The sequence below is a fragment of the Saccopteryx bilineata genome, chromosome 5 (genome assembly GCF_036850765.1).
Source record: "Saccopteryx bilineata isolate mSacBil1 chromosome 5, mSacBil1_pri_phased_curated, whole genome shotgun sequence".
In the NCBI taxonomy this organism is placed as follows: domain Eukaryota; kingdom Metazoa; phylum Chordata; class Mammalia; order Chiroptera; family Emballonuridae; genus Saccopteryx; species Saccopteryx bilineata.
The window spans coordinates 159166684-159288579 of record NC_089494.1 but is presented as its reverse complement, the minus strand read 5'-3'; the positions used below and the strand labels follow the sequence as shown (position 1 = coordinate 159288579).

At 39.2% G+C, this 121896-nt stretch overlaps 3 protein-coding genes and 1 pseudogene across 12 annotated transcripts in view; 2 read left to right on the top strand and 2 right to left on the bottom strand.

Moving 5' to 3' along the window:
- The first annotated feature begins 1224 nt into the window (after positions 1–1224).
- On the top strand, positions 1225–47461 carry SUV39H2 (SUV39H2 histone lysine methyltransferase). Its single transcript, XM_066279138.1, has 6 exons — positions 1225–1308; positions 3730–3875; positions 29947–30615; positions 33009–33155; positions 43909–44038; positions 44814–47461. The coding sequence occupies exons 1-6, from the start codon at positions 1278–1280 to the stop codon at positions 44918–44920; spliced, it is 1230 nt and encodes a 409-aa protein (XP_066135235.1). The 5' UTR covers positions 1225–1277; the 3' UTR covers positions 44921–47461.
- DCLRE1C (DNA cross-link repair 1C) lies at positions 42397–92954 on the bottom strand. Of its 10 annotated transcripts, none has more exons than XM_066279136.1 (15): positions 92784–92954; positions 88843–88894; positions 86743–86827; positions 81899–81958; positions 78998–79053; positions 78374–78475; positions 77913–77985; positions 77591–77731; positions 76127–76228; positions 72501–72637; positions 71671–71725; positions 67321–67409; positions 57986–58080; positions 53202–53866; positions 42397–42442 (listed from the first exon to the last, which is right to left on the bottom strand). In XM_066279136.1, the coding sequence occupies exons 1-15, from the start codon at positions 92890–92892 to the stop codon at positions 42410–42412; spliced, it is 1854 nt and encodes a 617-aa protein (XP_066135233.1). In that variant the 5' UTR covers positions 92893–92954; the 3' UTR covers positions 42397–42409. The 10 variants fall into 10 exon arrangements, with proteins under 10 accessions (XP_066135233.1, XP_066135224.1, XP_066135234.1 ...); XM_066279127.1 differs by lacking the exon at positions 42397–42442 and adding an exon at positions 50082–50707 and having other exon boundaries at positions 53012–53866; XM_066279137.1 differs by lacking the exon at positions 42397–42442 and adding an exon at positions 50082–50707 and having other exon boundaries at positions 53438–53866.
- On the bottom strand, positions 47601–48036 carry LOC136338002 (large ribosomal subunit protein eL28 pseudogene; annotated as a pseudogene).
- Positions 92955–101146: 8192 nt separating the features above from the next.
- The window catches only part of MEIG1 (meiosis/spermiogenesis associated 1), a 23938-nt gene continuing 3188 nt past the window's right edge, over positions 101147–121896 (top strand). Inside the window, exon 1 of the mRNA XM_066233111.1 lies at positions 101147–101225. The gene's annotated coding sequence lies outside the window, so the exon portion shown is untranslated. The remainder of the gene's footprint in view (positions 101226–121896) is intronic.

The following is a 121896-nucleotide window of genomic DNA, read 5'->3' as shown; positions in this document are numbered from 1 at the left end:
TTTCCCATGGCTAGAAAGAAGTCTGAGGACATTTTGCGCTTTCGGCAAAGTGCTCAGAGACTGGTGAAATGTACCTTTATAATTGTTGAAATTGTATGATTTGTCATGTTGTTGTAATTTGTGTAATGTGCCTAATTTTCTTGTGCAGGAATAACTGTGCTTTAGATTATGAAGCGAGCAAAAGGGGTGGAATGTTGGTCAAATAAGTTTGTAAATATGATATATAGGTTGGCTCACTTATAGTTTGCATTGGGTGTGGGGGACAGGCTGTAAGCAAGCAGGGTTGTTATACCCTAAGGCTTAGTTTAAGACTAAGCCTTTCCCACCATAAGTGACTTTGTATCAGAGACTTCCTTGTTTGTATATTGGATTAAAGGTTTTGATTTCTACACTATAAAATGGGGCAGACTGGCAGCTTGCTTTCTCTCCGTTCCTGAGATTAGCATTAGAGGAGAGCAGAGAAAGTCCACGTGGAGGAGAGGAGAAGCAGCCAAGATGGCAGAGTGCTGAAGGAGAAGCCAGTTTGTGCAATTTGTGCAGAGAGGAGATGGGGAACAGAGGTGAATAAGGCTGGTGAGGTAGAAACCTTTGATTCTAGTAATCTCGGATGAGTCAGTGGTTTTGGGAGCCCTGAATGGAAAGGGAATTTTTTTCCCACTGTATGTTATTTCTCACCAGCCAGGTGTAAGCTAGGATTAAAGCTAATGGCCCACCAGTTCTTGGCTCCATTGTTTCATTACTATTTGTCTTTATCAAACACCAACCTGCATGAGCCAGGCGGCTACTGGCTTTACACCCTCCAAAACGGATCCCAACGTTCAGCCAATTTCATAGCCTGTGATCTATGTAGCCTGGGAGGAAACGTAATGTTTAGGAAGGCTCAGGTGGTTGAAGAACAAGCGCAGGAGCAAAATGCACCATATAGTTCTGCTGTTTGCTTTGAATTTTGTACAACGCACACGTAGTGCCTCTGTAAAAAAACTAAAACACGTGGAAAGGCCTGATAGAAGTACCCGTTGATTAGGTGACGAGCCCGCCAGAAAGCCACGGGCCAGCTCTCGGGCTCCCAAGCTACAGCAGGGGACCTAGCACGCACGCGCGCGCGCTGCGGAGGCGGTCGGCTCTGGCTACGTCAGCACGCCTCGCGAATTCCCGCCCCTTAGCCCGGCCCCTCACTCGCGAGGGGGCCGGCGGGGCGGGGAGCCGGCTGGGGGCGGGGTACCGACCGGTTTCGCTCTCTAGTCCGACCGCGCCAGTTTGAATGAAAGCTCCTCAAGATGGCGGCGGCTGGGGCCGAGTCGCGAGGAGGTGAGGGCTAGCGAGCGACGCCCCTCACTATTCTCGGTTCTCCAGGCAAACTCCCCAAGCCCGGGAGCGTGCCGCCACGCGCCGGTTCTGTCGAGCGCGGCGCCGCCTCCCGCCCTGCTGACAGCCGGGCCCCCAGAAGCGCGCCGCGGGCTTCACCCTCCCCAAGCCCCTGACCCTTCCCGCGGCCCGGACAGCTTGCTCCCTGGAGTCAGCCCTGCGCCCCAGCGGCCGAGATACCTTGGTGCCCGCGGCTCCTCCCGCCAGTGGCCGTATGGAGCTATTCCGACGGCCGCTGCCACTCCACTAATCTGGGGGCCCGAGTTCCCGTGGGCGCGCGCGTGGCTTCACTTCTTTGTGGTGGTTGGAGCGGGACGTTTAGTGTCCGGGTGGCTTTTTACCCGGCGGTAACCGGGAGCGCAGTAACTGAGGAAAGGAACAAATTAGGTCTGAAGTTTGACCGCTAAGAAAGGAAATACGTGAGGATACACCCCAGTTCGGCCGCACTAGGAAGTAAATTTCTCGTCGGAGATTCTCCTAGTAAATGGGCATTTGAGGACGTATCTACTCCCCCGGGGTCATTTTTATATTTACCTGGAACTTTGGTGGTATTTGCCTGGACGCCAAAGAATTAGGCACTGAACGTGTATGTATTCTTGTGAGCGCTTTGAAAGACTGGAACTTTCATTGCATTGTAGAATTTAAAGGTGCTTTCCAGGACTTTCCTCTCCACATAGATTATGAACTCTTTATCCCCCAGATTTTTTCCACTAGAGGTTATTGTGAGGTTTTTGTGGTGATAATGAAATGTTCAGTCTTTCAAAGGAATTTTTCTCTACAATATAGATCATCGAAATTATTATGGAGGATATTTTATATTCCTTTTTTAAATTTTTATTCATTCAATCGAGGGTGTGTGTCTTAACTCTTGTTACTTCAACTAGATGAAAATAGCAGAACGATAAATCGTCTGTAGTAGATATCCTGCAGGAACCTCTTTTGCATGTGATCAGCCTAATGAGGTTAATAAAACATCCTGAAGTTTTTGTAATGGAAAGGATTTAAGGGTTCATTTCTGTTCTACCACTCTTCTACACTCAAACCACCACTTCAAAGCAAGCAACCTCTTGCCCCCCAATTTTTTTTTTTTTTTAATATCCTTCACTTTCTTGATGGAGAATTATGAGCCCTTTCTAGTAAGGCCGGGGTGAGGGTTGGAAATCCTGCTTGGGGTTTCAAACAGTGAAATCCCTGTGAAGGATGGCTTAGCAAGAGCAGTTGTGGTCTCTACCTCAAAACACAAAAGTTGTCACCACTACCTTGGAGAGCTACCAAGTAAAGCTTGAGTTTACTGATAGATTTTGTTTGGTAACGCCAGTTTACTCTAACCTTCAGATTTTCTCAGTGAATTTGAAACCCAGAATGGTGAAAAATCTCATTACAGTCATATAGTTAAGTGGCCTGGCAAAGGCTGGGGCAGAGGACCTCTGATGCTCTGTAAGGCTTCCATAACACTAGCCATGAAACCAAGTTTATTACAGATTTCTGAACATCAGTTTGTGTTAACGAATTTTATTAGCAGTATGAGAACAGAAACTGGAGGGTAAAATCTGCTGCAGCACAATTAGGTACTGGCTACTGTAAGATTGATTATGAGTGTGTCTGATTTTTTTCAAGCTTGGTATATGGATCATGTAAATTGAATACTCTGTTTTGTAATTCTTGGCTTTAAAAAACAAGATGGGAAATAAGTATGACAATGATCAATATACTCTCCACTATTTTATTATAACTCTGGGATTTATTCACCATAGTAATAACATTGCAGCATGGGCAAAATAAGTAGAGTTAAAATTTCAAGCAGCATTGCATACTGGGAAAAGTAGGACATCTGATGTATATGCATGTAACTGTAGAACTATATTTCAGTTAGATCTCAGTTATCCAACGAAGAGAAAGGGGGAAGTGACTTTTTAAATTTTTAACAAATTATAAGATTGTTTTAAAATATAAGATATATTTCTAACAGTCTACATTTTATTAAAACAGCAATTATAGTCTATGTAGACTATAATGTAAAAGTCAAAAATATTATCCCATATGTCCTTTGCATCTTTGTGTAATCTTAGGAAAACTTATAGGTATGAAACATTTTGTTCAGGTTGGTTTAGTTGAAATTAACTGACATCAGTTAAACATGATAGGAACCCATGAGAAAGTACAAGAAGACCAATTTACCAAAGTATTTCTTTAATGCTTAATTTTGTCTTGATAACGCTAAAATGTTTTCTTGTCATGCTAATATTTAGTCCTGCAGAATTACTAGTAGAATGGGAATATAAAAGTCTTAAGTTTTTCCTTTTCCTTTTTTGTTTTAATTCAATAGCTATTTCATTAGTAAAGAGTTCTATTTTCTTATTGTAGCTTGGTGTGTGCCTTGCCTAGTTTCACTTGATACTCTTCAGGAATTATGTAGAAAAGAAAAGCTCACATGTAAATCGATTGGAATCACCAAAAGGAAGCTAAACAATTATGAGGTGGAATACTTGTGTGACTACAAGGTAGTAAAGGTAAGGCAAATTAGCCCCTTAAAAGAGACTTAATCAGACTTCAGTGTTTCATATATGTGTAAGATGAAAAGAACCTTAAAAGTAAGCAAAGCTCTTCTTAATGTTTAAAATTCAAAGTCATAAAATTTATATGTCCTGTCATCTATATTGCCAAATAACATTGAGAGCATTTTGAAGCGTAAAGTGTTCTTGCATCAGAATATTTTAAGGTGCTTATATCATTCTACATCCAACTCTTGATTATCTCCATGTGAGTTATCAGAGCAAATGTTTTTATCTGATTGGCTTCTCCTGGAACTCATTTTGTTCCTGAGTCATATTTCCCCACTATCATCTGAAATAAACTTAGAAATTCAAACCAGTTTTAGTGTTATTGAATCCTTCAAGAAGCATCACCATTTTTGTATTTCCTTTGATGATGTCAAGCTCCTGGTATTAGTGAGGTTCTGTGATGTAATAGACGCCTTTGTTAGGCGTCTTAAGACTTCAGCACACTTTTCTAGACTTTTTCTATTCCTGTTTCTTTTAAAAAATGACAGGGTTGTTCTAATAAGCTTTTTCAATCTAAATCTTACAATAAATTTTTGACTAATCACCTCTATAGTCTCCTCTCTCTCCAAGAACTCTGTTTTGGTCTTTAGTCTGTGAGTTCTACCAGATAATCAGGAATCTTGTTTAATTCTTTATTTTCCTTCAGATTCCATATCAATTCAGTCATTAAATCCAGTTATTCCTTTGAAGCATCCAACTTATTTTTGTATCACTGCTTTCCTCATTCTAGAATTTTATGATCAAGTATTTCACTGGCACTTTTCACAACAATCTTCAACCCCAAAATAGCCCAATCATTGGCCTTCACAGTTTATAAACCCTGGCCTGAACAATCTAGCTGAGAGTACCATGTAATCACACATATTGACTCCATTAAAGCGAACCAGTGACAGAATTCCAGGTCAATGCTTTATCCACTACACCACCACAGGCCAGGCTCTACTTGATAAGCTTTTTATTCTTTATTTCTATTTCTCATTCTCATCAGTTTTCCCAACTTTTATTACTTTTCTGGACTTCTTACTCTATCCCTCACCCTCTCATATTCAGCTGCAGACCTCTCCTGTCTCAGTGAAAACTAGGATCCCTCAAATATAAACTCTCAAATTATCTTCACACCAGTTATTTGTATCTTTGCTTATTTGTTGAGAGGTATAACCATTTGTCTTTTTTGTTATTCATCCCTTTAGGACTTAGCTTAATTTGTGATGTCTTTTTGTATTAAGCTCTCTCTTTCCACTGATTTATCTCAACTGATAAACCAATCCCTGTGACTGTTTTTATAACTGGCAGTTTGCACATCTTAATCCCTCCCTTTTTCACCCAACTTCCCAACCACCCCCCTCATATCAAGCAACCATCAGTTTGTTCCTATTAGCTATGAATTTGTTTCTGTTTTGTTTGTTCATTTATCTTATTTTTTGCATTCCACAGATAAATGAATTATATGGCATTTGTGTTTCTCCATCTGACTTAACTTAGCATAATGCCTTTTAGGTCCAACCATGTTGTTGCAAATGGCAAAATTTCATTTTTTTTTATGGCTAAGTAATATTCTATTGTATATATGTACCACATCTTTATCCATCTCCCTATTGATGGACACTTAGGTTGCTTCCTTATTTTGACTGTAGTAAATAATGCTTCAATGAAAATAGAGGTACATGTAGCTTTTTGAATTAGTGTTTTGGATTTTTTTTTCAAATACTCAGTATTTTGGATTTTTTTTTTCAAATACTCAGAAGTGGAACTGTTGTTTTATATGATAGTTCTAGTTTTAATTTTTTAAGGAACCTTCATACTGTTTTCCACAGTGTCTGCACCAATTTACAATCCCACTAACAATGTACAAGGGATCCCTTTTCTCCACATCCTCCTCAACACTTGATGATAGCTAGTCTGACAGGTTTGAGGTAATAATTCATTGTGGTTTTAATTTGCATTTCCCTGATGATTAGTGGTGTTGAGCATCTTTCATATTGTTCTTTTTGGAGAACTGTCTATTCAGGTCCTATGCCCATTTACTAATCAGATTTTTTTGAGGTGGGGGAGGGTTGTTTTATGAGTTCCTTCTATATTTTGGATATTTACCCCTTATTGGATGTTTCATTGGCAAACATCTTCCATTCAGTAGACTGTCTTTTCATTTTGTTGATGGTTTCCTTCACTGCAGAAATTATTTAGGTTGATATAGTCCCATTTGTTTATTTTTTTCTTTTGTTTCCCTTGCCGGAGGAGACACATCCAAAGATGTATTGCTAAGAGCAGTGTCAAAGAGTGTACATCTTATGTTTTCTTCTAGGAGTTTTACAGTCTCGAGTCTTATGTTTCAGTCTTTAACACATCTTGTAAATGGTATATGAAAGTGACCCAATTTCATTCATTTGCATGTATCTATCAAGTTTTCTCAATACAACTTATTGAAGGGACTGTCTTTCTCCTGTTGTGTATTCTTGCCACCTCTGTCATAGGCATGGGTTTATATCTAGGCTCTATTCTGTTTCATTGATTTTTGTGTTTTTCTTAATGCCAGTACTATGCTATTTTGATTACTATGTATAGCCTTGTAGTATAGTTTGGTATCAGAAAGTATGATACTTCTTTGTTCTTTTTCCTTAAAAATGGCTTTGGATATTTGGGGTCTTTTTTTATTCCAAATTAATTTTAGGATTATTTGTTCTAGTTCTGTGAAAATGCCGTTGGTATTTTCATAAGGATTGCATTGAATATGTAAATTGCTTTGAGTAGTATGACATTTTAACAGTGTCAGTCTTCCTATACATGAGCACCATATAGCTTTCCATTTATTTATATTTTCTTCAATTTCTTCTTTTGGTATCTTACAGTTTTCCAAGTACAGATTTTTTTACCCCATAGATTAAATTTATTTCAAGGTACTTTACTGTCTTTCATACAATTGTAAATGAGGTTGTTTTCTTAATTTCTCTTTCAATAGTTTAGTGTACAAAAATACAGCCCATTTCTGAGTTAATTTTGTATCATGCTCCTTTACTGAATTTATTGATTAGTTCATACAGTTTCTTGGTGGATTCTTTATGGTTCTCTGTGTAGTATGTCATCTGCCAATAATGACATACAGGTGAATTTTATCAGACATTCAAAGAATTTTAATACCAATTTTTTAAAAACTATTTCACAAAATTGAAGAGGAGGGAACGTTGCCTACCTCATTTTACAAGGTCAATATTACACTAATACCAAAACCAAACTTAAGACATGACACAAAAGAGAAAATTATAGGCCATTGTCCCTCTTGGACATACATGCAAAATCCTCAAGAAACAAGAAAAATCTCAATCTAATACAATTTTATTTCTTTCCATTTCATATGCATTTTATTACTTGTCTAATTGCTGTGGCTAGGATCTTCAGTAGTATGTTGAATGGACATTCTTGTCCTGTTCCTGATTTTAAAAAGTTTTCACCTTTTTATCATTGAGTATGATGTTAGCTGTGTGTTTGTCACATATGGCCTTTATACTGTTGAGTATGTTCCTTCTATCCCTACTTTGCTGGGATTTTTATCATAAATGGATGTTGAATTTTGTCAAATGTTTTTCCTGCATCTGTTGATGTGATCATATGATTTTTGTACTTTATTTTGGTTATGTGGCATGTACCATGTTGATTTGCAGATTGAACCAGCCTTGCTGGTTTATTATCTTTTTAACGTATTGCTGAATTCAGTTTGCTAATTTATTACTAAGAATTTTTGCATCTATGTTCAACAGGGGTATTGGCATATAATTCTCTTTTTTTTTATAATGTCTTATTAGTCTGGTTTTTTAATCTAATTTTTATTAATTTTAATGTAGTGACACTGATAAATCAGGGTACATATGTTCCGAGAAAACATCTCCAGATTATTTTGACCTTTGATTATGCTGCATACCCCTTACCCAAAGTCAAATTGTCTTCTGTCACCTTTTATCTGGTTTTCTTTGTGCCCCTCCCCTCCCCCTCCCCCCTCCCTCTCCTTCCTCACCCCCTCCCCACCCCTCCACCCCACCCCCTGTTACCGTCACACTCTTGTCCATGTCTCTGAGTCTCATTTTCATGTCCCATCTATGCATGGGTTCATATAGTTCTTAGTTTTTTCTGATTTACTTATTTTATTCCGTATAATGTTATCAAGGTCCATCCATATTATTGTAAATGATCCGATGTCATCATTTCTTATGGCTGAGTAGTATTCCATAGTATATATGTACCAAAGCTTTTTAATCCACTCGTCCTCTAACGGACACTTGGGCTGTTTCCAGATCTTCGCTATTGTGAACAATGCTGCTATAAACATGGATGTGCATTTCTCCTTCTGAAACCATTCTATGGTGTTCTTGGGGTATATTCCTAAAAGTGGTATGGCTGGGTCAAAAGGCAGTTCGATTTTCAATTTTTTGAGGATTCTCCATACTGTTTTCCACAGAGGCTGCACCAGTCTGCATTCCCACCAGCAGTGTAGTAGGGTTCCCCTTTCTCCACATCCTCACCAGCACTTATTCTGTGTTGTTTTGATGATGAGCTCCATTCTGACTGGTGTGAGGTGATATCTCATTGTGGTTTTAATTTGCATTTCTCTAATGATTAGTGATGTTGAGCAATTTTTCATATGCCTATTGGCCATCTGTATGTCCTCTTTGGAGAAGTGTCTATTCATTTCTTTTGCCCATTTTTTGATTGGATTGTTTGTCTTTCTGGTGTTGAGATTTTCAAGTTCTTTATAAATTTTGGTTATTAACCCCTTAGCAGATGTACTGTCAAATATGTTCTCCCATTGTGTAGTTTGTCTTTTAATTCTGTTCTTATTGTCTTCGGCTCTGCAAAAGCTTTTTAGTTTGATATAATCCCATTTGTTTATTTTGTCTTTTATTTCCCATGCCCATGGAGATAAATCAGCAAATGTATCGCTGCGAGAGATGTTGGAGAGCTTACTGCCTATGTTTTCTTCTAAGATGCTTATGGTTTCACGCCTTACACTTAAGTCTTTTATCCATTTTGAGTTTATTTTTGTGAATGGTGTAAGTTGGTGGTCTAGTTTCATTTTTTTGCAGGTTGCTGTCCAATTTTCCCAACACCATTTGTTGAAAAGGCTGTCTTTACTCCATTGTATTTCCTTACCTCCTTTGTCAAATATCAGTTGTTCATAAAAGTGTGGGTTTATTTCCTGGTTCTCAGTTTTGTTCCATTGATCTATGTGCCTGTTCTGATGCCAGTACCAGGCTTTTTTGAGTACAATGGCCTTGTAGTATAGCTTGATATCAGGAAGTGTGATACCTCCCCCTTTATTCTTCTTTTTTAAGATGGCTGAGGCTATTCGTGTTCTCTTTTGGTTCCATATAAATTTTTGGAATATGTGATCTATATCTTTAAAGTATGTCATTGGTATTTTAATTGGTATTGCATTGAATTTATAAATTGCTTTGGGTAATATAGACATTTTAATGATGTTTATTCTTCCTAACCATGAGCATGGTATATGCCTCCACTTGTTTGTATCTTCCTTGATTTCTTTTATCAATGTTTTATAATTTTCCAAGTATAAGTCTTTAGTCTCCTTGGTTAAATGTACTCCTAGGTACTTTGTTTTTTGGGTTGTAATAGTGAAGGGGATTGTTTCCTTAATTTCTCTTTCTGACTGTTCATTGTTGGTGTATAAAAATGCCTCTGATTTCTGGGTATTAATTTTATATCCTGCCACCTTGCTGAATTCATTTATTGGGTCCAGTAGTTTTTTGACTGAGACTTTAGGATTTTCTATATACAATATCATATCATCTGCAAATAATGATAGCTTTACTTCTTCTTTTCCAACTTGAATGACTTTTATTTCTTCTTCTTGTCTGATTGCTGTGGCTAGGACTTCCAGGACTATGTTGAATAAGAGTGGTGAAAGGGGGCACCCCTGCCTTGTTCCTGATCTTAAGGGGATTTCTTTTATTTTTGCCCATTGAGTATGATGTTGGTTGTGGGTTTGTCATAGATGGCTTTTATCATGTTGAGGTATGTTCCCTGTATTCCCACTTTGTTGAGAGTTTTGATTATGAATGGGTGCTGGATTTTATCAAATGCTTTCTCTGTATCTATTGAAATTATCATTTGGTTTTTCTCCTTCCTTTTTTTTTTATGTAATGAATCACATTGATTGATTTGCAAATATTGTACCAGCCTTGCCTCCCCAGAATAAATCCCACTTGATCATGGTGAAGGATTTTTTCCATATATTGTTGGATCCGGTTTGCTAATATTTTGTTGAGGAAATTTTAGCATCTATATTCATCAGGGATATTGGCCTATAATTTTCTTTCTTTGTGTTGTCTTTGCCTGGTTTTGGAATCAGAATTATGCTCGCCTCATTAAAGGAGCTTGGAAGTCTTCCTTCCTCTTGAATTTTTTGAAATAGCTTGAGAAGGATAGGAGTTAGTTCTTTTTTGAATATTTGGTAGAATTCACTTGTGAAGCCATCAGGCCCAGGACTTTTCTTTGTTGGGAGTTTTTTGATTACTGTTTTGATCTCATTTGGCGTAATTGATCTGTTTAGGTTTTCTGATTCTTCCAGATTGATTTTTGTAAGATTGTATGCTTCAAGGAATTTGTCCATTTCATCTAGGTAGTCTAGTTTTTTGGCATACAGTTCTTCATAGTATTTTCTTACAATCCTTTGTATTTCTGTTGTGTCAGTTGTTATTTCTCCTCTCTCATTTCTAATTTTATGTATTAGAGTCTTCTCTCTCTTTTTCTTGGTGAGTTTAATTCAGCGATTCTCAACCTGTGGGTCGCGACCCCAGCGGGGTCGCCTAAAGCCATGGGAAAATACATAATGCATATTAGGTATTTACATTCCGAATCATAACTGTAGCAAAATTACAGTTATGAAGTAGCCACCAAAATTATTTTTGGTTTGGGGTCACCGCAACATGAGGAACTGTATTGCGGGGTCACGGCATTAGAAAGGTTAAGAACCACTGGTCTAGTTAAAGGTTCATCAATCTTGTTTACCTTTTTAAAAAAGCTCCTAGTTTCATTGATCCTCTGAATTGTTTCTTTAGTCTCTATGTCATTTATTTCTGCTCTGATCTTTATTATTTCCTTCCTACTACTACATTTGGGCTTTACTTGCTGTTCTTTTTCTAGTTCTTTTAGATGCAGGGTTAAGTTGTTTATTTGAGCTTTTTCTAGCTTCTTAAAGTGTGCCTGTGGTGCTATGAACTTCCCTCTCAGTACTGCTTTTGCTGTGTCCCATAAATTTTGAGTTGTTATATGCTCATTATCATTCGTTTCTAGGAATTTTTTTATTTCTTCTTTGATCTCATTCTTAATCCATTCATTATTTAACAACCTGCTATTTAGTTTCCATGTGTTTGAGAATTTTTGAACTTTTTTGTAGTGATTGATTTCTAGTTTCATGCCATTGTGATCAGAGAAAGTGCTTGATATGATTTCAATCTTCTTAAATATTTTGAGACCACCTTTGTGCCGTAACATGTGGTCTATCCTAGAGAATATACCACGAGCACTTGAAAAGAATGTGTATTTTGCTGCTTTAGGGTGAAAGGTTCTGAAGATATCTATTAAATCAAGTTGATCTAGTATGTCCTTTAAGTCTACTGTTTCTTTGTAATTTTCTTTCTTGAGGATCTATCTAGTGATGTTAGTGGGGTATAAAATCCCCTATTATTATAGTGTTGCTATTGATCTCACTCTTTATATCCATCAAAGTCTGCTTTATATATTTAGGTGCTCCTATATTAGGTGCGTAGATATTTATAATAGTTATATCTTCCTGTTGGATTGCTCCCTTTATCATTATGTAGTGGCCTTCTTTATCTTTTACTTTTTTTTTTTATTTTTTACTTTATCTTTTTCTTTGTTTTAAAGTCCATTTTGTCTGATGTAAGTATTGTCACCCTTGCTGTTTTTTCATTTCCGTTTTCATGAAATGTTTTTTCCCATCCTTTTACCTTCAACCAATGTGCATCTTTTGTTTTAAGGTGTGTCTCTTGTAGATAGCATATGTACGGATCCTGTTTTCTTATCTATGCAGCTACCCTATGTCTTTTGATTGGATCATTTAATCCATTTATATTTAAGGTTATTATTGATATGTAGTTGTTTATTGCCATTTTATTCTTTAAAGCTGTATTCCTCTTTTGCTATATTCTTTTCCCACTTTGATCTGTTTACACCATGCCCCTTATCATTTCCTGCAGCATTGATTTGGTTGTAATGAATTCCTTGAGTTGTTTTTTTGTCTGGGAAGCTTTTTATTTCTCCTTCAATTTTATTTATTTTTATTTTTTTATTTTATTTTTTGTATTTTTCCAAAGCTGGAAACGGGGAGAGACGGTCAGACAGACTCCCGCATGCGCCCGACCGGAATCCACCTGGCACGCCCACCAGGGGGCGACACTCTGCCCTCCGGGGCATCGCTCTATTGTGACCAGAGCCACTCTAGTGCCTGGGGCAGAGGCCAAGGAGCCATCCCCAGTGCCCAGGCCATCTTTGCTCCAATGGAGCCTCGCTGCGGGAGGGGAAGAGAGAGACAGAGAGGAAGAGAGGGAGGGGTGGAGAAGCAGATGGGCACTTCTCCTGTGTGCCCTGGCCGGGAATCGAACCTGGGACCCCTTGCACGCCAGGCCGACACTCTACCACTGAGCCAACCGGCCAGGGCCTCCTTCAATTTTAAATGATAGCCTTGCTGGATAAAGTAGTCTTGGCTGTAGGTTCTTGTTCTGCATTACTTTGAATATTTCTTGCCATTCCCTTCTGGCCTCAAGTGTTTCTGTTCAGAAGTTTGATGTCTTCCTTATGGGGGCTCCTTTTTTGGTGCTAGCCTTTTTTTTTTCTAGCAGCTTTTAATATTTTCTCTTTATCACTTAGCTTTGGTATTTTAATTATGATGTGTCTTGGTGTAGGTTTATTTGGGTTTCTCTTTAGTGGAGTTTTCTGTGCTTCTTGAACTTGTGAGAGTTTCTCCTCCATTAATTTAGGGAAGATCCAGCTATGATATGCTTGAACAAAGTCTCTATCCCTTGTTCTTTCTCTTCTTCTTCAGGAACCCCTATAACGCGGATGTTATTTCTCTTTATGTTGTCACAGAGCTCTCTAAGAGTTTCCTCAGACTTTTTGAGTCTCTTGTTTTTTCTTCTCTGCTTTCATGCCTTCATTCCAGTTGTCCTCCAACTCGCTGATTTGATCCTCAGCTCTATCCATCCTGTTTTTAATTCCTTCCATTGTGGTCTTCATTTCTGATATTGTATTTGTCATCTCTGACTAATTCTTTTTTAATATTTGAATATCCTTTTTTATACTTGCTATTTCTTTAGGTGTTCGTGATGACCATCCATTGTTGTTCTAAGATCCCTGAGCATCCTTACAATCATTATTTTGAACTCCGCATCCGGAAGTTTGATTATTTCCATATCACTCAGTTCATCTCCTGAAGGTCTCTCTTGTGGTTTCATTTGGATTGCACTTCTCTGTCTTCTCATTATATCTGTGTGTTTGGGTATTTTCTTTGTAGAACTGGTTGAGTCTAGGCTTGGTGTTGTCTGCCTCCAGTTTCCATTTGTGTTGTTTCTAAGTCTTCTTCAGTTGGCATCAGCTATTATTTGTAATCCACTTTAGGATTTGGGCTGCTTTGAAGTCTTGATTGTCTTGTTTGCTGATCTCAGCAGGGGGCTTCCTTGAAACTGTATCCAGGAAATGCGGTGGGTATGACCTGAGGCTCTGAAGTTCTCTTCTGCCAGTTAATCTCTGGGGGCGGGTTGCTTTCTCAGCTTCAGTAGGGGGAGGTGTATCTCAGATCTCCATGGATACCTGAGTTACTGCCCCTCCTCCCCACTTCTTGTTTTCAGCTGTGTCTTGTTGTGCTGATTGGAGCTGGAGAGATGTCTGTACCTCTGTGACCTGGAAGTACTTTTGTATTTTGCTTTGTGGAAGGATCATCCCCTCCCCCAGTTATGGCCACCTCCAGCACTGAATGAGTCAGCTTTTCAGGTCATCACCTATATTCCTCTCCCCCTCACCATCCGTCTCTCTCTCTCTCTCCTTTCTTCTTGGAATAGAAGTGGGCCTCTTCAACACACCTCGTTCCCTGGTCGCCAGGCAAGTGGCTGTGAGCAGTATTTACTGCTCTTTTCCTTGGAGTGAGAGCCTAGCCTCACCGCCCCCCTCTGTTCCAGTAAGCAGGGGAGATTCAGGCACTCTCTACCAGGTTTGTTGTGGCTTCTTCTTTGCTCCTTGGTTTTTGAGAGCTGTTCTTGTAGTCCAGATTTGGTTTTTCACACTGATTGTTCATAAATTAGTTTATAATCCAGTTCGGTGGTGTGAGCTGGGAGTCTGTGCGTTTGCCTACACTGCTGCCATCTTCAGGTCTCTTAGTCTGGTTTTGATATTAGAATAATAATAGGTTCACAAAATGAATTAGGGAGCCTTCGTTCAATTTTTTGTAATACTTTGAGGACAGATTAAATCTTTGAATGTTTGGTAAAATTCACCTATGTAGCCATCTGGTCAAGGACTTTTGTTTGTTGGGAGGTTTTTGATTACTGGTTAGATTTCATTAGTAATTACCAGTCTGTTCAGGATTTTTTTTTCTTCTTGATTCAGCCTTGGAATTTGTATGTTTTAGGAATTTATCCATTTCATTCAGATTGTGCAATTTGTTGGCATATAATTGTTGGTTCTGTTTTCTTAAAATCTTTTGTATTTTTGTGGTGTCAGCACTTCTCTTTTGTTTCTGATTTTATTTATTTGGATCCTGTCTTTTTCTTGATTAGTCTGGTTAAAGGTTTATCAATCTTGTTTATCTTTTTGAAGAACCAGCTCTTGGTTTCATTGTTTGTTTTTTTTTCTCTCTCTCTATTTTCTCTATTTTCACTCTAATCTTTATTATTTTCTTCCTTCTACTTTGGGTTTTGTTCTTTTTTTAGTTTCTATAGGTATAAGGTTAAATTGAGATTTTTCTTGTTTCTAGAGGTAAGCCTATTAATTCTATTAATTGCACTCTCACAACTACTTTGGCTGTGTCTCGTAGATTTTGGGTCATTGTGTATTCATTTCCATTTGTCTCAGGTATCTTTTGATTTCTTCCTTGCTCTCATTATTAACCCATTTATTTGGTAGCATGCTACTTAGCCTCAAAGTGTTTATGTTTTTTCAGTGTTCTTATAATTGATTTCTAGTTTCATACCATTGGATTGGAGAAGATGCTTGATATGAGTATAATCATTTTTCTTCTTTTTTGCGAGAGAGAGAGAGAGGCATGATTTTAACCTTTTTAAATTGTTGAGTCCTTTTTTGTGGCCTAGCATGTGGTCTTACCTGGGTTGTATACCCTGTGTGCTTGAAAAGACTGTGTATTCTGTTACTTTAGAATGAAATGCTCTAAAAATATCATTTAAATCCATTTGGTCTAATATATTATTTAAAGCTACTGATGATATTCTGCCTGGATAATCTATACATTGATGTCAAGGGGTGTTAACTTCTCTACTCTGAGTGTAATACTACTGTCAGTCTCTTTCTATGTCCATCAGCATTTGCTTTATATGTTTAGATGCTTTGTGTTGTGTGCATAGATGTTTGAAAGAGTTATATCCTATTTTGGACTGGCCCTTTTATCATAATGAAATGCCGTTCCTTATCATTTGTTAACATACCGTTTTTTAACATTTATTTTGTCTGATACAAGTATTGCTATCCAAACTTCTTTTTTTTCTATCCAAACTTTTTTTTCTTTTTTCTGTTTACATGACATCTTTTTTCCATCCTTTTACTTTAACTCTATGTGTTTTGACCTGAAGTGGGTCTCTTGTAGGCAGCATATGTATGGGTCTTGTTTTTTATCCAGTCACTCCTTGTCTTTTAATTGAAGAATTTAGTCTATTTACATTTAAGTAATTGTTGATAAGCATGTACTTATTGTCATGTTATTGTTTTCTGTTTGCTTTTGTAGTTGTTCTCTTTTCCTTTATTATTGTCTTGCTCTCTTTTATGTTGATACCTTTTTATATTGCTATGTTTGAGTTCCTTTTTCTTTATTTCTTGTATGTCTCTTGTAGATATTTGGTGTGTGGTTACCACGTGCGTCACATATGCCAAGCTCAGTTTATAGCAGTCTGTTTTAATTTTATTGTCACTTAAGTTCAAACACATTCAGAAATCACTATAATTTTTACTCATATGCTTCACATTTAAGTTTTTGTCATCATGTTTTGCTTCTTTTGTGTGTGTTTGTATGTATCCCTTAATTCCTACTTTAGCTTTTTAAAAAATTTTTTAAATCTCACTGTCATTTAGATTTTATTTATTCATTTTAGAGAGGTGAGAGAGAAAGAGAGAGAGAGAGAGAAAGAGAGAGAAAGAAAGATAAAGGGGAGAGGAGCAGGAAGCATCAACTCTTATATGTGCCTTGACCAGGCAAGCCCAGGGTTTCAAACTGGTAACCTCAGCGTTCCAGGTCGATGCTTGATCGACTGCACAGGTCAGACTAGCTTTTTAACTTTATAGTTTGTTAAGCTACTACTTTTCTAAGTATTTGTCTTTGCCACTGAGAATCTTTTCTATATTTTCTTATTTATATTTTTGACCTTTACTTTTCTACTGCAAGAAGTCCCTCTAATACTGGTTTGGTGGTGATGGACTCCTTTAGCTTTTTCTGTCTGGAAAACCCTAATACTCTTTCAATTCTAAATGATAGCCTTACTGTATGGAGTAAGCTGAGTTGTATATCTTTGCTTTATATTACTTTGAATATTTTCAATATTTCATGTCTCTCTCTTCAGGCCTGCTAAATTTCTGTTGACAGCTGATATTTTGATTGGAGCTGCTTTGTACTTAACTGCTTTTTCTCTAGCTACTTTTAAGATTCAGTCTTTAATCTTGGTATTTTAATTATGATGTATCTTGGCGTGAACCTCTTTGGGTTCATCTTGCTTGGGATTCTTTGCTTGCTGAACTTGTATGTCTATTTCCTTCACACTTTAAGGAAGTTTTCTGTCATTTCTTCAATCCCTTGCTCTCCTCCTTTTGGTAGCACTATGTTACAAATGTTGATATAGTTAATGTCCCAGAGATTCCTTAAATTATCCTCATTTATATTTATTTATTGATTGATTGATGTCCTGACTGGGTGTTTTCTGTTACTTTGTCTTCCAGTTCACTGTTTTGATCCTCCTCTTCATCTAAGCTGTTGATTCCCTCTAATGTATTTTTTATTTCAGTTTTTGTATTCTTCATTTCTGACATTCTTTTTTGTTTCTCTTTGATGTGGTTCTGAGTTCATCTGTTCTTCCCCTATGTTCACTGAACATCTTTATAAACAGTATTTTGAACTCTGTATGTGGTAGATTGTTTGTCTCTGTTTTGGTGAGTTCTTTTTTTGGAGTTTTATTCTGTTCTTTCATTTGGGACATGTTTCTCTTTCTCCTCATTTTGGCTGACTTCCTGTGTTTGTTTTTGTATTAAGTAGATCTGCTATGTCTCCCAGTCTTGGCAAGGTGGCCTTATGTAGTAGGCATCCTGTGAGGCCCAGTGGTGCAGTCTTCTCATTCACTTAAGCTGGGTGCTCCACGAGTGTCCTGTGTGTGTATGTGTGTGTGCCCTCCTGTTGTAGTTGAGCCTTGATGCCTGTTGGTACATTAGTGGGTGAGATTGACCCTAAGCCTGAATGGATGTGAGGGCTGACCATTACTACAGCAGATGAGCTGTTGTGCTGGGGATCACCCCAGGAAGTAGGAGTTGCTTTAGTGGAGCTCTGGTGCCAGCTGAGTCTGCCCTTCAGGTTTTTGATTTTGGCAGCTGGTTGGGTGGTGCTCTGGTATGATCTGAAGCCCACTCCTAAGTGTGTTGGTTTTGGAGGCTCTTCAGAGGAACTCTAGTGCCGGCGGATCTTAGGAAGAGCTCAAGTGCAGACCACTTTCATCCTCATTTGTACCCAGATTGGGGCCACCTAGTGGGAGCTACAAAGTGATACACATTTGGTAGCCATCTATGCTGGTCATGGAGGCTCCTGATGGAGGCTGTGCTGTGAATCGAGGCCAGCTGCCATTAGTGCCAGACTTGGGATTCTTTGGTGGGCACCACAGTGTGAGTTGAGGCCAGCCACCTCTTGTGCTGGGTTTGTGGCTACTTAGTTAATGCTATGTTCCAGGCCAGTGCTGGCTGCAGCTTATGCCAGGCTTTGGGCCACCTGATGGGAGTCACAGTGTAAGTTGAGACTGGTCACTTCTTGTGTCAGGCTGAGGCTGCTTAGCGGGAGGTGTGGGGCACACTAAGACCTGTCCCTGCTTGTTAGGGGTTTTGACCCTTGATTGTAGCAAAGTCCGCAGCATGAACCAAGGCAGGCCACTTGTGTGGAAAAGCCACTGGAAGAGGCTCACCCCAGCACTTAAGTGGGGTGGGATCAGGTAATCACCAGGGCGGGAATAATGGGGTTAGCCATGTTAACGGAGAGCTCAGATTTGGTACCCACCTACACTTGCTGCATGGGTAGGAAGGGAGCTCAACTAAAGAACAGTGGTGCCTACCAGTGCTTCTGTCACCTGAGAGAGCAGCCCTAACCCTTGCCCCTCTAGCCCTCACCTTGAAGCTAGTCAATTCAGTTCCTCCACATATGCCCCTGGTACTCATTGAGCTGCCACTCCTGCACTGGAGCCCAGAGTGAGTAAGTCTATAAGTGAGTGAGGCTGTGTGGCCTCCTCAAGAGGAGCACCTTTGTCTCCCACAGCCCTCTATCTCACTTGGATGCAGTTCCTCTGATTTTCACAGCCAGATGTTATAGGCTTCACTTCCAGGCACTGGTGTCCCATCCTGGAGAGGTCAACATGGGGCTGGTACTCCTTGCTCCTCCCTTGAAGATAGCTCTGTGGCTGAAATATTTCTCTTGATTCTTGCTACACCATGGGTATGGGACCAGCTTCTTCTACATCTCTTCCCCTCTTACCAGTCTTGTCGTGGTTACTTCTTTATATCTTTAGTTACAGGACTTTTGTTCAGCTAGTCTTCAGGTATTTGTTAGTGATTGTTGTTTTATAATTTAGTATAATTTAGATGTGGTTGCAGAAGAATGTGAGCACAGTATTTACCTATTCCACCATCTTGACTGGCAGTTCAAATCATTTAGTCTGTAAATCACCTCTCTCTCTCTCTCTCTCTCATATTCAGGGCAGATGAGAGAGCTTACGACATTCCCCTTTTCTTGTGTTTTACCCTCCACTTAGCTCATTAAGAACACTGTCTTAATTCCATATTCCTCAAACTTATTACAGCTTTGTCTGAAACACAGCTTTGGATTGAGGTTCTTTATCATCTGGCCACCAACAACATTTCAAGCTTTATGTCTTATCACATATTCTACTTTCTATCCACATTGAAATACTTGTAAATTTTTTCATTAAGCTAAGATTTACCGACCGCCTCCTATATAAACTGTGCACTCTTCTAAGCATCGGAACTTAGCTTAAAAACAGGCATAGTTTATGTTCTAATTCCTTGAATATATCATGCACCTTTGTGCAATCCCTTTTGCATTTCTCATTCATTTTCTTCTTTGGAATACTATTGTTTCCCTTCTATCCTTGGCAAGCAAGGTTCAACTGAATGGTTTACTAGCTATTATAGAGCCTCTTTCCTTTATATCTCCAGTAAAAATAAGTGCTTCATTCAGGACTTACAAAGTACTGTTCTTGTCATTTTTCTAGAACTTGTCACATTTTATAACTGTTTCATAACTTCTCTGCTAAATGTTCAGCCAGTTAAGGACTAGAACTGTCTTACTATATAGTCCTTAGTACATATTAGGTATTTAGTTCATGGTTAATTAATTGAATTGGCTTTTGCTTCAGTGGTTTCTCTTGTCCTCACAATCACCATTCGACTAGACCAGTGGTCGGCAAACTCATTAGTCAACAGAGCCAAATATCAACAGTACAACGATTGAAATTTCTTTTGAGAGCCAAAATTTTTAAACTTAACTATATAGGTAGGTACATTGTCATTAACTTAATTAGGGTACTTCTAAGCTAGCTTTTGCACCTGCATGTTGTATTTTGTGGAAGAGCCACACAAGGGGCTGAAGAGCCACTTGTGGCTCACGAGCCATGGTTTGCCAACCACAGGATTAGACCATAGCTTCATGCTTATATTACAGTAGCAATCTATTGACTAATATCTTCTGTTTTTTCTTTCTATAGTTTCACTCAATAAACATTTAATTTTATTTTCTTCTGTATGTCAGATACATTAGGCAATGGGAAAGTAAAGATTAATAAACTGTCCCTCAGCTTTAGGAACTCATAACCTAGTGAGAAAGATGAACAAATAAGTCATCCATTGCAATATAATACAGTAAGTGCTGTGGCAGACATTATTACAAGATCTGTGGGAGGTGCACTTAGGCCAGGTCACAGGAAGCTTCCCAGAATAGGTGATATCCAATAGGGACTGAACAGAAAAGTATTATAATTCGTTATGGCTTTAGTATAGAAAATAGAGTGGGATATGGGAGTGGGGAAGAATGAAAGATGAGTGAAGGAGCTTGTAGCCATTCCACAGCAAAGGGAATCATTTGAAAGGTTCTTTAAAAAGTTATGCAATCAGATACATAATTCAGAGAATTTTCTCTATGCAATAAGGAAAATATCGGCAGGGAGGGGAATGACACATGCACTACTTACATATTCTGAAAGACTTTTATAGTAATCCAGGCAAGAAATGGTGGTGCTTCAGCTAAAGTAATAACAATGGAAATGAAGAGAAGTAGGTTTCTTTTCTTTTTTTTTAATTATCAAGGATGTGAAGTTTATAATTATGGTTTAGTGGTCAGTGGGTTGGATGAGGATGTGGCAGTGAGGGTGCCACATCTAAAAACATAATGGGTTTCTGACCTGCAGTAGTGTAGATAATAATACTGTTCACCAAGACCCAGGAATACAAGTATAGGACAAAAGAACTAGGTTGGGTTTGGAGAAGAAGAAGTTTGAGAAAACTGAAGTGTGAGATGATGACCAATAGGTTGTTGGAAATGTGGTTCTAATCAAGAGTGAGAACTGGAAATAAAGATCTTGAAGTAATTGGCAAAAAGATAGCAATTGAAGCCCTAGGAATAGATATAGTTACCCATTCATTAACTCAACAGATGTTTATTGACCACTACATCATATGCTAGGCACTGGGGATCTCAGCAGTGAATGATACAGAGATACTGTCCTTGATAGCACAGAGTTTCTCTTTTAGTGAAGGTAGTAAATCCTTAAATATCATTGTACAAAGTACTTAATTATAGTTGAGGTAAGTGCTAATGTAACAAGAATCTAACTTGACCTACAGAGACTGGGCCGGTGTCCATGAGGAACTGATGTTTAAACTTAGTGACAAAGGATGAAAAGATGAGTAGAAAAGGGTCTTAAGGCAGAAGAGAACCTGATTTCTTCAAGGAATAGAAAGTGTGAGTGGAATGTAGTCAGCAAGAGGGATTGAAATGAGGTGGGAACAATGGGAAGGACCCAAAAATGCAGCTCCAAAAATCCAAAAGAGAATTTTGGATTTTATCTTAAAAGAAAAAGAGAAACTTTAGTAGTTTTGTTTAGGGGAATAACATGATAAGACAGATGTGTTGAAACTAGTACCCTGGCTGTTATGGATTGATGGTAGTTAAGAGACTATTGCAGTAATCCAAGCAAAGAAAATATGAGAAGAGAATAATCAGGACTGAGAAACAGTAAGGTAGAAGTCACAGGAAGAACTGTCAAAGACTGAGACAGCCTGACCAGGCGGTGGCGCAGTGGATAGAGCATCGGACTGGGAGGCGGAGGACCCAGGTTTGAGACCCCGAGGTCGCCAGCTTGAGCGCAGGCTCATCTGGTTTGAGCAAAAGGTCGCCAGCGTGGACTCAAGGTCACTGGCTTGAGCAAGGGGTTACTCAGTCTGCTGAAGGCTCACGGTCAAGGCACATTAGAGAAATCTCTCTCCATTCCTGTCTGTCTGTTCCTATCCCTCTCTCTGACTCTCTCTGTCTCAATAAAAATTAAATTAAATTAAATTTAAAAAAAAAAAGACTGAGACAAACTAGTAAGAAAGGTAGGAAGAAAATCAGAAGAGTAAATCATGGAAGCCTGAGAAAGAATGTCAGGAAAATAGAGTAAGAATAAAGACTTGACCTGTGGTGAGAACACACAATACAGTGTACAGATGATGTGTTATAGAATTGTGCACCTGAAACCTGTATAATTTTGTTAACCACTTCAACCCAATGAATTCAATAAGAAGGAAAAAATAAAAGGATGAGTTTGCACAAAAAGAAAAGAAAAAGGATAAATTGGAAGTAAGAGTCAAATAATATGGACAACTCTTTCAGTTATTATGGATGTGAAATTTATAAGTCTGTAAATTCCATCTTTGAAGAAAGGAAGGGCAGTATATGGTTTAAAATTTAAATTTTAAAATGTGTTTATAAATTAAAAATTTATTTAAAAAAATCGGAGTAGGTAATGTGATTTTAAAAATTGAAAGTTATAGCCCTGGTCAGGTCGCTCAGTGAATAAAGCATCAACCAAGCACACCTAGGTCTCCAGTTCAGTCCCCATCAAGGGAGAAGCAATCAATGAGTGCACAACTAAATGAAACAACTGAGTGGAACAAGTTGTTCTTCTCTTTCTCTCTCTCTAGCTCATCAATGGAAAAAAGTTTTTTAATTGAAATATATAAAAGGCCATATACTGAAAAGAAATCTTCTACCCCATAACTTTAGTCTCTAGTCTCTCCAACTTTTGATAATTTATCATATCTTTTATAGATCCCTAATATATTTAACCATTTATATCTCAAAGTAGTTTTAGTTTAGTTTTGCTTTTTAAAAATGAGAGAGGTTTCAATGCTAGTGAGAACCATAGATGGGGAGAAACTTAAGAGACAGAAGGGATAATTGATGGAGAAAGTACATCTCTTGCATCTGCATCCACCCCTTCTCTAGATACACGTCTGTGGGAGGGTGGAAATAAAGGGAATTTATGCCTGGTGGTTTCTCTTTTCTCTCTGCCTTAGAAACAGAGTTCATATGCTACTGAATATAACAGGGAAGTAATGGGATGGGACCCTGAGCAAAGTGGAGGAGGTCTGAAATACCCAACTTAGGAAGTGGAAAGAGTGCTGGCTGGGGGAACAACAAGGTGGTTATTATGAGTTCATATCAGGGTCCAGCTGAACTTAAAGGATGTAAGTTGAGGTAGTCTTAGTGCTGTGTGATTTTTTTCGTGTTATTTTCTTGACATGTCACTCCTTCATATAGGAAAATTTCTGATAAAGCTACATACTTAACTCATCAGTGAAGAACCAGACCCCCTATATATTGGTGGGGCATTTCCCTTAATAAGCAAATATTAAGAAAGGAACTGCCTTCTTAAAGTATCTAGGTAATTTTGTGTCTGTAGAATCATCACTATACTACATTGTACATACTAAGAACGGTCCACATCTAACAATAGATTAATATTCCTAAAAGGCTGATTACACTTAGAATGGTTTCTTAAGAGCTGGAATAGCAGAAATTATTAGACTAAAATTCAAATTTTAGAGATCAGGAAAACAGAGCTCCAAGAAAGGACTTTTTCCAAGGTCATGTTGCTCATTTGTGTCATTCTTGGGCCTCTACCCGAGGTCTCACAATTTCTATTACTGGCATGAAAATCCAGTGATTTCTACATTGACCATTATAATTATCACACTGCTCCCATGGAACACAGGTGTTTTCATAATCAGATTCAGGCTAGTCTATCACTAATATTGAATATGGTGACTATTTCAGAACTTGCAGAAAACAATTAGCTAATGGGAAGGTGGATGTTTTTGGTTGTCTCCTGTCCTCCCATGTATATTTTTTAAAGTTTTTGTGCTTATTCCCACTTACTGGCTATAAACAGCAGAACAAATAATGAAAAACCATGAATTACTTGTCTCCAGATTAAGTTGAACAGCGTGTATTTTAGGGATTCATATAATTTTGTAATTTTTATCTTGCATTTATGTTGGTAGTCATTTTTGTTTAGATACTCAGAAATATTTAGTCTAAGCTTAAGATGTAGTAGGCAGTTGTGCTTGGTTCTGGGCTGCAAAGAAAAAGATTCAATTTCTTCCTTACAAGTGGTTTATAGTTTAGCTTAGAGATGAGAAGACTGGGGGTTGGCAGTGATCAGTCCTCCTTGAGCAAGAGAAACAGGAAAGACTTCACCAAAGAGATAACATTTGAGCTCAGTTTTATAAATAATTAGGTTTTTTTACACCTAAAAGATGAGACTGAAATAAGCAAGTGTTCACTAGGCAAATGGAAGAAGCCATTATAATTAGAGAGAACTTTGTGAACAAAGCAACAGAAGAGTATGGAAAGACCTGTTATGTTCAAGTACTTACCAGCAGTTCAGTGTGGCCAGAGGATGTGGTGTGTGAATGGGCCATAGTGGAAGACAGACAGAGAGTCATGGGGGCCTCAGCCAAGAATGGTCTTCTTTGTTTATAATAGGAAGTATGAACTTAATTCCTTTTTTGAAAGATTTTTAAATTAATTTTAGAGAGTTAGAGAGGGAAGGGGGGGGGCTGGAAGCATTAACTCATACCAGTTGATTCTCCTCTCTGAATTGACCCGGCAAGCCCAGTGTTTCGAACTGATGATTTCAGCATTCGAGGTCAACGTTATATCCACTATACCACCACAGGTCAGGCATGAACTTAATTCTCTTAATTCTTTAGGCAGTGGGGAAGCTGTTAAAATGTCTAAGCAAGAAAATAACTGAACGACTAGTACAGTGGACTTTTCTTAGTATTTAAAAAACTCTATACTTTTGTAAAGAAGGATAGATTAGAGTGTTGTCAATCTGTAGTCAAAGAAACCAATTAGGAGATTAATGTAATAATCCAGACAAGAATTGAAGGCCTGAAGTAACTATAGGATATAGAGATGGACAAGAACAAGTATTAAAGACACTTGAAGATGGATTGGATTGAGGAGAAGAATCAAGATTGACCTGGTTTGCAACTTGTGTGACTATGGGCACTCCAGAACAGAAAGAATCTGGGAAGGACAATGATGATTTCCATGTGGATGGACTGATTTAGGAACTTGTTGAACATCCAGTAGGCTATATGATATATTGGATTGCACATAAAGTTTTAGAGTCATCACCATATAATTAAAACCATTGAAGTGATGAGTTTGTCTCGAGCAGTGGTTCTCAACCTGTGGGTCGCAACCCCTGGCTTAGAGAGGCATTTAGAGCAGGAATTTTTAACTTAGAATACAAATATCCTGCAATTACCCAAAATACTATACAGTATATGTGATTTTCAATAAAGAAAGGCTTATAGCTCTCTTCAGATTCTCAAAAGGGGTAAACGCTTAGTGTGAAAAGGTATCAAATATGGAGCCCTTAGTATCTGCATTGTTTTTAAGTGATGGGCAGGGATAGTGGTCTCCACAAAGTGGGTGGAAAAGGAACAAGAGTGTAGAGAGAATTGTGATATCAAAGCCCAGGGAGAATTGTCAAGACAGAAGAGTCTTGGCAATTATAAGATTGGTAAAATTATGCCTGATGAACAATATGGAATTAAATATATTTGTATTTAATGAAGCTCCCCACAGAAACACCATAGTTTCTAAGAATTATAAAAAAACATTGGCCTATAATAGAAGTTCAAATGCTTGATTGTGTCAGGTGTCCAAGGCTGTGTTAAATTTGCTCTTGCCTTGCTATCTCTCACTTTTGTATCTAAACTTTAAAGCTAACCAAATCCATCTCTTCACATTTTCGGGATACTTCGTGCAAATCTTAGCTTCAGGCTTTTGTTCATGTTTTCCAGGCAGTCTGCCCTGTTCCCTACCCAACAAATCCTGTCAGTCTTTCACAGTGAAGTTTGTTTTCTGTGCCCTTTTCTGATTGACCTATATTAATTTCTCTTTTTTTATTCTAGTGGTATTTATTTTTTGCAGTTAAGATTGTACTGTTTTGCCTTGTTACTTATTTTACATATTATACTGCCTTTTTCCAATGAGATTTTATTTCTAATGGCTAGTATTACCTTACATTTCATCATACCTTCTAGTGACTGAATTTTCATGTACTTATTATAGATACTAAAATATTTGAATGAATCTAACCTAAGGCAAACATAGTGGGGGGAAATGTCTTTAAGAAAAAATTTATATGATGCATTCCAAATTACTACTATACAGGAGTAATTTTATATTATTATGACTGTATTCCATTTCTAGGGTAATCAAGAGTTGATTGCATATCAGAATGAATAAGATACTGATATATGAGTCTTAGAAACTTTTTGGCTTTTGTTGGAATTTTAGGGTGTTGAGTAAACTGAATTTGTTAAGTCAACTGTTTTTTCTGTTTAGGGTTATTTTTAAAAATGGAAATCTCTTCTTTGGATGTTAAAAGTAAAATACGCATATAAAATAAAAGACAAGTCTATAAAGTACAAATTACATTACTAATATTTCTATACTATTTTTCCAAAGACACTCATGTTTTATAAGCATCTGTAAATTAAGTAGGTACCATTATGATTCAATACAAAGCTTAATCACTAAAAATGCAAGTGATTCATTATTATTGGAAGCAAACTTTAGTGGTATGGTGATTTTAGTTTTGCTGAATGATAAATTTACTTCAATCATCTAACTTAATGCCAGTGTTTCTGTTTCTTTCATTGTTTACTGGCAACTTTTGGCATAACCCAGGGCTACAGTAGGAGAAACAGTAGGAGGAAAAAAAGATAAGCAAGATTGCATAGCCTGACCGGGCGGTGGCGCAGTGGATAGAACATTGGACTGGGATGCAGAGGACCCAGGTTCGAGACCCCGAGGTTGCCAGCTTGAGCGCGGGCTCATCTGGTTTAAGCAAAAGCCCTCCAGCTTGAACCCAAGGTCACTGGCTCCAGCAAGAGGTTACTCGGTCTGCTGAAGGCCCGCGGTCAAGGCACATATGAGAAAGCAATCAATGAACAACTAAGGTGTCGCAACGAAAACCTGATGATTGATGCTTCTCATCTCTCCATTCCTGTCTGTCTGTCCCTGTCTATCCCTCTATCTGACTCACTGTCTCTGTAAAAATATAAATAAATAACTAAATAACTAACTAAATAAATAAATATTGCATTACTTTATTCTGGAATCAGAAAAACTAAAAACTTTTATAATTAAGAGGAATAGATGTCAGATGCTGCCAGAGGGTCCCATTATTATTGAGTAGGTATCTACTAATAACAATCCCAGATTTTAGTTCTTACCTGACAGGCGAAAGAAATTCATCTTACATCTTATCTTAGCCAAATTAACTAACAAATATATGTCTAGACTTTTTTTAGGGGGGGGGGAGATACAGATCTCTATAAAGAAACAGTTTTTGTGCATATCCCTGAGGACACCATAATTTAACCACTTTTTAAAAACAAAACATTTTTTTAAATTTTTATTTATTTATTCATTTTAGAGAGGAGATAGAGAGAGAGAGAGAGAGAGAGAGGAGAGACAGAGAGAGAGAGAAGGGGGGAGGAGCTGGAAGCATCAACTCCCATATGTGCCTTGACCAGGCAAGCCCAGGATTTCAAACCGGCGACCTCAGTAAAACAAAACATTTTGATCACTTTTATAAAGAAGCAAAGTTCTTTTAATTTCTAAACACTACTTCATTGAATAGAAATACAGTGTGTCCATAAAGTCATGGTGCGCTTTTGACCAGTCACAGGAAAGCAACCAAAGACGATAGAAATGTGAAATCTGCACCAAATAAAAGGAAAACTCTCCCAGTTTCATACCTATTCAGTGCAGTTCCATGTGGGATCACGCACAGATTTTTTTAGGGCTCCTTAGGTAGCTGTCCCTAAGGAGCCTCTACAGACTCGTCATTGACTGATGGCCTACCAAAACGGGGTTTCTCCACCAAACTGCCAGTTTCCTTCAATTGCTTATCCCATCGAGTAATGTTATTCCTATGTGGTGGTGCTTCGTTATAAACGCGCCAATATTCACATTGCACTTTGGTAATGGATTCGAATTTAGCGAGCCACAGAACACACTGAATTTTCCTCTGTACCGTCCACATCTCGACTGGCATGGCTGTGGGCTGCTCCGCTGTATACACGGTGTTACGTCATCATCTGCGCATGCGCACGTGCTGCCACATCATCCTACAGAAACTGGGAGGGTTTTCCTTTTATTTGGTGCAGATTTCACATTTCTATTGTCTTTTATTGCTTTCCTGTGACCGGTCAAAAGTGCACCATGATTTACGGACACTCTGTATAATAAAACATTGAGATGAAGACGGGAGAAAATAAGCTCACTCACTAGCTATGTGACTTACTCCTTCAAAGCTGCCTCAGTGCTCCTCAGCCCAATTCGTGATTCCTTAATATGCCTAATACCACATTTCCTAGACCTTCTAGGTACAGTGGCTTTTTTTTTTTTTTTTTGGTACAGAGAGAGAGGGACAGACATACAGGAAGGGAGAGAGATAAGAAGCATCAATTCGTTGTGGCACCTTAGTTGTTCATGGATTGCTTTCTCCTATGTGCCTTGACTGGGGGGCTACAGCAGAGCAAGTGACCCCTTGCTCAAGCCAGCGACTTTGGGCTCAAGCCAGCGACCAGGGGGTCATGTCTATGATCCCACACTCAAGCCGGGACCCCAGCTCAAGCTGGTGAGCTTGTGCTCAAGTCAGATGAGCCCCCGCTCAAGCCAGTGACCTTGGGGTTTTGAACCTGGGTCCTCTGTGTCCCAGTCTGACGTTCTATACACTGCGCCACTGCCTGGTCAGGCAGTGCATTGGCATTATTAAACTATGAATCATAAAATAGTTGTCATAGGCATTCTTACTTTATAATAAAAACCTTATTAATAATTTCAGGGTAAAGTAAATGTATCTATCTCAATTAACTTTTTATCTATTTCTGTGAATTAAAATACCTAAAACATATAAAATGCAGTTTAATCACTTTCATATTTTAAAGGGCACATGGATATATGTTAGTATTCCAGAGGACAAAGAAGGAATTGAGAGACTTCAGAATTTTTTATTATACATACTTGATTACCTTTTTTAAGAGAAGCTTAACATAGCATTGCCTGACTTCAGGGAGGAAAACATAGGTTACTGGGGTAGGAAGGCAAGATTCCAGGTAACATCAAGGTCAACAGTAGTCTGAGGATAAATCAAAATATTTGATTATTGGTGGCTTGAATGCCTGTTACCTAAACCCTGACTGAGTCTAAATAAAATAAGAATTATCTGGAATGAGGCTGCCCAATACAAATATAATACGACCTACATAGGTATAATTTAAAATTTTCCAGTAATCACATAAACAAAGTATTTTGATGTGTAATCAATATTTATAAAAAGTTAAAAAATGGTTTACATTTTTTTGTGCTAAGTCTAAAATTCATTGTGTATTACATTTAAAGCACATGTACATTTGGACTAGTCACCTTTCAGGTATTTGATAGCTACATGTGGCTGATGACTGTTTTGGACAGTGTATCTCTGAACATCTAGACTTTGTGTGCCTATGACATTGAGAAACAGAACTTCCCTCATATCTTGTGTAAAATACTAAGTTAGAGACCTTAGAGTGTACCTACATTTTTCTGGCCAAGTGAGTCTCTAATCTGGGTTAGTTTTAGAACTAGCATTTGCATGATCAAGATAAATACTTTTTTGTTTAACTTCATCGCTGTTTGGTCATGACTTTCAGTACCTTTTCTGTAGGTGCAGTTCTTTTGCTTATGGTTAGGCATATTCTGCCACATCTAAATTCTCTATTTTATGTAATATAAAGAAAAGTTTTATTTTTATGGTCTCTACTTCAGTTGCTTCTGTGACTATATATTCTGAACTTTATTAAGAAAATTATAATAGATACCTTATTCTTTACAATATTAAATTATTTCAAATAATTGGAACTGTCATAATCTGATTTGCATTCTCTTTTGTATTTTAAGGATACGGAATATTATCTTGTAAAATGGAAAGGATGGCCAGATTCTAGAAATACTTGGGAACCTTTGCAAAATCTCAAGTGCCCATTACTACTTCAGCAATTCTCTAATGACAAGCATACTTATTTATCTCGGGTAAAGAAAGGCAGAGCAATAACTCTAAACAACAACAAAGCTTTGAAACCTGCCATTGCTGGATACATTGTAAAGAAGGCTAAACAAAGGATAGCTCTGCAGAGATGGCAAGAGGAACTCAACAGGAGAAAAAATCATAAAGGAATGATTTTTGTTGAAAATACTGTTGACTTAGAGGGCCCACCTTCAGACTTCTGCTACATTAATGAATACAAAGCCACTCCTGGAATCAGCTTAGTAAATGAAGCTACTTTTGGTTGTTCATGCACAGATTGCTTCTCTGAGAAATGTTGTCCTGCTGAAGCTGGAATTCTTTTTGCTTATAATAAAAACCAACAAATTAAAATCCTACCTGGTACCCCCATTTATGAATGCAACTCAAGATGTCAGTGTGGACCCAACTGTCCCAATAGGATTGTACAAAAAGGCACACCATATTCACTTTGCATCTTTCGAACTAGCAATGGCTGTGGCTGGGGCGTAAAAACCCTTGTGAAGATTAAAAGAATGAGTTTTGTCATGGAGTATGTTGGAGAGGTATGTTCAACTTATCACATAGCAAATAATGTGCATGGAAAGTTTACGCTTTTGAAAAGTTACTTTTTTACCTCAGGAACAAATATTTGGTAAATTTTGATATTATCATTTGCAAATATGTAGAAATTTCAAGTTTAAGAGAAGGGTCCACTAACATAAATAGAAATATAAACTTGAATGTTGACAAATAGAATAAATACTGTCATCTTTCAATGAACACCCATTTATAGTCAGTGGAACTGGCATCTGTAAATTTTTTATTTTTAATTTTTATTTTTTTGTATTTTTCCAAAGTTAGAAGCGGGGAGGCAGTCAGACAGACTCCTGCATGCTCCGGACCGGGATCCATCCGGCATGTCCACCAGGGGGCGATGCTTTGCCCATCTGGGGCATTGCTCCCTTAGGGAGAGAGCCATTCTAGTGCCAGAGGCAGAGGTTATGGAGCTGTCCTCAGCGTCTGCTTCAATGGAGCCTTGGCTGCAGGAGGGGAGGAGAGACAGAGAGAAAGGAGAGGGGAAGGGTGGAGAAGCAGATGGGCACTTCTCTTGTGTGTCCTGACCAGGAATCAAACCTAGGACTTCACATGCCTGGCCGACGCTCTACTGCTGAGCCAACCAGCCAGGGCTGACATTTATAAATTTTAAAATGTGATTACTATTTTTACAGAAAATTGCTAAGGAGAAAATCAGATCTAAACATATCCTGACTTTGAAAGTTTTAAGTTGTAATTTATTTCACTCCAAAACTCAATTCTGTCTCAACTTGAAAGATACATATTGTGCCTGACCTGTCATGGCACAGTGGATAAAGCATCGACCTGGAATGCTGAGGTCGCCAGTTCAAAACCCTGGGCTTTCCTGGTCAAGGCACATATGGGAGTTGATGCTTCCTGCTCCTCCCCCCTTCTCTCTCTCTCTTTCACTCTCTTTCTCTCTCTCTCTCTCTCTCTCTCTCTCTCTCCATCTCTCTCCCTCCCCTCTGTAAAATGAATAAAGTCTTTAAAAAAATCAAATTTTATAATTTGTAATTGTCAATTAAAAAAACAAAGAAGGATACATACTATAGAGTAGACCAGTGCTTTCTGAGCAAGTGTGGTAGGATAAACATAAAAGCATTTATTGTGTCCATAAGATGAGAGTTTGGATTTTCTTGTGGATACAATATGCTTTTATGTTTATCCTCCAACACTTTTTTCAGTGTTCACTTGTTTCAGTGTTAGACTACTTTCTACATTATCAAATACTAAACAAATATATATATATATATGTATATATATGTATATATATGGATGTATAGTCACACAAAAGTAGTAGTTACCATGTGTCACACACTAATGTTATTAACATTAATTCTCTCAACTTTGAGGTAGTAGTATTATCTCCATTGTTACAGGCAAGGAAACTGAGGCACAGAGAAATTAAACACCTTGCCCCAGGTCACATAGTAAAAGAGCCAAGATTCAAAACCAGGGCTCCAAAATCAGTACACTTCACCATTGCACCACACTCCCTCCAACTGAAGGGTTAGTTAAGCTGTGACTAGAAAAATACGCATCTTGAAGGCATATCTGGGGCTGTTAGAGTTGACATTTTCAAAGTTGTTTGGAATTGGATCACCTGATTTTGAAATTACATTGGGTTCCGATATTAATCCTTATATTTTTAGACAATGTCAGATTATTATAAGTCATTAGTTAGGATACTAAATTTTGTATAATTCAATCATTTTCTTTTTCTGGCTTAATAAATTCAGCTAAATTTGGTTGACATCATAAATCACTGTAGACATTTTTGATTTCTTAAGCTGAGCATGTGGTAAAGCTGTGTTATTAAGAGCAGAAATGTATGTGATGGTTTTCATCTACTGAATTTCATGAAAACAATCTATTATTATAAAACAAAACTTTCCATAGAGTTGACTGCATATTTAGCATACCTTCTCTCCTGTATTTGTAATAAATTTTTATTTGTAACTGCATACAGATTAGTTATAGGAAAAAAGACCCCTTTAGAGTTAATTTAGAGCACATATTCTCATAAACTTATAAACTTAGTTCTTGACATTTTATGTTCTATGGAAAGCTATAGTTGTGTGTAGCTTTTTGAACATTTTAGTAAACTAGAATGAAAATAGTACATGGTTTCAACTTAATTGTTGAGTTGTCCTAATTCCTATTTAAACAGTCATAATTCTTTTGCACCATTTCTCTTTCCTTTGTTTTTTTACCACTGTCTAGCTCTTCTAGAGTCATTTGTGTGAATGTGTGCTTTGATGACACTTTAATATCTTTTTAAACATTTGTAGACATCAATATGTTGATTAATATATTTATGAACTAGAGTTTCTTCAGTTCAGCAATACTGTATAATAATCTATACTTTTTTCTTTTTTAGGTAATCACAAGTGAAGAGGCTGAAAGGCGGGGGCAGTTATATGACAACAAAGGAATCACGTATCTCTTTGATCTGGACTATGAATCTGATGAGTTCACAGTGGATGCAACTCGATATGGAAATGTGTCTCATTTTGTGAATCACAGTGTAAGAAAGACTTAACAGGACTAATTAACATAATGGTTAATGATTTTCCGTAGTTGGGAAAAGAATTATCTTTAGACCACAGACCTTTTTAATATTTCCGGAGTATTTTAGTACAAGAGCCTCTTCTCCTTAGTCATGGTACTATTGCTATATTAGAAAAACTCATTAAGAAAATTCAAATTCCAAATACCATGCGTTTACAAGTCTTTACATATGTTACTTCATTTAAATTTTCCAACTTTATAAGATAGGTATTATCCTGATCATAGAGGAGGAAATTAATGAGCAGAAGAATTAAGAGGCAGAAAGTAGAAATTTTAAGGAACACATACAGCTACATAGGTTTCTTTTTTATTTATTTTTTATTAATTTTAATGGGGTGACATTGATAAATCAGGGTACATATGTTCAGAGAAAACATCTCTAGATTATTTTGACATTTGATTATGCTACATTCCCATCACCCAAAATCCAATTGTCACCTTCTAACTGGTTTTCTTTGTGCCCCTCCCCTCCCCCAACCCCGTCCCTCTCCTCTCCACACCCCGTAACCCCCACACTCTTGTCTATGTCTCTGAGTCTCATTTTTATGTCCCACCTATGTATGGAATCTATAGTTCTTAGTTTTTTCTGATTTACTTATTTTGCTCAATATAATGTTATCAAGGTCCATGTTGTTGTAAATGATCTGATGTCATCATTTCTTATGGCTGAGTAGTATTCCATAGTATATATGTACCAAAGCTTTTTAATCCACTCATACACTGATGGACACTTGGGCTGTTTCCAGATCTTCGCTATTGTGAACAATGCTGCCATAAACATGGGGGTGCATTTCCTCTTTTCAAACAGTGCTATGGTGTTCTTGAGGTATATTCCTAAAATTGGGATAGCTGAGTAAAAAGGCAGTTTTATTTTTAATTTTTTGAGGAATCTCAATACTGTTTTCCACAGGGGCTGCACCAGTCTGCATCCCACCATCAGAGCAGGAGTGTTCTCTTTTCTCCACATCCTCGCCAGCACTTACTCTGTGTTGTTTTGTTGATGAGCGCCATTCTGGCTGGTGTGAGGTGATATCTCACTGTGGTTTTAATTTGCATTTCTCTAATGATTAGTGATGCTGAGAATTTTTTCATATGCCTATTGGCCATCTGTATGTCCTCTTTGGAGAAGTGTCTATTCAATTCTTTTTCCCATTGTTGGATTGGATTGTTTGTCTTCCTGGTGTTGAGTTTTACCAGTTCTTTATAAATTTTGGTTATTAACCCCTTATCAGATATATTGTCAAATATGTTCTCCCATTGTGTAGTTTGTCTTTTTATTCTGTTCTTACTGTCTTTGTGAAAAAAGCTTCTTAGTTTGATATAGTCCCATTTGTCTATACTGTCTTTTATTTCACTTGCCTGTGGAGATAAATCAGCAAATATATTGCTGTGAGACATGTCAGAGAGCTTACTGCCTATGTTTTCTTCTAAGATGCTTTTGGTTTTACGGCTTACATTTAAGTCTTTTATCCATTTTGAGTTTATTTATGGAATGGTGTAAGTTTGTGCTCTAGTATTATTTTTTTGCAGGTAGATGTCCAATTTTCCCAACACCATTTATTGAAGAGGCTGTCTTTACTCCATTGTATGCTCTTAATTCCTTTGTCAAATATCAGTTGTCCATAAAGTTGTGGGTTTATTTCTGGGTTCTCAGATCTGTTGATTGATCTATATGCCTGTTCTTATGCCAGTACCAGACTGTTTTGAGTACAATGGCCTTGTAGTATAACTTGATATCTGGAAGTGTGATAACTCCCACTTTATTCTTCCTTTTCAAGATTGCTGAGGCTATTCGTGTTCTTTTTTGGTTCCATATAAAATTTTGGAATATGTGTTCTATATCTCTGAAGTATGTCATTGGTATTTTAATTGGTATTGCATTGAATTTATAAATTGCTTTGGGTAATATAGACATTTTAATGATGTTTATTCTTCTTAACCATGAGCACGGTATATGCTTCCACTTGTTCGTATCTTCCCTGATCTCTTTTATCAATGTTTTATAATTTTCCAAGTACAAGCCTTTAATCTCCCTGGTTAAATTTATTCCTAGGTACTTAATTTTTTTGGTTGCAATGGTGAAGGGGATTGCTTACTTAATTTCTCTTTCTGAGAGTTCATTGTTAGTGTATAAAAATGCCTCTGATTTCTGAGTATTAATTTTATATCCTGCCATCTTGCTGAATTCATTTATCAGATCCAGTAGTTTTTTAACTGAAACTTTAGGGTTTCCTATATACAATATTATATCATCTTCAAATAATGATAGTTTTAGTTCTTCTTTTCCAATTTGGATGCCTTTTATTTCTTCTTCTTGTCTGATTGCTGTGGCTAGGACTTCCAGAACTATGTTGAATAAGAGTGGTGAAAGGGGGCACCCCTGCCTTGTTCCTGATCTTAAGGGAATTGCTTTTAATTTTTTCCCATTGAGTATGATGTTGGCTGTGGGTTTGTCATAGATGGCCTTTATCATGTTAAGTATGTTCCCTGTATTCCCACTTTGTTGAGAGTTTTGATCATGAATGGGTGCTGGATTTTATCAAATGCTTTTTCTGCATCTATTGAAATTATCATGTGGTTTTTCCCCTTCCTTTTGTTTATGTGATGAATCACATTGATTGATTTGCGAATATTGTACCAGCCTTGCCTCCCCAGAATAAATCCCACTTGATCATGGTGTATGATTTTTTTCATATATTGCTGGATCCGGTTTGCTAATATTTTGTTGAGGAAATTTTAGCATCTAAATTCATCAGGGATATTGGCCTATGATTTTCTTTCTTTGTGTTGTCTTTGCCTGGTTTTGGAATCAGAATTATGCTCGCCTCATAAAAGGAGCTTGGAAGTCTTCCTTCCTCTTGAATTTTTTGAAATAACTTGAGAAGGATAGGAGTTAGTTCTTTGAATATTTGGTAGAATTCACTTGTGAAGCCATCAGGCCCAGGACTTTTCTTTCTGGGAAGATTTTTTTTTTTTTTTTTTTTTTTTTTTTTTTTTTAATATTCAGAAATTTATTTTCTGTCTTTGTCTCCCTTCCCAATTTCACCATCACCTTAAAATCGAATTTGAAGCCTCTTTTTCCCCTCTATTATTTTTTTTTAAATAAATTTTTATTAATGGTAATGGGATGACATTAATAAATCAGGGTACATATATTCAAAGAAAACATGTCTAGGTTATTTTGTCATCAAATTATGTTGCAAACCCCTCGCCCAAAGTCAGATTGTCCTCCGCCACCCTCTATCTAGTTCTCCGTGCCCCTCCCCCTCCCCCTAACTCTCTCCCTCCCTTCCTCCCATGTCCTCCCTCCCCCCCCACCCTTGGTAACCACCACACTCTTGTCCATGACTCTTAGTCTCATTTTTATGTTCCACCAATGTATGGAATCATGTAGTTCTTGTTTTTTTCTGATTTGCTTATTTCACTCCTTATAATGTTATCAAGATCCCACCATTTTGCTGTAAATGATCTGATGTCATCATTTATTATGGCTGAGTAGTATTCCATAGTGTATATGTGCCACATCTTCTTTATCCAATCTTCTATTGAAGGGCTTTTTGGTTGTTTCCATGTCTTGGCCACTGTGAACAGTGCTGCAATGAACATGGGGCTACATGTGTCTTCACGTATCAATGTTTCTGAGGTTTTGGGGTATATACCCAGTAGAGGGATTGCTGGGTCATAAGGTAGTTCTATTTGCAGTTTTTTGAGGAACCACCATACTTTCCTCCATAATGGTTGTACTACTTTACATTCCCACCAACAGTGAATGAGGGTTCCTTTTTCTCCACAGCCTCTCCAACATTTGCTATTACCCGTCTTGTTGATAATAGCTAATCTAACAGGAGTGAGGTGGTATCTCATTGTAGTTTTGATTTGCATTTCTCTAATAACTAATGAAGCTGAGCATCTTTTCATATATCTGTTGGCCATTTGTATCTCTTCCTGGAGAAGTGTCTGTTCATGTCCTCTTCCCATTTTTTTATTGGATTGTTTGTTTGTTTGTTGTTGAGTTTTATGAGTTCTTTGTAAATTTTGGATATTAGGCCCTTATCTGAGCTGTCGTTTGAAAATATCAGTTCCCATATAGTTGGCTGTCTGTTTATTTTGATATCAGTTTCTCTTGCTGAGCAAAAACTTTTAATTCTGATGTAGTCCCATTCATTTATCTTTGCCTTCACTTCTCTTGCCATTGGAGTCAAGTTCATAAAATGTTCTTTAAAACCCAGGTCCATGATTTTAGTACCTATGTCTTCTTCTATGTACTTTATTGTTTCAGGTCTTATATTTAGGTCTTTGATCCATTTTGAATTAATTTTAGTACACGGGGACAGGCTGTAGTCGAGTTTCATTCTTTTGCATGTGGCTTTCCAGTTTTCCCAACACCATTTGTTGAAGAGGCTTTCTTTTCTCCATTGTGTGTTGTTGGCCCCTTTATCAAAGATTATTTGACCATATATATGTGGTTTTATTTCTGGACTTTCTATTCTGTTCCATTGGTCTGAGTGTCTATTTTTTTGCCAATACCATGCTGTTTTGATTATCGTGGCCCTATAATATAGTTTAAAGTCAGGTATTGTAATGCCCCCAGCTTCATTCTTTTTCCTTAGGATTGTTTTGGCTATTCGGGGTTTTTTATAGTTCCATATAAATCTGATGATTTTTTGTTCCATTTCTTTAAAAAATCTCATAGGGATTTTGATGGGAATTGCATTAAATTTGTATATTGCTTTGGGTAATATGGCCATTTTGATTATATTTATTCTTCCTATCCAAGAACAAGGAATATTTTTCCATCTCATTGTATCTTTTTCGATTTCCCTTAACAATGCTTTGTAATTTTCATTATATAGGTTCTTTACGTTCTTTGTTATGTTTATTCCTAGGTATTTTATTTTTTTTGTTGCAATCGTGAAGGGGATTATTTTTTTGAGTTCGTTTTCTAATATTTCATTGTTGGCATATAGAAAGGCTATGGACTTTTGTATGTTAATTTTGTATCCTGCGACCTTACTATATTGGTTTATTGTTTCTAATAATCTTTTTGTGGAGTCCTTCGGGTTTTCGATGTATAGGATCATATCATCAGCAAAAAGTGATAGCTTTACTTCTTCTTTTCCGATATGGATGCCTTTTATTTCTTTGTCTTGTCTGATTGCTCTGGCCAGAACTTCTAGCACCACGTTGAATAAGAGTGGAGAGAGTGGACAACCCTGTCTTGTTCCTGATTTAAGGTAGAAAGTCCTCAGTTTTATGCCGTTTAATAGGATGTTGGCTGATGGTTTATCATATATGGCCTTTATCATGTTGAGATATTTGGGAAGTTTTTTGATAACTGTTTCAATCTCATTTGTTGTAATCGGTCTGTTTAGGTTTTCTGATTCTTCCAGATTTATTTTTGGAAGATTATATGTTTTAAGGAATTTGTCCATTTTATCTAGGTTGTCTAGTTTTTTGGCATACAGTTCTTCATAGTATTTTCTTACAATATTTTGTATTTCTGTTGTGTCAGGTGTTATTTCTCCACTCTCATTTCTAATTTTATTTATTTGAGTCCTCTCTCTTTTTTTCTTGGCGAGTCTGGTTAAGGGTTCATCAATCTTGTTTACCTTTTCAAAGAACCAGCTCCTGGTTTCATTGATCCTCTATATTGTTTCTTTAGCTTCTATGTCATTTATTTCCGCTCTGATCTTTATTATTTCCTTTCTTCTACTACCTCTGGGCTTTACTTGCTGTTCTTTTTCTAGTTCTTTTAGATGCAGGATCAAATTGTTTATTTGAGCTTTTTCTAGCTTCTTAAGGTATGCCTGTAATGCTGTGAACTTCCCTCTCAGTACTGCTTTTGCTGTGTACCATAAATTTTGAGTTGATATATGCTCATTATCGTTTGTTTCTAGGAATTTTTGTATTTCTTTCTTGATCTCATTGTTAACCCATTCATTATTTAATAACATGCTATTTAGTTTCCAAGTGTTTGAGTATTTTTTAGTTTTTCTGTTGTGGTTGATTTTTAGTTTCGTGCCATTGTGATCAGAGAAAGTGCTCGATATGATTTCAGTCTTTTAAAATTTGTTCAGACCGCTTTTGTGCCCTAACATGTGGTCTATTCTAGAGAATGTACCATGAGCACTTGAAAAGAATGTATATTCTGCTGCTTTGGGGTGAAAGGTTCTGAAAATATCTATTAAATCAACTTGATCTAGTGTGTCCTTTAAGTCTGCTGTTTCTTTGTTAATTTTCTTTCTGGAGGATCTATCTAGTGATGTTAGTGGGGTATTGAAATCCTCTACTATTATAGTATAGCTGTTGATCTCGCCCTTTAAATTCATCAAGTCTGCTTTATATATTTAGGTGCTCCTATATTAGGTGCATAGATATTTATAATGGTTTTATCTTTCTGTTGGATTGTTCCCTTTATCATTATGTAATGACCTTCTTTATCTCTTACTATAGCCTTTGTTTTAAAGTTCCATTTTGTCTGATATAAGTATTGCTACCCCAGCTTTTATTTCATTTCCATTTGCGTGAAATATTTTTTTCCATCCTTTTATCTTCAGTCTATGTGCATCTTTTGTTTTAAGGTGTGTCTCTTGTAGACAGCATATGTATGGGTCCTGTTTTTTTATCCACGCGGCTACCCTATGTCTTTTGATCGGATCATTTAATCCATTTACATTTAAGGTTAATATTGATATGTAATTGTTTATTGCCATTTTATTCTTTAAAACTGTACTCCTCTTTTGCTATATTCTTTTTCTCCTTTGATCTGTTTACAACAGGCCCCTTAGCATTTCTTGCAGCACTGGTTTGGTTGTAGTGAATTACTTGAGGTTTTTTTTTTTGTCTGAAAAGCTTTTTATTTCTCCTTCAATTTTAAATGATAGCTTTGCTGGATAAAGTAGTCTTGGTTGTAGGCTCTTGTTCTACATTACTTGGAATATTTCTTGCCATTCCCTTCTGTCCTCAAGTGTTTCTGTTGAGACGTTGGAAGTCATCCTTATGGGGGCTCCTTTGTAGGTGATAGCCTTTTTTTCTCTAGCAACTTTTAATATTTTCTCTTTATCACTTAGCTTTGGTATTCTAATTATGGTGTGTCTTGGTGTCGATTTCTTTGGATTTTTCATTAATGGAGTTCTCTGTGCTTCTTGAACTTGTGAGATGTTTTCCTGCCTTAATTTAGGGAAGTTTTCAGCTATGATATGTTTGAACAAAGTCTCTATCCCTTGTTCTTTCTCTTCTCCTTCAGGAACCTCTGTGATGCAGATATTATTTTTCTTCATTTTGTCACAGAGCTCTCTTAGAATTTCCTCAGACTTTTTGAGTCTCTTTTCTTTTTTTCTGCTCTGCTTCCATGCCTTCATTTATCTTGTCCTCTAACTCGCTGATTCATTCTCAGCTTCATCCATCCTGCTTTTAATTTCTTCCATTGTGTTCTTTATTTCTGATATTGTATTTGTCATTTCTGACTGATTCTTTTTTATTATTTCAATGTCCTTTTTTATATTTGCTATCTCTTTATTTAGCTGTTTGTAATGACTATCTATTGTTGTTCTAAGATCTTTGAGCATCCTAATAATCATTATTTTAAACTCTGCATCCAGTAATCTGTTTATATCTGACTCATTCAGGTCATTTTCTGGAGATTTCTCTTGATTCATTTGGGTTGCATTTCTCTGCCTTCCCATTTTGTCTGTGTAAAAGAAGGTTTTAGCCACTGGAGTCCACTGGGTGTGGCCTCTGTGTTCCCTAGGTGTGATCTGTCTGCAGTCCCGCAACCCCTTCTGCTGCTGCTGCCTAGGGCGTTCGGGTATGGGGGTTGCTAGTGCCAGTCCACTGGTGCTGTTGCTGTGGTTTCCGCCTCTCCTTCACGGGTGGGGCTGTGATCACGTGCTCAGGTGTACAAGCCTTGGTGGCCTTGGCCTTCGCCCCGCCCCTGCGGGTGGGGTTATGCTGGGCCCTGAGGGCAGGGGTAAGCACCTTTGCTCAGTTGTGGGTGTCTGCCTGATTCCTGGCTTCCGCCCCGCCCCTGCGGGAGGAACCTACTCGCAGGACAGCTGCAATCCTTGGCTCCACAGGCCGGGCGGGGTTGTGTGCCCTTGCTCAGTCACCGGACTCTACCTGTTCTGGACTTTCACTCCACCCTCATGGGAGGAGCCAGCTACCAAGTCAGGCCACAAGCCTCGGTTCCTGCGGGCCTGGCGAGGCTGTGCTCCTGCGCCCTTGCTCAAGGGCGGGTCTCTGCCCTTTCTGGGGCTCCTGTCCTTCCCCACAGGCTGAATTGCAGGCAGCCGCAGCTGGGTTTGACCACTTTCATGTGCCCCCTCTGCCCCAGCCTGGCAAGACTGAGCTCACACCTGGGTCTCGGTTATGGCCAGCCGTCCTCCGCCCTTGCTGACAGAACCGCCACCCGCCCTTGGGTGAGCCTTCAGCTGTGTGGGTGGGGGCGCTGCAGTTCAGACCCTAACACTCAATAGTGTAGTCCTGAAAGCTCCCTCCTTCTAAGGGACTCTGCTCTAAGTACCAGGGGAGAGCTTGTTTGGCTGGTGTCCTGCTTCCTTTTTCTGGTATTGCTGTTTCCAGGGGAAATATTCACTTCAGATTTGGGGAGTGACTCAGCCTAGGGGTTAGGGTGCTGTCCCTCAAAGTGTTTCTCCCTTTGCCTCCTAGATTACACTCTCTTCCCACTGCTCTGGTCCTTTCCTCTCTCCCGTCCCCCGGAGCCCCAGGGTGAGTGGTTGTGAGAGAGGTTTCCTGCACAGTCCCTTTAAAAAGAATCCTGGGTCTGAGAAATCAGTCTCTTTCTCACAAACAGTAACCTGTCTGGTTTCCAGCTAAATACCGTCCATACGCCTCTTCTAGGCTCTGGGGCTGCAGGCTGGGGCTTTGTTCTTGGGATTCAGGACCCTCCCCTCTCTGCTAAACTTACTTCCCGCCATGTGAGTCTCTCCCAGCTGCCATGTGCTCCGGGGAGCTGGGCAGTCCTCTCCGCTTTTCCGCTTTTCCTACCAGTCTCAGCGTGGCTTCTTCAGTGTTCTTCGTTGAAGAGTCCTCTTAGTTAGTCCAAAATTGGTTTTTCCAGATGATGGTTCTTAAAATTAAGTTGTAATCCACTTTGGTTCTGGGAGGTGGAAGTTGGTACATCCGCCTACTCCAGCGCCATCTTGTCTCCTTGCTACATAGGTTTCTTAGAGAACTTAACACAGCTAAATTTTAAGATATACCATGGTAGATTGCTGTAGTCTCCTAAAAGGTAAACATGTTAACATTTTTATAAGATTTAAGAATTTGTAGAGTATTAAAGTATTTAGGGGTATTTTTCTAAATTATAATTAGTATTCTTAATTTGTGCTGGAAAAGAACTTAGAATACAGCTGGAATGTTAACTCCAGAATCTTATACTCTAAAAACTATTTCCAAAAATAAGGGAAGTTAACAGTCATTGGGCACATACTAAGTGCCAGGTAAATACGTAACAGCATTAGTCTTGTGAGACATTTTCTCCATTTTATAGATTCCAAGGAAATGTATTTTGCAGAGTGAGTTATGTAGCTGACCATATAAGGAAGTAGACCAGTGTTTGTTTTTTTTTTATTTTTATTTTTTTTAATTTTTTTTGTATTTTTCTGAAGCTGGAAACGGGGAGAGATAGTCAGACAGACTCTCGCATGCGCCCAACCGGGATCCACCCGGCATGCCCACCAGGGGCGAAGCTCTGCTCACCAGGGGGCGATGCTCTGCCCCTCCGGGGCGTCGCTCTGTCACGACTAGAGCCACTCTAGTGCCTGGGGCAGAGGCCAAGGAGCCATCCCCAGCACCCGGGCCATCCTTGCTCCAATGGAGCCTCGCTGCGGGAGGGGAAGAGAGAGACAGAGAGGAAGGAGAGGGGGTGGAGAAGCAAATGGGCGCTTCTCCTATGTGCCCTGGCCGGGAATCGAACCCAGGTCCCCCGCACGCCAGGCTGACACTCTACCGCTGAGCCAACCAGCCAGGGCCGGAAGTAGACCAATGTTAAACTTTTGATGGATTTTATACCAAGTAACTAATTTATGATAAATAGTGAAATGCCAGAGACTTTGTCTCCTACTGATTTACTTAAATTTAGTCCTTAATAATAAATTTGAGATACTCTCAAAATAGATGTATTCTATTCAAGGACAATTAGACACTTGTTTTGGTTTCTTAGTGTTATTCACTGGATCTTTCTTACATATTCCAGAATTTAGTGTAGAGTTCTCAAAATCTCAAACAATTCCAAATAGGAGTTTAAGCAATGAAACCCCATGCAATATTAAATTTGTGTCCTACGGTGCTGACTTGATTTTTTAAATGCAGTTGTTCTTTAAATTTGCCTTACTATTTACAGGTGAACTGATAATGTTATCTGGGATTTGCAATAACGGTCTCCAGAAAAATTAAAAAGTCAAGAATAGATGAAACAGGATTAGCAATAATGTTAATTGTAGAAGCTGCATAGTGGATACATGTGGACTTAGTATATTATATTCTTTAGTTTTATGTATGTCTAAGATTTTCTGTAAGTGAAAACACTATATTTAAATGTGTAAGTTTCAAAGACTTCTAAATAATCAACTTAATTTCTAGTACATCTTAAAAAACAAATACTCTGGGCAATTGAAAATTTTATATGGCATGTAGAAGAGCTCATTCAGGTAATTTTTACTTAAATGGTTTGTAACATTCTTTTTTAGTGTGACCCGAATCTTCAGGTGTTCAATGTTTTCATTGATAACCTTGATACTCGTCTTCCCAGAATCGCATTATTTTCCACGAGAACCATAAATGCTGGAGAAGAGCTCACTTTTGATTATCAAATGAAAGGTATACTTTCAAGTACAGTTCCACTGGTGTGAAGTTGTTTTAGTGTGAACAATCTATTCAAAAATAGGAAGAGATCTTAGATCATCTGAATCCAACTGATATTAAAGATGAAAATAAATGAGGTTATAAAAGTTTGTCTTTTTACTCAAGGCCTCAAAGCTAATCTGACAGCTAAAATTGGAATCCAGATCTGCCAGACCTTGAGCTGAGTAGTGTTATTTCTTCTACGTCACATTGCAAACAGCTTTTTCATAACTTTCATTATGGAAGCTTATTATAACATCTTTTCTTGATACTACTTGCATTTAAAAAATTGTAAGCCTACATTTCTGAATCTTTAGTAAGAGATATTCAAAAGATTAAAAGTGTGATTTAAATCACACATGAAATTATTTTATTTCATTCCTACTAGGTTCTGACTTAAAAAGAAATTTAGTTCTGTTTGCTTTATTGTGATAATGTGTTTTCTCTCTTTTTTTTTTTTGCATGATCTATTACTATTTGATTTTGCTTTGTGGGTCTTAAATAATGAAATAAATGATTGCATATTGGATTTTCCCAGTAAATTTCATCATTTCAGAAATCCATTGTCATAAATATGGGCTAATAACATACACTTTACCTCTTTTTAGCCCACACCATCCTTTCAAGACAGTTAATTCATAATGATTTGTCTCTGAATATTCACATTTATTTAAAGCTGATAGAAGGTTTGAAACTTATTCTGAATTGTCTTAACTGTCTTTCTCCTGTATCTCTTTTTCTACACGTTCAGGTTCTGGAGATATATCTTCAGATTCTATTGACTACAGCCCGGCCAAAAAGAGAGTCAGAACTGTGTGCAAATGTGGAGCTGTGACTTGCAGAGGTTACCTCAACTGAATTTTCAGGAACTAGAACTGAGGATAATTATAGTTTTGTTTTCTTGTAATGTTAACATTTTTAAAATAAATATTTGGGACTTTTTCCTATTATCAAGATTATATTATACACTACGTTAATTTATAATTCCTGTTTCTAACTATTGGCCAAAATGCATTACTGATGCTTCTGAAGAGAGGGACACAGGGTCATATAGACCGATTTGAAATATACCTAATTAGTGTTTAATACTAAAGAAGGAAAACTATACAGATCACTATATACAGACTTAAGTAGTCTGTGTGACTAGAGAAATGCCTCCTTCAGTGTTTAAAGTGTTAAACTGGCAGTGTCACAGTTAAGATCAAACATTCAACTTGCCATATACCGTGAATTTAGAGAAATATATTGCTCACAAAAATTAAGGGATATTTCAAAATGATTGTGAAGCTATAAAATATCCCCTCATTTTTGTGAGCAGTGTAGTTAATTCAGTTTGAGCAAATATACAAAGTTCTATTTTTGTTATGATGTTGTTCCTCCTGTTACCTATTTATTACTGTAAATATTATACTTGTATTGAAGATAAATGATACTGAATTATACCTTATTTTCTACTTTCATTAAAACATTGAGATCTTAATGATACAGAAATTTAAGGTCTAAAATTAAATGTGAAAAAGATTACAGCTTCCTTCCATATTTTGAAGCAATTGAGACCATTATTGAAGGGTGTATGTTTGAACCAGTACTTCTTAAAAGTTTTTTAATCCTGTAGAAGAAAAAAATCTCCAAAAACTTTTCTCTAAAATTCTAGAATGGCTGGCCATTACGCCTCTTGGAAGTAACACAGCAGTGGGACTAGGAGATTCTTTTTTTTGGAGTACCAGGCAGGGGAAAGAGCCCCTTTCTAAAACAGTAACTTGGAGATCCATGTTGAGTACTTCTGGTCTAAACAAACAAGATACCCCCGAGAGCAGCTGCACATAGCGATGTTTCACACAACATTAACATTGCATTTTCTGAGTTTCAGGCTGTTTTAACATTTCCTTTTCACCAAACTCAACTATTTTTATATTTCCTGCAAGGTCTTCTTTAAAAATAATCTATATTTTGAACTGATACTTATTTTTTTATATGAATTTTTTAAATGTGATAAAGGTAAACTTGGATTGTCCAAAGAGTGTGCCTGAATTGTAAGACCATTTATTACTTGAACTATGAAGACTGAAGTGGAATATATTCAGTGTTGGTTTTGTTCATTCTCCTGCCTAGTAAAACCTCAATCAGAAAAACTGTTTTCATCTCTTTCTGATTCTGGGTTTTCTAATCATAGTGTCCAATGTAGGTAATTGTAGCAAGTAAATCTAGCTTTCAGTATTCCTGAGCTCATTGGCCTAGGCTTTAATCCCCTAAAAAAAGCTTGGGTAAAATTGAGCTGACTTTATGAATGCAGCATTTCAAGTATCTTCTTAATTCTTAACCTCTTTTCTGGAAGAAGCTTACATTTCATTATTATATTGGTATTACATGACTGTGCTTTCATAATGTAGGGTAAATTGTTTACATGTTTAGAGCCTCAGTATTTCTACTAACCAGAATTTGCAGAAGGTGTCAAAAAATACATATTTTTAGTGCCATTTCGTGTTCCTTTATGAAAAAATAGTCACGTGGTGTCAGTGGTGAGATAGCATGATTTTAACAAGTTGTTCCCAATGGGCAAGCATACTTTGAATTAGAGGTAAATTTAAAGATGTAATTTTCATAATCTTTTTTAAAAGTCAGTGTTTTACTGTCTAGTTACCTAATCTTGTCTACTTTTTTGCGTTAAAAAATGTGAAACTGGAAGGCAATTTTCAGTCAACTTGTTATGTCCTTATTAATGGAAATGTAATGGGCCTTTGAGATGTTAATTACCTATTACCCTTATTTTATTAAAAAGCTGAACTTAAGCAGTAAAATAATAGAAACTTTTTTATTTACTGATTTTAGGGAGAAACATCAATTTGTAATGTATGTGTCGTGACAAGATTAAACCTGCAAACTTGGCCTATCAGGACAATGCCCTAACAACTGAGCTATCTGGTCAGAGCTAATAGAAACTATTTAATTGTAGCTTTTAGGAGCTTTAACTATTTTCAATCAACATTTAGCTTCTCTACATTAGTTTCCTAAGTTGTCAGAATTTTCAAATATTCAAGGGTAATATTTAGATCAAGTTTAAACTCAATTGAACACCTGTATAAGTTGTGTTAATACCATTGTTTTTAGTATCTACTTATGAGAATTGTGATACAAAATTGGTAATCTCAGGGTTTTTGTTTTCCATATATGCAAAATCTAGATAGCACTTATTCTTATGGTTCAACAGTTTTTCTTTAGCAAATAAATTTAGTTGGGTATTTATTTATTTATCATGAGTAAGCTTTGTTTCTGAATATTTTACTGTCTTTTCCAGTATTGCTACAAAAAGTGTTAGGAAAATACTGATGGTATTCCTGACTACCTGCTATGAAGATAAACCAAAGGATTATATATCATTTTCAATGTTACTTTCCTTTTTAAAAAGTTTGTTGTTGTTTTGGTTCATACATTTGGATATTAAAGTATAATTTACACTTAGTGTAATGTGGATGGATGTTTCTAAAAATTTTTGAGCATTAGTCACCAGGTATTTAAACCAATTTCGGTAAGTACTGTCTCAAACTGCAGAGGTTTTTTGGTTTTGTTTATTGGAAAATTGGCTGATTGATACCTTTATTTGGGGTGAGGGAATTGGCCCAGCTTTTGGTGAGGCTGGCCACTTCTTCACCATCACAGGCTTTTGGCTGCAAAGGATGGTGCTGGCCCTGCTGATGGCAGCCATGCACAGATCTGGGTGGTCTTGATGGTCTGCATATAAGAGGTGGCCGACTTTGTCTAGCTTGATCTTTGCTTCATGACAACCATTATACCTTTGCCTGGGGCCACCAGCTCCATACCCACCATCTAGTGGTGAATCTGCCCATTGTAGGGAAAGGAATTGCAGACCTTCAGATTATTGGGTTCGGTACTTTGCATCTGCTCATTCCTCTTGATCAGGAAGCTGGAGCAGTGGAGCAGTTCCATACGACCATCCATTACGGGTGGGCAGACATGGCAGCAGCTCCTCTCACTGCCAGCCCCTGACGGGAGAAGTGCCAAGGAGTTTTAGAATTAGGGCTAATATTCCTTGAGTAAGTCTTAGGCCTTTATATGTACTCATGTACTTCTCATAACTGTGGGGTTGGTGCTGTACTGTCCTCCCAGTACACTGAAGGAAGTAGGTTTAGACTGGTTAGGTAACATTAACATGACCAAGATCACCCAGCTAGGAGGCAGTCAACTATGCCTATTTTTAATGAATTAAATCAACTTCAAACACACTTTCTTAAAAAATCAGTTTCTACTATTAAACTTCTAAGTCTTGGATTTCTCTCTAAGGCAAATGTAGCTAGCCGCTAGATTTCTTCTGTGATATACCTTGGTATTTTGAAACTTTTCCCTTGCCCTGCCTTGCCTTTCTCTTTCTTTTCCTATCTCCCTTACTTTCTCCTTTCCTTCTTTACTGTTCTTAAAAGTAAAAACTCAAGTGGCCATTATAATTAATTCTGCCCACTGTTATGCTCCTTCTGAGAGGTCCTATTGCATAGTGATTAAGAGCATGGACTCTGGGGCCTGAATTGCCTGTATTTCACCCTATACTAGCTATGTGAATGAACCTCTCTGTGCATGGGGATAATAAATGTGTCTACCTCAGAGGGTATTATGAGGATTAAAGGAGTTTATATACAGTGTGTAAAAGAATTAAGCATTATCACAAAGTACCATATGTAAATGATTAGCTATAATTATTCTAGACTTTTAAGTTCAGAGTATAAACCTGTACCCAATATACGGGGGATCTGTGAATAAGTTCAAACCTGAATTCAAGGGTCAGCTATATAAAGCTATACTTGAACGTCTTTTGTGATCACAGTAAGTTTTTTGATCAGTCTGTTCTAGTCCTCTTTGTGCTTAAATTCATTCAGCCACCATTATGCCAAGTTCGCATATAAAACAATGACAGTATGGCAGTATATAATATTAAACTGATGGTGTGATTATAGAATGCTAAGAATATATTCAGAAGAATGTTTACAGGCATGTTTTGAATACCCCCCTCTTGGATCATAAGCTATACTATTAAGCCTTAAGTGTCAGAGTATACAGATCTATATACTTGATTACATGATTTTTTTTTTAATTTTTCAGAGATTATTTTATTGGAGGGCAAAAAACTGAATGGTTTTTTAAAAATTTTTTTAATGTTACATGATTTTTAATAAACTAATTTTTAGAGCTATCAATAAAATATGAAGTCTCTGGTTTTCAGTAATCGGACTATTGTATAGTAGTTATGACTAGATATTCCAATGATATACAGTTCTTATTGGTTCTATATTCACTTGGAATTTGGGCAAAATAAAATGAATACAACTCTAATAAAGACTCTTTATTATTGCCCTTCATAATAAAGTCTGCAGAGCATATTTCAGCCAAAGCTCAGAGCAGCAGCTCAGTTACTGTAGAATTAAAGGGTCAGTGTTTCTTTAAAACTCCTTGTAACCTCCCTTATATTCCTTTGCCGTAGGTACCTTACTAGGGTCAGACCATTCCTCATTGCTCTATATATCATATTAATAAAATAAAATTAATTTAGGGTAGAGATACTTCCCTAAAATTGTGACCCAACAGGTCCTCAAAAACCAACCAGAAATTACTAGGCCCTTATGTTCAGCCCTATCCCTTAAGAACCATGTCAGTTTCTTCCCCTCATCCCTCCACTTGTGCCAGTTTCTTAGCTGAAATGTGAAGCCTAGGTGTCCCTGTTCAGTTTTCCCATGTAAATGGACAGGGGCAAATCTGTCCTCCCAACATTTGAGACTGGTACATTCCCTTCTGGAGAAATGAGTGGCCTGGCTTCCTGGGTCCTTTTGGCATTGCCTCATCTGAGTACCCTGTTGATTTCCTCTCCCACTAATTTTAAGTATCTTAATCCTAATTAGCCTTGTGGATCCAATACTTATCATTGGTCTAATTACCTTGCAGCATGGTGATACTGTGTATCATTGTTAGTATAATTGTTATATATTGGGTTGGGGAATAAGTTCGTAGCGTTTTTACCAAAGACTTTTATTTAAACAAAAAACAATAATTATATCAATGTTAATCAATTATATATTCGCCATTGCTGTTTACAACCTCTTCCCACCTCTCGACCAATTTGTTGATGCCGTTACGCCAAAAATCGCCTGGTCTGGTGTCAAAGAAGTTGTTGAGCCAGTTTTTAAGGACCTCTTTGTTATTGAAGGTAACGCCCTTCATATGGTTTGACAGGGAGCGGAAAAGATGGTAATCGGTTGGTGCAAGGTCCGGAGAATACGGCGGATGCTGAAGGACCTCCCATTCGAGCTCTTGGAGTGCAGCTTTGACGACTTGTGCAACATGGGGCCTGGCGTTGTCGTGAAGGAGTATGGTTTGACCATGTCGATCAGGTCTTTTCAGTCGAATAGCCTCATTCACGCGGTGTAGCTGGGCAATGTAGAGCTCCTTGTTGACCGTGGCATTCTTTTCGAGCATTTCTCAGTTCTTCATCGAATTCAGAAGGCCTTCCGCTGCGGCACGTGTCATCGACGTCAAAGTCGCCATTTTTGAACTTTGCAAACCATTTCCGTGCTGTAGACTCACCTATGACACCTTCTCCATACACGTCGCAAATGTCCCGGGCTGCTTCAGCAGCTTTTTGACCTTGATGAAAAGCAAAGAAGAGCAGGTGTTGAAAATGTTGATTTTTGCCTCCTGGGTATTCCATTTCTAAGCCTCAAAACTAATAAAAAATTAAATAACTCAAAAATACAATTAACATAGTTTTGTAGAGCAGAGAGTTTTATCGAATGAATACTTACCCTTTGCCAAACAGCAAACAAATCGTTGTAAAAGAAAATATAAAAACGCTACGAACTTATTCCCCAACCCAATATATGCTATATAGTTGTATATAGCATACAACTATACTAACAACGCGTGTGCACACACACGCCAGGGACAGAGAGGGACAGACAAGAAAGGGAGAGGGATGAGAAGCATCTTCCTTGTGGCATCTTAGTTGTTCATTGATTGCTTTCTCATATGTGCCTTGACCAGGGAGCTACAGCAGAGCGAGTGACCCCTTGCTCAAGCCAGAGACCTTGGCTCAAGCCAGCGACCCTGTGCTCAAGCCCGCGACCTCAGGGTTTTGAACCTGGGTCCTCTGCATCTCAATCCACTGCGCCACCGTCTGGTCAGGCTCATTGTTAGTATTCAATATAACTGACCTACAAATTGTCTTAAAGACAGATTCCACTTAAACTAGTTTTAAGTGATATATCTGCTTTTGCCACCATAATCTATAATGTATCAGCATGCCAAAGTGCTTATTAATATTAAAATTTTTATTACATCCACAAATAAATAATTATACCACTGTATTCACACCAATATTCTTAAGTGGTGTAACATCTTCTGAGGTAAGTAGGTGGTTGAGTTTCCTATAACCATCAGTTTATAGGTATAGGTCCAAGTCCCTTTCAGATTGAAGTATTTTTTATGACCCAGTATATTGTCAATCTTGGTGAATGTCCCATGTGCTCTTTTTTTAAAATTGATTTTAAAGAAAGGGAGAGAGAAAAACATCAATTTGTTGTTCCATTTATTTAATCATTCATTGGTTGGTTATTGTATGGGCTCCGACTGAGGATCAAACCAGCAACCGTGGCGTATCCATCTGGATGATGCTCCAACCAGCTGAGCTGCCCAGCCCCAGCCCACATGCTCTTGGAAAGTATGGATCCTTTTGTTGTTGGAGTAGCAATTAGATCCAGTTGCTTGATGGGTGATAGGTCTTCTCTATTCCTGTTTTCTGTAAACTAAGTGTTACTGTGAGAGGAAAGTTGAAGTCCCAGCTATAATTGTGCATTAGTTTGTCTTCTTTCAATTGTTTGTGCTTTGTGTAGGCATGCCTTGTTTTATTGCACTTCACAGGTGGTGCATTCTCATCAAGATCGCAGTAGACCTTCCACCAGCAAAAGGGTTGCAACTTATTGAAGGCACAGATGATTGTTAGCAATTTTTTAGCAATGCCTATTTTTAAATTAAGGTATGCTGGGTTTTTTAGACATAATGCTATTGCACACTTAATAGACTACGGTATAGTGTAAGCATAACTTTCATGGGCACAGGGAAACCAAAAATATTCATGTGACTTGCTTTACTGCAATTTTTGCTTTGTTGCAGTGGTCTGAAACCAAACCTGCAGTATCCCTGAGGCATGCCTGTATATTTTGAGGCTTTTGTTAGGTACATACACATTAGAAATTGTATCTTGGTGAATTGCACCTTTTCTAGCCACTCCAGCTGTCTTTTAAGTAGTGTTAACATGGTATATCTTCCACCCTTTTACTTTTAACCAACCTACATCATGTGAAGTGAGTTGCATAGACAGCATATAGTTGGGTTATGTTAATTTTTTCCAAACTATCTTTTTATTTTGTTGAGACTATTTTTATTTAATGTAATTATTAATCTGTTTGAGTTTAATCCTATCATATCTTATTTGTTTTGTGGGTTTTTTCATCCATTTTTTGTTCCTGTTTCCCCTTTACTGCCTTCATTTAGGTTATGTGAGCACTTTTAAGTACTCCATTTTAATTTATCAAGATTTTGAGCCTGACTGGTGGTAGCACAATGGACAGAGCATTGACCTAGGACACTGAGGACCCAGGTTCGAAACCTCAGGGTTGCAGGCTTGAGCATGGGATCATTGACATGGTCACTGGCTTAAAGCCAACATCACTGACTTGAGCAAGGAGTCACTGGCTTGGCTGGAGTGCCCCAGTAAAGGCATGTATGAGAAGCAATCAATGAACAACTAAAGTGCGGCAACTATGAGTTGGTTCTCATCATCTCTCTCCCTTCCTGTCTGTCTAAAAAATTTTTTACTATTACCTCTTTGTTTTTTTAGTGGTGGTTCTAGGATGAATTCTTAAGTAATTTTTCCAAGTGCTAAACTCTCACCTGTTGTCAGCTTCTCATATAAATACTGTAAATGCTCTTGTTTAGGTAGCTCAGCTTCTGGAGTTGAGGGAATTTCAAAATCAGAGGAGCTCTGTGAATCTGCATTGGTGCTAAGAGTCAATCTTTCCTGAGGTATGTGTTTCCTACTGCTTACAGTAGTTGGTTCTTCAACACTAGGAATGACACTCACCTCTTCAGAGTAAGTGTCCTTTGGACAAAGTACATTTTGTTCCATCTGAGAGGCAGGAAGATTCCCTTTGATTCTTGATCTATAGCCACCTTTATTCAAGAAAGTAATATCCCCACTGTTTCTCTCTTGGGAAGACAACAAAACAGTGTCAGATTGGCTGTCCCATCCTTGACTTCCTTGTTCTGAGACGTGTGTGGACTGAGAGGAATTCTGAGAGGAGATGTGAGTTGACTCACCATCAGAGTCACTGAAAAGCTTTGGTGACTGAGAGCCCCCCGCCTCTGTGGAGGAAGTGAAGTTTTCCAAACCATCATCTGTGAAGTCATCATTTCTTTTATAGAACGCTTCCCACTGTGGTACTTCCGTATCAGCCTTTGGCTGGTGATGTGTGACAGGACCCGGATCTTCCTGAGATGAGGCTGAGATTTGTGATTCTTCTTCACTTTCACTGTTGGATTCTTCACAATCGATAAAGTTTTCCCAAAGAGAAGTTTTCACACTCTCTGCTTTAATGCATCCTGTGCTCTGTTTCAGTTTTTCAGGCTGGTTTTGTGATGCTGCAGTCACTGGGAATATCTCAGAGTGAAGAATTTGCTGGTTTGGAAGTTTGTGCCTTATAGGTACTGGCAGAGGGTCATCAAACAGGTCATCTTCCTCCGCCTCTGCTGGGGACAAACAAAACAGGTTTATAAGAAATACAGTATGCAAAGGGAGCTCCTTTGTGCTTTTAATTTAAAATCCAGTTTGTAACATTTAGCTACATTTGTAATTCATGGAATTGCAAATAATAGGGAGTATGCTCTTCTTCCAAGAGAAATTAAAAAGCCCTTTATTCTTGGGACAATTTAACTACTACCTTGCAACTTAAATGTCAGACAATGAGTTGAGAATACAGACCTGTGGTACCCAGATAAAGGCTACAATACCTATATAGTGGTTCTTATTTATTTATTTATTTATTTATTTTTAGAAAGGTGGGAGAGAGAGAAAGAGAGAAGGGAAGGGAGGAGCAGGAAGCATCAGCTCCCATGTGTGTTATGACCAGACAAGTGCAAGGTTTGGAACCAGTTACCTCAGCGTTCCAGGTTGACGCTTTATCCACTGCGCCACCACAGGTAAGACACATTAGTAGTGGTTCTCAAATCTGGTTGATCATTAGCATCATCTGGAGAGCTTTTTAAGGAACACAGCTTTCAATATCTCATATATCTCATTGCGCACCTACTGAATCCCTTAAGGTAGGACCCAGTAACTTGATTTTTGCTTTATTTTTTAAGTCCCACAGCTAATTCTGTTCACCAGCCAGGTTTGTGAACCATCCAGACTAGAAGAGAGGTTTGAAAATACTAGATGCTCAAACTGACTGATTTAATATAATGACAACAGTTAATTTTTTTCTAAAGTTTTCCTTCTATAAACATTTTATTGCTACCTACTTTGTGTTTGTTATGAATATTTGTGTCCTCCCAAAATTCATAATTTGAAACTAATCCCAATGTGAAGGTATTTGGAGGTGGCACCCACATAATGGGATTGGTGTCCTTGTAAAAAAAAAGGAAGACAGATTTCTCAATGCCCAAGCACAAAGGAAAGGCCTGTGAGCACACAGTGAGAAGGGAGCTCTCTACACCCAGGAAGAGGGCCCTTGCCAAGAACTGAATCTGCCAGCACCTTGATCTTGGAAATCCCTGCCTCCAGAGCTGGTTAGTGCACAAGGCTGTGATAGATACCAGGGGAAACACAGATTAGGTCAACTTGAACCAATATACTTAATAAGCCACATTTAGTGTTGTGTACTGATTATCTGCACATACTGCATTAGTATATAGTGAGCCCAGTCCACTTAATTTCTTAAAATGAGGAAACTTAACTTGGAGAATGAAATTTAATATATGAAATATATGTAATTTTATATATGAAATATTTTTAATTTATATTCTCACAATTTAATATATGAAATATACATAAAATAATAAGGCACAGAATTGGGAAAACATTTTACTGCCCTATAATAGCACCTAACCTAAGATTTAAATGCTCACAAGACTACTTTTTGTTCTAGTGCTGAATCTGGTATTAACTTATAATTACGAACTTCTTAAAAAGATCCAAAGCTGATTTCTGAGGACTTCAGTGAGCTCCGATGCTGTCTTATAACTCAGTAAGATTCTTAGTCTAATTTAAAGACATACATTTCACCAAAGAAGATCAATAAATAGAAAATAAGCACATGAAGAAAGCTCAACACAAATAGAGATGCAAATTGAAACTAGAACAAAAGACCACTTTACCCCCACTAGAGTGGCTGCAATCAAAAAGATAATAAAAAGTGCTAGGATATGGAGAAATTGGAATCCTATATTGCTGATAGAAATGAAAATGATGTGTTCAGTTTGGAAAACAGTTTGTCAGTTTCTAAAAATGTTAACACATAGATTTACTGTATGTTATGGGCTAAATTTATCTCCCTTCTCCAACCCCTACCAAAAAATGGTTTCGTATGTGGAAGCCCTAAACCCCAGTTGGCTATATTTGGAAATGGAGTCTCTAAGGAAATAAAATTAAGAGTAGGACCCTTATCCAACAGGATCAGTATCCCTTATAAGGAAACATCAGAGATCACTCTCCCCCCACCCCCAATCCAAGGCACATGCACCCAAGAAAGACCATGTGAGAACAGACCAACATGGCAGCCACTTACAAGCAAAGAGAAAAGGCTTCAGAATGAAACCTACTTTGTCAGCACCTTGATCTTGAAATTCCCAGCCTTCAGAACTATGAGAAATAAGTTAGTTGTTTAAGCCACAGTCTGTGGTATTCTGTTTTGGCAGCTCAGGCAGACTAAGATGCCATATAAGCCAGAATTTCCACTCTGATGTTATACCTAAATAAATAAACTATATATCCAAACAAAAACATACACAAATATTCACAGCAACATTATAACTAAAAGTAGAAATAACCCAAATGTCCATCAAGTGGCAAGTGGTTAAATGTGGTATATTCATACACTGAATAATATTATTTGGCAAAAAAATGAAATACTGATACATGCTACAAGATGGATGAAATTTTAAAACATGCTAAGTGAAAGAAGCCAATCACAGAAGACCAGATATATGGTTCCGCTGATATGAAATGTCCAGAAGAGATAATCTGGAGAACCAGACCATAGCGTAGTAGTTGCTTAAGGCTGGAGGCAGTAACGGGAGTGACTTTAAATGAACACTGTTCTTTTTGGAATAATGGAAACATCTGAAATCAAATACTGGTGATGGTTGCAATTTTAAAAATTGATAGTTTAAAGCAAAAAAAAAAAAAGTACTGTAATGTATTTGTGAAGTTTAAAACAAGTAAAATGTATGACAACAATAGCACAGACTGGGAGGGAAGAAGTGGAACTAGACTGTTGTAAGCTTCTTAAACCATACTTGAAATAAAATATTTATCTTAACTCTTCATGTTGATGGGTTAAACATGTATACTGTATACCACTACAATAAAACAAAGAATTACAGCTAATAAGCCAATAAGAGATGAAAAGGAATCTGTCAGTACTCAATCCAAAAGAAGGCAGAAGAGAAAGAAGAAATAAGGAATAGATGTAACAAATAGCAAGATGGCAAATTTAAACCTCACCATCTCAATAATTACACTAAACCTAAAATGGTCTATGCACTCCAATTAAAAGGCAAAGATGATCAGATTGGCTATAAAAATCAAGACCCCAAAATATGCTGCCAATAAGAAACCCACTTTAAATATAAAGAGAGTTAAAAATACAGAGATGCAAAAGATGCCATGTTCACACTAATCACAAGAAAGTGGAGTGGCATGGCTGTGTTAATAGCTAACAAAGTTGATTTCAAAGCTAAGAATGTTAGAAGGATAATAGATGAAGCAAAAAGAGAGAATGGCAAAGAGAATGGCATATGCACAATTATGAGTGGAGATTTCAACAACTTTGAATTGATAGCGTAAGTAGAACAAACAAAGCAGCAAGGATACAGAAGACGAACATTATCAACTAACTTAACTGGCATGTATAGACACTTCACCCAACAGCTTCAGTTTCCTTCTTGGTACTATGGAATGAGACCCCTTATAGGTTTTTTTTTGAGGTTTAGCTATAACATGGGAAGGCCACACAGTAGGAGTTCAATAAATAGTATCATTATTATCTATGTTTTGGTCATGTATTAGCTATATGGTACAGTGACTGGCTCTCTGTGAGAGCAATGAAAATTCAGAATCCTAACCACAAAATCACATAAAACAACAGAGCTTTGCTCAGAATCTGATACCCTAATTTCCACATTAGAGTTTACCTATAATTTTCACTGGAAAATGAAAGTAGCAATGAAAGAAGGTAGAGAAGGACAGGGGGAAAAAAATTTTGTACAAGCACTATGGATCAATCAGATTGAAAATGATGGCAAGAAAAGTTCCTGTTAGCATTGCCCAATATCTTGAAGGAAGTGTTCAAGGATAATAGCACAGCCTCTCCGTGTGGCCTGTACAAACCATGGGGCCTATTTCCAGAAAGCTGAGAACATCCAGTACAAGCACAGCTCTCCGGCACTTGTTTTAAAGTTGTGATGGAGATGGAACTCTTGGTTTTACAGGCTGAAGATAGGAAGGCTAAGCCCTTCCTGAGACCATGTGACAAGTCTGAGTGACAGTCCTAGGTCCACCTCTTCCCAATGCAGCTTTCACCAGAACAGAGCACCCTGAAAAGCACTCTTATAGGAAAACCACACCTCTGACCCTAGGGTCATTCTTACCAGACTCCAGGTGAGCTCTTCTAGCTCTCTTCAGTTTTCCAAGTGGTTTATACTTTGGCTCAGTGCTTTGAGAAGATCGGCATAAAGGCTTTAAGCTGAAATGAATACAAGAATTTTATTTTTCCTCTGGAATAGCTAGAATGTAAGCATCATTTACAGATATTAACTTGACCATGGGGAAAATCATTACTACTTTTAAGAACTCAAAAGCAATGTTTGATAATTAAAAATCACTTCAGGCTCTGGCCAGGTGGCTCAGTGGACAAGGCAGTAAGATCGCAGGTTGGACTCCATAAGGCATGTACAACAAGCATCAAAGAATGCACAACTAAAGAACAATTAAGTGAAACAAGGAGTTGATGCTTCTTTCTCTACTTGCTCCCCCTTCCTCTCCCAAATCAATGGAGAAATAAATCACTTCAATATATAATAAAGTGCTAATACAACCTGGTGAGAATCTAATTGTAGGCTCAAAGGAAAACAAAACTCTTACAAGCTCCTGCACTGCAGAAAAAGAGTTCCCTATTCTAAGAAACTTAAAGTATATATACACCGATGCTTTCTGGCATTCAGGCAATACAAAATAGCTAGCTGTTTTCCTACCCTGTTTAATCAGGTTTACTTATCTCTTGCAAGAATCTCACGAATTTGATCACTTCTTTCTATAGTCTGAAAGCTAAGACCCTGTCAAGATAAACTATAAAAGGATACAGAAATAAGATGTGTGGGTGTCCTGCCCTTTTATTATTAATTTTAATTTACTGTGTTTACATAATAGATTCTAGTGTCCCCCCAAAAGCATCCCCCAACCCCCATATTCCCTTCAACATCCCCTTTGCCCCTCCCTGAAACGCCCTCCCCCCCCTTCCTTCCAGGATTATCCCATCCTATCATCCCCTTTCCCTCTGTCCTCTTTTCCTCTGGTTCCTTTGATCCCGCCTCTGTCTCAATTCTGTTCCTCAGTTCACATTGTTCATTGGATTCCTCAAATGAGTGAAGTCATATGATATTTTTATTTCTCTGCCTGGCTTATTTCACTTAACTATTTTCCAGGTCCATCCATGTCGCAAAAGGTAAGATTTCCTTCTTTTTAATGGCCCCACAGTATTCCATTGTGTATATGTACCACAGTTTTTTAACCCACTTGTCCACTGACAGACACTTGGGCTGTTTCCAGATTTTCACTATTGTGAACAATGCTGCCATAAACATGGGGGTACATTTCTTCTTTTGAATCAGTGGTTTGGTACTCTTAGGATATATTCCTAAAAGTGGGATAGCTGTGTCAAAAGGCAGTTCCATTTTTAATTTTCTAAGGACTCTCCATACTGTTTTCCACAGAGGCTGCACCAGTCTGCATTCCCACCAGCAGTGCAGGAGGGTTCCCTTTTCTCCACATCCTCGCCAAGCACTTATTCTGTGTTGTTTTGTTGATGAGCGCCATTCTGACTGGTGTGAGATGATATCTCATTGTGGTTTTAATTTGCATTTCTCTAATGATTAATGGTGTTGAGCATTTTTTCATCTGCCTATTGGCCATCTGTATATAATCTTTGGAGAAGTGTCTGTTCATTTCTTTTCCCTATTTTTGATTGGGTTGTTTTTATCTTTCTGGTGTTGAGTTTTACAAGTTCGTTATAAATTTTGGTTATTAACTCCTTACAAGATGTATTGTCGAATATGTTCTCCCATTGTGTGGTTTGTCTTTTCATTTTATTCATATTGTCTTTAGCTGTGCAAAAGCTTTTTAGTTTGATATAGCCCCATTTGTTCATCCTGTCCTTTATTTCACTTGCCTATGGCATTAAATCAGCAAATATATTGCTGCGAGAGATGTTGGAGAGCTTACTGCCTATGTTTTCTTCTAAGATTTTTGTGGTTTCACGACTTACATTTAAATATTTTATCCATTTTGAGTTTATTTTTGTGAATGATGTAAGTTGGTGGTCTAGTTTCATTTTTTTGCAGGTCCAATTTTCCCAACACCATTTGTTAAAGAGACTTACTCCATTGTATGTTCTTACCTCCTTTGTCAGATATTAATTGTCCATAAAGGTGTGGGTTTATTTCTGGGTTCTCTTTTCTGTCCCGTTGATCTATATGCCTGTTCTTATGCCAGTACCAGAAAGTTTTGAGTACAGTGGCCTTCTAGTATAACTTGATATCAGGAAGTGTGATACCTCCCACTTTATTGTTCTTTTTCAAGATTTCTGAGGCTATTCGTGTTCTTTTTTGGTTCCATATAAATTTTTGAAATATGTGGTCCATATCTTTGAAGTATGTCATTGGCATTTTAATACAAATTGCACTGAATTTATAAATTGCTTTGGGTAATATAGACATTTTAATGATATTTATTCTTCCTATCCACGGACATGATATATGCTTGCACGTGTTTGTATCTTCCTTGATTTCTTTTATCAATGTTTTATACTTTTTCGAGTATTAGTCTTTAACCTCCTTGGTTAAATTTACTCCTAGGTACGTTATTTTTTCTGTTGAAATAGTGAAGGGGTTTTTCTTAAGTTCTTTTTCAGACAGTTCATTGTTGGTGTATAAAAATGCCTCTGATTTCTGAGTATTAATTTTATATCCTGTCACCTTGCTGAATTCATTTATCAGGTCCAGTAGTTTTTCAACTGAGACTTTAGGTTTTTCTATGTACAGTATCATGTCATCAGCAAATAATGATAGTATTACTTCTTTTCCAATTTGAATGACTTTTATTCCTTCTTCTTGTCTGATTGCTGTGGCGAGGACTTCCAGAACTATGTTAAATAAGAGTGGTGAAAGGGGGCACCCCTGCCTTGTTCCTGATCTTAAGGGGATTGCTTTTAATTTTTGCCCATTGAGTATGATGTTGGCTGTGGGTTTGTCATAGATGGCCTTTATCATGTTGAGGTATGTTCCCTGTATTCCCACTTTGCTGAGAGTGTTGATCATAAATGGGTGCTGGATTTTATCAAATGCTTTTTCTGCATCTATTGATATTATGTGGTTTTTCTCCTTCCTTTTGTTTATGTGATGAATCACACTGATTAATTTGCTAATATTGTACCAGCCTTGCCTCCCCAAAATAAATCCCACTTATCATGATGTATGATTTTTTCATGTATTGGTGGATCCGGTTTGCTAATATTTTGTTGAGAATTTTAGCATCTGTATTCATCAAGGATCTTAGCCGCCTATAGTTTTCTTTCTTTGTGTTGCCTTTGCCTGGTTTTGGAATCAAATGATGCTTACCTCATAAAAGAAGCTTGGAAGTCTTCCCTGCTCTTGAATTTTTTGAAATAGTTTGAGAAGGATAGGAGTTAGTTCTTCTTTGAATATTTGGTAGAATTCGTCTATGAAGCCATCTGGCCCAGGGCTTTTGTTTGTTGGGAGTTTTTTGATAACTGTTTCGATCTAATTTGTTGTAATCTGTCTGTTTAGGTTTTCTGATTCTTCCAGATTGATTTTTGAAGAATTATATCAGGGGTCCCCAAACTTTTACACAAGGGGCCAGTTCACTGTCCCTCAGACCGTTGGAGGGCCGGACTATAAAAAAAAACTATGAACAAATCCCTATGCATACTGCACATATCTTACTTTAAAGTAAAAAAACAAAACAGGAACAAATACAATATTTAAAATAAAGAACAAGTAAATTTAAATCAACAAACTGACCAGTATTTCAATGGGAACTATGGGTCTGCTTTTGGCTAATGAGATGGTCAATGTCTAGTTCTATATTTGTCACTGCTAGCCGTAACAAGTGATGTGACGCGCTTCCAGAGCATGTGTCCCATGTCACCGGAAGTAGTACTGTACATGAGCGACGCCACGCTTTGTATCTGCATCCGGTGCTCCTCTCACTGACCACCAATGAAAAAGGTGCCCCTTCTGGAAGTGCGGCGGGCCCGGATAAATAGCCTTAGGGGGCTGCATGCAGCCCGCGGGCCATAGTTTGAGGACTCCTGGATTATATATTTCAAAGAATTTGTCCATTTTACCTAGGTTGTCTAATTTTTTGGCATACAATTCTTCATAGTATTTTCTTACAATTCTTTGTATTTCTGCTGTGTCAACTGTTACTTCTCTACTCTCATTTCTAATTTTTTTTTAGTCTTCTCTCTTTTTTTCTTTGGGAGTCTGGTTAAAGGTTCATCTATCTTGCTTACCTTTTCAAAGAACCAGCTCATTGATCCTCTGTATTGTCTTTTTAGCCTCTATGTCAGGGGTCTCAAACTCGGGCCCACGGGCCGCATGCGGCCCGCCCACCAATTTTGTGCGGCCCGCAGACTAATCCACGAAGTTTGATTAGTCTGCGGGCCGCACAAAATTGGTGGGCGGGCCGCGAGTTTGAGACCCCTGCTCTATGTCATTTATTTCCTCTCTGATCTTTATTATTCCCTTCCTTCTACTTCCTCTGGGCTTTATTTGTTGTTCTTTTTCTAGTTCTTTTAGATGCAGGGTTGTTTATTTGAGCTTTTGCGAGCTTCTTAAGGTATGCCTGTAATGCTATGAACTTCCCTCTCAGGACTCTTTTGCTGTGTCCCATAAATTTTGAGTTGTTGTATGCTCATTTTCATTTGTTTCAAGGAGATTTTTTATTTCTTTTTTTTATCTCATTGTTAACTCATTCTTTATTTAATAACATGCTATTTAGTTTCCAAGTGTTTGAGTGTTTTTCAGTTTTTCTATTGTAGTTGACGTCTCATTTTATGCCACTGTGATCAGAGAAGATTCTTGATATGATTTCAATCTTCTTAAATTTGTTGAGACTCATTTTGTGTCCTAACATGTAGTCTATCCTAGAGAATGTACCATGAGCACTTGAAAAGAATGTATATTCTGTTGCTTTAGGATGAAAGGTTCTGAAGATATCTATTAAATGCAGTTGATTTAGTGTAGCCTTTAAGTCTGCTGTTTCTTTGTTAATTTTCTTTCTTGAGGATCTATCCAATGATGTTAGTGAGGTACTGAAATCCCCTACTATTATAGTATTGCTGTTGTTCTTGTCTTTTATGACCACCAAAGTCTGCTTTATATATTTAGGTGCTCCTATATTAGGTGCTTAGATATTTATAATGGTTATATTGTATCTTCCTGTTGGATTGCTCCTTTAATTATTATGTAGTGACCTTCTTTATCCCTTAGTATAGCCTTTGTTTTAAAGTCTCTTTTGTCAGATATAAGTATTGCTACCCCAGCTTTTTTTTTCATTTCCATCTGCATGAAATATTTTTTTCCAACCTTTTACTTTCAGTCTATGTGTATCATTTGTTTTGAGCTGGGTCTCTTGTAGACAGCACATATATGGGTCCTGTTTTCTTATCCATGCAGCTACCCTATGTCTTTTGATTGGAGCATTTAATCTATTTACATTTAATGTTATTATTGATATGTAGTTGTTTATTGCCATTTTATTCTTTAAATCTACATTCCTCTCTTACTAGATTTTTCCCCCTTTGTTCTGTTTACAACAGGCCCCTTAACATTTCTTGCAGCATTGGTTTGGTTGTAATGAATTCCTTGAGTTTTTTGGTTGTTTTGTTTTGTTTTTTTTGTCTGGGAAGCTTTTTATCTCTCCTTCAATTTTATGTTTTTGTTTTTGTTGAGTTTTTTTTTTGTATTTTTCTGAAGTTGGAAACTGGGAGGCAGACAGACTCCTGCATGTGCCCGACCAGGATCCACCAGCACGCCCACCAGGGGGCGATGCTCTGCCCATTTGGGGTGTCACTCTGTTGCAACCAGAGCCATTCTAGCGCCTGAGGCAGAGGCCACAGAGCCATCCTCAGCGCCCGGGCCAACTTTGCTCCAATGGAGCCTTGGCTGCGGGAGGGGAAGAGAGAGACAGAGAGGAAGGAGAGGGGGAGGGGTGGAGAAGCAGATGGGCGCTTCTCCTGTGTGCCCTGGCCGGGAATCGAACCCGGGACTCCTGCATGCCAGGCTGACGCTCTACCACTGAGCCAACTGGCCAGGGCTCTCCTTCAATTTTAAAGTATACCCTTGTTGGATAAAAAAGTCTTGGTTGTAGGCTCTTGTTCTGCATTACTTTGAATATTTCTTGCCATTCCCTTCTGGCCTCAACTGTTTCTATTGAGAAGTCAGATGTCATTCTTATGGGGGCTTCTTTGTAGGTGATTGACTTCTTTTGCAGCTTTTAGTATTCTTTCTTTATCTCTTAGCTTTGGTATTTTAATTATGATGTATCTTGGTGTAGGTCTCTTTGGGTTCCTATTTAGTGGGATTCTCTGTGCTTCTTGAACTTGTGTGACCTTTGCCTGCACCAATTTAGGGAAGTTTTCAGCTATGGTTTCTTCAATCAGGTTCTCTAACCCTTGTTCTTTCTCTTCTCCTTCAGGAACCCCTATGATGCAGATGTTATTTCTCTTCATGTTGTCACAGAGCTCTCTTAGTTTCCTCAGCCTTTTTGAGCCTCTTTTCTTTTTGCTGCTCCGTTTCCATGTTTTCATTTATCTTGTCTTCTAAAACACTGATTCGATCCTCTGCTTCATCCAGCCTGCTTTTAATTCCTTCCAGTGTATTCTTCATTGTGATACTGTATTTGTCATTTCTGACTGGTTCTTTTTTTATTTCAATGTCCTTTTTGATGCTTGTTATCTCTTTATTTAGGTGTTCATTATGTCCATCCATTGTTGTTCTAAGATCTTTGAGCATCCTAACAATCATTATTTTAAACTGCATCCAGCAATTTGGTTATTTCCCACTTTTCTGAGGATTTCTCTTGATTCATTTGGATTGCATTTCTTTGTCTGCCTATCTTGTCTGTGTATACTCTTCCTTTGGGTGTGTTGTTTGTGTAGCTAGCTGAGTCTAGGGTTGGTATTATCTTCCTCCAATTTTCAGTTGTGTTGTTTCTAGGTCTTGAGTTGGCATCAGCTGTTGTTTGTAATCTGCTGTGGGCTACTTACTTATCTGCTATCACTATTCTTTTGGCTTTTTGTGTCGGTGTTTTCTGTGTCTTAGCTGGGTCAAGTGTGAGGAGCCCTTCCTTAAGCTACCACTCTAACAAGGGTTGTTAGGTCCTGAACTGAGGCTCTCCATATCTGGCCACTGGATGTTCCTGCCCTGGACCTCCCTGGCTGGAGCCTGGCGCAGATCAGTGGGGGTCACTGCCTATGACTGGCTCTTATTAACCTTTTTGGAGCTACAAGTGATCCAGATCTTGTGGCTGCCTCTGCTGGACCCAGGTGCCATTGTAAATATTAGCTGCTCTCCTAGACTAGCTTTTATCTACTCTTGGCCTGGGGGAAGTTCCTTTAAAAGTTCAAGTTCCCCTGAGATCTGCTTTCTACTGCCTCTTATTACTGGCTACTTGTTGGGCTCAGTACTATAATTCAGTGATTAGGTATGGTATTAGATGTGGCTTGCTCCTTAACCCCAGATGTCATTCTTTCCAGACTTTTTATTTATTTTGTTTTGTTCTTCTTTTTCAGCACTCAGAAGGGTGTGGTAACAGGGTTCCAGTGGGTGTGGCTCCTGTGCTGATGTGTGGTCTGTCCACCGATTTGCCCCCGCTACTACGCCTTGGGTGTTTGGGCTCCAGCCTCCGTGGCCGCTGCAGCTTACGCCACCCCTGGCAGGCCCACTTGCATCTGTTCTAACCACCTCTGAGGTCCTAGGGCGGGCCCACACGGCAGGCAGAATCACACGTGAGCTCGGACCTTCACAGCGGCCACTGCGGCCTCGGACTCCGCAGGTGGACACGCACATGTTAGGGCTGCTTCCACTGTCTCCTGGGCCTCAACCACTGCCAAGGGCAGGCCCACGCTGCTGACAGGATTACATAAGAGCTCGGACCTCTGCAGGCGGACCTGTGCACACCTGCTCTGACCACCTCACTGTTGCCTGGGCCTCAGCCACTGCCAAGGGTGGGCTCACACTGCATGCCAGATTGCACACGAGTTTGTACCTCTGCAGCCGCTGCCATGGTTTCTGCCTCCATGGGCTGGTCTGGCGCAGCCACTCAGACTGCCTCCGATATTATCCGGGCCCCTCCGCCTCCCAGGGTGGGCTCGTGCCACTGGCAGGATTGCACGTGAGCTCGGACCTCCACAGTGGCTGCTGCAGCCTCCACAGATGGTCTCATACGGCAGGCGGGCTTGTGCGCTTGCTCCGACCTTCTCAGGGGCCACCATGTCTTCTGCCTCCGCGGGCGGGTCTGCATGTGCCCGCTCAGACTGCCTTTGCAGTCGGCTGGGCTCACACCATGGGCTTTCTTGCGTGCTCGCTCAGACCTCCACAGCAGCCACCGCAGCTTCTGCCTCCATGGGCAGGCCCGCATGCGTTCACTCAGACCGCTCTTGCCCCTTCAGCCTTGCCTCGCTGCCATCGGCCCACCCACCCCAGGCGAGCACTCAGCAGTGTGGGGGGAAGCAGTGTAGCTCAGACATCAGCACTCACTACCTGTGTCCCTAACATGCTACCTGCCTCTAAGTGCCTCTTTGTTCTGACTGGAGCAGGAGAGCCTCTAAAGGAGGGGGGGGGTAATTTCTTCCCTTTGCTGGTATTGCCGCTCCCAGGAAAAATATTCACTTTAGATTTGGGGAATGATTCAGCCCAGGGGTTAGGGTGTCCATCCCTCAAAGTGTCTCCCCCTGTGCCTCCGAGACGACCCTCTCCCCTGGCAATTCCAGTCCTCCCAGCGCTCCCCACTCCGGGAGTGCCAGGCAGGTGGCTGTGAGTGAGGCTCTCCAATGCGGTCCCTTTATCATGGAGCCTGGGTCTGAGAGTTCTGTCTCTTCTCAAACAGTATCTAGGCTCCTTTCTCAGCCAAATACAGTCTGTTTGCCCCTTCCAGGCCCAGGGCTCTAGGCTGGGACTCTGGTTCTGGGGCTGAGGACCCACAGCTTGCTGGGCAATCCTCCCCACCCTGAGAGTCCCTCCGGGCTGCCGCTCGCTCCTGGGAGCGGGGCAGCCCTTTCCTACCAGTCTCAGTGTGGCTTCTTTGGTGGTCCTTGGCTATAGAATCCTCTTAGTTTAGTCCAAAGTTAGTCTTTTAAGATGACTGTTCTCAAAATTAAGTTGTAATCCACTTTGGTTCTGGGATGTGGGAGTTGGAACATCTGCCTACTCCGTGGCCATCTTGTCTCTCTACCCTGACCTTTACAACGGCCTTATTACCAATGGCTTCCTTATGCCACTTTCCCAGAGCCCTTAGGGTTATATATATGTAACATACTTACATGAAGAAAGCCATTGTGCTCACAAACAGAAACACCATCACAGCTACATCCACTTTAAGTCCTTGCCCCTGTTCTCAGACCCAAAACTATTCCCTGGATCCATCCCATTCAGTAACAGAAGATCCACAGGTAGGGACAACTTACATTTCTGTAACTTTATCCACAGTTGTACCCAATGGAATGACATTTGGATATGCATTTACAGGGCAGATGTAGTTCAAGAAATCTTTAATCTAGAATAAGGAAAATAAAATGAATCAGTTATCTCAACAGTGAAAAATCTAGTTTGAGAGGCAATTAAATGGAGGCCAGGGGACAGCAGAAAAATCATGGCTGTGGTTCTCAGTGCTTGGTGCATATGTGGTTCAGCTGGAGACTTCTTAGGAGAAAGAACTACCCAATGCTCAGGCCTCACCCCAAAGATCCTTTAACACTAAGCTGCAGTAGTCCCAGTCTTTGAGTGGTTCTCTTCCACAGTAAGGACTGAGAATCACTGATTGATGGGATTCAGAGACTCTGTATTTCTTCATATGACCTTGGTTTCCTCATCTGAGGTCGGTCACTCATATTTAACATGTGTCCTTCAAGTATGTTAGATTTAACTGAGTACTTAATACACACAAGAAAACAAGTTCTTAGAATTACACTTCTTTCTGCCTACATAATTGTTAGCAATACAAGGGAACTGCATCTTTGAGATTGTTTGATTTGTTGTAATAGTTTATTCTAATTTAAACAAGGACAATTACATGCAGAATTTCAGGAATACCTTGATTTTCTGCAAAGCTCAAAATGCTAAAACAGAGGAACTTGTCACTATTCCTCAAAACATCTCTACAATCCAGACAAGCTTCAACTTACTAGATCTGGTGAGCTTGGGATCTCAGTCAAGTTACCCAAAGTCTCTTAAGTCTTCAGTTCTTCACATAAAAGTATAAATGAGTTAAAATGATTAGCCCAGTACCTGGCATGGTTAAACATTCAATAAAATTATCCATTGCAAAGCTGATAATGACAACACAAGGATTTTTAATCCCTTCTGCAAATGGGGAGACTGAGGCATAAAATAATTATTAGTACCCAACTTTCTCATATAAAAGACCCAATCAAAAGACATAAGAACCCAGTAATTATTAACTTCATATTAAACTCAAATGTATACTTTAATTATTATGGGAAAAGACAGGAAGATCCATTCTTCAGATATTTTTATTTTCTTTTTCTTTTTTTTAAGTGAGAGGAGGGGAGATAGACTTCTGCTTGAACCCTGATCAGGATCCACCTGGCAACCCCTGCCTAGGGTTGATGCTCTGCCTGGCTTGGGCCATGCTCACAACCAAACTATTTTTAGTGCCTGAGGTAGAGGCTCCACAGAGTCATCCTCAGTGCCCTGCACTGACCAGGGCTGACATGCTAAATCAAATGAGCCATGGCTTCAGGAGGGAAAGAGAGAGAGAAGGGGAAGAGAGAGGGAAGGAGAAGCAGATGGTCGCTTCTCCTGTGTGCCCTAACTGGAATCAAATCCGGGACATCCACATGCCTGGTCAACACTCTACTACTTAGCCAACCAGCCAAGGCCCAAATATTTTCCATACACAATTTATACTTTCAGAGCAGGCTTGCAAATAGAAACTATTATTTACCTGCCTTCAACCTGCATGATTTTACCAGAGTTGAGGCTAGTAAAAATCAGACACTTTTGAAGGGCATAGAGATTAAGAAAGGAAAGCAAAACCTATAACCACAAATGATTCACTTACTCTACTCAGAGATGAAGTGGCCACAAGAGACAACACACCTGGTAGAAGGGCACTCTTTCCACTTGTACAACTTGATGCCCTTTTGTCAGATGCCCGCCTTAAAACATTCATTAATACAGTCCCTTCTCAATACTCATAGTAGTTATGTTCTATTAAGTCACCATGAACACTGAATTAGCAAACATTGAACAACTACTTCTAGGGGAAAAGTTCTTGTGAACCACTGGTCACAGTTTTGCCAACCAATCAATACATCACCTTATTTTATGTGTGATTCTGTTTAAAGATACCTTATTTAATATATATTGTTGGTTAATTAACATTGAACTGATAGCCAACAGCACTGTAACTTATGCCTGAATGACACTTATGGAACACATATTTTCCCCATAAAGCACATTCCAGCCTTCCTGCACTTAAGAATAACAGACAGCACGTCCGCACTATGCTTGGGGCCACTTTAAACAGTGAAATTACCAATGAAAGGCACAAAAATATGGAAAATGGAGCACTAAATCAACTGCCAAAAGGACAGTTGTTCACACTGAGAGCTGAAACAAACGCAGAACGCCACCTTGTTCAACCTGAGTCAGGACTGTGCATGTCAGTGACTCCCATTTTTCACCACCATGCTGTGTGCAAATGACCAAAGAGCACTACTTGTGCCCACTGGCACAAACAAATTTTCATGGGTAGGCAAATTTGTAAATAGGAATTCATCAGTAAGTTCAACTATATTTGGAAAAAACTGAAAGGAAATTATATTTAAATCTATATTTTTAAATATAGTTCATGTTCTAAAAATAGGATATAGGCATATTAATTAAACCAATTTCCAGGAAAGCCAAATACTGTGAAAGAAGCTGACTAAGAGCTCAGAGCAATCCTTCCATGTGTGTAGCAACTGGCTCTGAGCTAAGAAGAATGAGAAGAGAGGCTGCTTCATCTCTGCCAAAGTCACAGTGAAATACATCATTAATTGGAGGTGATTTTATGAAGTCCCATGAAGGTTTATGCTTCCCAACTTAGCTACTAACTATACTGAAGAGGAAAAATAAAACAGGAGTAGACTTGATTGAAAGAGTAACAGGGAGGGCATCCTTTCCCCCAGTTAGATGCCCTCCCTGTGGCTGAGACAGAAAGTATACTCTGCAATCAAGCGGAAGGGACCCTGATGCTGAGCAAGTTGCCACACCAAGGACAGATCACCAGGAAGAGGCTCTGACAACAATCTAAGATTCAGGGGAAACTGATGAAGAAAACAACTAAATTACACCACCAACATTAATTACTTCCAAGCTACTCTCAGAGAACCTATTTGATCTGAAAATTCAGGTCAGTTATTTAATAGAAGGGTCACTGTGATGTTTTTGTAATATAATGTAGAGTTATTTACAATGATTATGGCTCACTTGATAAGAATGCCGCTACCTGGAGTTCTGGAGGAATCCGCTTGTCCCAGTCATTAACATGCCCACGGCTCCCTACTGCAGGGCTGTATCTATGTATCCCAAGTACAAAGTAATGGTTATCAGGGAAGTGGATCTTTAAGTGCAGAAATGGCAAAACTACAATCACATATGACTTAAAGTGTCACAAAAACCCTGCTTTTATATTCCTTTTTCTCCTATACATGAAATTATTGAATCTCTGCACTTGTCAGATGCTAGCATTTACTTTGGAAGTGCATGAGGATTTTGTAAATAAATTACAAACATCAAGTTCCCATTCTGGCAGGTCAATTTTTCTATATAAAAAGTATACCTTAATTAAATCATCTTAAGCCCTCTTTCTAGTATATCCTCCTTAAGGGCTAGTTCTATAGCTCAATCATTTTTGTTCTTCCCCACAGGTGAATATTCAGGACAGTTTTTTTTCTTTTTTTTTTTTTTTTTTTTTTTTTTGTGTGTGTGTGAGAGAGAAAGAAAGAGGGATAGACAGGGACAGACAGGAAGGGAGAGAGATGAGAAGCATCAACTCATAGTTGCAACACCTTAGTTGTTCATTGATTACTTTCTCATATGTACCTTAACTGGGGGACTCCAGCTGAGCCAGTGACCCCTTGCTCAAGCCAGCGACCTTAGGCTTCAATCCAGTGACCTTTGGGTCCAAGCCAGAGACCATGGGGTCATGTCTACAGTCCCCCACTCAAGCCAGCGATCCTGTGCCCAAGCTGGTGGCCCCACACTCAAGCTGGATGAGCCTGTGCTCAAGCCAGAGACCTTGGGGTTTCAAACCTGGATCCTCAGTGTCCCAAGCCAATGCTCTATCCACTGTGCTGCCGCCTGATCAGGCAGGACTATTTTTTAAGTGGCTTTTTAATACAATCAAATTTTGGAAGAGACCAAGAATCTGGACATGAAGGCTGCCTATAATGAGGTTTTATCTGTAGTATTCCTTCAAATAATATTTATGATTCTTTAATGATAGGTGAACAGTACAAGTGAAGTAGGGACATTAAATTACATTTAGGAAGCAAGATAGAAAAAAAAAAACCTTAATCGTACATATATTCCTCAATGTTTAGGCTGAAGAGATAATAACAGCAATTTCCTTTGTACTTAGTAAATGTAGCTTATCCACTGAGATATTTTCCTTGAACTTCTCTAAGAAAAGCCACAACAAATCTTTAGCAAAAAAAGAGAGGCCGCTGGAAGTCAAGAAGACTTGCCCCCAACCAGGAAGGCTGCAAAGCAGTTGGCAATAGGGTTATACCTGTATGAGATCCTCTTACCTCACTGTAGGAGGAGTGAAAAGAAAAACAAGCTCTGTATGAACTCTCTCCAGTCCTAAAGGAAAATGAAAATACCAAATTAACAGGCCACTTATCAAAACTAAGTGAAGTTCTAAATTTCAAGCCTTTCCATTTAGGCTATTCCAGTAAAAATACCCTACACCCAAGACTTTCTTCCTGGAACACAAGAGAACTCTTTCCAGAAATATAAATACTCATAGGCGTTCTGAACAGTCAATATTAAAAGGTTGCCCAAAAAATGATGATCATTATGGTACCCTTCTACTTCACTAGGGGCTCTGTTCCCTCCAACATCGATCTGTGTAACTCCTTGCCAAGCAAGATACACTCAGTCTCCAGCCATCTTATCTACCCAACTATACTGCTCACAAAAATTAGGGGTATTTCAAAATGAATATGACATGATTAAAAAAACATTTGATTTTTTTATTCAACAAGAACATCAGAAAAGCAAACAAGTCAAAGAAAGTTGTTCAATTATGCAAATGAGATGCAAAACCAACTTTTATTTCATTGGTGAAAATGCACTCTACAAAAGGCTGAAAGTACTGGAGTATCTGTATGTTCCCTGATCCCCTAATTTTTGTAGCTAGGCCTTGGAAAATACTAGCTGATGGTATTAGCCATGAGATAGGTTTGGAAGCAGCTTCTCTTTAGTTTAAACAGAGTTTAAAATTCAGAAATTATCTTCCACAATTATAATATATCCTCTTCTTAGGCTTAGGATAGATTTCATTTAAACTAAAATAAATCACAGTTTACCTCAAAGCAAGGTTTCTCTCAGAAGACCTATGGCATTGCTCTCTTACCTCACAATTACATTTGTTTTTCTAGTTCTTTCTCCAAACCACATCGTGGATGGCTTAATGCTGATTGTGTGAAGTGGAATTCTATTTTTGGAAGTAATTCCACAAGGTAACTTATTCCACTGAAAATATTCCTCTGCCTAAGGAAAAAAAATTAGAAATAAAGAAAAGCAGTTCAACATTTTCAACAAATATGTTTGTGGGCAGGGGTCTCAATGACAAAAGAAATAGATAATGTAGTACTCCAGCCGGCTGGGAACTACCAATGTCATATGAAAAAAACCTACTCAAGACACAAACTTATGTCAAGAGGAAGAGGAAGAGGCCTGCCAAGGGAGGCAAAGAAGATCTCCTGAATCTCCTTCTCCCTTAGCTTTTATTGATCAGAAGCAGAACAGAGGTAACAGGATTACAAGAGAGGGAAGCCAGGTGATAAGGGGAAAGAATGACTAATGGCCATTTTGCTGACATGGAGAAAGGGCTAATTTGGGTCAATACATTCTTTTTCTTTTGTTAATTAACAAGCACAAAGGAAGGGGCAGTCCAGAACCTCTAGGCTAATTTTCTAAAGCCCGTTCACATGCATTCCTTTGTGTCTGCACAAAGGTCACTCACTCATACAACTTGGTGTTTGCATCCAAGAGACATTCACTCAGGGCTTTTAACTAAAGTTCCCCAATCCAAGTCATAGAGCAGGGGTCCCCAAACTTTTTACACAGGGCCAGTTCACTGTCCCTCAGACCACTGGAGGGCCGCCACATACAGTGCTCCTCTCACTGACCACCAATGAAAGAGGTGCCCCTTTGGGGACCGCATGCGGCCCGCGGGCCGTAGTTTGGGGATGCCTGTCATAGAGGATTCAAGGTTAGATGGGTGATTCCCTACAAGATAAATTTTCAGACATGAAAAAAAAATGCAGACATGAGGAAACAATGAGAAAATTCCAAAGTGAGGAACTTCCTGCAAAACAACTGGCCTGGACTCTCCAAAAAATATCAATGTGATGCCAGAAAAGCAAAAGGCTGGAGATGTGAGCTACATCCAAAAAAGACTAAAGAAGCCTGAGTGAATGCAAAATAGTTGTTCATTAAATCCTGGGTTCCCTGCTTGCCCACCACAGGCTATAAAGGACACTGATGGGACAACCAAGGAAAACTAAGTCTAGACTATACGATACCCAACTGTGTCATATCCATGTTAAACTTCCCAAGTATGGGAACCATATTGTAGTTATACAGGAGAATCTTTGTTCTCCAGTGATACATGCTGAAGGTTTAGGGTGAAGTGTCATGAAATATGCAACTGAATCTCAAATGGGCTTGAGGTGGGACGAGAGGGTGCCGGTTATACACATATGGGGGCGGAGAGCACAAATGTGGCAAAATGTTAACAAACTGAGGAATCTCATTTCATAACTTTCTTATTTTTAAATTTTTCAAAATGAAGTTGGAGAAAAAAAAAATAAAAGTGCTTTTAAAAGGTTGAAAAACAGTAGGACTATTTTCCCAAAAGACATTAGATTTAGATCAGGATTCGTCAGAACTCCACGCACTCCATACAGATCACGTCTCCCAGTGCCTTTGGTGGCTGCGGACTAGCTGCCATGGGGCTCAGTGAGCTGGGCTCTGTTCAGTATTTTTAAGGCTATATGACTTACGAAATCTCTTAAGATGATAGAAGTAGTGGTTTAAGGCAAGTAGTGTGTGGGAAATGATAGGAGTAGCAATTACAAATTAAGCTACTTTGTGGGATGTGTGAAAACTAGAGCAAAAATAAAACTGGCCAATTAAAAATTACAGGTCCAACAGAAAAAGGACAGTTTCATTTTGTATCGATATTATTTTTGTCCATCCACAAATTCACTGGCTGTGTATTTGTACACACACACACACACAAAAAGATGAAATAAATTCATGAATATAAATTATAATATGCAGCCTACCAATCATCAAAGTAATTTCTTTCCTTGTAACTCTCCTGGAAGAGAAGTAGAATGAATATTCCATGCTGTGGATAAAAATTCCTTTATCCCTTTTTTTTTTTTTTTTTTTTTTTTTTCATTTTTCTGAAGCTGGAAACAGGGAGAGACAGTCAGACAGACTCCCGCATGCGCCCGACCGGGATCCACCCGGCACGCCCACCAGGGGCCACGCTCTGCCCACCAGGGGGCGATGCTCTGCCCATCCTGGGCGTCGCCATGTTGCGACCAGAGCCACTCTAGCACCTGGGGCAGAGGCCAAGGAGCCATCCCCAGCGCCCGGGCCATCTTTGCTCCAATGGAGCCTTGGCTGCGGGAGGGGAAGAGAGAGACAGAGAGGAAAGCACGGCGGAGGGGTGGAGAAGCAAATGGACGCTTCTCCTGTGTGCTTTTTTTAATTATGCTTTATTTAAGGCTGAGCAACTTGACATTAGGGTTTTGGCCAATGAAACCAATATTACTACAATGATGATTATCTAAATGTATACAGGCAATATTTACTAAAATAAAAAGTACTTAGTATTTGAATGCTAAGATACTTCAAAATATAGAGGAAAATTACGATCATGTATACCACTGCATTTGAAGATCACTATCACTAATCAGTATTAGTGATGTTGAATGACTATATAAATTAAAATTTTTGATAATGTTAAAGGCAAACTCAGTACTTAAATACCTGGCATTTAATAACAAGAGGGCATTTAATAAGGGATTTCTATGGCAGCATTAAAAAAAATTACAAGTGAGCCCTGGCTGGTTGGCTCAGCGGTAGAGCGTCAGCCTAGCGTGTGGAGGACCCGGGTTCGATTCCCGGCCAGGGCACACAGGAGAAGCGCCCATTTGCTTCTCCCCCTCCGCCGCGCCTTCCTCTCTGTCTCTCTCTTCCCCTCCCGCAGCCAAGGCTCCATTGGAGCAAAGATGGCCCAGGCGCTGGGGATGGCTCTGTGGCCTCTGCCTCAGGCGCTAGAGTGGCTCTGGTCGCAACATGGCGACGCCCAGATCGCCCCCTGGTGGGCAGAGCGTGGCCCCTGGTGGGCGTGCCGGGTGGATCCCGGTCGGGCGCATGCGGGAGTCTGTCTGTCTCTCCCTGTTTCCAGCTTCAGAAAAATGCAAAAAAAAAAAAAAAAAAAAAAATTACAAGTGAGTTGCAAAGATACTAGAAACATTCATTTGAAATCAGACCATCAAAACATGTAACTATTTCAAAATTCAAAGCAGAGTTATATAGAGATATTTACCTCAAGGGAGAAGATAAATACAATTTATAAATGTGCACATCATGAGTCTCAAAAATAGCAATGCACTGTGAATGTTTTCTTAAATTATAAGCTCTAATATTTTACTAAATTACAAATAAATTATTCATTACATAATTCATTAGAGATAAACATGTGTCAAATGGGTATGAATATATGTCATTAAAAAACCATAAGTATTTGTGTCTGTTTACCAATTATGAAGTTTAGGGTAATGGAATCCAATAATGGGCAGCTGCATGACCTTGGGCTAATAACATAGGATCTCAGCCTCAGCTTTTACATTTGTAAACTGAGGAGCCTAGAAAATGGAATTTCTGAGGTTCCTCCTGGACCTAAAGATCTGTTTCTCATGCATTCCACAAACAATGAAAGAGCAGTTTACTATGTACCTTTGGATGACGACAGGCATGAATCTGAGTGTTGCGGTCTGTGGTGAGATGATGAAGGATGTCAGGCATGTTTCGAAACATGTCTAGTTTATCCACATGAACCTGAGAAAAATAACAGATAAATTATTTGAATTATACTTCCTATAAATAAATTACTCAAGAGTAATTATGCAGGGGTAAATCATCCAGTGAGGGAACTAAGTCTTCTTTCTTGAAACTTAGTCTCTGGCATTTCGGTGCACAATAGGATTCTATCAGGATGTCAACAAAGGACAAAGATCATATTCTCACATTTCAGTGTTACTGCCTATTGTTGGCAGTAAGAAAAAATTCTAGAGATTCAGTAGATTTCATCGGATCATGCTAATTCTGTCCTTAGATCCATCATGAATCATTCAGTTAGTATCTATTGTGCATCTACTATATATCAAGTTTATTCTAAGCAGTGGGTATATAGCAATGAATGCAGCAGACAAAAGCAGTCGAGAATCACTCATGGCCTGACCAGGTGGTGGCACAGTGGATAGAACATCAACCTGGGACTTTGAGGACCCAGGTTCAAAACCCTGGGGTTACTGGCTTGAGCGTGGGGTCGCTGGGTTGACTGTGGGATCATAAATATGACCCCATGGTCTCTGGCTTGAGCCCAAAGGTTGCTGGCTTGAAGTTAGGGTTGCTGGCTTGAGTGCAAGGTTGCTGGCTTGAAGTGAAGGTTGCTGGCTTGAGCCCAAGGTTGCTGGCTTGAGCAAGGGGTCATTGGCTCAGCTGGAGGCCCCCCCCCCCATGTCAAGGAATGTATGAGAAGCAGTTGATGAACAGCTAAAGTGCCACAACTATGAGTTGATTCTCATCTCTCCCTTTTCCTGTCTGTCTGTTTGTCTCTCTGTCTCTGTCTCTCTCTGGCTTAAAAAAATCACTCATGAACACATACATACAACATGCCATAGAAGGGCAGTTGGCAGGGGGAAGAGGGCTGAACTAGGAAGCAGAGACCTCCCTTACCACACACCTCTTTACTAGATGGAAAGGGGGCAGGCAAATGCATAAAAAACAAAACAACTTTGGCCACCTTTAGAATTTTAAGGCTAATACGTTTTAAAGCATTATAACCAATGTGTCAATAATTACACTCGAACATTCTAGTTCAAATTTATTTTCAGTGCTGGTTACAATCAGTAAATTTACTTCCTGGCCCAGGGATTTTAAAAAATACTTCCTCTATGGGACATTTCCCCAAAGGGCTCTTCTCAGCCATCTGGGCCACTGTCAAGTCCTCCCCTGAGGGCACGAATAAACAAAGAGGACAGGTTACTTCAGAGGGGCTGCCAACCTGTGCCACACACACGTTTTGGTAGGTTGTTTCCACCCTTACTGTTTCCAGTTTGGAGGGGACTGGGGGGTAGAGGAAAGGCGAAATGGGGAGGATGGAAAGGAGAAGCAGAAAAGAAAGAGTCGCCACCATACCTGGAGTCCAAATTCTTCACTAAGGTTGGTGAACAGATACTCATACCCGTAAGCTGCTTTGCAGTTCAGCCACACGACATGGTACGGACTCCGTATGATCCAGCTCCGAACCAGCTCCAATATTCCACTCAGACACTCCCCCTGGCAGGAGTTGTCAAAAGCATTTAATACTTCTGAGAATACCACGTACCCTTTCCATTCCCAGCATTTACAGATATTAATACCAGTGGGAACAATTATGATCTGAAATGTTACCCCACAACCTTTCTACTAGAAATAGGCCATGCCCAGCTTCTCACCCCATTTCTCCAGAGAAACTCACCCGACTAGGAATTTGATAAAATTTTGGATCGCAGAAAGTAGTATCTAAGTATACACTTTGGATGTCTTTCACTCTGGAGATAAAAACAGTTGGTGTTATTCTAATGTGAAATAAAATATGGAGAAAGTTTAAACTCCCAATTATTTTACAGGGTATTCTATTCCATTTGGAGTTGTTTTTTTTTTTAAAAAAAACAACTTTGTTGGGAAATGATTTCCATACAATAAAATACACCAATTTTGCATATATAGGTCAGTGAATTTTGACAAATTCACTAAGTACCATCCCAATCAACACACAGAATGTTACCACTACCCTGTTTCAAGGTGAAAATTTATCTTTACTGTTACAAATAATACAATCAAGTTTGATTACTTCAAAGCATGTATTTGGGGGAACTAGGCAATAAAACGTTTTATATGATGCAGTCTTACATTCAAGAGTTCTATAAAGCCTAGTACCTGCCCCCATAGTGCAGGAGCTCCATCCTGGAAGCTTCTCCTTTTGCCAGTCTGAAGTCCCCAGTGTATAAGACAGTTCCATTATCACCCTGAAACAAAAACCTGTAAAGAAAATATATATCAGTGACTTCTCAGCCTCATCCAAAACCCTAACAGAGCAAATAGATACTAATTCCATAGCAAATGTTTCCTGCCAAACATAGCCACCATGACACAGTGTTAATAGAATTTCAGTATCTCTAAACACACCAGACACTCAGCTGCCACCTTTACCCTGGGATGAAAAAAAGACACAACAGAGATACCACTGAGTTTGCAAAAGATGTCCGCTGAAATATGTTAGCATTCTCAACTATATATTGAGGTCAATCCTGCTCATGTAGAGAAAAATCCACGAGATAGGAAAATGCAAAGCTAATGGAGAAATAGCAGCAGAAGAATTCCATGACAAGAAAACTACGTTTCAAACTTGATCTTCACCTCAGCCTCCCAACTTCAATTTGGAAGCAAAGGCCATTAAAATAGTCCAATCTCCTTATACATTTTTTAAAAGTATAAAAATGTATTTCTATAAATATATATATCTACATACTATAAAATGGTAAAATAGATGAGCCCCCTTACATAACTGATCCTGGGCAATGACCAGCTGGTAATAGAGTCACAACAATCTCTTCCTTCTAAAAAAAAAAAAAAAAACAAAGAAAAAATAAAAATAATAAGTTATCATTAGGACCCAGCTAAATAAATTAAACATATTCAAGTAATGCTCAAGAATGTGCCTTTTTCTCCTGATTTCCTCTCTCTCCAAACCCTAAAAACAAGGAATCCTTGCCCCCCCACACACAAAAACAAAACAAAAACCAGTTAAACACTGAGTTAGAATATGACACAATAATCCCACGCTTGCATGTATATACAAGAGAAATAAACACTCTATATCCACACAGAAACCTGTACATGAATGTTCATAGCAACATTATTCATACTAGCCAAAGAGAAGAAACAGCCTAAATGTCTATCAAATGATGAATGAATAAACAAAATGTGGTCTACCCAAATGATGGAATATTATTTGGCCATAAAAAGAAATGAAGCGCTGATATATACTACAACATGGATAAACTGTGAAGGCATTAGGTAAAGTGAAAGAAGTCAGTCACAAAAGACCATATTTGTATGATTCCACTTATATCAAATTTCCAGAATAGGCAAATCCATAGAAACTTCAAGTAGAACAGTGGTTGCCAGGGGCTGAGGGAAGGAAGAAATACAGAATAACTGCTAGCTAATGGGTACAGTTATCTCTCAATAAAACTGTTATTTTTTTTAAAAGGTTGCCTGACTAGTGGTGGCACAGGGATAAAGCGTTGACCTGGGATTCTGAGGTCCCAGGATTGAAACCCCAAGGTTGCCAGCCTGAGCATGGGCTCATCCAGCTTGAGTGTGGGATAATCGATATGCTCTCATGGCTGTTGGCTTGAGCCCAAGGTTGTTGGCTTGAGCAAGAGGTCACTGGCTCAGCTGAAGCCCCTGGTCAAGGCACATATGAAAGCAATCAATGAACAACCAAGGTGCTGCAACTACGAGTTGATGCTTCTCATCTCTCTCCATTCCTGTCTCTCACTTAAAAAAAGAAAAAAGAAAGAAAGAAAGAAAAAAGCTTAACGTAGCCTGGTCCCGAATCACCATACTGCACACTGTCCTGTTGGGGTTGAGCCTGATGGGCAGTACTGCCTCTCAGCCCTCAGTATGGGGTGGGGGCAGGGTAAGGGTGATGGGCAGAGCTCTGGACACACCAGCTACTCCCATAAGTCTAACATCATTCATTCCAAAGGATCCTTCAAAACAGGGTCTCCTACTGGTGGAAGCTGAAGACTCAACACACAAAGCCACAGAACCCGAGAAAAAACACGAAGGACAGAGTGGGGCAGCAAGATGCTGCTCAGCAAGAGCTGCCTGTTCTTGGGCCTGATTCTGAGAAAGCCTTTCACCAACATCTGTCACAAGGCAGCGTTGCAGTAAGAGTAAGTCTGCACAGTGTGTTAGCTAACTGAGCTCAGGATGGCACTGAGAAAGGTTCAGGTTTTGACCCAGCCAAAATTGGCCGTGCAGCCATCCCTGAGATCAATAATTTTATGAGGAGTACTCCAAATGTCTCATGTCTACCAAAGAGGAAATGTGAAAAGTCAGCCCCTGTGTAAGCACAGCGCACAACACAGAATGCCCTTCAGAGTTCACCATGTCAGCAAAGCAGGTTAGGAGCGGACTATGGAATATGGAATAAATATTCACCTGATTTGCCAAAATGTAGGAAAATAACTCCTAGCTCTAAATATAATCTGAGGTAAAAACAATAAATAAAAGGTAGGTCTACAGTCCTACTTATTATTAAAACAATACACTCACAACACAAAAGCACCTGCTTCTAAATTTAAGAACAAAATATAAACTGGATCCACTTGGACAGGGTCTTTTTCTTGAATAAGAAAATAATTCAGAAAAAAAAATCACACTATCCATAAGTTTGCTGCAAAAAATATTAAGCACCATTTTATATCCTGAACATTATAATAAGCTTTACTTCATGTGATGGGCATACAACACAATGAACAGTTCAAACACTATAGAAATATTTACCCGAAACCTATGTACTCTTATTGATCAATGTCACCCCATTAAATTTAATTTCTATTTTTTCTTTTTTCCTTTTTTTTTTTTTTGTATTTTTCTGAAGCTGGAAACGGGGAGAGACAGTCAGACAGACTCCCGCATGCGCCCGACCAGGATCCACCCGGCACGCCCACCAGGGGCGATGCTCTGCCCACCAGGGGGTGATGCTCTGCCCCTCTGGGGTGTCGCTCTGCCGCGACCAGAGCCACTCTAGCGCCTGGGGCAGAGGCCAAGGAGCCATCCCCAGCGCCCGGGGCCATCTTTGCTCCAATGGAGCCTTGGCTGCGGGAGGGGAAGAGAGAGACAGAGAAGAAGGGGGGGTGGAGAAGCAAATGGGCGCTTCTCCTGTGTGCCCTGGCTGGGAATCGAACCCGGGTCCCCCGCACGCCAGGCCGACGCTCTACCACTGAGCCAACCAGCCAGGGCCTTTTCCTTATTTTTTAAAGATTTTATTTATTCATTTTAGAGAGAAGAGAGAAAGAAAAAGGGGGAGGAGCAGGAAGCATCAATTCCCATATGTGCCTTGACCAGACAATTCCAGGTCAACATTTTATCCACTGAGCCACCACAGGTCAGGCCAAATTTAATTTCTAAAAAAAGAAAAGAAAGACTGGCATTTTTATCATTAGCATGTTATACTAAAAAAAGAGCCATTCTGACAGAAGTCATCCCCAAACTTTTGGAGGTAGAAAATAAATATTTCATACATGGTGTTTTTCCCCCACAAACTTACTCTATTACTATACTTTTTATTTATGATTAAATAAGCATTAAAAATCAAGGAGAAAGGTAAATAATCATTTTAATGCTAAACATTAATTTTCAAAAACATGATATTTAATATTTACTTACCATGCCTGATGCTTCATCGACTAAAGATATCTGGGTAGGAGTTTCAATTTCAATAGATATCTAATAAAGTAAAATAAGATGTCAAGTATACATCATATTATATATTTCCACAATTTTTCATGGTTTTATATGCCTTTTCCAAATCAAACACAGAAAGGTGACTACGAGACAAGGTTAACAATTCCTAATTTCACTATAATTAGTGTTTTAAACAGCTTGAAAACATGAAAAAGCTAAAATAATACCTTTCTTAAGTTGTGGCAACACATATTAAGTGCCTTATAAACTTTTATCTCCTTCAACAGAAATTCTATTTCCACAAATTCAGTCTTCCTCCCTTCACCTCCCCATTCCTTTGAACTCGACTCTTTGTAAAACACGCAGTCACACTGTGGTAGGCAGTTAGACGAGCAGAGCAAGTACTATAGACCAGGTACAGAAGGCCACCAGGGTGAAAAAAGCCGAGTCCCTAGCAATGTGCAAAACTGGGAAACAAGGATCTCAACCCCCACCCCAGGGGACCTTTCCTCCCTTAGCTGGTCATGAGGGTTAGATGCCTTATTTCATATCATTGGTCACAGATTCAGACCCTCCCATGACCTTTTCTCCCTTGGCATATCATAAGTCATGTGGTTTTAGATCCCCTTATTAACTCAGAACAAACAAGAAAGCCAGAAAATAGCACTTAAGCATTAACCCTTAGAGTTAACATCTAGGTCTCAGTTGTGTTTCAGCTTCAGGCCCAGAAAAGCAACAAAACTAGACAAAGGAAAGCCATGGATGACATCAGGACTAGCTGCGTTGACTAATAACCCCACGCCTTGGCACAGAACAATCAGCGGAGAACATGACCTTGGAAGAACACACCTGAAGAACTAATGAATATTCTATTAAGATCCTCCCCTAAAATTCCCATCCTTAAAAGTCCCTTAGGACAAAGATCCTACTCATGCTCCCTTCTGGGAGCACACCTGAGCCTTTCCCTTCCCCCTCCCTCCTTCTCCTCTTCTTCCCCCCAGATGCATTTTCCTCTTTCTCCTAAGCTCTAAGAGACCTGCAACCAGGGGAGCTGTGGGCAGCTGCATCTCATCCTGGGCTAGCCCCCTGAACTTGTCTCCAATATCCCCTCTTCTTTTTCTTCCTGCCTGGCCAATAAATTCTTCCTTTACTTAATGCATTTTGTCTCTTGATTGAATTTTTTCTCTCAAGAAGATAAGACTAAAGATCTTGTCACTCCCCCTGTAGCATAATCTGTATGTTCAGGTTTTGTGCTGCAGAGCACAGTCTGGACCCACGGATGACAGGCTGACCTAATTCACAAATTTGAGCTTCTGCAGCAGTGGTAGTCAACCTGGTCCCTACTGCCCACTAGTGGGTGTTTCAGCTCTCATGGTGGGCGGTAGCAGAGCAACCAAAGTATAATATAAATAAAAAGATAGATTTAACTACAGTAAGTTGTTTTATAAAGATTTATTCTGCCAAACAAATGCACCTATAAAACTATCGGGCCTGGGGCTTTATTAAAGAAGAGATCTTTAAAATTTGCTTTAATTTCTTTGATGGTTACTGATTCATTCAAGTTTTCTACTTTTCTTGACTCAACATGTTATTTTCCTACTTTTCCAGACATTTATCCACTTTGTCTAAATTATCATAGTAACCTTCAAAACTGCATTGCTGTTATTAATACTTATCATTCTGTATTTTATATGCATCTTTTTATAATCAATATTGGCAGAAATGTATCTCTATTTCTGTGCAGACCAGCTTTTAATTTTCTTTATCTTCCATTTTCTGTGGTAATGTTAGTCTCTATATCACTGATCTTGTCCTTTAATCTTTATTATTTCCTTCTTTCACACACCCTTAAGTTTGCTTTCTTGCTCCTTTTCCTTCTTATTGAGTTGAAGTCACTCCATTTAATTCTAGTCTTTCTTTTCTAAGAAATGTATTTAATGCTATCAATTTCCCTTCAAGTACTAATTTAGCTGTTCCACACATTTGAGCATGCCATGCTTTCACTGTCCATCAGTTCTAAGTAATGGCTGTTTTTATTTACAAGTTTCTCTTTAACCTAAGAGTTGTTTATTATATACATCTAGTTCCCATATGCATACAATGGGATGACTTTAGCTTCCTTATATTTCTGATTTCCAACATCATCACATTATGGTCAGAGAACAGATCACTAAATTTTTGTGACATAGTACATAGATAATTTTTGCAAAAGATCGTTTCCTCTGTTGGGTTTAAAGCTCTGTATTTCTATTAGTTTACATTTATCAATTATGTCATCCAAATCTTCTGTATTTTCTCTTATATTCTGTCTCCTTCATCTCTCAGTTTCTTAGTGGTGTGGAATGTGCTTCAGCTACAATTGTTGAGTTCCTATTTTTCCCTTTGATTAAAAGGTGGCCTTGTAGGCCCTGGCCGGTTGGCTCAGTGGTAGAGCGTCGGCCTGGCGTGCGGGAGTCCCAGGTTCGATTCCCGGCCAGGGCACACAGGAGAAGCACCCATCTGCTTCTCCACCCCTCCCCCTCTCCTTCCTCTCTGTCTCTCTCTTCCCCTCCTGCAGCGAGGCTCCATTGGAGCAAAGATGGCTCAGGCGCTGGGGATGGCTCCTTGGCCTCTGCCCCAGGCACTAGAGTGGCTCTGGTCGCAATAGAGCGACGCCCCGGAGGAGCAGAGCATCGCCCCCCGGTGGGTGTGCGGGTGGATCCCGGTTGGGCGCATGCGGGAGTCTATCTCTCCCTGTTTCCAGCTTCAGAAAAATACAAAAAAAAAAAAAAAAGGTGGCCTTGTATTACATCAACTTAGCTGAGCTGGAACTGTCCTAGAAGTGCCTCCTATCTATGCTTCCAGATTAGGGTTGAGATTTAGAAGGCAGAATTGAACCAACAATAAATTTTAATCTCTGAAAAGCACCGGAAATTATAGCAGCTCATGTGTGCTGTTAATCTGCTGGTTCAACTCGCAGACATGGGGCAGGATGGCAGCAACTCCATCCTTTGCTGAGTATCTGTCCTCCTTCAGCCTCTCAAAGTCCTAGGCCAGGTAAGTGGCGCTTGGTGGCAAAGGGAGTGGCCGCACAATTGGGGTTGGAAGGAGGGAAAGACAAATACGGCTTCTAGTTTGTCCTTGTGCATTCCAGCCTGTCTTTGCTCTTCTCCACTTCTTTCTCAGCTTTCCTTCCTGACTGCTGGCTAGGCTGACCCATAGCAACTTCAGGACCAATACCAAGGCCAAGGTATTGTGTGCCTTTGTGGAAGGAGAATAGACAGCACCCCAATTGATAGACCAGAGGGGAGACAGAAGAAGCCACACATGCACCAAAGGGGCATAACAACACTGTAGTACTCACATCGTGGGACTTTCTGGGGAAAGGAGGGCAGTATCAAGCCTCATGTAGCCTGAGAGAGAGAGTTGCCCTGGTTCTTACTGTGATTGGGGATGGGGCCTGAGTTTGTGTGGTTTGAACTTCAAGTGGGCGCCAAGAGAGGGGGTAGACTTTTGTATCAGCTTGCCCAGATGCAGGGCAGAAGGGGAGAGAGGAAATGGGAGTTGAAAGCTGTCAGCAGTCAAACAAACAACTTTAACACTTGTTTAGACTTCTCTGCCAGCCCTCACAATTATTTAGGGTTTAACCCACATAATAAACCCTAATTCTATCCACTTGCTGTGGTTCTCTTTCTCTGATCAAGTATTAGAATTTTATTGTATTTTTTGCCTTCAATTCTACTTTTTATGATATAAAAATTGCCACCCTGGCATTTTTAGCTTCTAATCGTTTAATATATATTTTCCCTTTTTTTTTCCCATTTCAACCTGCATGTATCTTTTTGTTTTAACTATGTGTCTTATAGATTAAGATTAGTGGATCTTTCTTATTTTTTTAACCTAAACTGAGAATTTGTCTTTTGATCAATAATTGAATTAAATCCATTGATATTTATACTAATTACTGTTATACTAGAACTCTTCCTGCCATCTTCTCATTTTCTAAGCACTGTACTTTTGCTTTTCTCCCCCCTACAATATCTTCCTTCCATTAATTAGATCCATAATATCTGCTGGATTCAAAATTACTCATTCAGCCCTGGCCAGCTAGCTCAGCAGTAGCACATCAGCCTGGCATGTGGGAGTCCCGGGTTCGATTCCCAGGGCACACACAGGAGAAGCACCCATCTGCTGCTTCTCCACCCTCCCCTCTCTATCACTTTCTTCCCCTCCCGCAGCCAAGGTTCCACGGGAGCAAAGTTAGCCTGGGCGCTGAGGATGGCTCCATGGCCTCTGTCTCAGGCACTAGAATGGCTCCAGTTGAAGCAGAGCAATGTCCCAGAGGGACGGAGCATTGCACCCTGGTGGGCATTCCGGTTGGATCCCATTCGGGCGCATGCGGGAGTCTGTCTCTGCCTCCCTGTTTCTCACTTCAGAACAGTCCAAAAAAAAAAAAAACCCACCCCAAAATTACTCATTCTATTTTTATTCTGGTTATTGGCCCTTTTTTATTATAACTCATAAGTTTTATTTATTTTTCCTAATCTATGCCATGTTCTAAATAAAGAATTTATCAATATGTTAATGACCATTTTACACTTGAGATACAGCAAAACTAATAACCAAGATCAAACTGTTGAGGGACAAAACAAGCAAATAAAAATAAAGTGGTGACTCTTCTAAACTGTTGAGTTGCAAAGACCAACAATCAAATGTAATGAATGGAGATAAACATAGTGTGTGAGGAATTGGGCTTTGAAAAATTCCAATGCTTTGTTCAATCTACTTCAAAAAAGATTCCCAGTCAAAAAAGAAAAATTATCATCATTCAAAAAAATACAACTTACAATTTTTTTCTCCCAAAATCTGTACTTCGGGCTAGTTAACAACAACTCTTTAGTAACAGACGAACAGTATAAATAAACCTTCAAGCTGAAAGAGAAAGAAAGAAAGAGAAGTTGTTTCAGTACAATCCAAAATGAGCCCTCTTGGTGTCTAGGGAATACGTTTCATCACATATCAGTTCATCTGGAATAATTCCGAATCTGAGCTGGCACAACAAGGTCAGTGCAGTTCCCCACATGCCAACACCTAGGGACGGTCTCAGTCCCATCAAGAGTGTAAAGAGACAGGGAAGAAGCAGATGGAAAAAACACTGTGTCCTTGATCTCCTCAAAAGGTTGGCCCTCACAATTTTCTGTTAAAGATGCATTTTTGTACATGATTAGGTATGTCTGAAAAGATGCCACCAAACGCGAAGAATACCTCTGGGGAACGAATAGGAGGGATGGGGGGCGAGGGACAGAAGACTTCTCTGTTTCGCTTCGTATAAATCTATTTTGTTTTGTTTTAGTGAGCAGAGATCAATTTCATGATAAATTTTTAAAACTTAACAGTATAGCTTAGAGGTTAGGAATAGAGTCTGTGGCAGACTATATTTTCCAAAAATGGCCACACTAATATATATCCCATCCATACACAGTCTTCTTACAAAATGGACATGGAATTCCTCCATTGACAGGAGATCTCTATATTGATCGCCCCTCTGAACGTGGGCAGAACACTGTGACAGTTTTAACCAACAGAACATGATAGGACTATTACTGCAGGACTTTTGAGGCTAGATCTCAGGCAATATGGCTGCCTGCTAGCTCTCTCCTGGGACATACGTCTACCTTTTTTATTTTTTATATATTTTTGAGTTTCCATTTAAGAAATTCAGCTATCCTGAAATCATCATGCTGCAGAGATTTTTTTTTTTTTAAGATAGGCATACTCAAGGGGTCCCAGCTGTTAAAGTCTTCTCAGTCCAGGAGTCAGACGTGGAAAGAATGAGTTTCAGATAAGGTCAACCCCCTCTGATGCTCCAGTCAGGTAGAAACCAGCCTTCCCTACTGTGCCTCAACAGGATTCCTGACCCACAGAAAGTGAGAGAATAATCAGTTGGTTTAAGTCACTATATTTTAGGGTAATTTGTTACACAGCAATAGGTAACTAATACACAGTCTCTAAAATCAGACAGACCTGGTTGAAATCCCGGTCCTGCCACCTACTGGCTGTGTAAGCTTGGGCAACTAATTTAACCTCTCTGGTTTCTCAGTTTCCTCATCTGCAAATAGAAGTAATAGGTATAATAATAATATCTAAATAATAATAATATCTATCCAAAAAGGTTATAAAAAGGCTCTAATAAGGATGTCAGCTCCAAGAAGGCAGGGATTTTCATCTGGGTTGCTCACTATGGTATCCTCAATATCCAGCATAATGCCTGACTCACAGGAACTCAAGAAACTGCTGAACTAATAAATATGTAGTGCCCTGCATATACTCAATAAATATAACAATCATTATCAAGAACACAGACTATTGATAGCAGATAGCACTTAGCCTGATAACCACTAGTTCAAAAGTCAAAAAGTCAATTGGGCCTTTTTCAAATATGTATCCTGGGAATTTGGAATTTAGATTTAGGCAATAGCTACAGGAAAAGAATACAATAGTTCAGCTTTAAAAAAAAATCTAGCAATATTATATGATTCTTTATAGTGGAAAAGCATTTACACATATACTCTTACCGAAATGAAAACAAACAGAATGCTGCTGTACCCAATGGCATGGATGAATCATGCAAAGATGTTAAATCAAAAAGTCTATTCAGTGTGATTCTATCTAACAGTTCAAAAGCCAGAGCTGAACTATGATGACAAAAGTAAGAATAGAGGTGACCTTAAGGAGAAGGGGGACCTTAGGGAGAGAAGAGGAATAGGGATCCTGGCTCGGTTCTAGGTCTTGATTTGGGTGGCAGCTTCAAGAATGTGTTCATGGGTAAAAATTTATCAGACTGTATGTACCCTTATGATGTATGTACTTCTGTATAGATGTTACAGCTCAATTAAAATGGTTACTTAAAGTCAGACACACAACAAATAAGTCGCAAAATAAATCACCTGCACTCCAACCTCCTTTTCAGGGATGGGGCTCTTAATCCTTTCATGTGATCTAAGAAAAAATAAATAAAAATCATGAACATGTTATTTTTTCAGAGGCTCACTTAGACCAAGGAAACTCAGCTGTCTGCTCTTTTTAAACTCCCTTTCAAGAGAAAATAAATGAGAGGTTCACTTGTATAAGAGAATTGACTCATTTGGGCTATTAGCTCTTTCCTCTGCAGGTAAAGAATCCATCTGAAAACAGGAGAGGAACCACTACAGTTGACCATCTCTTCCCCTGAACTATCAGAAGCCATTTAAAAGGAGAATGATCTCCTCCCCTGTCCTAGGGCAAAGTCTAAATCACTCTGAGTAGCCACAGAAGAATCAGTGACCAGGGTCTCAATCATTCAGAACTGCTTCAGCAATTTCCTTCATCACCTTGTTGCGTTTCAATCCAGCCACTCTTCAATCTTTGCTCTCTGTGACCCACTCAGTTCCCGTCCTTAAGTTAGTCCACTTTGAAATTCAGGCTTGCTCACATGGCATCCTCTAGGAAATCCTACAGGTTTAGGCCAGAATAAGAAGAGTTTTGATATCTTCATGGCCTACTATACTGCTGGGTTAAAAAGTGGTATATTGCTATCCACACAGGCATGCTCCACAGCCTCCAAATTACCAGGCACATTAAGATGACATTTAAAGACAGGTAACATTTAAACCAAATAGCACATGAAACAGAGTGCATTCTAATACATTCTAAACCTTGAGCACACAAAGGCCTAGATAACAATGACCAAACACTTCTAAATTTTTTAGTTAAATCAAACCAATTCTATAGTAATTATTCTAATGACCACCTACACACATATGGTGACCCTTCTTGACTCCAGTGAATACAGACAGTCAACACACCTCATGTGACCAGTCTTCACTAGACAGGTGTTTCCACAGGACAGTCCGCCTGCCCCTGTAGAGGGTGAATCTTCTCAGATCACTCCTGCCCCAGGCTGTTAGGGCCTATGAGTGCACTGGAGGGCAGCACTCTCATAATTGGGGTTTTCAGAGAGTTTGTGCAACAGCAATGAGGCAGACTCAGGACTCTCTCCTCTGTGCACTGAAACTAAGTCAGCAGGCAGCACCCTAGAGCTGTTTTATCAAGACCCCCACCCACCACTCCAGGTCACTTCCTGACTGGTAGCCAAGACAGCCCATGTGAGTTTGCTTTGTGCTGCTAGAAGTACAATCAAAGACTCCTTTCCAGGGCTTTTTTCTTCTTCCTTGACCAGAATAAATCATCATAAGCTGATCCCGAAGGGGTCCTCCCCAACAGTGGGTGCCTATCTCAGGCCATGGGGCCCAGGCCTCACTGATGGTTAATAAAGCCTACTCCACTCCAAGCACAGCGTTGGGTTCTAGATCTTCTGTAAACTAGCATCAACTGGGTCCATGGCCTACTCCAAATTGTATCAAAATGTAGTATTTGGCCCTGGCCGGTTGGCTCAGCGGTAGAGCGTCGGCCTGGCGTGCGGGGGACCCGGGTTCGATTCCCGGCCAGGGCACACAGGAGAAGCGCCCATTTGCTTCTCCACCCCTCCCCCTCTCCCCCTCTCCTTCCTCTCTGTCTCTCTCTTCCCCTCCCGCAGCCAAGGCTCCATTGAAGCAAAGATGACCCAGGCGCTGGGGATGGCTCCTTGGCCTCTGCCCCAGGCGCTAGAGTGGCTCTGGTCGCAAAAGACCGACGCCCCGGAGGGGCAGAGCGTCGCCCCCTGGTGGGCGTGCCGGGTGGATCCCGGTCGGGCGCATGCGGGAGTCTGACTGTCTCTCCTTGTTTCCAGCTTCAGAAAAATACAAAAAAAAAAAAAGTAGTATTAACATGTTTATGTGCATTTTTTCCAGCAAAAAGGTCCATAGATTTGTCAGATAATTTGTATGGGTCTGTTAGATTTGTCATAACAGAATACCATAGACTGGGAGGCTTAAACAACAGAAATTTATTTCTCATAGTTCTAGCGGCTAAAGTCCAAGGTTAGATTCTGGTAAGACTGCTCTTCCTAGCTTGCAGACAGCCACCTTCCTGCTGTCTGCTCACATGAATTTTCCTATCTGTGTGTGAAGAGAGGGATCTCTTCCTCTTCTTATAAATCATATCAAATTAGGACCCCACCCTTATGACCTCATTTCACCTTATTGCTTCCTAAATGTCCAATCTTCAAATAGTCACACTGGGGCTTCAACCTATGAATCTGGGGAGACACAATTCAGTCCACAGAACATCTAAAAAAGTCTTTTTCCCAAAAAGGTTAAAAATCACTAGCAGGCAACGTAGGAAACCACCAAAAGCAGAAGTTGAGCGCTTGCCCTTGATGAGCTTACACACCTTGGTTGAGCAAACAGACTCACATGTGATTCGAGGACAGGAAATGTTATTACAAACTTCTCGAGAGTCAATTATCTTGCTTAATATACAATCTAATGATGAACTCACAGATTCCCTTATGCATTCTTTGTCCAAACTCATTACTCCTATACATGAAGGCAAGCCCTTTGGCTAACACGCTCAGAAACTCCAGTAGGACTTAACACTTAGCAGCATCCTCACTCAGCAGTAAATTCTCAATGAAAAACAAGACCAAAAAAAAAAAAGTTATTCTCAAGGGTAAGCAGAAAGATCTGCACAGGAGCTCACAGTGCTATTTAGCAAATGGGTTAGAGCTTCAGATTTTTCTCATTAAACAGAGATAGGTGGTGTCTTTGAGCAAAAATGTATTTCCCCAAAACAGTTAACTTCAACAATTTACGCCAGGTAAAAGTGATTGATTACATACATAAGACAACAGTTGGTCTTCACACATGTGAGGAAGGGCAGTGTTTGATAGCTGTAATTTAGTTTAAAATCACACCATGTATAATATGTATATGCATGTGTTTGTTATGTTCTAATTCACTCTTCAAAAGTGGGTGGGAGCATCTTTCTCAAGCCACTATGGAAGCCCGCACTCCTGCAAGCAGCTACCAGAATGCTTCAGTTTATCTTCACCTCTCATCAATGCCAAAGGCTGTGTTTTTATTAGCATAATGGATGTTAAAACTGAAGTTAGTGACTCATTAATCAGCATAATAGATATTTAAAACGGCCAGTGGTTGTAAAATTAGTGATTTTCCATCTCTGGAGATTGGTTAAAATGTTTTAGAGACACTCTTGCAGCCTGGGCTGGAACATCTAGCCTGGAGGCCATATAAGCAATGCAGCTTCACTCCTAACCCTATCCAGCTGAGAAATCTTAGTAGAATTCTGGTTGCCTGTCTTGGCCATGTATAAGGCAAACCATATCCTGCCTCAAGACTAAAATGAACCCTTTCCATTGAATGTAGACAAAATATCTAAAGAGGGGAGCTTGCAGTTTGTGAGCTTAGTTTGTCGAGCTTACAGACAGGATGTCTGACTTCAGAGTATGAGTGTGCCCGCTGGCTAATAAATGTTCGGGGAGTATGGCAGACTGACATCACGGACTCCTTTATACCTTAGCAGTGAGGATGTGGGAGAACTATACTACTCACAAAAATTAGGGGATATTTAAAAAATGAATATGAAGCTATAAAATATCCCCTAATTTTTGTGAGCAGTATATAATCCTTGCCAACCGCTGACTGTGGCCGCTAGGAGAGCTTCCAGAACAGAACTGCCTGATCAAACTGCCCCGGTTCGGTGCGCGACTGGCAGTTGCACGGAGAAGGAAAATAAAGCCGCAGAGGCTGAAGAGCCGGACTGGGACAAGGTGCAGGTGCTCGTCTGGCCCCTGACCTCCCAAAGCCCGCACTCCCTCGCTCCAGGGCCCGACCCCCGACTTTCCTCCTCTTCAGCCCAGGGGCCACTTCCCCGCGGGACCAGTACCCGCACAGCCCCGGTCGGCGTAGCCCGGTCCCCTGGGAGAGGGCGGCACGCCGCGCTCACTCACCCTTGTGGCAGTGGGACAGGAAGTAGGCGCGGGCCTTCAGATTCTCCCTGTCGAAGCGGTCTATGGAAATGTTTGGATACTCAGCCATCTGGCCCTGAAAGGAACTCATAGCGCCAGCCTACCCTGGCCGTCACCCAACAGACCCCGCCGCGGAAGCTGAGGAACGCTCTGATCGCGCCGCCACTTCCGGGGAGCTGCTGACGCCTCGCCACTGGCCGGCCGGGCTCAGCCTCGCCCAATCATAGCAGTCCTGTGGCGGGACGGGGCCGTGGGGCGTTTCCACCGCCGGGACCGGTTTAAGTGTCAGATCTGCACTGCGCTGAAGGGGGGCCCCGGCCGAGCCGCGAGTGGCTGCGTGGGTCTAGGGCGTAGCGCGAAGAGTGCGTCTCCTGCCGGAAACCTTCACACAGCGCGGTGTTGTTTTGATAAGGAGTTGTCGGTCGCTATGCAGGAACAGTGGCGCGAAGGGAAACAACACCACCAAGGGCGCAAAGGGGGATGCAGAGCTTCTCTTAAAATCAGTCTGTGCTCCTCTTCTGCTTGTCTACTGACGGCCTGAAAGCCGAGCTCAGTTTCCCTTCTTCTCCTCCCAGTTTCTACCTTATGGGATAACCATAGGATGGTACGAAAAAAAATTGTATCTGACTCATGGTAGATTCAATAACTATTAGTTCGCGCTCCCATTTATAACTCCAAACTGAGTAAATACACGGTTCTTGATGATCACAACTCAGATGCATGTTCTAAGGGCAGTTAAGTATAAGATCCCAAAGATAGATTATCTACTAGCCCCCTCCCCCTGTGCCCTTTGAGCTGTATTTTTGCTAGTTGTATAAAAAGGGGAAAGTGGTAGGGTGATGGGGGAATGATTTGGACATTTTTAAGCACAAACGCAACTTTATGTAAGGATTTGTTAAAGTATTAAGATTCACAAATAGTCATAATTGCATTTATTGTGCCCTTTCTACAACTCTCAGACATAACAATATTAATAATCACAAATAACTGAAACACTTGATATTTTGTGCATAACACAGTGACAAACCTTGCAGTGGTTACATAGCTAATTAAGATGTTCTTTCAAGTAGTTATCAATCTATTCAGAGACAACGAGTTTGTAGAACACGCTAAATGAATGTTTCCACAGAGACACAAAGTAATATAGGAAAATATGCAAGAGTTCTAACCAGGGGAATCAGGAATCAGACTGCCACCCTTAGAAAATATTAACATGTTCCTGCAGTCATGCTACTCAGAGTTCTAGTCAGATACAAATTTTCATGATTTTTTTTTAAAGAAAGAAGTGGTGGAGGGGGAGAGAAAAAAGAAAAGAAAAAGAATGGTGGTGGCGGGGGCGGCAGTGGTGGTGAGGTTTAAACACCATAATCACTAATTTGAGTGAAGCATTCTGCTAGCATATACAATTGCCAACACCTTTGATTCAGTATAAGGTAATTTGTCTTAAAACAAAGAAGGGCTATTGCTATTACCAGGCTGTATATACCTAAAGAAAAAGTCTACAGTGAGCCTTGTAGCTGGAAACTCCAGTGTGTCTACCTTTGACAGACTTGGAGTTCCTGACAAGGCAGGTCAAGATAATGCTCATATTCTTTTTATTTGTCCATATTTATTCCCCTCCTATCCACAATGGATACAGTACAAAAATAAGTAAATAAAGAGAAATTGTGAGAGAGTTGGGAATGAAGGGAAAAGAAAGGATAGAAAATAGTAAAATGGGTAAGCATAGCCCACAAATATGAATGCATGCACTGTTGGAAGACATGAACTATACATTTGGCTCTTCAAGAAGAAGATACAATCATTTACTAGCCTTTGGCATCCTCAAGATACAAATAAAAATTTCTCAGAAGAAGCCCAATGCTCTGGATACTGACTGCCATCATGGTATTAGCAAAGAAATCTGAGATGTGGTCAACATCAGCTACTGCTCTCAATCCCCTCATCATCCAGCTGGGGATCCCTCTCTTTCAGCAAATCCAAAGCTCTTTGAACTTGAAAGTCTTTGATTTATTCTGTCTCAGCAAGACTGAAGAGACCCCACAGACAGGGTGACTTAAACAACAGAAATTTATTTTCTCACAGTTCTGGGGCCTAGAAATCAGAGATCAAGATGTCAGAAAATTTGGTTTCTTTTGCCCCTGGCTGGTTGGCTGAGCGGCAGAGCATTGGCTTGGCATGTGGACGTCTGGGACAGGAGAGCCAACCATCTTCTTCTCCACCCCTCCTTTTCCCCCTTCTCTCTCTCTCTCTTTCTCTTTCTCACTCTCTCTCTCTCCCTTTCTGCAGCCATGGTTCGGTTACAGCAAGGATGGCTCCATGGCCTCACCTCAGGTGCTAAAATAGCTTGGGTTGCAGAGCAATGGAGTAGCGGCCCCAGTTGGGCAGAGCATTGCCCCACAGGGGACTTGCCAGGTGGATCCTGGTTGGGGCTCATACAGGAGTCTGTCTCTCTATCTCCACACTTCTCACTTAAAAAATAAATAAATAAATAAATAAATAAATAAATAAATAAAGTTTGGTTTCTCTCTCCTTGGCTTCAGACAACCAACTTTTTGCTGTGTCCTCTTGTGTATGGTCTTTTCTCTGGGTGCTCACACCCCTGGTTTCTCTTCCTCTGATAAGGACCCCAGTTGTACTGAATTAGGGCCCTACCCTTATGACATTATTTAACCTTAATACCTCTTTAAAGGCCCTATATCCAAACACAGTCATATTGGAGGTGAGGGCTTCAACATATGAATTATAGGGAAACATCATTCACTCCATTACACAGTGTCTGTGTCCAAATTTCCCCTTATTATAAGGACATTAGTCATTGTAATAAGGATTAGGGGCCCACCCCACTCTAGTATGACTCATCTTAACTAATTACATCTGCAACAACCCTATTTCCAACCGTATTTCCAAGTATGGTCATATTCTGAGGTACTGAGAATTAGGAGTTTAACATATGAATTAGGAAGAGGAAGCACAATTTAACCCATATCAAAAGGCAATATAAAATAATGTATACAATATGTATTTTATTAAGTTTTTTTTAAATAAAAGCAAGGTATCACTAAAGGTTAACAATTTAAAATTCAAGATGTACTAAATTATAAGATTGATCTGCTGACAGCTTATCTTTCGTTTTGTGATTCCCCCCCCCCCCCATGTTCTGGTTTCTGTTTGGGAAAAAGTTGAGAGGATATATGGCTTAGAACTAGCAGAGGAATTTATGGATTTATTCAAGTTAACATTTCAAAATAGATGGCTCAGGGCTCAGAGTCTAGGCACTGGATTTTGGAGGCCCAGTAGAACCACTACAATTTGTGTGATCTTGGTTAAGTTAAACTCCCTATAACTTAGTTTTCTTGTTGTAAAATGGAGGTAATAATAAAGTCGCCCTCGAGAACCAACTGGTGGTTGTCAATGGAGGGTAGGAAACATGGGTGAAGGTAGTCAAAAGGTACTAATTTCCACTTGTGAAGTGAACATGTTTTAGAGATGCAAGGTACAGCCTGATGACTAAGGCTGACAATACTGGATTGTGTACTTGAGAGTTGCTGAGAGAGTAGATCTTAAAAGTTCTCACCACAAGAAAAAGAAAACAAAATTGTAACTACAGTATGTGAAGTGATGGATATTACCTAAACTTATTGTGGTGGTCATTTGGCTATGTATACATACATCAAGTCATTATGTTGTGTACCTTAAACTGATACACTATTATATGTCAATTATATTTCTAAACTGGGGGAAAAGGAATGAGTTACTGATACAACAAAGCAAATGGATGAATCTTAAAATAATTATGCTGAGTGAAAGAAGCCAGATAAAAGGAAAACACATACGGTATTATTCCATTTGTGTAACATTATAGAAAATGTGATATGATCAAAAGTGACATAAAGCAAATTGGCAGTTGTCTGAGGGGCACAAGGAAACAAATTCATTAACTTGATCATGATGATGGTTTCACAGATGTACACATATGTCAAAACTTACTAAATTATATGCTGTTAAATATATGCTTTTTCGCATTTATATTATAGATCAATACGTTTGTTTTAAAATGTTTGCATAATGTAGGAGACAATGGTGACAAAATAAACACATTTGGCAAGGTTACTCATTCTCTATAGGAGCTGATGGATTAAGAAGACATACATGGCTAACTCATGTAATGGAAAGTGGTTTTTAAAAATCACATTGTATGCTTATTTTGCATTAGTTATATATATCTCTCCACCACCTTTACCTCTTGTCACCTCCTACCCTCAATTCTCTCATTGATTACAACGCATTATTATTCAACACGAAGAAAGAAGAGAAGGAAGAAAAGAAAGAAGGAAGGAAGGAAGGAAAGGAAGGAGGGAGGGAGAGAAAGAGGGAGGGAGGGAGGGAGGGAGGGAGGGAGGGAGGAAGGGAGGGAGGGAGGGAGGGAGGAAGGAAGGGAGGGAGGAAGGGAAAGGGAAGTTACCTAAATCCTGGAAAATGGCAAATGTTCAATAAATATTAGCTATTATTATTTACTGAGCATCTACTAAGTGTCAGGTACTGTTCATGAATCTGGAAGTACATAAAGCAATCAACTATGGTATACCAAGAGCTCACAGTCTGGCAGAAAGAAAAACCTATGGAAAAATGGTTGTACAGTATTGTAAAGCAAGGATGCTCAAGGTGCAGTATGGAGACAAGGAGAGAACTCAGTTCTGTGAGGAGAAAGGGGCCATCAAAAAAACTGAGCAGAGAAGGTGAATTTTAGTTCAACACCTGGGCCCTAGAACAGAAGTCCCCAAAATGAGCTTTCATTCAGCATGGGCACTGAAAATAGCTCTTTTTAATTAAAGTATTGGGCTCAAATAGGTGAAATGAGAGCGACTTAACCAGGGTAGTCAACGCTAAACCAAATAAGAAGGAACCAGAGCCTGAGGGCCTGTACACTGTTAGATTCAGGGAGTACTGATATGCTGGGGCTGCCAAGAGTGTACAAGGTCCCTGTGACGCTGAGAACAAAGAGTTCAGCAACATCCTGCATTGAGTCAGAGACCCTTATCAGAAGTTTATGTTTGAAATTCTCCACTGAGTAATACCCCCCCCCCCGTAACTGCGCACGACCTCCCTAGCCAATAGCTAACAGCCACATCAGCTTCTGTATGATGCTTGCTCATCCTAGATAGCCACCCTATAAAAAGGAGCCATTTTAGAAGCTCGTGGCTGCAGTCCCTGTGCAGGTTTGGGGGGCTGCAGTCCCTGCGCAGTTTGTTGGCTGCGCAGGTTTGGTTGGCTGCAGTGCTCCAGTCTCTTTGGAGGCGTGGGTTGCCTGCAGTCCCTGTGCAGGTTTGGGGGGCTGCAGTCCCTGCGCAGTTTGTTGGCTGCGCAGGTTTGGTTGGCTGCAGTGCTCCAGTCTCTTTGGAGGCGTGGGTTGCCTGCAGTCCCTGTGCAGGTTTGGGGGGACTGCAGTGCTCCAGTCTCTTTGGAGGCGTGGGTTGCCTGCAGTCCCTGTGCAGGTTTGGGGGGACTGCAGTGCTCCAGTCTCTTTGGAGGCGTGGGTTGCCTGCAGTCCCTGCGCAGGTTTGGGGGCTGCAGTGCTCCCTTGCATGGGTTGCCTGCAGTCCCTGCACAGGTTTGCAATAAAACTTATAAAATTCACTTTGGGTCTGCTGTGGCCTATCTCGCTGGGATGTAACATACACCAAGCCAAAGATTTTAAAATTTAACTTTAGTGGCAGTGGGCAGCCTGTATAGTTTGAAACAAGGGAATGATATGCTAGATTAGAACAGTATTTCTCAAAGTGTAGACCCTGGAAAAGCATCACCAATAGTATTTGGGAAACTATGATAGAAATAAAAATTCTCTATCCCAGCCCAGATGTACTAAATGAGAAAGTATGGGCATGGGGCTTCGCAATCTGTTTTGACACACCCTCTTTCTGATAGAGATCCTAAAATTTGAGACCCAATGGAGTCCAGTTTAGAAAGAACACCTGGGCAATCTGGGACAGGGAGTCTGGGTAGGAAGCTGCCACATAACTCCAGGAAAAGTAATTGTATGGATTTACCGATTCACTCAACAGATAGTCCCAGACCATCTACTATGTGCCAGTTATTGTTCTAGACATTAAAGATACAGCAGTGAGCAAGGCAGAAAAAAACCCATGTGGTAATGACTGCATATTGTGGCAGAAGTAATACTTATCATTTATATAGTTCCAGATACTGACCTAAATGGTTTATATTAGTTCATCCTCACAGCAACTCTATCAGATAGGTACAGTTTTGTCTTCACTTTACAGATAAGGAAACTGCAGTTAAGAAACTTGCACATGGTTATGTTGTTAATATTAGAACCCAGATTCATATCTAAAGTCATGCCTTAGACACCATGCTCCCAGCCACCATGATATACCGCTTCCAAAGTGTCATAATGGCATTGGTGGTGAAACATACTCGTTCAATTTGTATTGCTTTAGCACTTACTATGTGTTAAGCACAATTCCAGTAGTTGTATTAATAAGAGCTCTGTCTTTATGGAATTACATTTTAGCAGAAAATAATAAAATTAGAAAACAAGCAATTTAAATAGTATATTAGATGACAAGTGCTATAGAAAAAAGAAATACTAGAATATGGTAATGAAGATAGAAAGCAAGATGGAAGAGGGCTAAAGAGAGATAGGGAGGGGCACGTTGAGATATTAACAAATACTTGAAGATGAGGAAGATAGCCAAAGGATTAACAGGAGGAAGACCATTTCAGTTGGAGGAAACAGCTATGAATAAGGCCCCAATGTGGGAACTACTCTAAGCACAGCCAGGAGGCCAGTGTGGTTGGAGAGGAGTGATCCAGGGTTCCAGAGCAAGAGTGAGGAAGAAGGGGGTGTGTGCCAACCGTGTAGGGCTGTGCTGGCCTTGTAAAGACTCCGGTTTTTACTCTGTGAGGTGGAGAGCTGTTGCAGGTTTGTGAGCAGAGGATTGACCTAATCTAATTTATATTGAAACAAAGCTCACTGCTTGTTGTATTGAGAATAGACTGTGGAGATCAAGAAAGAACTGCTGAGGGTCACTGCAGTAACCAGAAGGGATAAACGGTAGCTTGGACTTGGGTGGCAGCAGTAAAGCCAACAGGTTTTGCTGATGGATGGATATGAAGGGTAAGAGAAAGACTGAATTCTGGGAGCCATCTACTGAAAGGGAAGAACTGTGGAAGGAGCAGGTTTGGGTGTGGGGGCGTTTGGAGAGAGTTGTTTTGTACAACCAAGTAGATGTGGGATATAAAAGTCTAGTTTCAGAGACACATCTGGAAATTTGAGGAAATAAATTTGGAAGATGTAAGTAAACAGATTATTTTATTTTTTATTTATTTTTATTTTTTTGCATTTTTCTGAAGCTGGAAACAGGGAGAGACAGTCAGACAGACTCCCGCATGCTCCCGACCGGGATCCACCCGGCACGCCCACCATGGGGCGACGCTCTGCCCACCAGGGGGCGGTGCTCTGCCCATCCTGGGCGTCGCCATGTTGCGACCAGAGCCACTCTAGCGCCTGAGGCAGAGGCCATAGAGCCATCCCCAGCGCCCGGGCCATTTTTGCTCCAATGGAGCCTTGGCTGCGGGAGGGGAAGAGAGAGACAGAGAGGAAAGCGCGGCGGAGGGGTGGAGAAGCAAATGGGCGTTTCTCCTGTGTGCCCTGGCTGGGAATCGAACCCGGGTCCTCCGCACGCTAGTAAACAGATTATTTTAAATAATCCTGGCTGGATAGCTCAGTTGGCTAGAACATCAGCCCGGAAGCACAGAGGTTGCCAGTTCGATCCCCAGTCAAGGTACATACAGGAACAGATTGATGTTCCTCTCTTTCTCCCTTTCTCTCTAATATATATTTATTTAATGCTTATTATATATATTATATATATATATTGAAGGTAATGTCAGTAAAAAAGCTGTAGCTGTTTCTTATTGTACACTAATTGTCAGGCATTATCCTTTGAATTGGTTCATTTAATCCCAACAAAATGAGAAGGGAGTTAAGAAAAATGGGAGGTATTTGCTCTCTGGGACCAGAATAGCCAATAGTCTCTGTTCTCTCCACTATTTTAGGAAATTCTGTCTGGGTCTGAAGATGCAGCAAATAACACTTCTCACTCTCCACCTCTCCTCGAGGATGAACCCTTCCAAGGCTCCCCCCACACGGGAATTAAGTTGTAATTAACCTCTTCCCGGGGCCGAAGCTCCGCCCCACCCTCAGCCCCAGCGCGCTGATGGGTCTGTGGGGGCGGGGCTTGACTGAGCCGAACGCTTCAGGAGGTTGCTAGGAGACACAAGGGTCTCCGAGGCCACCATAGCAGGCCTCTCTCTGCCTAGCCCACGGATCCCGAGTGGGGAACACAAGCACTTCTGCGCTAGCCAGAGAGCAGAGCTCCAGGCGGGGCTGGCCGAGCAAGGGTAACCACGGAGAACCCCGGAGGCGGGATGGGTGGACGCGTCGCCAAAGGGACTGTCCCTGCCTGTCCCATTCCTTGTGCTTCTCTGCTCCTCCGCGGTTCAGGGGTTGTCCTGCTTGCTTCTGTGTTGAAATTACCTTCCTCATCTTTAGAGAGAGTCTTTATTTGGTTTCTGAGTTTTAGATTCTGATTCTCCAGTAGCTTCCCAGCTGCCCCTCGCCCCCTTTGGCTTCTGGGGCCGCGATTCTGGGGCCTCCTTTCAGAGCTCCTCCCGTGGCCTAGTTATCGGTCCCCAGTTTTTTGAATGCCTCTTCCATCTCAGCCTTCTCTAGGCAGATTTTATCTCACAGACACTGAATCAGACACTGGTGATTCCTGGCAGAAAAATAGTGAGGGACTGGAGAAGGCAAATTAGTCATTTGTACGGATGGGAACGGAGTGGCTTTGTGCTGCACAAATGCAGATTGGCACGTCTGTACTGTGGACTACCACAGCCTGTTTGGGGAACTAATTTTGTTTCTCAACTGAACACCCAAAACCTTTGGAAAGTGTGAGGACTTTAGAGACTTCCCAATGAGTCCTTTTCACCGTTGGTGAAACTGAGGCCCAGGTATGTTAATTGACTTGACCAAGCTTACATGCTAGTTAACAGGCTGTGTCTAGGAACAGAAAAAATATAAAATGGGGCAAGAAACAGAAGATTAGGGACACTAATGCTCTTGGGGTTTTAATACCACTAAAAAGCACTTGTCAGAGCAAAAAGGAGGTAGAAAGGATTTTTGCATAGAAAGAAGATTGAGGTGGCTGGCAACATCAAAGTCTTATGTTAGATTAGATTAGAATTTGAGACTGTCATGGATTTGGTGTTGGCAATATTTTTTTAAATAGCCATACACCCTAATACTGTTTAGTAAAATTTGATTTTTGCAAACTAGAAATTCAGGCATTCCCATTTCCTGTTTCTGCAGATACAATAGTATTGTAGAGATCAAATGTACTTTATATCAATTATTTTGGGCCATGACTGTCAGCAGAGAAACCACTAAATTTCAAAGTGTTGAATGTTATAAGCAGAAATAGTACTACCACTAAATTTTCCAGAATCACTGAGACATTTAATCAAGTAATTGTAAGTTGCTCTTTCCTAATCTAAATTTCATTCTGTGTTTTTAATAAGTAGAAAATATAAGAGAGGAGACAAAAAAGGTAATTTGCACCACCACTACATGATATAGTTGTAGTAGCCACTAGGGTTCCTATTATGGTAAAATGTGTTCATGCTCCCTTTAGCCATTTCAGGAAAACAAAGTTTTGAAATGCCTGATATGTCTAGAAGAGGTACTGTATATTTCTCCTGAGAAAATCAGCATTTCCCTAGTTGTTCAACTATTTTCTGTAGAAACCAGCTCTGCAATAGGTATGCATGAAAGGAAGGTGCTGCAGGACTTAAGAAAAAACACACAAGACACAACATAGAGAAAAGATGGGTACAAGAGACTCCCAGACTCTTGGACTGAGAGCCCAGATCTCTGCAGCCTCATTGTATTTATTTGTTTCTTTAATCAGTAAGCAAGTTAGCAGAGCACAGGCTCAGGAACCGAGAATGATGATTAACTAAAACCTTGCAGGTGTGCAGGAAATGGCTACAAGGTTCAGAAGCTTTCTTTAAACAATCTTACCAGTGCTTGCTGGGGCAGCAGTCTGCCCCGCAGGACTTGGCCTTCCGAAGTCTGCGCCAAAGACTTGTGTCAGGGCAGCATTCCAATCTCAGGCCATTTTCCTACGATTTTATGCTCTTGTAGTAAATGTAGCTTTTCTCTCCACATCAAATCAGTTGCCAGATCCTGTCAGCTGTTCATGATATATCTTGTATTTGTTTTTTTCTATTTCCCATTTTCACCTTCAGTTATTCTTACATGGACAGGTCAATGGTTTTATAATTGATCTCTTCATGTATACTCTCCGAGTTTGAGCTTTTGAAAAACAATACGAGATTACCACATCCATGCCAATTGTTTGCTTCCAAGGCACAAAATATGCATATTTAGGGAGTATCAGTTGGTTAAGGACAATGGAATATAAGGTTGGTTTATGAAGGTGTGTTTTCTTGGTTGGCCCTTGATATAGGTCCCTGAGATCCCTTTGCCCCACTTAGATGCCCTGCAAATAGACCCAGATGTTTTACAATATGCTGTTGGTCTGTAGTCCACTTATACTCACTCTCTCCAGCCTTGACTTTTATTTAAATTTTATTTTTCAATTATAGTTTATAGTCAATATTATTTTTATAAGTTTAGGTATACAGTGGTCCCCCCATATTTCAGGTACCCACTTGGCACTGTGCATAGTTATTACAATATTATTGACTATATTCCCTATGGTGTACTTTACATATCCATCACTGTTTTGTAACTACCAATTTGTACTTCTTAATCCCTTCCCCTTTTTCTCCCAGTCTCCTAATCCCCCTCCCCTCTGGCAACCATCAGTCTGTTCTCTGTATCTATGAGTCTGTTTTTATTTTGTTTGTTTGTTTTGCTTTTTAGATTCCACATATAAGTGAAATCATATGGTTTTTGTCTTTTTCTATCTGACTTATTTCACTTAGCATAATACCCTCCAACCATTACCTTTATATGCAGTTATTTATAACTCTTACAAATTGCAGCATAAATGGAAACAGTTGTGCTATAGGTGCACACAAATACATTTACCTTATTGTGATATAGGCTGAAAAGATGTTCATCCTTAGTAAAGTTGCTCCCTAGAAGTTAATCTTAGGGCTTCTGCTTTTAATTATATATACACTATCTTCATAAGCAATCATTCTACCCTTTGCTAAAAGTTGGAAATTTATAGAACACTTTGTGATTGACACTCTTCATTCTTCATGAAATAATAAAGAAATTCTATTAGGTAATGCAAGGTCCTATACAAGTTGATCCCAACCTAATATTCCAATAATCCACCAAAAATCCTTTTTGGAAAAGGCAAGATATAAATATGTAAATAAATAAGTAATTTACCAATCTTTTTTTGCAAAGGCCTCCTTACTATAACTAGAACATGGTAAGCCCTCTTCTATTTCTGCAACTTCTTTTTCTCATAATGCCCTCTACCAACGCCCACCCACTTTTTTTATGTCTTTAAGAACTAGGTTCAAACTCACCTCCTTCAGGCATTTTCTGACTTTTCTAGCCCATCATATGACTTTTACTAAGGTTCAAATCTCTATCCTGATTTTAACCTCTGTTCTTTATCTCCTCTTCCTATCACTCACCAAGTTTTAAGGAGTCCCTTGTCACTGTGTCCAGAAATTACTGTCATTGGAAGTTAACTTTTACCCAGGTGGCCAGATCTGTGAGAATTAATGGCATATTACTCATTCTTTATGGAAAAAATTGCCCCTTACTTCCATTAAGGTCTTAGTCACCTCAAATCATAGAGGGTCAGCAAAGCAATGAGGCATTGCAGTTTCATTCCCCTGTCCTTCGTTATTCCAGAACTTTCTTCTTAGAATGCAGCCATGATAGGTCTCCGAGTGGGCAGTCAGTCCCACTGTTGCCATCATCTGCATAACCACCATATTGAAAATATTATTGTCATTTCCTTCCTGTTTGCCTGTTCCTATCTGTCTCTCTCTGTCTCTGTCAAAAAATAAATAAACAAAAAATACAGAGGTTGTCAAAATCTATGGGACACAGCGGAAGCAGTCCTGAGAAGGAAGTTCATAGTATTACAGGCATACCTTAAGAAGCAAGAAAAAACTCAAATAAACAATTTAACCCTGCACCTAAAAGAACTAGAAAAAAAACAACAACGAATAAAGCCCAAAGGAAGTAGAAAGAAGGAAATAATAAAGATGAGAGCAGAAATAAATGTCATAGAGACTAAAAAATAAATACAAAAGATCAATGAAACCAAGGGCTGGTTTTTTGAAAAGGTAAACAAGATTGATGAATCTTTAACCAGACTCATGAAGAAAAAAAGAGATAGGACTCAAATAAAATTAGAAATGAATGTGGAGAAGTAACAACTGACATTGCAGAAATACAAAGGATTGTAAGAAAATACTATGAAGATCTATGTGCCAAAAAATAGGACAACTAGGCGAAATGAATAAATTCCTAGAAACATAATCTTTCAAAATTCAATAAGGAAGAATCAGAAAGTCTAAACCTACCGATTACAACAAATGAAATTGAAGCAGTTATCACAAAACTCCCAGCAAAGAAAAATCCTGGACCAGATAGCTTCACAGGTGAATTTTATCAAACATTCAAAGAACTAACACCTATCCTTAAGCTATTTTAAAAAATTCAAAAGTAGGGAAGACTTCCAAGCTCCTTATATGAGTCAAGTGTTGTCCTCATTTCAAAACCAGGTAAAGACACTACAAAGAAAGAAAACTATATATAGGCCAATAACCCTGATGAACATAGATGCTAAAATTCTCAAGAAAATATTAGCAAATTGGATCTAGCAATACATCAAAAAATTATACATCATGATCAAATGGGATTTATTCTAGTGAGACAAGGCTGGTATAATATTCACAAACCAATCAATATGATTCAACACATAAACAAAAGGAAGGATAAAAATCACATGATTATATCAATAGATGCAGAAAAAGCATTTGAGAAAATCCAGCACACTTTTATGATCAAAACTCTCAGCAAAATGGGAATACAAGGAATATACCTCAACATAAAGAAAGCCATCTATGACAAACCAACAGCCAACGTCATACTCAATGGGCAAAAATTAAAAGCAATCCCCTTGAGATCAGGAACAAGGTAGGGGTTCCTCCTTTCACCACTTTTATTCAATATACACTGTTCACAAAAATTAGGGGATCAAGGAACGTGCAGATATTCCACTACTTTTAGCTCTTTGTATAGTGCATTTTCACCAATGATATAAAAGTTAGTTTTGCATCTCATTTACGTAATTGAACAATTTCTCTGACTTGTCCTTTGCTTTTCTGATGTTCTTGTTTAATAAAAAAAAATTAAATTTTTTATTGCTTTATATTCATTTTGAAATATCCCCTAATTTTTGTGAGCAGTATAGTTCTGGAAGTCCTAGCTACAACAACCGGACAAGAAGAAATAAAATGCATCCAAATTAGAAAAAAAGAAGTAAAACTATCATTATTTGCTGATGACATGATACTGTACATAGAAAACTTAAAATTTCAGTAAAAAAACCTACTAAACTTGATAAATGAATTTGGCAAGGTAGCAGGATATAAAATTAATGTTCAGAAATCAGTGGCATTTTTATACACCAATAGTAAACTGTCAGAAAGAGAAATTAAGGAAACAATCCCCTTCACTATTGCAACAAAAAATACAAAGTACCTAGGAATAAATTTAACCAAGGAGGTAAAAGACCTTATTCTCAGAGAATTATAAGACATTGAAAATAGAAATTAAGAAAAATACAAACAAGTGGAAGCATATACCGTGTTTATGGATAAGAAAAATAAACATCATTAAAATTTTATACTACCCAAACCAATCTATAAATTCAGTGCAATTCCTATTATAATACCAATGGTATATAGAACAACTATTTCAAAAATTTATATGGATTCAAAAAAGAACCCGAATAGCCTCAGCAATCTTGAAAATGAAGAATAAAGTGAAAGGTATCACATTTCCTGATAACAAGTTATATATACTACAAGGCCATTGTAATCAAAACAGCTTGGTACTGGCATAAGAACAAGCATACAGATCAATGGGACAGAACAGAGAACCCAGAAATAAACACATGTCTTTATGGTCAATTAATATTTGACAAAGAAGATAAGAGTATACAATGGAGTAAATACAGTCTCTTTAATAAATGGTGTTGGGAAAATTGGACAGGTACATGCAAAAAAAATGAAACTAGACCAACAACTTACATTATGCAGAAAAATAAACTCAAAATGGATAAAAGACTTAAATGTAAATCACAAAACCTGTGGTGGCACAGTGGGATAAAGCGTCGACCTGGAACACTGAGGTCGCCGGTTCGAAACCTTGGGCTTGCCTGGTCAAGGCACATATGGGAGTTGATGCTTCCTGCTCCTCCCCCTTCTCTCTCTCTCTGTCTCTCTCTCTCACTCCTCTCTCTCTAAAAAAAATCAATAAATAAATCACAAAACCATAAACATTTTGGAAGAACACACAGGCAGTAAACTCTCCGATATCCCTCGTAGAAATATTTTTGCCAATATATCTCCATGGACAAGTGAAAAAAAGGACAAAATAAACAAATGAGAGTATATCAAACTAAAAACCTTTTGCATAGCAAAAGACACCATGAACAAAATAAAAAGACAATCCACACAATGAGACAATATATTCACCAACACATCTGCTAAGGGGTTAATAACCAAAATTTATAAAGAACTAAAACTCAACACCGGAAAGGTAAATAATCTAATTAAAAATGGGCAAAGGAACTGAATAGACACTTTTCCAAAAAAGACATATAGATGAGCAATAGGCATATGAAAAAATATTCAACATCACTAATCATCAGAGAAATGCAAATTAAAACCACAATGAGATACCATCTCACACCTGTCAAAATGGTGCTTATTAACAAATCAACATACAATAAGTGCTGGCAAGAGTGTGGAGAAAAGGGAACCCTCCTGCACTACTGGGTGGAATGCAGAATTGTGCAGCCACTATGGAAAACAGTAGGAGCCCTGGCCGGTTGGCTCAGCAATAGAGCATTGGCCCGGCGTGTGGAAGTCCTAGGTTCAATTCCCAGCCAGGTCACACAGGAGAAGCACCCATCTGCTTCTCCACCCCTCTTTTTTTTCCCTCTCTTCCCCTCCAGCAGTCAAGGTTCCATGGGAGCAAAGTTGGCCTGGGTGGTGAGGATGACTCCATGGCCTCCACCTCAGGTGCTAGAATGGCTCCGGTTGCAATGGAGCAATGCCCCAGATGGGCAGAGCATCACCCCCTGGTGGGCATGCCAGGTGGATCCCGGTCAGGCGCATGCAGGAGTCTGTCTGTCAGCCACCACCCACATCTCACTTTGAAAAAACACAAATAAAACACAACAAAACCAAACAAACAAAAGACACAGTGCAGCATTTCCTCAAAAAATGAAAAATGGAACTGCCTTTTGACCCAGCTATCCCACTCTTAGAAATATATCATAAGAATCACAAAACACTTATGCAAAAGAAGATATGCACCCTCATGTTTATTGCAGCATTGTTTACAATAGTCAAGATCTGGAAACAGCCCAAGTGTCCACCAGTGGTCGAGTGGATTAAAAAGCTGTGGTACATATACACAATGGAATACTATGGGGCCATGAAAAAGAAGGAAATCTTACCTTTTGCCATGGCATGGATAAACTTGGAGATTTGTTACAAATTTATTCACAGTTCGGACTCGTGAGGCAAAAAACACACCAGATTTAAATAACTGGGCAGAGGGCTGAAACTCTGACATGGAATCAGCCTTGAGAAACAGCGCCACTGCATATTTATTGAGTTCCAAAAGCCATAGCTCAGCAGTTAAAACTAGAAAGTTACACAAGCCCTTTTTCCCACCCATTCCATCCCAACCCTGCACGTCTACTGTTTCTTTTCATGAACCAAACACAAGAAGAGTCAGAGTCTCAGAGCTTAGCAATCACAAAGGACATCTGGTTCCTGCAGGCATTCCTCCCAGAATCCTGCATACATGCATTCAAGTAATGCAGGCCAGTGTCTCGATGGCCAACACACTCCAAGAGCTCTTGTCTCCATTTAACCCTTGCTCTGCAGTTAACTGCCGTTTATATTGGTGCAGAGTTGTCTCCTACATATCCTCCTTTTTTCTTTTTTATTTAGCCTACACTGCCTTTTCTAACTACTTCTACTTACTCGTCCCTTTCTTGCTGGTTAAATATTTTTCTAGTTGGTTGCAAAAATACCTTTGGCAATAAGGATTCTAGTATAGATACTAAAATTTCCTAAATACCCTACTGGTTTTAGGGCTACCTTATTGGTAGTATCATCAGCTGCTTGGTTTTTCTAGAGTTTCCACAAAGTCCTCCTCTTTAGGTGGCCTGGACAGTGGATGATGACCACTACTTCAGGAGAGCAGTCTCCTGTATTCTCCAGGGTGAGGGTTTGAGCCTCACCTTTGTTAGTTCTTAAGCCTTCTCCTGATGGCCCTCTTCGACTGTGCCTGTCTTAGGCTGTTCCTGCCTTTAGGAATCTTACCTGTCATTGACTAACCAGCCATCTTAGGGGCCAAACAGGGTTAGTTATAGTTATATGAGTGAGGGAAGAGCAACATCCCTTCCAAAATACTTAGTTTTAGCAGCTGATGTTTCTACCTTTTTAAAAACTTATAATACAGGCCCTGGCCGGTTGGCTCAGTGGTAGAGTGTCGGCCTGGTGTTTAGGAGTCCCGGGTTCGATTCCTGGCCAGGGCACACAGGAGGAGCACCCATCTGCTTCTCCACCCCTCCCCCTCTCCTTCCTCTCTGTCTCTCTCTCTTCCCCTCCAGCAGCCAAGGCTCCATTGGAGCAGGGTTGGCCCAGGCACTGCGGATGGCTCTGTGGCCTCTGCCTTGGGCACTGGGATGGCTCTGGTTGCAACAGAGCAATGCGCTGGATGGGCAGAGCATCACCCCCTGGTGGGTGTACTGGTTGGATCCTGGTCAGGGCGTATGCGGTAGTCTGACTGCCTCCCCATTCTACCTTCAGAAAAATACAAAAAAACAAAAACAAACAACAACAACAACAAAAAAACTTATAATACATTTCCTTTCTAATTTCTAGAGCTGAATGCTGCTATTTTGCTTTGAATGTCTCTTCCTCTATATATAATAAAGAAAATATAAAACAAATGATCAGTACAATGCCTCCTACAGTTCCTCCAAAAGTCTTAAATTGTTTTAGAGGATACAAGTTACTGATTCTATCAGAAATAGCAGTTAGTAAATTTTCTCTATCAATTTCAACTGATCTTTAAAAGTAGCATCAATATACTTTTGTAAATCTAAAATTTCCATAGTTAAGTTTCCATGATTTAACAAATATTTTTAACATTTTCCCAAGGGAAGTATAATTCTAGGGGATAATCTCCTTCCTTCTCCCCCCTTTTGTTTAAGTAACATATTTTTTAGAGTGCGATTACTGCGTTCGATAATCAGTTGTCCTTGTGGACTATATGGAATTCTAGTAGTATGTTTAATATTCCAAAATGCTAAGAATTGTTGAAATTTAGCAGAAGTATAGGCAGGACCATTGCCAGTTTTAATTGCTTTAAGAATGCCTATAACATTATAAGCTTCAATAAAATGTTGAATGACACAATCAACCTTTTCTCCAGGCAAAAGTGTGGCCTATCAAAAGGAAGAATAAGTATCAATAGAACAGTGTACATAAGATAGTTTTCTAAAAGAAGAAATATAAGTAACATCTATTTGCCACAGGTCATTACTGTGTTGTCCTCTAGGATTCATTCCTTCTGGTAATGGAGGAGCGTTTATGACACTGCACTGAAGACATTTTCTAACAATATTTTGAGCTTCTTGCCTGGTTATTTTAAATTTTTGCATTAAACCTTTTTTATTTGTATGAGTCTCTGCATGAAATTTAGTAGCTATTTCCATTAATCCAATGAGTAATTGATCAATTTTATTATTTGCAGTAGACATAGGTCCTGGTAAAGCTGTATGAGAATGAATGAGTTATATAGATAGGTGAATTTTGTTCCCACAATAAAAGTTGTAACTCTTGAAACAATTTGTATAATTCAGAACCATCATTTGAAATGTAAACAGTTTCTATAAGTTTAACTGTATGTTCTACATATTGTGAATCAGTAACAATGTTAATAGGAAAGAAAAATCATTAAGAAGTAGTAATACAGCAGATAACTCTGCCTTTTGAGCTGATGTATATGGAGTCTTTATTACTTTGGTCACTGGTCCAGTATATCCAGTGATACCTAATTTATTTGCATAGTATAAAAAGTAGAAGCCTTTTGAATTGGCTGAGCTGATACTTTAGTTGGCAAAATCCATTGTGTTCTCTTTAGAAATTGAATTCTTTTATCTGTAGGATACTGATTATTTACAATACCAAAATAATCAGCCAATGCAATTTGCCAATCAATATTTAACTTCCAGTTGTCTGAAATCTGATTACATGTCAAAGGTACAATAATTTATTCAGATCATTTCCAGTTAGTTGTCTTATCCTAAGTCTACTTTTAGTAATTAAAGTACAGATTTTCTCTAAGTAAGTATATAATTTCTTTTGAGTCTTATGTGGCAGAAATTGCCATTCTAATATCTTGTTTTCTTGCCATATGATGCCAGAAGGAGAATGTTCTGAGGGAAAAATAATTAATTGAATAGGTTGATGTGTATCAATGATCTAAATAAGCAGTATGCATAATTTTTTCAATAAGTAATAACTCTTGTTTTGCCATTTCTGTTAATTGTTGAGGACTGTTTAAATCAGAATCTCCTTGAAGAATATTAAATAAATTAGTGTATAAGTAGGAATTTCTAGAGAGGGTCTCAAACAATTACTATCACCCAATAATTTTTTAAAGTTATTTAAGGTGTTTAAAGTCAGTTTGTAAATTGACCTTTTGAGGAATAATTCTTTGATTTTCAATTATATTCCCTAAATATGTAAAAGGACAAGATGTTTGAATTTTGTCTTCAGCTATGATTAAACTATATTGATTCAAGGTTTCAAACGTATCTTTAAGGATGACTGAAAGTTCAGTATTATAAGCTATTAATATGTTATCTATATAATGGATTATCAAAGATTGAGGATATTTATGATGAATTTTTTCTAAAGGTTAATTCACATAATATTGACATAATGGGATATTCAACATTCCTTGTGGAAGTAATATAAACTTAGTAAGAATAGTTAGTTCTGCTTATTGTTATAGACACAACAGCTAACATTGCTAGAAACAGAGTCAAGGATGTTTTTGAAGTCTTAGTCCTAATTAAAACATTTTTTGCCTCCTGGGTAAGTTTGTTTAGTCGCCCCTAAGAGGCAGTTTAGCTTTTTGTGCTGTAGTTGCCTTCATGTTTATTTCTTTAATAACCTTTGGCTCTAGGCTTAGTCTCTTTATTTCTTTTTCTGATGACTTATGCCGAGGCTTCAATCTTCTGGAAAGTACCTACCGGTTTTCCATATCTGTGAAGATAAAAGCAAATCCTCACCCCTATATTTTGCCTACATTGCTGTTGTAAATTAGCAAACTGTCCCTGTCTAAAAAGTTCATCTTGTGTAATATTAACAAAAGGGTTAGCATTAGCATTCCGATTAGCTTGAATATGAGCTGGTACTCCTACTAAGTCATAAATTGTAACTATTCCGCTTTTGAAAGAACAATTTGAGCTAACATTTCTAAATTTTTTCAGATAAAACATCCAGAGTCTGTGAAGGAGGACAGCAGTTCCTGCATATAAGGACAGTTAGTTCTATACTGGAAGCAAGCCGTTTTTAACGCTTTAAGAATTTCAACAGGGATTTAGTCATATTGAGTATAAAAACCTCTGTTAGAAAGTTTAGACTGTAATTTAAAAAGTTGCTCCTCTAATTATTTACAAGATAAATGTTTTTCTTCATCAGAAGCCAAATTCCCTTATTTATCTTCCTATTGTAAAAAGAAAACTTAGAGCTTTGTTAGGGACTCTCTCCTAAGCTGTGCAGCTTAGTGACCACTGCATAGTGGGCCAGGAAGAAAACTAATGTTGCTTAGCAATAACAGGTGCATTAGCTTCTATTTCTAAAAGTCTTTTGAATTGTTAAGTCTATTTTAGGTCATCAGAGGGGCCAAATTCCCACCTTCCTTGGGGACTTTTTCAAGATGTGGCCTGACAAGCAGCCAACTGCCTGAAGCAGCTTGAGACAAATTCTTGAAATGACTTAATTTTACTTAATTCCTTTGTTTTACAGATCTGAGCATATCTTTACACACAAACAAGACAATTTTCAGCACAGAAACACAAGTATAACATATAACTTTAATTAATCTTAATCCTTGAATTATTACTGGACTTCTAACTTTGAATATACCTTACAATGTATTAACCAAATTAGCAAGTCTTAAAGATCTATATTCTATTCAATTTAAATTTGAATGAGTGCTCATTACAATTTCTAATTTTTAAATAAAAAATATAGGAGTGAAACTATTTTTTCAATATAAGAGCTGGCATTTCCATTTTTTGCATGCAAGAACTTAATTCAGGCCTTTAAAAACACATTTTAGACAACATCAAACAAAAACTAAACAGAAACTAGATTCAGACAATTCAGACAAACCAGAGAGAAACCCAGGATTTCAGAGTACAATCAGACTAGAAAGATGTCTGTCTGACTCTAGTCCTCTGACAGAGGGATGGAAGGATGGGACTAAATAAAATTTCCCCAAGAAAATTTTCTTGGCAGCTGCTGTGATATTTTCTATTGTCAGATCCAACACATATCCCCTGCCTCAGTGTCCAGGCAAAGAATAAGAAAGAAACAAAATGATAGAGGATCGTAGCCAAAACACTAAAGAAAATCAGTATTTTTTTATTATTACAAAGACTGGAGAATTCTAAGGACTTCATGATTCTTCTATATGTCCTCATTCTAATTGAGTTTGTACCAACTGATGTAGTGCTTCAAGTATCTCTCCTTTTTTAAAAAAAAATTTATTTATTTATTTATTTCAGAGACAGAGCGAGAGTCAGAGAGAGGGATAGACAGGGACAGACAGACAAGAACGGAAAGAGATGAGAAGCATCAATCATCAGTTTTTTGTTGCAACACCTTGTTCATTGATTGCTTTCTCATATGTGCCTTGACCGTGGGCCTTCAGCAAACCAAGTAATCCCTTGCTCGAGTCAGCGACCTTGGGTCCAAGCTGGTGAGCTTTTTGCTCACACCAGATGAGCCTATGCTTAAGCTGGCGACCTCGAGGTCTCGAACTTGGGTCCTTCCGCATCCCAGTCCGACGCTCTATCCACTGCGCCACCATCTGGTAAGGCCAAGTATCTCTCTTTTTAAAGTTACTGCTCAACCTATGTCAATATCAGACTTTACCTGACAAGTTGGAGGCCATGAGGATTCAGAATCAGACTGGAATGGCTGTGAAGCAAAAGAAATTAAATTACAAAGAGACCAAACAGAAAGAGGAATAGTCTCCTTGTTGATGATCATGCTGTAAAACTCTCATTACTTGGTTTCAGGTTTTTAAACTTAAAGCAGCCTTTTCTTGTGGCTGAAACCAGTAACAATGTTTTCTTATATTTTTAATTAATAACTTAATACTTTTACTTTTTACAGTTACACCAGAACCCTCTAATAATGTTTGCAGTAGTTTAATGTATTTTGGGGTCTTCATTGAGGAACTGGCGTGAGAATTCCCCACTACTCTGCCTCCTAAGGATTCACTTACCTACAGAACAGTCTTATACACCCTTCAGTCTGATGGTCCTGAGATGGCAACCTCTGACCTCTTTGAGCCCCTGTTCATGGGATTGTGCCCCATGTTGGGTGTTACGAATTTATTCACAGTTTGGACTCACAAGGCAAAAGACACACCAGATTAAATAACCGGGCAGAGGGCTGAAACTCTTACACAGAATCAGCCCCGAGAAACAGTGCCACTGCATATTTATTGAGTTCCAAAAGCCATAGCTCAGCAGTTAAAACTAGAAAGTTACACAAGCTTTTTTCCCATCCTTTCTGTCCTCAACCCTGCACGTCTACTGTTTCTTTTCATGAACAAGGACACAAGAAGAGTCAGAGTCTCAGAGCTTATCAATCATTAAGGACATCTGGTTCTTGGAGGCATTCCTCCAAGAATCCTGCATACATGCATTCAAGTAATGCAGGCCACTGTCTCCCCATGATTAACATACTCCAAGATCTCTTGTCTCCAATTAACTAGATTATTTTGCTAAGTGGAGTAAGCCAGGCAGACAAAGACAAATATCTTATGATCTCACTTTTATGTGGAATATAATGAACAAGGTAAACTGAAGAATGGAATAGAGGCAGAGGCAGGGTCACAGGGAGCAGAAGGACAGCTTTCAGTGGTAAAGAGGATGAGGGGATGGGATCAGAGAAGGGGAAGGAATTAGTGAAATTATAAATACCTAACACAGAGATACAGATAACAGGACAGAGAATCCAAAGGGAAGGGAGGAGGGAATTATGGGGAGGGGGTAAAGGGGGTTGTAATGAGGGCATGTGGTTGGGGAGTATGGATGTTGTAATGTGTTGGAAACTTGAATCCATGTTAACACAATAAATTAAAATTAATAAAAGAAATGAAAATATTACTAATAGGCTTCAATTGCTGAAAGGAGCCATACAGCAATTTACTTAGTAAATAAAATACGCTTTATCTAAATAAACATAAGGAAGTCAGCCTAGTTAGAGTTCAGAATAGAGAAATTGCAATATTGCTTAATGATAGATGGAGGTATAAGCTTATAGTGCCCTCAAATGAGATTTACCTGTGGACACATGGTTGCACATTATGTTTGAGTAAGCAAGGGTCACATCAGAACTAATAAATCAGAGTTACACAATGTATAGTGCAATTGCAAAGGTATACTTCACGGTACACTCAGAGCACCTGAACATTTTGTCTATTATTCTCAATCTCACTAGTTATTCTAGCTTGGGCCAAACACATAAGTTAATTTCCATGGAGCTATAATAAAAATCTACTATCCAAATGTCTTTGGGAATATGGAATTTGCCAAATCTTTAGAATTGCCTCAGGGCCCATTCTGTAGCAATAATTTCTTTTTGTGTGTCACCCAGGATTTGTTACCTAACAGTGTCATTTATATTTTTGTAAGATTTATATAATCAAATAAGTAATATATTTCTATGCATTTTGCATCTATAATGCCTAACTCGCCAAACTGCATTTAAAAATGTCATTTCACCAAGCATTTGTTGAGCAGTTACAGAGTTCCAGGCACTATAGTAAATGCTGAAAATACAAATATATAGATTATGACTTTATCAGTGGCTTGGAAGAATTCAGCATTTTAGTAAGCAGGCTGGAGCAGACATGAAGATGTACTTCTCATCTCTCCCTACAAGAAAGAACCTGCTGTTCCCTGCAGTTATCTGACTATTTCCCTACCTTTGCAATCTAAGGCAGCGTTTGAGCTGAGGTCGAGCTCTCCACCAGTAGCTCCCAGTAAGTGATTGGAAATAGTGGTGGTACTAGGCCTGACCATCTCTTCCTAAAGCAAGAGTCCTCCACAGGAGTTCTTTGTGCTGGATTTCCCCAGGGGCCTGACCAAGACTTTATTAGCTGCCCTGCAGTCAGAATCTACTCCCACCCAATTCTACTTCCATCTCTTTTTCCATTCATAGCTGTCAGGTGTGTGTCCTGGTGCTCAAGCTTTTCCTGCAACTCTTGCTCCTTCTTTCCTTATGTTTCATAAGGAAACATAATAGATTTTAGAGTACCTGAACTGATAACACACAGACACAAAATAATTACAGTAGTCCCTCCTCATCTGCAGCTCCACTTTCCATGGTTTCAGTTACCTGCAGTCAACCATGGTCTGAAAATATTAAACTTAAAATTCCAGAACAAGCAATTCATAAGTTTTAAATTGTATGCCAATCTGAGCAGCGTGATAAAATCTCTCACCTGCCAGCTCTGTCCTAGCCAGCATGTAGATCATCCATTTGTCCAGGGTCTCCATACTGTAGACACTCTCTGCCCCTCAGTCACTTAGTAGTCATCTCGATGATCAGATTTATAATCAGAGAGAGAGAGAGATCTCACATTCACATAACTTTGATTATATTGTTATAATTGTTTAATTATTAGTTATTGTTAATCTCTTACTATGCCTAATTTAGAAGTTAAAGTTTATCATACATATCTATGTAAAGGAAAAAACAGTATTTATAGGGTTTGGTACTCTCTAGCTTCAGGCAGCCACTGGGGGTCTGCAAAGAATCCCCCATGGATAAGAGGGGACAACTATATAAAAATGTGATAACTATTTTTTCTGGTGTTGCTCAGTAATGCACATATTTATTTATTTTTCTTTTTACTTTTGACCGCCCTTTCACCCATTACATAAATATGTATAATTTTAAAAATTATTTTTGGCCCTGGCCGGTTGGCTCAGTGGTGGAGCGTCGGCCTGGCGTGTGGAAGTCCTGGGTTCGATTCCCAGCCAGGGCACACAGGAGAGGCGCCCATCTGCTTCTCCACCCCTCCCCCTCTCCTTCCTCTCTGTCTCTCTCTTCCCCTCCCGCAGCCGAGGCTCCATTGGAGCAAAAAGATGGCCCGGGCGCTGGGGATGGCTCCTTGGCCTCTGCCCCAGGCTCTAGAGTGGCTCTGGTTGCGACAGAGCGACGCCCCGGATGGGCAGAGCGTCGCCCCCTGGTAGGTGTGCCAGGTGGATCCCAGTCGGGCGCATGCGGGAGTCTGTCTGACTGTCTCCCCGTTTCCAGCTTCAGAAAAATGCAAAAAAAAAAATTTTATTAATTTTAATTTATTGTGTTAACATGGATTCAAGTGTCCCACTCAATATAACTCCCTCACCCTCAACCTCTTGTCCTCCATTACCCCCCTCCCCCTAATTCCCTCACCCCCTTCCCTTTGGGATTTGCTGTCCTGTTATCTGTATCTCTGTTACATATATATAATTTCACTAATCCCTTCACCTTCTCTGATCCCATCCCTTCATCCTCCTCCCCTCTGACAGCTGTCCCTCTGCTCCCTATGATCCTGCCTCTGCTTCTAGTGTGTTCCTTAGTTCACTTCGTTCATTAGATTCCACATATAAGTGAGATCATATGATATTTGTCTTTCTTTGCCTGCCTAATTTCACTTAGCATAATGATCTCCAGGTCCATCCATGCCAATGCAAAAGGTAAGATTTCCTTCTTTTTCACAGCTTCCCAGTATTCTATTGTGTATATGTACCACAGGTTTTTAATCCACTCATCCACTGATGGACACTTGGGCTGTTTCCAGATCTTGGCTATTGTAAACAATGCTGCCATAAACATGGGGGGGGGCATTTCTTTTGAATCAGTGATGTGGTGTTCTTAGGATATATTTCTAAGAGTGGGATAGCTGGGTCAAAGGCAGTTCTATATTTAATTTTTTGAGGAATGTTCATACTGTCTTCCACAGTGGCTGCACAAGTCATTTTTATATGTATAGTTGACATGTTTGTTTTGTTTGAAAGTGACAAACGATTACACAGATAGCCTTCAAGAAAATGCTTTTTGAATGAATATGGATAAAGCAAAAGTAACTTTAGTGAAACAAAAATGAAAATTGTACCACTACTTTTAGAAAATATGCTTCAGTCATAAGGGAACTATAAGTAATACAGCCTTAAATTAATATAAAAACATGACTAGTTTTGAAAATGTATTTAACATAATAAATTAGTACCTTTTTTCCTTTCTTGTTTTTAGTGCTTTTTCTTATAGAAGATGCATTTATATAATCATATATGCATCCCACGCAGCTGTTGTTCTTTTCTATCTCGCATGTCCTACAGCGATGAAGCAGTAAACTTCCCATTCAAATGAATAGAATTAACCTTAAATCAGGAACAAGACAGGGTTGTCCACTCTCTCCACTCTTATTCAACGTGGTGCTAGAAGTTCTGGCCAGAGCAATCAGACAAGACAAAGAAATAAAAGGCATCCATATCGGAAAAGAAGAAGTAAAGCTATCACTTTTTGCTGATGATATGATCCTATACATCGAAAACCCGAAGGACTCCACAAAAAGATTATTAGAAACAATAAACCAATATAGTAAGGTCGCAGGATACAAAATTAACATACAAAAGTCCATAGCCTTTCTATATGCCAACAATGAAATATTAGAAAACGAACTCAAAAAAATAATCCCCTTCACGATTGCAACAAAAAAAATAAAATACCTAGGAATAAACATAACAAAGAACGTAAAGGACCTATATAATGAAAATTACAAAGCATTGTTAAGGGAAATCGAAAAAGATACAATGAGATGGAAAAATATTCCTTGTTCTTGGATAGGAAGAATAAATATAATCAAAATGGCCATATTACCCAAAGCAATATACAAATTTAATGCAATTCCCATCAAAATCCCTATGAGATTTTTTAAAGAAATGGAACAAAAAATCATCAGATTTATATGGAACTATAAAAAACCCCGAATAGCCAAAGCAATCCTAAGGAAAAAGAATGAAGCTGGGGGCATTACAATACCTGACTTTAAACTATATTATAGGGCCACGATAATCAAAACAGCATGGTATTGGCAAAAAAATAGACACTCAGACCAATGGAACAGAATAGAAAGCCCAGAAATAAAACCACATATATATGGTCAAATAATCTTTGATAAAGGGGCCAACAACACACAATGGAGAAAAGAAAGCCTCTTCAACAAATGGTGTTGGGAAAACTGGAAAGCCACATGCAAAAGAATGAAACTCGACTACAGCCTGTCCCCGTGTACTAAAATTAATTCAAAATGGATCAAAGACCTAAATATAAGACCTGAAACAATAAAGTACATAGAAGAAGACATAGGTACTAAAATCATGGACTTGGGTTTTAAAGAACATTTTATGAACTTGACTCCAATGGCAAGAGAAGTGAAGGCAAAGATAAATGAATGGGACTACATCAGAATTAAAAGTTTTTGCTCAGCAAGAGAAACTGATATCAAAATAAACAGACAGCCAACTATATGGGAACTGATATTTTCAAACGACAGCTCAGATAAGGGCCTAATATCCAAAATTTACAAAGAACTCATAAAACTCAACAACAAACAAACAAACAATCCAATAAAAAAATGGGAAGAGGACATGAACAGACACTTCTCCCAGGAAGAGATACAAATGGCCAACAGATATATGAAAAGATGCTCAGCTTCATTAGTTATTAGAGAAATGCAAATCAAAACTACAATGAGATACCACCTCACTCCTGTTAGATTAGCTATTATCAACAAGACGGGTAATAGCAAATGTTGGAGAGGCTGTGGAGAAAAAGGAACCCTCATTCACTGTTGGTGGGACTGTAAAGTAGTACAACCATTATGGAGGAAAGTATGGTGGTTCCTCAAAAAACTGCAAATAGAACTACCTTATGACCCAGCAATCCCTCTACTGGGTATATACCCCAAAACCTCAGAAACATTGATACGTGAAGACACATGTAGCCCCATGTTCATTGCAGCACTGTTCACAGTGGCCAAGACATGGAAACAACCAAAAAGCCCTTCAATAGAAGACTGGATAAAGAAGATGTGGCACATATACACTATGGAATACTACTCAGCCATAAGAAATGATGACATCAGATCATTTACAGCAAAATGGTGGGATCTTGATAACATTATAAGGAGTGAAATAAGCAAATCAGAAAAAAACAAGAACTACATGATTCCATACATTGGTGGAACATAAAAATGAGACGAAGAGACATGGACAAGAGTGTGGTGGTTACCAAGGGTGGGGGGGGAGGGAGGACATGGGAGGGAGGGAGGGAGAGAGGGAGGGGGAGGGGCACAGAGAACTAGATAGAGGGTGACGGAGGACAATCTGACTTTGGGCGAGGGGTTTGCAACATAATTAGATGACAAAATAACCTAGACATGTTTTCTTTGAATATATGTACCCTGATTTATTAATGTCATCCCATTACCATTAATAAAAATTTATTAAAAAAAAAAAAAAAAATGAATAGAATTAAAGGACTAGGGCAGGGGTCCCCAAACTAAGGCCCGGCCCGCAGGCCGCATGCGGCCCCCTGAGGCCATTTATCCGGCCCCGCTGCACTTCCAGAAGGGGCACCTCTTTCATTGGTGGTCAGTGAGAGGAGCACATTAACCATCTCATTAGCCAAAAGCAGGCCCATAGTTCCCATTGAAATACTGGTCAGTTTGTTGATTTAAATTTACTTGTTATTTTAAATATTGTATTTGTTCCCGTTTTGTTTTTTTACTTTAAAATAAGATATGTGCAGTGTGCATAAAAATTTGTTCATAGTTTTTTTATAGTCTGGCCTTCCAACGGTCTGAGGGACAGTGAACTGGACCCCTCTGTAAAAAGTTTGGGGATCCCTGGACTAGGGTTTCACAGAATTATAGTTTATCTATTGTTTTGTCAGGTATTCCAAATTCTAAATAAACTTATACAGTAACATAACAATGTATTGCCTTAAAATGCAACATGAGCCTGAACTAAATTAATAAGTAAGTGTTAACATTTTTAAAATGTCAAATATCACCAATACCTTAATTTTTTTTATCTAGTCAAAATTTATGTCAGTATGCACATTGCAAAATAATTCAAAAAATAATATTAATGATGTACCCACTTAGGTTCTTGTTACCTTGATCAGAGTAAAAACGGTGTGACTTAGCTGACCTTATTTCAATTCATTTAAACCTAGATCCAAGTCCTAATAACTTTAGAATGTTAAGCAATGTAACAAAATAAAAATCTAGAGGCAGGCCTGATCTGTGGTGGTGCAGTGGATAAAGCGTCGACCTGGAAATGCTGAGGTTGCCGGTTCAAAACCCTGGGCTTACCCGGTCAGGGCACATATGGGAGTTGATGCTTCCTGCTCCTCCCCCCTTGTGTCTCCTCTCTCTCTCTCTCTCTCTCTC

Excerpts from the sequence above, each read along its gene's own strand:
- SUV39H2 (XM_066279138.1), top strand. The coding sequence starts at position 1,278 with ATGGCGGCGGCTGGGGCCGAGTCGCGAGGAG. Across the intron at positions 1,309-3,729 it reads TGGGGCCGAGTCGCGAGGAG|CTTGGTGTGTGCCTTGCCTA; the intron begins GTGAGGGCTAGC and ends TTCTTATTGTAG. Across the intron at positions 44,039-44,813 it reads TTTTGATTATCAAATGAAAG|GTTCTGGAGATATATCTTCA; the intron begins GTATACTTTCAA and ends CTACACGTTCAG.
- DCLRE1C (XM_066279127.1), bottom strand. The coding sequence starts at position 92,892 with ATGAGTTCCTTTCAGGGCCAGATGGCTGAGTATCCAAACATTTCCATA. Across the intron at positions 77,732-77,912 it reads TTTATCAAATTCCTAGTCGG|GGGGAGTGTCTGAGTGGAAT; the intron begins GTGAGTTTCTCT and ends AACTCCTGCCAG. Across the intron at positions 53,867-57,985 it reads AAGAGCTCACCTGGAGTCTG|CAGAGGCGGAGGAAGATGAC; the intron begins GTAAGAATGACC and ends GTTTGTCCCCAG.